At 47.0% G+C, this 140,657-nt stretch overlaps 11 protein-coding genes across 14 annotated transcripts in view; 2 read left to right on the top strand and 9 right to left on the bottom strand.

The window, feature by feature from the left end:
- The window catches only part of parp12b (poly (ADP-ribose) polymerase family, member 12b), a 5,732-nt gene extending 3,684 nt beyond the window's left edge, over positions 1–2,048 (bottom strand). Inside the window, exons 1-2 of one of the 2 annotated variants that reach the window (XM_076159768.1) lie at positions 1,536–2,048; positions 241–376 (exon numbers count right to left, since the gene is read on the bottom strand). In XM_076159768.1, the coding sequence (XP_076015883.1) occupies positions 241–376; positions 1,536–1,852 (453 nt within the window). In that variant the 5' untranslated portion in view covers positions 1,853–2,048. The remainder of the gene's footprint in view (positions 1–240; positions 377–1,535) is intronic. The other variant, XM_076159767.1, reaches the window with a different exon arrangement.
- A 717-nt stretch (positions 2,049–2,765) lies between these two features.
- On the top strand, positions 2,766–6,371 carry kics2 (KICSTOR subunit 2). Its single transcript, XM_076159766.1, has 3 exons — positions 2,766–3,287; positions 3,882–4,170; positions 5,130–6,371. Exons 1-3 carry the CDS (start codon positions 3,056–3,058, stop codon positions 5,947–5,949), a joined length of 1,341 nt encoding a protein of 446 aa, XP_076015881.1. The 5' UTR covers positions 2,766–3,055; the 3' UTR covers positions 5,950–6,371.
- Positions 6,372–9,592: 3,221 nt separating this feature from the next.
- srgap1b (SLIT-ROBO Rho GTPase activating protein 1b) lies at positions 9,593–26,512 on the bottom strand. Its single transcript, XM_076159801.1, has 24 exons — positions 26,446–26,512; positions 19,919–20,114; positions 19,340–19,394; positions 19,143–19,250; positions 17,931–17,993; positions 17,542–17,739; positions 17,332–17,460; positions 16,980–17,201; positions 16,791–16,892; positions 15,571–15,768; positions 15,406–15,490; positions 15,082–15,109; positions 14,921–14,954; positions 14,741–14,801; positions 14,496–14,573; positions 14,280–14,414; positions 14,017–14,122; positions 13,417–13,641; positions 13,062–13,141; positions 12,399–12,579; positions 11,936–12,067; positions 10,766–11,108; positions 9,900–10,036; positions 9,593–9,818 (listed from the first exon to the last, which is right to left on the bottom strand). The coding sequence occupies exons 1-24, from the start codon at positions 26,510–26,512 to the stop codon at positions 9,593–9,595; spliced, it is 3,189 nt and encodes a 1,062-aa protein (XP_076015916.1).
- An 8,582-nt stretch (positions 26,513–35,094) lies between these two features.
- On the bottom strand, positions 35,095–39,088 carry LOC143008123 (bile acid-CoA:amino acid N-acyltransferase-like). Its single transcript, XM_076159733.1, has 10 exons — positions 38,881–39,088; positions 38,708–38,807; positions 38,428–38,618; positions 38,152–38,309; positions 37,938–38,057; positions 37,619–37,701; positions 37,350–37,443; positions 36,859–36,939; positions 36,584–36,719; positions 35,095–35,270 (listed from the first exon to the last, which is right to left on the bottom strand). Exons 1-10 carry the CDS (start codon positions 39,080–39,082, stop codon positions 35,152–35,154), a joined length of 1,284 nt encoding a protein of 427 aa, XP_076015848.1. The 5' UTR covers positions 39,083–39,088; the 3' UTR covers positions 35,095–35,151.
- Positions 39,089–41,692: 2,604 nt separating this feature from the next.
- On the bottom strand, positions 41,693–46,702 carry LOC143008205 (peroxisomal succinyl-coenzyme A thioesterase-like). Of its 2 annotated transcripts, none has more exons than XM_076159852.1 (11): positions 46,626–46,702; positions 45,807–46,049; positions 45,640–45,739; positions 45,360–45,550; positions 45,075–45,238; positions 44,162–44,281; positions 43,846–43,928; positions 43,564–43,657; positions 43,359–43,439; positions 43,006–43,147; positions 41,693–42,856 (listed from the first exon to the last, which is right to left on the bottom strand). In XM_076159852.1, exons 2-11 carry the CDS (start codon positions 45,997–45,999, stop codon positions 42,738–42,740), a joined length of 1,287 nt encoding a protein of 428 aa, XP_076015967.1. In that variant the 5' UTR covers positions 46,000–46,049; positions 46,626–46,702; the 3' UTR covers positions 41,693–42,737. The 2 variants fall into 2 exon arrangements, with proteins under 2 accessions (XP_076015967.1, XP_076015966.1); XM_076159851.1 differs by lacking the exon at positions 46,626–46,702 and adding an exon at positions 46,499–46,610.
- A 2,233-nt stretch (positions 46,703–48,935) lies between these two features.
- On the bottom strand, positions 48,936–52,190 carry LOC143008124 (arg8-vasotocin receptor-like). Its single transcript, XM_076159734.1, has 2 exons — positions 51,248–52,190; positions 48,936–49,476 (listed from the first exon to the last, which is right to left on the bottom strand). Exons 1-2 carry the CDS (start codon positions 52,188–52,190, stop codon positions 49,193–49,195), a joined length of 1,227 nt encoding a protein of 408 aa, XP_076015849.1. The 3' UTR covers positions 48,936–49,192.
- Positions 52,191–54,656: 2,466 nt separating this feature from the next.
- On the top strand, positions 54,657–59,702 carry cunh12orf56 (chromosome unknown C12orf56 homolog). The gene is given in 15 exon segments (XM_076159735.1): positions 54,657–54,878; positions 56,269–56,415; positions 56,478–56,505; positions 56,824–56,855; positions 56,953–57,132; positions 57,354–57,415; positions 57,556–57,703; positions 57,781–57,863; positions 58,113–58,202; positions 58,277–58,352; positions 58,443–58,517; positions 58,706–58,783; positions 58,875–58,908; positions 58,911–59,061; positions 59,575–59,702. Coding segments are annotated over 15 exon segments (1,515 nt in total). The 3' UTR covers positions 59,684–59,702.
- An 11-nt stretch (positions 59,703–59,713) lies between these two features.
- lrp6 (low density lipoprotein receptor-related protein 6) lies at positions 59,714–90,563 on the bottom strand. Its single transcript, XM_076159879.1, has 23 exons — positions 89,951–90,563; positions 87,740–88,136; positions 81,189–81,386; positions 80,874–81,070; positions 79,978–80,112; positions 76,546–76,942; positions 76,223–76,394; positions 73,500–73,716; positions 72,116–72,405; positions 71,122–71,348; positions 70,437–70,621; positions 69,449–69,775; positions 68,235–68,437; positions 67,938–68,149; positions 67,097–67,287; positions 65,486–65,695; positions 65,276–65,401; positions 64,957–65,193; positions 64,754–64,864; positions 64,421–64,651; positions 64,097–64,233; positions 63,497–63,594; positions 59,714–62,356 (listed from the first exon to the last, which is right to left on the bottom strand). The coding sequence occupies exons 1-23, from the start codon at positions 90,009–90,011 to the stop codon at positions 62,056–62,058; spliced, it is 4,860 nt and encodes a 1,619-aa protein (XP_076015994.1). The 5' UTR covers positions 90,012–90,563; the 3' UTR covers positions 59,714–62,055.
- Positions 90,564–91,431: 868 nt separating this feature from the next.
- On the bottom strand, positions 91,432–97,840 carry mansc1 (MANSC domain containing 1). Of its 2 annotated transcripts, none has more exons than XM_076159680.1 (6): positions 97,471–97,840; positions 96,715–96,798; positions 95,515–95,775; positions 95,273–95,413; positions 94,963–95,097; positions 91,432–94,578 (listed from the first exon to the last, which is right to left on the bottom strand). In XM_076159680.1, the coding sequence occupies exons 3-6, from the start codon at positions 95,726–95,728 to the stop codon at positions 93,887–93,889; spliced, it is 1,182 nt and encodes a 393-aa protein (XP_076015795.1). In that variant the 5' UTR covers positions 95,729–95,775; positions 96,715–96,798; positions 97,471–97,840; the 3' UTR covers positions 91,432–93,886. The 2 variants fall into 2 exon arrangements, with proteins under 2 accessions (XP_076015795.1, XP_076015796.1); XM_076159681.1 differs by having other exon boundaries at positions 96,715–96,897.
- A 722-nt stretch (positions 97,841–98,562) lies between these two features.
- c4h11orf98 (chromosome 4 C11orf98 homolog) lies at positions 98,563–99,962 on the bottom strand. Its single transcript, XM_076159793.1, has 4 exons — positions 99,840–99,962; positions 99,406–99,530; positions 99,178–99,275; positions 98,563–99,017 (listed from the first exon to the last, which is right to left on the bottom strand). Exons 1-4 carry the CDS (start codon positions 99,876–99,878, stop codon positions 98,902–98,904), a joined length of 378 nt encoding a protein of 125 aa, XP_076015908.1. The 5' UTR covers positions 99,879–99,962; the 3' UTR covers positions 98,563–98,901.
- A 263-nt stretch (positions 99,963–100,225) lies between these two features.
- Positions 100,226–105,607, bottom strand: pthlha (parathyroid hormone-like hormone a). The gene is made up of 4 exons (XM_076159827.1): positions 105,314–105,607; positions 104,999–105,105; positions 101,027–101,533; positions 100,226–100,791 (listed from the first exon to the last, which is right to left on the bottom strand). The coding sequence occupies exons 2-3, from the start codon at positions 105,103–105,105 to the stop codon at positions 101,050–101,052; spliced, it is 591 nt and encodes a 196-aa protein (XP_076015942.1). The 5' UTR covers positions 105,314–105,607; the 3' UTR covers positions 100,226–100,791; positions 101,027–101,049.
- Between the last annotated feature and the right edge of the window lie 35,050 nt (positions 105,608–140,657).

Genomic DNA, 140,657 nt, shown 5'->3' on the forward strand with positions numbered 1-140,657 from the left:
ATATATAACAATAATTGTATAATATTGTACATTAGGGAGGAGGTGTTACTCAGCTAATTACGGTAATCGAGCAGGCTGGTGAGGAAATCAGTGTGTTGTTCCTGAAGATATGGTAGATGTGTGTGCACAGTGGGCACAGAAACATGTGTGTGTGTGTGTGTGTGTGTGTGTGTTTCTGTCTGGTCGAGTTGGTTTAACGTTAGACAGCGATGCATGTGTGTAAAGGTGTGTGTGTGTTACCTCAGGAAGAAGTGACGGGTCGTTCTGAAGCAGCAGCAGGAACAGCTCGTCCTGCTTCAGCTCGTGCAGCGTGCACTCACTCAGCAGGGGGTAGTTGTGATCTGACCGGATGTCATGGGAGAATTTACACAACTTCCTGCAAGAAACAAAGGGATCCAGACTAGAGCCATCGCTCCTCCTGTTATGGCTTTGCATCTCAATAATGAGACAATGATCGACTCCTTACACCCCCTGACAAACTAACTCACTTTGGAAGCAGACATGACAGAATCTAAAGTTATTGACAAATCGTAACTACTGTCATAGCACCACCATCAGATGGAGCAATGTTTCATTTGTTGCATAAGTAGTGAGGTCACATGTGTAGCAAGTTTAGTTCCAGTTGACCAAGCATGAGAATCAGTCGTGAGATGCAGCACTTTAAACATTCCACATGTAAAATTAATGACAATTTACCTCAAATAGCAGGAGGTATCAGAAACAGTAAACTCATTTGGATGAATTAATTAAAATGAATTTTAAAATGGAGGCAATCTTGGTAGGTCCCCGAGGATATGGGACATATTAAAAGTTACAGGCCAAAATGTAAAAGTTATCAAAGCGCCACCATCTGGTAACAAAAAGTAACGTTCTTCCATGGATGATGTCAAACTGTAACTTGCCCACTGAGTTTCATGAAATTTGGTTCATAGCTTTGTGAGAAATCAAGCTGATAATCACGTGCTGCAGTTTCAGTTTGTTTAAGAGTAAATGATCCATACTAATCTGAAGCTAAATAAAGTCTCACACAGTCACACAGTAACATTGATAACACTGTACTAGTTCCTCCCTTATCCTTGCATTTCCTTAAGTTTCGTTTCGTCGCTTCACTTCCTGCACAGACTTGTACCCGATACAGCGGAGAGAATGAAAGTAACGCCGTCCCGGTTTAATCTGATTGAGTAGAAGTCGCGTTATTGTGATTTGATGATTTAAACTCAGTTTTTATATTTGTGAAGTATTTTTCAAAACACTAAATGTGATTTCACTCTCGTTTATGGAGCATCACATTACACGCGTGACCCCTGCTGAGAGCCTAAACAGCCTGGACCAACCAGGTCACAGGTGTCAGCCCCGGTCCAGTGTCCACTCTGTCCGAGACAGATCCAGTTCAGTTCGGATGGGAGGACACGTATCCCACTGACATTTAAACTCGTCTTCGTGTCCTTGTCCCTGTCATGTCTCCACCTGCTCTCCCGCACAGGTTCCCCACCCAGGTCAGACTCGCGGCCCATTCTGGTCTATGCGGGTCTCACCTGGCTTTGCCGAACCTGCAGTTTCCATACACGAAGTGCTTGCAGAGGTGCAGCTGCTGGCAGGCGGCGCAGTCCTCCGCGCCGTACTTCCTGCACAGCCTCAGGGAGGTCCGGGCCACCACGGTGCAGTCGGACACACCAGTCCCGTTCCCCTGGACCACCAAGAAGCGCGAACACTTGCTGACGACGAACCAGAACTCGTCCTTGCCGATGTGGCAGCGCTGCAGGACACTCCTGTGCAGCTCCTGCAGCCCCATGGCGCCGCTATTGGCGCACAGCAGGCTGGTGGCGCAGTGGATCACTCCGCTGTACGACATGTTCTCCAGATCGCTGTCGCGCCCAGCTGTGTTCCACTTCCGGCTGTGGTGGAAATGATGGTTGCTAGGTTGTAAGACATTTGTTTAGAATCCGAAACAAAAAAAGATGAACCGGTTTATTTCCCACACTGCAGTGGATCTGACCACAACATAATACAGATATGGCTTTTTATGTGAACAAGAGAGGGAGAGGATGAGTCATGAGATGTCAAGGAGAGGCGACAGGGTGGCGCCCCACGACCAAGGTCTGAACGATAAGAGGCGCAATGGAAGGATGAACACATACAGATCGTTATTTTCCCCTCCACTGTCTTTTAGTCATTTATGCTAAACCTGGAAGAAGAATAAATAAATAAAACTTTCATTACATTTAAGAGACAACGTGTCACAAACGAGAACTTGTAAATAAGGGAAGCTGGGTCATCTCTGCTGGAATTACGAAACTTAACAGCCTTTGAGGAAACAGTTTGTTCCCAACAGCTGCAGTAGTTCCTCACCAATGCTTAATGAAAAATGAGGTGTCACTACTGACTAAACCCGAAAAAACCCGTTACAAAAAAATAATATAATATATAATACAATATAACTACTATAAATTACTAAAAGAACTAAAGAACTATAATGTACAAAGTATAAAGTGTAAACAGAAATAAATAGGTTAACTTAAGAATTTTAAAATGAATAAATCAAATGCGTATCGAATTGCTCTGTGCTTCAATAACAGTTAATCATATTAACTAAATAAGTAATTAAAAATATGAGAATGAATCATGATGAAGAACGATCAATCACAATGAATGACGACGATGATGATGATGATGATGATAATGAATGTTATTTTCTACGTTTAATGGTTCGAAATAATCTCGTCAGGCATCGCTCGGTAAACAAATGGACGGTCTGTTGAATGGTCCTCGTGACGTGCCGTAGTGTTGACATCTGTTATTTTCAATATGGTAGGCGATGATGAGCCAACTATCTAGTTACGTGTTTGTTTAAAAGTTATGATCACTTTCTGCGCGTTGTTATGGCTGCAGTCCTCATGCCTGTAAAGATTTGCGTTTCGAATGATGCCAAGCTGTCCTCTCCCGATCGATGCTGTTTATCTGGGCTGGGCGGACTTCGTTTTATATTAGCTAACCTGGTCACGCGCTGCTAGCATTTAGCTGTGTTTATCTGAACGCTTCGCTCCGGCGTTAGGTGATGGCGGAGGCGGAGGAGCTGCGGCCCGTGCCCCGGGAGCAGGCCATACTGGAGAGCTTCTTCACACAGCTCGGCATGTTCTCATTCGACCGGGCGAAGGACTACGTGGAGAAGGAGAAAGACAGCAGCAGGAGCGCCGGGGCCATGTGGGCCGCGCTGCTGGCGGCACTGGCTCACCTGTCCGCCGCGGAGAAGGCGTACCACAACATGACCTTCCTGGGCCAGAAACTGGGTCAGTATGTCACAGATATGGACACATGGACCCCGACCGGACGAACCAAAGCAGATCAGATTATGGGGGTTTCCTCCTTGAGTCCTATTACTACCTGTCAGATAGATTCATCCTTTTACTATGACAATCTGATCGTTTTATATGATTGATGGTGCAACATCAACCAGGTTAGATATTTAAGATGTCAATCATGAACTAAAACTTAACCATAATGATTTATAAAATACTGTTCAGTCTGAATTGATTTGTAGTTGTTTGTTTTGAGTTTATGTGTCATACACATTGCTACCACCAGGAGGCGCTGAAGGTCGTAATGTTGCTGTGTAATGATCGTAATGTTTGACTGATAAATGAAAGTCAACCATTTTCATATCATGGTTACACAGCACAGGAGAGCAGAGAGGACCTGAGCTTTCACAGGCAGCGGGTTGGGTGGAAAGCTTTGGGAGTCAAACCAAGAGTTACAAGTAGGCACAGTTATTTTAGAGGGAAATAAAATAACAAATGACACCAGAGGTTTGAAGTTAATAAGGAATCAAAGTTCCTGCTGTGAAAATGTCAGAGTTTGTATCATGAGTTGTTTTCTCTCTGCAGGCGGGCAGTCGTTCTTCAGCCGTAAGGACTCCATCCGCACAATCTACACCTCCCTGTACAACGAGCTGAGGAAGGTGATGACGACGGGGCGTCACAGCCAGCCGGGCTCCGCCTCCTGCCTGGAGGACCTGCTGTCTCACCTGTCAGAGCAGCTGTGCCACTTCACGCACGCACGCATGGAGATGGCCGACCTGTACGAGAAGATGCACTCGCTGGGGAGCCAGAAGAGCATCAACTCAGACGAGCTGGTCACCTGCCTGGAGGCCGTCCTCCACAAATACAGCTCCAAGTCAGTTTGTCTCCTCTGTCTCATTTTCTTCACTTTTATGACTCACCAAACAGAAGAAATGACCCATTTGATGCCAATACCATAAATCCTTTTCTGCTGCATCTGTACTGCCAATTAATGTTCAGCTTATTGGCATTTTTTCTGTTATAGAGTCCTGAGAGTCTCATTGTCTTTAATGTTCTTCTCAGACTTTGAGTGCCCAGTCACCAGTAAGATTCTCAGTAATGAAACACACCGTCATCTGCAGTGTTAGGAGCATTGTTTCAAATGTTAAAGGGATGATTTCATCAGAGGAACAAAGTGGTGCTCGGCATGGCCTGGATTAGGATGGCACAGGGAGGAGGGGGAGGATGTGAGGAGGAAGGGAGCGACAGATTGGGGCTGGAAGAGGAGAAAGTTTCTGCTGAATCCAGCAAATTCTGAATTTGTACCGTTTTCCCTGAAGCATTACCCCCCACCCCCCCCCCCCCCCCCCCCACACACACACACACACACACACACACACACACACACACACACACACACACACACACACACACCAGTACTTTGTCAAAGTGCTGAAGGTGAAGTTCTGTCAGCAGCAACAGAACATTTCCTCCTCTGCTCCAAATTGAAGTGATGTGCAGCCATTTTACAGACGTTTAGGATTCTGGGGGAAATTGTGTAACAACCCAGAGCCTGTTAAATGATTTTACACGCTACCTTTACTGTGATGTTAAACTAAATCAGATTTTTTGAAGTATCACAACCTAACTAAAATAGTTTCTGGCTCCATCAAAGTTTAATTACAGCATCTTCTATTAATGGACGAAATTAGTGTTATTTATGAGTTTATGAACTTTCATGAAATCAGACTCCATGCTGCTTCATATTAATGACGATCATACGTAGAGCAGCATGTCTGAAGATTCCGGGTCTGTTTGTCTTCCTGTCCTGAGTTGTGATCTTTGCCCCTCCAGGTTCCATCACCCCATCCTGGGCCGGCTGGAGGAGGGCTTCCAGACCGAAGTGGACGTGGTGGCCCAGCTGCTGCGCTGCCAGGCTCAGGTGTCCGAGTGGTGCTTCCTGCCTGCTCTGCTCAACCTGCACGGGGCCAACACCAAGCTCACGGCCTGGGGGCTGCTATTCCAACGGCAGAAGGAGACCAGGAAGAACCTGTTTGGGGGTCAGTCTCAGAAGGCCGTTCAGCCGCCTCACCTGTACCTGTGGCTGCAACGCTTCCAGGCCCTCCTGCTGGCCAAGTTCAGCTTCTACTTCCACGAAGCCCTGAGCCGGCAGACGGCCACTGCAGATATGAGGGCCCTGACCGCTCGCACCACGCCCGACTACCACGGGAAGATCTCCTCCTTCATACGCAAACACGACGCCAGCAACGTGTCTTTGGTGTTTGACAACCGCGGCTCAGAGAGCTTCCAGGGCCACGGGTACCACCACCCGCAGTCCTACCGGGAAGCACCCAAAGGCGTGGAGCAGTTTCCCGCTGTGGTGTCGCTGCCGTCAGGAGAGCGGCCGCTCACTCACTGGCCCAATGTCATCATGATGATGGGAGACCGAGCCACCGAGCTCAACGCCCTGGACAAGGTGGTCCACTTCTACGACGATAAGGTGCAGAGCACTTACTACCTGACGCGGCCCGAGCCGCACTTCACGCTTGTGGTGATCTTTGACGGCAGGAAGTCAGAGAAGGACCTGAACATCACCAGCTTCCTTCAGGAGATCTCAGGATCCCTGCGGAACTCCAAACCTTTTAGCACCCTGAAACCGGGATCCAAAGGCTGACACACAAACTGAACATTCAGATGGACAGAAGCTGATTGTGATTGTGATTCTGCCAGAGAGAAAGTGATACAAAATCTCCTGATCATCATCTCCTTCACGTCTTAACTCTGCCAAGTAGAGATGAGGAAGAACAAATATGCAAATACGTGGAAGTTCCTAATGTGAGATGAGTTGTAACATTGTTTAGTTTTACAGTAATAAGCTTCTTGTTTGAACATTGCTCGTGCTACTGCTGAACCTGAACCCTTGATTGTCCATAGACTCAGGAAGAGACTCAACATCTGATTCAAAGACAGAATCGGTTTCTAAAGCATCTGTCTTTATTAAGATTTTTATTACTTTGCCTAACTGTCTTAACATGTTTAACTTTTATTTTTTATTGTTCATATTTACATTTTTCTTAATGAACAACTGTCATGAAAGCAAGGAATGGACTGAAATGAAGTTTTGACTGTAAAGTGCATAACTACAAACTAAAGAACATGAAGAGATCACATGGTTCATGGTCTGAATAAAAGAACAGAGGTCATCCCATCTCTGAGCCTGATGAGTTGTTAACATAATGAAAGGCTGAATCAGGTCATGGTTGAACGCTAATTTATTTGGGTCGATTTATAATTTAAATACAACACATTGATACAATCCGTTTGGCTATATGAGCTCATTTAGGAAGCTCAGGTTTCAAATACAGCAACACTAACAGACGAAACCGTTTCCTTTATTATCGAACACATTCAGAGAAATCTCCCTTTGAGTTAAAATGCACCAACATGTGATGATGCTACATGCCAAGGACACGATCCGATACATCAAAGTGCAAAGTCACGATGGGTTTTTGCCAGAGTTCAGTCGGCTCATCTAACTAACACGTTTGGGCTTTTTCATTCAGAGTGCTGCTGCTCTTCGTCCAGGACATGCGTGAGTGGATTCACAACTCCCCAAAAAGATTAAAAAAGGCACTTTCACACACACACACACACACACACACACACGCACACATACACACACACACACGTGACTCACGTCAGTCAGCCTGGCTGAGGCCACATTCAGTGTGCTGTTCAAGTGTTTTTGGGCGTTTACACACAGAGCCCCACCCTGTTTGCTTCATGGGAGTTTAAGGTCAAGGAGTGACTTCAGTGGAATAAGCAGGTCAACACAAACACACACACACACAGGCGCACACACACCACTTGTGAGGACATTTTTCATTAATGGACCAAGCTGGATTAAGCGTACCACACTGTTTGTGTCGTCAATCACGTGTTACATTACTACAAGACAAAATTACCTTATGGAGTATTTCTTTCTGCAATACATAAAGGTTAAATAATCAAGAGTAGATTTTCTGAATAAATTGTGCAGGTGTGACTCAGATGAATTCTTCTTATTGATCATCAACTGAAGAGTTTTGATGAGCAATTATTGAAGTACTTGTTGGAATAAACAACAAATCTTCAAATCCTCACATCAGTACTACAGGTCAGCCTTACAAAAGTGTCTGCACAATGTGATGTATGTCCCCACAGTGTGATGTGAAAGGCTGACACACACTCATGCGCACACACATTTCACAGCTGCACTTCCTGTTGTGTTCTGGCACTGGAGGCAGGCATGAATATTCAATCATCTATCACTATTTAAGTGGTTCTGCACATACATGGATGCAGAACAAGGGCAGGCAAGCAGGACACACACACGTACGCACGCACGCACGCACGCACGCACACACACACACACACACACACACACACACACACACACACACACACACACACACACACACACAAACAAGAATTAATTCATACACTGCTAATTCTCCATCTTATGAAGACATCTCAGTCTATTATTTAGTCTTATGCTTATACAGTCTCATGCTGTGAGATTCGTCCATTCGACCAGTTTCCAACATAAATCAACTTGATTTAGGAAGGCTTAATTTTTCTTGTTTCTCGCTCAATAATCTTTTTTGCTCGTCATGAATTTCAGGGAAAATGACGTCTGAACTCTCTGTTTTTGTTTCAGGGGTCAGAGGGTTCAGGGTCAGAGGTCAAAGGTCAACATATTAGTATGTAACTAAACTTATAGCTTCATGTAGAGGAGCTTTTAGAGGCTTTAACACGTGTTTACGGATCCATAAGGGTCCATTCAAAGACCTACAGACCTAAAGAGGAGCACAAACATCTACACAATGACACAATTTACAGAGGAACACAGAGAGTTTAGAGGTCATTTCATTTTAAGTGTGACCTTAAGTCATACTGACCTTTCCTACTTGGTAAACAGTGAGCGAGTCAGGAACAGGCTGATGACTCTGAAGGTGTTTGGGACTGGATGTCTTGTTAAGGTGGAGACGTGTCGGCAGTGTAACCCACCCCATTCCAGAGAACGCTCTAGAAAATGCTCTGTCTCCTCCACGCTCACCTGACACACCCTGTTTGAAGCTCTGGTCTGGGTTGTGGGTCTCCTCCCAACACACAAAGGCTCTTTAGTCGCGTGAGCGTTAATGTGACCACAACAGCTCACCAAACATTCAATAAATGGCTGAACAGTCTTTAAATACTGGAAACATTCATTAAAATAGCTGGAAATCGGTTAAATAAGAGTCACTGATGACCTCATGAGGCACAGTGAGCTTAGCAGCTGAACCAATAGGAAGAAAATCAAGTCTGTAGCCTCACTAGCGTCCCCGTGAGGCTGTAATGCTCATTACACATCGCAAAACAGAATCATTGTGTTGAATGAACAATTAAAAATGTTGCTATCTTTACAGTGGGCCACTAGGAGGGGCTAAAGACCCTGTTGTTGGTGAAATCAGGGCGCTTGAAGACCTCTCACCTGTCAGGCTCAGCTGCACTTAGGTCCAGTTGTGATTTGAGCTGAATGCGAACATTAGCATTAAGCTCAGTACAACTCAGGCTGACAGGAAGTATGTCATCATTACTGAGGTATCTCTTCATGAACTCAAGTATCAGACACATGTGAAACCTGCTGGTGGCGCAAGATGAAAAGTCCTTCCGATGCTTTCCTTGAAGACCATCAATGTCTCAGCACAATCTAATAGTCCAGTAGTGGTGGAGAGATTTGACTTTGGACTGAAGTGTACCACTGCTAGCATGGCTAAACCAACACATAAACAAAATAAGTCACATGGCCTCCCTCCTCTCTGCAAAGTGTGTGAACCTTCAGCAACCATCTCACTCGTCACAGATCCAGCAGCTGAGCGTAGCCGTCTCAGAATACAGCAGCTCTCTATCGTCATGACAGCACAGCCAACGTCCACGTCACTGAAACTACAGGTTACCAGAGCTGAGCTACACTCGCACAGGACGCCATCTTGGCTCCGCAGTCTCTTCTGGTTATCAGCACTTACATGTAGCTAACCTTTGATAAATGCTTCAGTACACGGAGAAAGCAAACTCCTACACACCAAGTACACACCAACCTGACAACACATAAATATCATGGCATATCATATCATAGGTCATATCATATTATATTTTATTACTACAATAAACCCTTCTTGTCCTTCCTACCCTTTCTACCCTCATGTTGATTATAGACACTAGTACCCTGATCTCCTCTTCTGGCCCATTTTTGGCCCGGGTCGGCCCGATTCGACCTAATACTGACCTCGTTTGGCTCACATGGTGCAGGATTTGTCCAGAGGCGGGGGCAGAGGGGGGGTGCTGCTCTTGGGTGGGACCATGGGTTTGGGCCTCAGCGCAGGGGGACGCAGAGGAACACCAATGCGGGCAGCTGCCACAGGCTTGAAGGAGCCCAGGGTGTCAGGGGACGGGTTGGCTGGCCTGGGAGGTCCAGGAGGAGGTCCAGGGAGGGGGCTCATGGGGCTCATTGGACTGAGGGGACTGGGCGTACCAGGGGTCCCGGGGGTACCAGGGGTCCCAGGTGTTCCCGGGGTGCTGGGGGTGCTGTGGGGACTAGGAGACTCAGAGGAGCAGGTGGTGATAGGGCCGTTCTTGACCTGCTCCAGAGTGTCCAGGACCACATCGGGAGCCGGCCTGCAGCCCTGCCGCTCCAGCTGACGCAGCTCCCCCAGGGCCACGGTTACCGTCTCCTCAATGTCCTGCAGGGGACAGGAAGAGCTCCTTTTACAGGCTCAGTTTAGGAGCTCAGGTAAAGTTTGTTTTTATGGTTCAAACTGCTTCAGGGAACAAAACCATAACAACAATGTAGGGGTGGGGTGACACTTATTTGTTTTCTAATTTGTCCTTTTTTCTCATTCATCTTGGTACCTAACTTATTGCACTTCTACTCCAGCACTAGTTGTGCTCTTAGCTGTTGGTTTTGGAAGGAAATGCACTTGCGATTTCTTGTGACCTGAAGTTCTTTTACCTACCTATAATGAAATGCACTTATAGGAAGTCGCTTTGGATAAAAGTGTCTGCTAAATGATCGTAATGTAATGTAATGTGACACGTCATAATGACGTAAGATGGCTGCGACGGGTGGAAGCATGTATGCGACCGCAGAACAGAGAGAAAAGTTAGATATCAATTTTGGGGGAAACAATTGCAATGTTGTGTAATAAATATAATCTATAGATTAATCAACTAATCGGAAAAATAATCTGTAGATTAATCTTCAAAAAAATAATCGTTAGGTGCAGCCCTACAACAATGCAAGACAAACGTCTTTTGATGATACTCCAAGTCAGCGTGTCAGTGATATGTGATGTGTTTAAACCACATATCAAAACTAAGAAGAAGTTGTTCTTATGCTTTCAAGTGAACTGAACAATGGATGGAAAGAAGGGGGAGACAGTGTCCCTACATGTTAGTGTGTGTCAGTGTACCTGTGCCAGTGTGTCAGGGTCCAAAGCTCTGGAGCGGAGGGAGTCGGTGAAGCTGTGCTGACCGCTGCTTGAGCGACGGATGGGCGTGTCCTCTGGCCTCCGCAGGGAATCATGACGGCTCACCGTCATGGTCACAGCGGCGGTGGAGCGTCGCCGCCGCTCTGGGCTGTCGAGGGGCGGGGTCAAGCCCTGCCCCCGTCCCAGTAGCAGCTCTCTGGGACTAAAATGGCCTGTCACCGGGGGAGAGCTTCTCTCCAACATGCCCCCGTTACCATGGCAATGGCTATCATTGGAGCGGCCGAGGGGGCGACGGAACAAGCCGTCAGTTCTCTTCCTCCTGTGACTGTGGTCAGGACATAAACATTAGCTCAAATTAGCACTTAACATTAAGACACAAATGAGTTCAGGGATAATGAGCTGCAGTTATTAAGTGTGTTATCATGATAGAGACTGTTAAGCTCTTGCGTGACTCCAGTACATAGAAATGAAAACAAACCTGCCCTGTCCCTACCCAAGGACTTTACAGGGCTGAATTCAGATTAAGGTCAAGGTTAGGGTCAACTTTAATATCCCCAAAGAGCAATTTGCTTTACAGCCAGCAGATAATTAAAACTGTTAACATACATGACAGACAATAACAAAGTGTGGAGGGGACCAAAGTTATGAGATGCTGTTTAAAAGGCCAACGGTAGCAGGGACAAAGTTTTTGCGTCTCATCGCTTTGTACCTTCGCAAAACGTATCTGCGACCAGATGGCAACAGCCTGAATTCAGTGGACAGGGGGTGGTTTTTGTTGGAAGATATAGCCTGAGCTTTCTTTGTGGCTCTGGCTCAGTACAGGACTTAGAGGTCATTCACCTCTGCTCCTACAACTTTGTCACACCTCCTCACGATCTGTTCTAGTCTATCTTTGAAAAATAAACACAATGACCCAAACCAGTGGACAAAAGATCAGAATCAGATCTAAGACTACATACACAGGAATACCTGGAACAAATCAGATCCGAGTCACATGGAGACAAAAACACAGAGGACTGACCGAGGAGACTGCACCTAGATAAAGGTGTCCAGAGAGATATGAGCCGAGGACGCTGACAGGCACTTTGTCAGGTGAGAAGGTGTGAAAGGACTTTGGCGGTGTGATAATGAAGCGTCTCTTACATGACGGACCTGTTGTAGATCTCTGGAGGCCTGATGTCCGTGGGCGAGCTCAGCTCACTCCTCGACCGCTTGTCATCGGTGCTGCTGCTTCCTCCGTCACTGTCGGCTTTCTGACTGAGTGTGTCTGACATGACGTCGTTCCTGAGACACCAAACACACACCAACCAGCCAATCAGTGTCAGCCTCCAGACACAGGAGAGCTGAACTAACACAACACCAATCATCAATTAACTGATCAATAGCCTGTGGTTACTGAGTCCCTCAGTCAGTAAGAATGTTAATCAACCAGAGGACCAACAAATCCACCTGATCCATCACTGCAGCTCCTTATCGTATGTTAATGAGCTTCTTCAGTGGCCAACACTTTGCTCTATAGGCTCTGAATGAACTAACAGATAACAACTAATGAAAACTGATCTGATCTAAATCGTCAAGTTTGAAACTGTGTGTGTGTGTGTGTGTGTGTACTTGCCTGTCCTTCATCATGATGTACTGATGAGGCACCAGGCCATGGGCGCCATTGTGACGGCCCTCCCACCAGTCATGTGACGCACGCTGGAAAAGCTGCAGGGACGCCCCCTTCTTAAAAGAGAGCTCCCGACCAGAGCGACCCACGTAATCAAACCTCGCCACGGCCTCCACCGACTCAGCCTCTGAGAGAGAGAGTGTGGCGGGGGAGAGAGAGGGGGAGAGGGGAGAGAAAGAGAGACAGAACAAGAGAGGGGGGGAAAGAGGGAGAGAGGGAGAGGGGAGAGAGATAGACACAGGGGGGGGGGGGGGGACAGGATTTACATTACAAAACATATGAAGGGTTGAGACTCATTATACTCACTAAGTGATTGATATAATTAGTCACATCATTTGTGTTTTTGGGGCTTGATCATATATATTTGAATGTATACGTATAACTTAAAGATGTTAAACTGCTCTTCTTCATCGTCTTCCTCCTGCCCTCCACACAGACACAGAGAGGAAATGGAAGGACAGGGAGTGGAGTGAGTGAAGGGATGAGCAGGCTGTTGTCTCCATGGCTGCTGTTGCCATGGCAATCTCCCAGTCTTTCTATTGGAGGCTGAGGGATGCAGTGCGAGGAGCCCGCTGGGCCAACTGTGTGAAGGTTAAAGGTCACGCATACCGTCGTCGCTGGTCTGGGTCTCTGTGCCCCCGTCGGGTTCGGCCTCCTCCAGCGCTCCCGGCTCGCTGAACGGACTCTCGCTGCGGGGGGGAAGAGGAGGAGGAGAGAGGGGTTAGAGCGGCAGAGAAAGACACTCTGTACCTTTAACACAGAGGGAGGAGGGGCACCGAGGCTTCACCTTCACATTCATTTTAAAACGTTTCACTTAATAACCAATCACAAAACAGGCAGACCTCAACATGGCCACCATCTCAGACCCGAGGCTGGTCCAGACACAGATGAGTGCATAATGAAGCTGGTCCAGACACAGATGAGTGCATAATGAAGGGTGAAATGTGGATGAGTGACGTCTCACCAGTACTGGTCTCCCGTCATGCACTTCTCATACACGGGGCCAGGCAGCTCCTTGGTGTCGGGGAAGATGTTGTCATGGTGCAGGATGACCGTTTTGACGACCTCGTTCACGTGCGCCTGACAGGCCACCTGGTCCAGCGTGTCCGGCGTGGGCAGGAGGGTGGGGCCAAACACGATGGCCAGGTTCCCAGCATCCATCATGTTCTCGTCGCTGTACTGGGAAAGGCTGAGCACAACGCAAAGAGAAGCTCAGTTGGTCTGGGTCGAATTCTTTGAGCCATTTTTCACTTTTTATGGAAAAAATCAATCAATAAAGGTTTTCCCATCATTTTCACAAAACTGAGCTACATAAGACTTCCACACACACACACAGAGTAAGTTCATCACACCTAACAGCACCCCCCTCGCTGCTCACACCTCCCACCCCCGCTCTGTGCGTCTATATTCATTTTAGAGGCTGCAGAGATGAAACCAGCTCTGCTTCATCATCTCCTCACCCTCACTTTATCACCTTAAACACACACAGACAGAAATAACACAGTACTTTCCTCAGGTACTTCAGTACCAGTTTGAGGTGCTGCATATTTACTTGGGCACTTACTGGTTGAGGAAGGCGAACAGGTAACGCATCACCACCAGCGTGGCCCTGGGGACGCCCAGCAGGATTTTCCGGATGCACTGAGCTCTCTCATACAGATTCTCCATTCCTGCAGTGACACACACACACACACACACACACAGGCACACACACCTGGCTGTCACCTTCTCAGCACATGACCTGGTGTCTGCACAACACAACACGTCTAAACAATGTTCCATAAAAATCCGACTTTGTCACTGCTGTGTGTCGCTCGGCGTACTCACGGACACAGGAAATGAGGTCATTGAATCGGTCCTTAGGGAAGAGCGGATTCTCCAAACCTCTGAAGTAAAGCTTCAACACTCCGGCCACTGAGTTGATGTCATGGTTGTTCTCCTCGTCAACCAGCGGATCGTTACCTGGACGAGACACAATTCAGACAGTTAGCTAGTTAAGCCATAGGACGCTGCCAAGGATGTGACCTCGTGGTGACCTCTGACCTCTCTCAAAACAGTTCTTGATGTCGTTGACCTCCACCTGTGACCCTGACACCCGGAATATGCCTTGATGCTGCAAACCTGTGCAGAGGAGAGCGACATGAAAGGTGAGAAGACGTGCAGTATCATGTTTTTAATTGTTTCATCCAGAGAATAATGACTTAATAATCCTTTATCAATGATCAGAAGAGCAGGTAGATATGGATCAGTGATGGTGGAGACCTGACACGGGTGTGAGCGTGTCTCACCATGCAGGTTGATACAGCGGATGCAGCTCTCCACCAGCAGCGGTATGGCTTTTGTTGTATCCTGTGGAGAGGAACAGAACATTCTGTCAGCTGCCATCACACACACACACACACACACACACACACACACACACACACACACACACACACACACACTGCACTCTGACAGCACAGACGCACCTGATGCTTGCTGTGCGAGTTCTTCCGCCCACGACTGTAAGGAGCAGAGAGCAGAGGAGGAAACGTTTGAGACACTCAGTTAGAGTTGACATGTAGAAGGTGTGAGCGACATTAAAGAGCAACAAGGCGCTGATACATGAAACATGCGCCGTCTGTCTCACCTGGTAGTCAGCAGCTCAGCCTTGTATCCTGTAACAAACAAACACAGCAGCTTCAGTACAGAGAGCAGAGCTGTCAGGGCCGCATCAGGCACACGGGGGCCATGAACGCAGCACTGTGGGTCCCTACAGAGTGTGTGAACACTACAGGACACCTATCCATATTCTCTTCCAATCATTATCTTTCATCTGACAGAAATCACACAGTCTATCAAGTGAAATATGATTCTTTATGTTTTCAAACATGTCTGGGGGTCCTCGGGGGACTTTGCCCTGAGTGTTTTGCGGCCCTGGGTGCTGCCTGCAGGGCGTGAGTCAGCCTCTCACCCTCTGCTAATGCTTTCTTCAGCGTGTCGTGTTTGGCCTGCAGCTTGGAAATGAGATTACTCCCCTCCAGGTACTCGCGGAACTTCTGAGGATCAGAAAATACAACAAGATGTATGCACCATTCCACACAGTACAGGGATTCTTGTACTTGAACTTGTTTCTCACATTGAAGTAGAAGAGCTCCGTCTCCTGCTGGTTGGCTCTTCTCTTGGCCAGACTGGGTTTGTTTAGGTAGCCGTCCGACACGCTGGACTTGACCGACTCTGAGGACGGACTGTGAGTGAAGCTCTGCGAGACGTCATAGTCGTCCAGCACAGTCATGTCCTGCAGGGTGGTCAGAGTCGCTCCCCAGGTCTTCTTCACCTGCAGGGGGACACGACCACAGAGCAGAAGTGATACACCACAACTAAATCAACCCAAAGCAAAAAGCAATAAACAGCATAACTCTGCAGTTCTCTCTCTCTCTCTCTCTCTCGCTCTCCCTTTGTCTCTCTCTCATCCTCATCCCTTTGTCTCTCTCTCTGTGTCATTGATCATAAGTTATAAATTATTCATTCTAAATGGTTTTAAGGTGGAGACTGGAGGACAGAGTGATTGATGAACTCCTACATTCCAGTGCGACACCTCTGGTTATGTGAACTACATATGCAAAGCGTGTTTGTATTTACAGCATGGATGAAGTATTATTATTTGTATATGATAATCAGTGTGTGTGTGTGTGTGTGTGTGTGTGTGTGTGTGTGTGTGTGTGCGCGCGGGTGTGTGTGTGCAGCAGCTAATTAATCCAGGCTCCTTCCTCATTTTTATGTCCTTCAGGCTGAGTTCACATCCGCCCAACAACTGTGACTCTGAAGGCAACACGGCGTTTTATTTTTAGACTACATCTGCTACATGATCACCCCATTAAATATGAATACATTAGCATTAAGTTTGTACCTGAGACAAACACGTTTTAATCAGTCATGTTCACAGATTTTACAGCAGGTCAGCTCTTCACACTGTAACGCTTCGTCATTTGGTACAAACAGGAAATGGTGTCAGGCATCATCAGTGACTTACAAACTGCCAACATAAAAGTGGACATATTCTGTTTATTCCCCCATGATTACGCTGTGAAATCAATCTGGTCATTATGATGCACGAAGCAAGTGAGGCCATGTTTGAAGCATGTTTGAGGTCTGCTGCAGGGACGCCCGGTTTGATCAAGTCTCCTGGGGCCTTTTAGAGTTTAAGAAAAGAATTAAATAACTTTGACATCATTCTAACAGGCCTCTTCTTAGTTTGAGTTACACAGCAGTGTTTTGGATCAACTGTAGCCTATAAACAGCATTAGAATGGTGCAGCCTACGTGAAATTAAGTGTGTGTGTGTGTGTGTGTGTGAGACCTCTTCGTTCTCTATCTTCAGAGAGGCCAGGCGGGTCTGCAGCTGTGTGAGACGCAGTGTGAGCTCAGCCTGGACCTGAGGCTGCGACGCAATCTGGTTCACCTGGAAACGACAAACAACACCGTCACAACAAACTGAAGTCACAAATGGACATCACAATACTCTCCTCTTTCTCCTTCTGAGACTGACCGTGTCCCCCATGTGGGACTGGAAGCCAAAGCGTTGCGGCGGGCAGAAGGCGGTTGGGTAGAGGCCCAGTAGGCGCTGCCGGTCCCGTGCTGGGTCCAGGCCCTCCACAGCCCCATCCAGGACCTCCAGCCCTGCCCTCCTGGAGGCCTCCAGGCTGAGCTCTGCAGACAGGTAGGTCCTCAGAGCCCGGCTCAGACTGGAGTGGTACCCTAGGTCACAGCACTGCATACACACAGTAGATCAGAATTGGAATCATAACCTCAGCAGGAAGTACAGAGCAGCATCACAGAGAAACCAGCATAGGTTCCACTTTTGGACTTTTAGGACGATTAAGTCATGGAGTTGTACTCACGTCTATGATATCAGGCAGGTCGTGGATGTAGTACTTAAAGACGGAGGCGTTGGTGGCCTCCAGTGTCAGCAGGTACTCATTTCTGGCTTTCAGAGTCTTCAGTTTGTTCTCTGAGTACTTTGCCTTCCGCTGAGGAAGAACACAACGACAACATGAAGACTAAACTGAGCAGAATACCATATTAAGCAGACGTGCTCCCAGAGTCCATACCTTCTCTCTCATCTTCTCCATCTTACGGGCGGTGTTGCGTCTCTGGTGGCGCTCTTCTATCCGCAGACCGAACACAGGCTCCAACCCTCCGGCCGTCCCTGACACGCCCTTGACACGCCCCTCCTGACGCTCCGCCTCCCTCAACTTGGTCTCAGCGTTGATCGTCTCCGCGTGGTACATGTGATATGTCTTTATCACCTTGGCAACAAAAACAAATGATAAAAATACATCCAACTTTTCACCCTTAACTAATTTAGACAATGTAAACGACTAAATAAAGACTTCATCATTGAATATTTTAACCTGCCTCTCATATGAACACGACTCATCACACATCACGCGTGTGATTTTGTTGTATTCATCACGTGTGCAGAGTTACTGCGACTTACTGTGTAAAGCTCGTTGAGAAGCTTCATCAGATCCTCCTGCAGCTGAAAGATGATCTCTTTACTCTGCCAGAGGAAGGTCAGAGTGAGAAGTCATCAGATCAATAAAACAACAGATTAATAAATGATAACACAGCTATTCATAAATCAAACACACACCGAGTTCTCCGTCCTGCATTAAACAGTCTGGAGGCGTTTATGTGCTGCATTAATATTACATTATGCTAAACAGACCAGGGACCCCAGGATGGATGAATCCTGTTGCCACGGCGTCGCAAGAGACCAGCTGCGCCCGTCACCATGGACACAGAGCTGTCAGTCAGTCAGCGTTGTCAAGGCCATAGAGAATAAATTGATATCTGCTTGTTTACGAAATATATCTACAAATCTACTTCACAGATTTTCATTAAGAATATCTGGAATTTGCTGCCACCTTGTGGTCAGGTACTTAAAGCAAAGTTCTGTGAATCGATCACTATAGGCAACGTTCAGTTCTGCCTCAACACAATTTAGGCTATTTCAATGTTTTTTGGGTTTTTTTCTCACAAATGTTCATATTTCAGATGGAGCATCTCCAAGTGTTTGTGGTGCTTTAGAGTATTTAGTGGTTTTATGGTCATAGGACTTCAGCAGCAGCCATGATGGAGGTCTGAGAGTTTGTATCTGCTGGCAGCCGCTGCACTTTAGTGAGCATGAATAAAAGAAGACCCGGAACAGAGATGAATAATGAAACACAGAGCTAAACTTGGAGGCGGCGTGTGTTTAATTTGCTAAACTCTGAGGCAGAGCAGCTCAACAGAACCCGCGGGGATACAGACCGGACTTTTCATTAGAATCACCGGCTTTAATACACCTCCACTCCTGCACCACAGACAGTTCCTCCTGTGACCTGATTCCCTGCTCACGACCCAAAGCTTTGGAAGTACAAAGTCTGGAGCTTCAGATCTATTTTGACAAATTATAAATGTAAAGAGATTTGCAGGATTTATTAGATTTTCCTTTTCTCCCTTCAGCCTACATGCCTGATTCACTATCCATACAGGTTACAGACACAACAATCAGACTTTTATTGGTGATCAAACATCAAATCATTAAATCGTAACTGAGGTTGAGGGTTGGTTGATCTATGTATATGACGTATCTCCCAGGGTTTGATACTATTAACATATCAACACTACTATAGTGTGATTGTGTTGCTTTGTGTCTCTGTCTCACCCTCTTCAGCAACCGGGCGGAGTCCTCGCTGATGTGGGTGAGGCGGCTGATGACATTGTTCAGGTACAGGTCACTGAGAGTAGCGTGGTCCTTACTCTCCCTCCTCACCTGCACGCACAGTCACACACACACTCAGACGTTTGCATAGCAACTATCAAAAGTATTCAGTCAGCCAAGTGTGGGCAGGTGAAGTTTACCTGGTTGAGCAGCAGGTACCAGCAGTTGACAGGAGACAGCAGGTTCTGATCCTTCCTGAATGACAGAGACACAAACACATGAATCCACCCAAAGCTGTGTGATCAGCAGCGTGATCAGACTTTCAACAGGTCTGAGGCCAGCAAACGCCACACACGCCTACACCTGTGTATGTGTGTGTGTGTGTGTGTGTGTGTGTGCCAGGTGAGCTGCTGCTAGGATGAAAAACATGCTACCAGCAGCTTCTTCATGGCTCCAATGTTGTTATAAGGCACAGAGACCAAACCACCTTTAAAGCAGGTGAGTGTGAGGCTGCCAGCAGGTCTCTCACACACACACACACACACGCACACGCACACAAACAGACACAGCATGACTAATTTTAAGTAATTATTTACCCGTTACGGTATAAACAATTACACTCACTCTTCTCTGAGGAAGTTAATGACATAAAGTGGGTATAAATGACATTAAAGCTCTTAATCACATGTGATATTTACCAAACTAATCTTTCAGCTCCATCAAACCAAACCAGGGGAGCAAAGTATCATAGTACTTTGAAGTATCTGAGGAAGTCTTACTTGTACTGCTGATGGTCTTTGGTGCTGCGTGTTTTGGCCATGAACCTCTCAGCCAGCTTCTCCAGGTTTCTGGAATATTCCGTTTCTATCTCAGCCTTCTTCCTGAAGAAGTCCTGCAGGTCCTGGAGCAGTTGGACCCGCATCTCGGTCTGCTGCTCCAGACAGCGCTGCTGCTCCACCAGCTGGGCCCGCACATCTGCACACAACACGCCATTATTGATCATCTTCACTATCCATTTCATTCATTTAGACTGTAAAAGGTCAAGAAGTGAAATAACAACGAAAAGTCCAAAGAGTCTAATTCACTGGTACATTTCTTCAGAAGACGAAGCAGGCTGTGTGAATCGCCTCCTCTTCCCCTTCTTCCTCCTAAGGCGCTGCCTGAACGTCCTGATACAAGCATCAATCACCTGATCAAAGTAACACCAAGGTACCATCGTCTGGAGCGAGAGGAAGAGGATCAGGTCCCCATAAGCCTGATCACATCCAGACCTGGAGGAAGTCCCTGATGGAACTATGCCCACTCTCCTCTGGATGGGTCCAGTTCATTACAGCCTCACTGAGTTCAGAACCCAAAGCTGTGAATGTGTCTAACATGTGAGCGGCTCGGTGTAATTACTGGACAGGAACACACTTAGTAACAGCATAACACACGACACTGTGCTCCTCCATTTTGTTTCATTGATTTGAAAGTGTCACATATGAACACATGGACAAACAGGAAATGGCAGCCACATTAGTAACATGACCAATAAACACACACAGACACACACAGGAGTGTATAGACCACGTATAGAGATAGAGAGTAAATGCCACGACAGTTTTCAATATGGATCTGTATGAATCATATTTGTGTGTGTGTGTGTGTGGATGCGGCAGATCTGAGCTCTCTTCTTCACCTTCCTCATCACATGGTTCACACACAGTGCATGGTTACCAAGACAACAGGTAGTGGAGTGGATAGGGACCCCCAGGGATTGGTTTCAGTGTGTGTGTGTGTGTGTGAGAGAGAGAGAGAGAGCAAGAGAGAAAGAGAGAGCAAGAGAGAGAGAGAGAGAGAGAGAGAGAGAGAGAGGGAGAGAGCAAGAGAGAGAGAGAGAGAGAAGGAAAGACTTTCTGTAAATAAGAAAAAAGGAATGCAGCACTGAACAGAAGGCTCTCTCTCTCTCTCTATCTGCTCCCGCTCTTCTCTCTTTCCCTCCCTCTCCCTCCCTCTTCTTCCTCACTCTCTCGCTCCCTCTCTCTGTGCCCCCCCTTGCAGCAGTAACCAGTGAAGCGTGTAGCCCAGCATTACCATGTTGACTGTGTGTGTGTGTGTGTGTGTGTGTGTGTGTGTGTGTGTGTGTGTGTGTGTGTCTGTGTGTGTGTGTGACTGCGGTTGTCTGTGGCGACTCCTCAGATGAAAGTTATGGTGGCCCTAAAGTGCCGTTTCATCAAACACTGCAGCCTTTTGGAAGATAAAACCATTTTAGAAAACACCAAGTTATGTTTAAGTCTCATATCTTCATCAATGCTGATGTTTCCTCTGAGGTGTTGATGTGTCGTCTGCAGTCTGTATTCAATGTATTTTTGGAATGTTGTGTTTTGCAGCTCAGGGTCTTCCTTGTGAGACTAAGGGAGTAGAAACAGAGTGAAAGAGAAGATGAAGGACTGTGTGTGTGTGTGTGTGTGTGTGTGTGTGTGTGTGTGTGTGTGTGTGTGTGTGTGTGTGTGTGTGTGTGTGTGTGTGTGTGTGTGCTCTGAGCAGTGAGGAGATAACAGCAGATTCTATCAGCGCTCTGCTTGGATCTCTTGGAAGCCGTCATCTGCCATGTTTTGTCTCTGAAAGCGTTGCCGGCGTTCCCGCTGTGTGATGAAGGACGGCATCTCAGCGTGACGACCTGCAGAGCGCCCGGCTCTCCCTGCAGAATGGATTTGTTTCATGAAATCTCGGGCTGATTAAATCAATAGGTTGCCATTTGCTGAGCGCGGGCGAGGGCTCGTTGGGATGCTAAACGCTCAGGTGGCCGTGTCCACGCTGATGAAGGTCAAAGCAGTAACCAGCAGAGGAAGAGACGAAGATAAAGATGCTGCTCCACCATGACTGATGAACCAGGACCAGCGTTCCACCTTTTTACATACCTGCATCACGCAAATATGACATTTATATGTGGAGGAAGTGATTCATAAAACGCATCATCCTACAAACATGGCGGCCCGCTTCAGTCTGTAGGTTTGATCTGGACCCAGCACAGTCGGGTCGGGGCTCAGTTTTGAGGCGTGGACCTGTCATGACCTCTGCCACACAAACAGGAAGCAGCGTTCACCTCCAGATGAATCAGGTGATGCTCTCCTCTGCCTCTGATGGTCCACAACAACCATCTTATCCTCATTTTCCTTCTGCATCAGACCTCCCACACATGCAGAACACCTGTGTGTGTGTGTGTGTGTGTGTGTGTGTGTGTGTGTGTGTGTGTGTGTGTGTGTGTGTGTGTGTGTGTGTGTGTGTGTGTGCGGTTGTATATGATGTCACTGTTCTGACAGGAACAGGAAGCTCACACTGCCTTCCGAGCTGGCTGTTACCATGGCAACCAGGTTCAAGGACACAGAGGGCAGAGTATCATTAAGAAATAAACACACACACACACACACACACACACACGCACACTGATCGACCAGCTCTTTATAATGTTCACACGGTTCATTATGCCCAATCAGCCCCTTTATTTGACCAGCCAATCGAGTACACACACGTATGGCTCACTATGACTCCACACAGGCGAGCGATGGACGAAGAGCGACTGATCCCTCAGATTTGGGACCACAGTGTTGGTGTGAGCCAGCTCAGCAGTGAGAGCGTGGGGTCACACAGACTGACCGTATGAGACGCTGCTGCTGATTGGTCAGTGTCCCGGGTCAGAGCGAGCAGGGAGCTTCACCTCATACAAACATGCTACTGGATTGAGACGAATTTCACACAGCTGACTTCTCATTAATCTAAGTGCAAAGTGAGAGTCTCTCTCTCTCTCTCTCTCTCTCTCTCTCTCTCTCTCTCTCTCTCTCTCTCTCTCTCTCTCTCTCTCTCTCTCTCTCTCTCTCTCTCTCTCTCTCCCCCCCCCCCCCCCCCCCCCAGGTATGCAGATGTGAGATCACTAAACACCACATGCAGACGCAGGCAAAAACACATGGAGCTGCAGCAGCCACTCTGCATGTGGAGCTCCTTCATCATCTCCTCCTCCTCCTCCTCCTCCTCTTCCTCCTCCCTGCAGAGCTCTTTCTTTGCTCTCTTTTGCATTTACCATTATGATCGCAGACTGGCTACATCTCACACAAACATCACTCACACACACACACACACACAAACACATATGTGCCGTGTCCAGTGTTAGGGCCTCGGTCAGTGCAGCCCAGCCTAACCCAGCGTACAAACACACCCTGTCAGCATTATGCATAATCTGCTCTGCTCCTCGTGCACGCCTCACCTCGCTGGCTCCTCCCCACCCCGCCGTGAGAGAGCGGCTGTATACATTACACACCGCCCACCTATCCACCAATCAGGAGCCAGAGAGGGAGGCAGACTATGAGAGCACATAGATACAGAGCAGATCCATACATCCAGAGGCGACGGGACGCAGAGCCAGCCGGCATCTGAGCCCACAAACTGGACATTAGAATGCAGGGCATCCCCGGGTGTGCTGGCACCGTGCCCCACACACACACACACACACACACACACACACACACACACACACACACACACACACACACACACACAGGATCGACAGGGACTCTGAGTGATTAAATTTAATGGAGAGTAGTAGTGTTTCAGCTGGCCGGATGTGTGTGTGTGTGTGTGCAGAGGACCAGGCTGAAATCTGTACTGTAAAAAATATTGATCCTAATAAGGGATACAGACAGAGAATGAAGTGCTCAGACGATGTGACTGGGAGCGATTGGCAAATGGGTTGATTGATAAATTCTGATCTTTACCCATAATGCAGTGGGCAGCTGTGTAATATTTTGGTGAGGTGACTTCCTGAGGTGTTTTCCCAAGGATTTGTGAGCTCGAGAAAATGAAGTTAATGAATGAACTCAGGGTAACCAGGGTAACACAGCCACGCCTCTAATCACCTGTCCAGCCCACTCACCCGCTCATCCCCTCCCTTCCACTCCTCATCCTCTCATTACGGCACCAATCCAATGACCTCTGTCCTCATCCAATCAGTCCTCAATTGAAGTTGTTTGATCAGATTTGTTTCTCAGACCTTCACCTGAGAAAGGTTTTGGTCTGGACACGGCAGATGATGTCACATCAGCTGTGGAGGAAGGAGTGTGCCCAGTTTGACGTAAGCTGTTTTCTCGTGAGCTGTTTTCTCGTAAGGTGTTGGTGTGGAGGGCCTTGTCCCAGTAAAAAGGTTCTAGACTTACAAAGTATTGAATGCGATAAAATGTGAAGCCCAAGTTTAAAGGAGATTAGTATAAGTAAGAATTGGAACAAGTTAAAGCTTTGGCTCACTACTTATCAATCAACCCTCACAACAACACATCTTCTCACCAATTACAACTGCATGTCAGAAAATAAAAATATATAAGTTGACTCGTTTTCTCTTGAGCTGTCAGTGTGGGGATGACTGTAACCATGGCACTGAGAGGAGGAAGAGGAGGAAAAAGGGGGTGGTCCCAAGGACATGGCAACCACTCTTTCAGAGCATCACCATCATCATTCCCACTATTACCATCATCTAAACATCATGTCCCTACTGTCACATCATGGCTCTCTCACACACACGCACACACACACACACACACACACACACACACACACACACACACACACACACACACACACACACACACACACACACACACACACACACACACACACACACACACACACACACACACACACACACACACACACACACACACACACTGCAGTCATTGCCTCAGAGGAATACCAATGGAGAGGCCAGACGCTGGCAGACGATGCTCATTAGAGAAAAGTGGCGGCGAGGAAACACTCCACCGTTGTAAAACACACACACTCGCCGCTCATTTCTGGCAAACACTCGCTCATACACACGGCTGAGAGATCAAGGGCTCCGCAGATACACACCCCACCCCCACATCATCCTCCTCAGGCGCCTTGCAGCACTCAGGATGAACCCAGAAATCCTGACGTCTCACGGTGAGCTGTCTGCTCACACACACACACACACGGCGAGTGACATTTTAAAGTGTGTAATGTGTTCAGTTGTGAGGTTGTGTGTGTAGGTGTGAAAAGGCCGCTGTGACTTTAAGAAACACATCCAGATACCAAAATGTAATTCATAAACATCATGCATAGATGCACCTGCACCTTTATGACGTCATTCTACTTCATTTCATCTATTCAGCCTGCAAGCAAAGCACTCTGAATGTATATGCTGTATGTATACATGTATGCATGTATGTTTGCATGTACAGTATGTATGAATGTAAACGTATGTGCTACATATACTAAGGTCACATAGGAAGTTGAGGTTTAGCCCCACTGGTTACATACTGACACGTGTACTGCATATAGGGTATAAATGCATATCTAACTTAGACATACAGTGTGTATATAAAATGTGATTTCTTAAAATATATACATATACAGTTGAGCAGCCCAAACAGAAACACATTTATACATGAGCACATGTGAAAATAACAGCTGTTGTATAGATATATACATCATATACTGTATATAACTTCTACATATACATACATGAAGCCATATTGGTCTTAGATGTATGTTAATATTACCATAACCTATATATGATGGAAACGTGGGTGTAAGCTAAAATAACATGATGGTCTTTGAATGGACTCCATATATGGAAAAAAATATGCATACATGCATACATATGCATAAGCTCACACATGTGCATTCATTTAAGATACTGTGCATCTGGGTTCATTTTACACAGATACCTATACATCTTAAATATAGTATAGCATTCTGTATTTTCAACATGTATGCATATGTGCATATAGAAAAGTAAATTGGTTGAATTGGTCTTGAATATATGTTGATGTATGTGTAGCCTTTATATATGTGTCCAATTCAGACATGAGCATATTAAGATGACCCTTGAATTGTATAGCTCATGTAGGCCTATATAAGATACATGTTTCATGTATATGCATGTATGAAAAGAGATAGATAGATAGATAGATAGATAGATAGATAGATAGATAGATAGATAGATAGATAGATATGCACCATCTGTTATAAAAATTTGCAGGTGATGTATGTCACATTTGTGCTAAGAACATATTCATGGCTCAGACTGCACACACACACACACGCACACATATATATATACATATATATAAATATACATCACCAGAAAAATTATGAGATGTCTACATTTCTGTATATGTGACAATGTAGTAGTTTGGGGCGTCAGTGGCATGCCTGTATGTCACATATATGATGTCAGACCGTCACACATGACACCCTTGCATCCAGGTGCAGGTTGGTATTTGCAGAGTATTTGCAGCAGTACTCAGAGTATTAGTACCTTTGACTTGGCTCTCGTAGTCAGCCAGGATCTCTTTGTCCTTCTTGCTCTTGTTGGAGTTGTTCATGTCGTCGCTCTGCAGGTGAACACAGCAGGTGGAGAACAAATATTCCTTCTTCTTCTTCTTCCTCTTCTTTTTCTACGTGCAGCCTCCACACACGCGCATGCTGTTCACATCCATCCAGTGCCGCATCAACACAGCCACTCAGTCAGCGGTGGCCCCGCACCGCCACGCACAGTGATGGGGACGCGCCTGCAAATCACGCACAGTCACGCATAGATCAGCCGCTCGTCGCTGCAAAAAGCCGCTAAAGCCTGATGAGCGACATGAAGAGGCTGAAATAACGCGACTTGCCGAGGAGCCGCGTGCCGGACACGCAAACACACCCACGCTCACACACGCATGCACGTGCACACCCGCATGCACACCGGTCTGCAGGGAGGACCGCCGGGACACGCCCACTAACACTACGACCACACACACACACACACACACACACACTGATGGGGGGGGGGGTGTTTAATAGAAGCTTCACCTCGTTCTAACCTCTCTCACGCGCGCATATTAATTCTAATAAGAATAAAATGCCGGTGTGCAGATGGGTGTGTCCTGGAGGGAGGCAAGGGGGGCAAGATTGACAGGTGAAGTGACCAATGAATCACACACACATATACAGTGAGAGAGAGAGAGAGAGAGAGCTGATCGGAGGATTTGATCAATTACACTGAAATAAAATGTAATTTTTTTAGTTAAATATAGCTTTGATAGCTAGAGATAATAATATAATGTATCTGTAAAAGTGGATATAACACGGCTCTTAAAGGTTCAACATAAATGCAACAAATATCGGTTATTATATAAATAATTATTGACCAGGTTCATGCGTTGCTCCTGCAAACGCGAGCTCTTCTGCCATCTAGCGGTGAAGCTGAAACTTGCAGGTCAGTTTAGCAACTGTGTCGGCAAAAGATTAAATCCTCAAATACATAAAATAGATAAATATATGAATAGATAAATTATTGCTAGAATTATTATCAATACCTCAAGTAAAAATTATCCATAAAATAATGTGAAAATCTGGCCAATCACGTCTTGATTTTACATCCTTCCCCCTAGAGGTCAGCAAAGTGCTTCAGATAACTACCCTCTCTGTTTCTGTCTCTCTGTCCCACTCTATGTCTCTCTCTCCCCCCCACCCCCTCTTTCTCTCCCACCCACCCTCTCTCTCTGTCTCTCTCCGTTTCTTTCTTTCTGGCAGTGTCTGTCTGTCTGTCTCTCTCTCTGTCTCGCTTAAAAGTTGAGTCAGATTAGTCTGACACACCACACCAACAAATTCACACCCACATCTGCATCAGATTCACATTTTCAGTATAAGATACACATACTCTAAGAGGAAAACATCATCAGTTATACTAAATGTGTGTATTTCATTGTTTGCTTGTATTCACATTATTATAAAAGTAGTCTAAAAACATATAAATAAGCCTTTTCTGTGAAACGCTTCAATCTGTAGAAGGTAAAAACAGAGCAGAACATGAGATCATGAGTAAATAGTGCCTCTGGTGGATGTGAGGTTCGTTCTCTCTCACAGGTTTTGTTGAACATTCATTCATTTTATTTGCTGAGAGAAAACAGGATTAATTAATAAAACGTGAGACGCTTTGTGACTGTGAGTGTGTGATGATCCCTGTTCTTACTCGTTTAACCTTCTGATTAGTGCCTGATTAAACAGTGCTGTTTCCATGGTAACCAGGCACACTGAGCCATATTTCTCAGTTTTGGCAGTCCAGGCGCCATCAGGCTAAACGTGTCATAGGTTGGCGTCTGATGTGCATAAATGGATGGAAATATAGCAAAGAGGTTCATGTGTCTGTGACGTGGTGGAATAATGTGTCAGGGCTGCAGGGTTTGATTAGAACAAGATACAATTGTGATTGTTGCAACGTAGTTTACGATTTGAACTCTTAAAACGTTGTTGGGGGCTTGTCTCAGTTGAAAGGTTCTATGCCAACACTTTCACCACCGCCGCTATCTGTGAGGAGCAGATCAGCCCAACAACAGCAGCCCCATTATGTGGAGCTCCTCACACTGGGACATGCTCACATAAACCACTGATCCATAAGGTTTGTTGATCACATTAAGATTCATCAATTAAGATTCTGATTTGTGATGATGTGCAGTGGCTCAGGTCTGCCACCAGTCTGCCACGTCTATGGAGGAAGGTGATGGAAACCAAGAGGAGGGCGTGTAGATGGATTTGCCTGGCTGCAGCTCTCCAGCCTAGTGCCTTGGTCAAAGGCAAAGGCAGAGGAATAAACCTGCCACACATGTTTTTGATGATGGGTTGAGTTACTGGAGATTCAAACCCTGGATCTTCTTGCCTGTAACTCAAACCCTGAGATGTTTGTTTTCACATCAAATAAAGGATTTTAACCTCGACCAAAAGAAAATACAAACCACTGCTGATAAGTCAACCAAACTGCCTCACACGGAGCCCATTCATGCTCTCTACCTCCTTTTCACAAAGGGGAACAAGCTTCATTTAGTCAGTGGATCATAACGGTTTATTGGTCAGTCATAGAAGACGACCTTTGCCCCCTGCTTTGTAGGATAACCGCCTCCTCAGCTGATTCCCTTGCATCACGTATGGAGTGAATCACACCTTGATTGTACAAAAACACCTTAGCTCTTCTTCTTGTCCTCTTCTACTGCTTAGTTGCTCCTCTTCTTCACCACTTTCCACAGGAAAACATTCATCCCTCTTTCCTACAGCTTCCTTTTATCCTCCATAATCTATACCAGACACCCGTCCCTACACAAACACAGTGTGTGTGTGTGTGTGTGTGTGTGTGTGTGTGTGTGTGTGTGTGTGTGTGTGTGTGTGTGTGAGAGGAATGTGTTTGTACAGATGTGCAATGCTGGTTTGTGGCTGTTATATTTCAGCTATGATTTGAATCTTTTGAATCTGAATCGGATGCTGAGGTCAGGGGGAGGAATGTAAAGATAATCTTATAGGCTCCTATAGATGGATGTGTGTGTGTGTCTCTATCATATTAAAGTCTTTGTTATATCACTATGGAAACAGTCAGCATTCAATTCAGATGAATTTGCTTCCCGTTAAAAATATAAAAAGCTACAAATTAAAAAAACAGAACGTTAACCAGGAAAGCGTTATCTTGCTACCAGAGGTCAGAGGCTGCAGGTGGAGGTCAGGTGGCCGGAGAGTCAAAATGTGGAGGAAACAATTGACTGTGACGCAACAAGCGCAGGAGAAAGGTCAGACTGCTACAGCTACAAAGAGGAGTTTTGACATCCTCATCAGTAACTTCAATGTAAACATGAACGTAAATGTTCAATGTGTTTTGCGTTTGGTTGCAGCTTCAAACGAAGAAAATCAATGGGCCTCTCTGGCTTGCAGCAAAGCAGGTGTCTGAAATTTGCCTGTAATAAAACAAGGATCAAATATGGATCAAACACGGATCTAACGCGGATCAAACACGGATCAATGACGGATCAATGACGGATCAATGACGGATCAAACACAGATCTTTTCAGATCAGTGAATCTGGGAGCAGGAGCGAGTGACAGGTGATGAGATTTAACGCTGATCCATGGCAGAAACCCAGCAGATCCTCCAGCGAGGACATTAAACACTTCATCACTGTCAGAGACCTGTGTGTGTGTGTGTGTGTGTGTGTGTGTGTGTGTGTGTGTGTGTGTGTGTCAGCTGTAAATCAGGGCGATAAGTACTACAAAGAGCCCACAGAGTTCAGCATAGAGGGAGGAAGAACGTCAGGAATTCACTTAATCCTCTGGAGTCTGAAGTCATCGTTCTCTGGCGGCTCGTTGGTTGATCAGGACACTTTGCCTTCAAATGTGTGTACTGAGATCCTTACTTTACTTATCAGATCTTTTAACAGATTTTCTACAATCTGGAAATAAGACAGAATGTAGTAAATACAGTTCACCAACACACACACGTATGATGTACAGACGTAAAACAATGGAGGACGGTTTTATCCTGTTGTCCTTCAGACATTAGTGCCTATACCATCCCATCTGCTAATAACGTTAGCTTATAACTTTAGCAAGACACAAATATATTGCCCCATGACCTTTGACCCCCAACCCTCTGTGTGTTTTTATGGATCTCTATCCTATAGTAACTCCCTGGTGCATCTCACATCAGCTGGCTGAGTTCAGACTTAATTTCCCCTAAGTGATCATTTAAAGGCTTCACACAGGTTTGAAAATAGAACCAAAACAAACAGAAGATCAAACTGTGGATCACATGTCTGCATCAGAGTGTTTACATGCTGTTTATTATGTCCCCTGCTTCAATAAAGCTCACTTATGACTGCTCTCAGCACAAACAAACAGCACACACACACACACACACACACACACACACACACACTCACACAGTGTGGGTGGTATATAGATTTGTTTGTGCTGCAAGCTTCATATAACACACATACACGCACATACACACACACACATACACTGTGTACTCGTTAACTCATTAACTCCTTAATGTCCTCTGAATAAACTCAAATCAAAGAGCTCCCGTGCTTACACAGATTTACTCACTTCAGTATATTACTACCATTTACTGTACGACTACTGCTATACTATATATATATATATATATATATATATATATATATATATATATATATATATACAATACTATACTAATATACTGCTACTAGTTAATGCTACCATTATTACTCTACTACTTTTACTATTGCTACAATTATCACCAAATCACTGTCGCAACCACGACTATCACATTGTTTCCTGTTCATTTAATTACTGCGTGTGTGTGTGTGCGTGTGTGTGTGTGTGTGTGCGTGTGTGCGTGTGTGCGTGTGTTCGCGCGCGTGTGTGTGTGTGTGTGTGTGTGTGTGTGTGTGTGTGTGTGTGTGTGTGTGAGCACAGGCTTCAATTTGCAGGTGAGTGGGTGTTTGCATGTCACCGGCTGATGAGAACCTGACAGAGTATCGTACAGTGTGTGTGAGTGTGTGGGGGGGATTGATAAATGAAGAACAGAATGAAGAACACAATGTGACTAAACGACCTCTAAACCCTTCACCCAAACCCCCTGACCTCCCGTGTGTTAACATCCAGAGCACAAACTCTGTGGGAGTTGATTCACCAGCATTCTGAGCTGCCAGCCATGGTCTTATCCTCTGCTCTCTGCTTGAGCTGCTCAGTTAGTCTCACTCCAGCCAGTTAAGTCTAGCTAGGTGTGTAGCTTCTAGGTGCTCATTAGGCCTTCAGATGGACTCACCTTTAGTGCTCCAGAACATACGTGTTCTTCTGTACACACATCCCCCTCACCTGCTTTAGCAGCTTATCATCTGCAGAGACGTGATGAGTCATGATTGGTCTCGATCATCAACTTCATCCATGTCCTTCATATTTCACTCTTTTATTAACTCCACCAATTCAAACTGTCACCAAGTTAAAACCATCTCCTGTAGTGAAGCTTTCTGTAAAATAACAGCTTCCTCACTGTCAGCTCCTCACTACCACAACATGTATGCAGGCGTGACCACATCTTGTTATACTACGATGAGTCATTTCTTATTGACCTAATATGTAAATCTCCTGTGTGCAGGGTAAAACAGCTCCATCTTGTTGTTCTATAACAGATAAACGTGATTCATGTTTATGACTTCCAAATATGACCTGATTCTAGGCACTTGTGGGTGATTCAGTTAATTTCACGGTGCTTTGACCTTGCTACCCTATGCTGCTCTGGGAATACTGGAATGTGGGAATACTGGGGTGTGTTTTTATTTTTTACAAAAGCCCCAAAAGTGTGATGGCAAAGCAGGAGCAGCAGCAGGAGGAGGAGGAGGAGGGGGAGAGGAGCAGGAGCAGCAGCAGGAGGAGGGGGAGGAGAAAAACTTGAATACAAGTTACATGAGTGATACCTGCTTTTGTCCTCCGATCAAGATTTATCAATCAACCTTCTTTGAGCTGTAACACTAAGGTCAAATAACCTCAAACACATCAGGATTTACATGTCTGCTCACTGTAGTACAGGCCAGGCTCAAAACTTGTCAGTCAACCCTTTTACCCTGCATTCACACCTGCAATTCTGCTTCTGATTCTACAAATTAAAAGCCACTGACCTTTCCCCACTCATCATCATCATCATCATCATGGTGTGCTTCCTGTGACTTAATGTTATGTGTTAATTAGTGGTGACTCATCAGCAGACACACTGATTTCATTATCACTCTCATTTTTCAGCTGTAAATGAGGCTGCAGCTAATGTCAGAGGGAGGAAACAGACAGGCGGACAAATGTGTCATTGTGTGCAGATGTTTGTGCTTCTCTGTAGGTCTGTAGGTCCCTTATGGAGCCATGGACACGTGTAAAAGCCTCTAAAAGATCCTCTACATGAAGCTATAAGTTTAGTTACTCATATGTTGACCTCTGACCTTTGACCCCGAACCCTCTGTATGTTGTCATGGATCTGAGTGAGTGAGTGGGTGAGTGAGTGAGTGAGTGAGTGAGTGAGTGAGTGAGTGAGTGAGTGAGTGAGTGTGTGTGTGTGTGTGTGTGTGTGTGTGTGTGTGTGTGTGTGTGTGTGTGTGTGTGAATTTACATGGATGTGTTTTGGCAGAAATGTCTCTTATCTAAAAAAGATGAAAGTGCAGGTTCAAACAGGTTCAACAAGAAGTGTTTGGAATGTTGAAGGTCAGAGGAGTTTGTGTGACTGTGTGTGAGAGTCTAAAGATAAAGACAAAGAGTCTGAGATAAAAGCTGATCTCCATCCTGCTGGTATCAGGCAGTGACCTTTCACTCTTTTCGCTCACTGTGTAAATGTGTCTATTCCTAAGGCTGAAACTATATACTACTGTATATAGTTATGGTTATCAAAATATCCGTCAAACGGCTCTTACAGACAGTGATCAATAATCAACAATCAATCAAAGAGATGCAGCCACATCCCGAATCATCTTCACAAACATGAACATACCAATCTTTATTTCTGCGTATAGATTCACAACTGATCCCAACTGACTTGAAAGAGAAGTGTTCCAAATAATGTCTCAAAGTGTAACGTAAACACTCACGGGCGTCATCCACAGCATTAATCCCAGCTCTCGCTGACACGTGTAACGTCTGACCACTGCCATACTTAAAGGATCTTCCTCCAGGAGTCCTCCTCAGCGTCTGAGTGAGGTTTGGTTTCCCCTCCCCACAGCAGAATCCCTGCAACACACACACACACACAAACACACACACCTCTGAAGTGCAGTGAATACGGCGGCAAAAAACTGAATGAAAAGAAGGTTACTTACAGTGAGCCAGAGATGTGTGACAGGGCACGACTCCAGTCAAAATGCAGAGCAGCTTCACCAAAGCTATGGGACCTCCTCTGCATCATTATCAGGTGAACCGATTCTCTGATACAAAACACAACCGACCAAGCACAGGGCTACATCTGGTCAAGCTTCGGCAGTAGAAACCGGCGAAGCCGGTTACACTTCATTCTAGAAAATGTAGGTTATCTTGTTATGAATGTTGACTTTCTCTAGCATGTGGTAAGAGGTAGCAGTAGTGTCTTCGGGCTGCTCATTATTATCTATGAATTCTATAGTAGTTCCTTGTTTCTTCAGAAGGCTTTCCCGATAAATGATACAGGCCGAGATGAGCTGTTTCAAATCTTTATTACTAAGTGTAACAAAGACAGTTTCTTGATCTACAGAAAAGAGCAACAAAATTACACATCTTTATAAAGATGTGTGTGGGTGAGGAACCTTGGCAAACATCTCCTCAACATGTCAGGCCGCAGAAGTTTGCACACACATGTTTTTCCTATTTTGGTATAATGAAATTGATCTCTTGACGTCAAGTCCACTCAGGACAGCTCACACACACGCAAACAAATACTAAATCCTGCAGATTTTAATTTTCAAGTAATTATTTATGTTTTGTAGTTTTCAAAATTCCACCAGGGTAAAGATTGGAAACAATAATTCATCAATACAACATGAGGTTATGATTGCAGCACAAATACACCACATAACAAAACCAACCCGTTACTATGGATACCTTTGGCCAGCAAAGGACACTGTCATCATTAGAAGGTCTTACTTTCTCAGATTAATCCTTCATTTTATAAACTCGATTCTTATAAACGTTGATATATGCTTCTATAAAAATATATTATAAAATATATTTTCAAAAACTGGGGTGAATCAATTAAAATTTAAAAACAAACAATGCAATCACCTAAATCACTATTCCACTGAACACAGTGATGTCATAGTTACAGCAGTGAATTCTCCGTAAATTGACCTCGTCCATGACCTCCATGGATCAGAGTTGCTGACATTCAGGTATAATGTGACCTCACCAGAGGAGACATCAGCAGATGCCTTACACACACGTTTCTTCTCTGGCCATTACTTTGAAATTCTACTGTTACAACTGCATTCTACTGATAATCAATCAGCTACTTGTAATTTGTATATGTTTATACTGAATAATGAATCAGATGTGCTGAGTATAATGAAGACATTTAGTGTAATCTGATTAAAACAAAGACGCTGGTCGCTGTGATGTGGCGTTGGGAGGATCTCAGCCATTCAGGTCTGTTGAAAGACAAAAACAGGAAGTGAAGTTGCCTTGAAGCTGGCCTGCTCAATAAAACTATGTGGTCATGACCTTTGTGTCATACTTCACAGTTTCGCCTGAGCCATCGGGAAAAGATGAAGACGCAGAAAGGCCAGGATCTTCCTCCAGGAGTCCTCCTGAGCGTCAGAGTGAGGTTTGGTTTCCCCTCCCCACAGCAGAACCTCTGCAATGCGCAGGCAGGCAGGCAGGCAGGCAGGCAGGCAGGCAGGCAGGCACACACGCACGCACGCACGCACACACACACACACACATACACACAGCCACGTCAGAGGATGATGTATGGAAAACTTTATGAGCATGATCACATGAACATAAGGGCTGCAATTGCTTGAGAGCTCCTCTGGTCTGTAATATAAAGCAGCAATGTTAATCGCCTGTTATTCATGCTTATAACTCTTTCTAAATACATCTCAGAAACACAGCAAAGCTCACAAATGTTCAAGACGCTTTAACCAAGAAAATAAATATCATTATAAATGAAAATACTGGTAAAAATCCACCCGTTTTGTACTTTTGCAACCGCTTCACACAGGGTTGCAGACACTGCCTTCAAATTTTCTATTGGTCCCTTGGGCTCCTGGCCTCATTTCTCTGTCAAGGATTGGCCAAATGTTGCAGGCAAGGTGTCAATCAAAAGCTTAAAAGCTCTTTTATTTATAACCACTGTTGATCAAATGTCACACAGAGTAATATTCACCCAACGTGATTGGTCAGTTCTCCTTCATGTCAGCTGTATCCGGGCTGAATGATGTTGCTTCAAGTTTAGATTACGTGACAGCGCTCCCGTGTTGGTGGTGATCGTTTCAGGACATCACAAGCTTCAAAATGCCGATGAGTTTGCAAATGTATTCCATATTTTGGCAGAGTTATGGCTAAGAAAATGATATGATAGCATGTGAAAATCTAAATGCCTTGCTGGGCAGACAGCTGGTGTCTGGGCTCTGGCTGGCTGCTCTTTGTGTATTGTGTGATGCTAAATGCTAGTTAGCCCGATCGGCTAGGCTGCTAACTGCGTTTCTGTTGCAAAATATCATGTTCGAACACTTTTATGGCTGATTTATGGAAGTTTGTTTGTTGTCATAGTGTGGGAAAAAAGTGGTGGTTTCTTTATTTGTTCTTTTCAAAAGATAAAAGGCGGGTAGGATATCTATACCTTGTTGTGAGTCTTTATGCCATTATTCTACTCATTTTGAAAGCGGTGTTTCAATATGGCTTCGGGGAATTATGGATTAAATGAAATTAATATTGATTTGGCACATGGATGTCCCAGAAGGGAGGGGGCTGGCACACCGGCTAGCTTGGTTTTTACCTGTATTTCCATTTGTAATGATAATTATTTTCTTTTAACACATGGAATCTCATGTTGAAGGTGTCTAGAACAATTGTGAGCTTTGCTGTGTTTCTCTGATGTGTTTATAAAGAGTTATAAGCATGAATAACAAGTCAAAAAAACGTTTGTAGCGTGACCTCGCTGACCTTTCTTCCCTTGTCTCATGAAGTTGCTGCCTCTGAAGTGCGGTGAATACGGCGGCTCGATGAGATGTCCGGTGCCCGGGTACATCAGCATGCTCAGCAGGTGCTCCTTTCCCGCTGCACACATTATCTGGGCGATCTGGAGGTCAAAGGTCAGAGACTCAAATGGACAACAAAACAATTGCAATTTGGCTAATCAGAATAATGCAGAAACTCAGAAATATATGTGTGTGTGTGTGTGTGTGTGTGTGTGTGTGTGTGTGTGTGTGTGTGTTTACATCCTCAGCAGACTCCACTGTGGCCAAGTTCTGATCGTCGTCACCATTGATCAATAACACAGGACAGTTGATCCTCCCCACCTGCAGGGACACAAATGACCTTCATGTGTTGATGTTTGAGCCAATAGCAGTGAGTTCACACAGAGAAAATACTCTGTCCTGAGTGGCTGGAAGGTGCTGAAAGAAAATTGTACATCTGGAGAACAACAACGAAGCATCCTCGCTCTCTGAAAGAACAAACAGGACTGTAGGATGATTCAGATTTAATGTAACACCAGCAGGTGATTTATCAAGGCAACACAGCACACCTGCTGCACCTTACAGTCATTTCAAATATCTTTATTGCCAACTAAAAGGTTCCACTGAGAAAAATAGTCCCATGGTTGTTCCTCCATGCTAGGATGCTACGGAAACAAAGTAGGCAGAGCAGAGACCAAGCACACACACACACACACACACACACACACACACACAGAGCTCTGTACACTTACATCCAGTTTCTTGCTGAGGTCAGAGGTCAGCGGCAGGATGCAGCCTTTTGTTATCAATCTGTTCTGCTCGTCCCTCGGCACCTCGTCTTCCCTCCTGACAGAACCAGGTGATCAGATCGCTCATTGTCCTCCAGCACAAACAAAATGGTGATGACCATATAAACCAATAAAAAACATTTAGCATTTAAACATTAACAATGACAATATGTCGTCCAATTAACCCAGGTTGATATGGTCTCTATAGGTCTATATATTATTAGGTGGCTTACCCAAGGAGCAGTAGAAGTGTCACCATAAAGGACTCTCCCACTGAGTGCACATGGCTGCCACTGATGCACACACAGCAACGAGGCTGGAACACAACAGGGCGGTTCACTGTCAGAACACCAAAGTCTGAAGTCTGTGTCTGTGTGTGTGTTGTGTGTATGTGCCTCAATAAAGCAGCAGGGAGAGAGTTCAAACATGAGAACTAGGTCAGACTCAGGCCTCAACTTTGGGTCTGATCGGACGTCCGGTCAGTGCAGGAGTATGTGGCACATGGCTGACACCCATTTACAGCCAAAACAACGGTGGTTGTGGGTCACTTACATGAACAGCTGTGCTGTAAGCTGCCAGACTGAGGGCCACTGTGGTGCCGAAGGAAAGACCGCAAACACCGACTCGGTCCGCCATCACCTGAGGATGCTCTGTGAGGATGTTAAATGCTCTCTGTATGAAGACACAATGTGAAATCACACATTTAATCACATTATAACACACAAAACACCAAACTTAAAAGGATGTAAAGATAATGTCAACAAACCTCAAAGTATCTTGACTCCCCGTCAACTGTGCCCAAAATGCCTAAATAATCCAACGCCAGTGTGACAAACCCGTGGGACGCCAGCAGAGCGGCACGATACTCTGTCAGACCTCCTCCCCCCCCCCACATGTCCAACACCCCAGGGAACGGCCCAACACCTGAGGCAAGGGCACACACACACACACACATATTATAAATTGAGAGTATTTCTCCTGTCAAACCCTCCTGTGCCTGAAAGCCTCAGTGAGGAGGTTGTGTGTGGTGATGCAGGTGTACCTGGAGGTATAAACAGGGTCCCTCTGAGCGTATCCTCTCTGATCTCGATTCTTTGGACGCCCGGAGCCATGTGCCATCTCTCTGTGAGCACTGAGGCCAGTGGAGTCTGCTCCACAAAGCCCTCAACAGCATGACCTCTGTACAGGGAGACCAGCAGCTCCATGGGGCTGCACACGTCCTTCTTCCTCAGCCTGACAGGTAAAAGGTGACGTAAGGATGTGGAGGCTTTTGCAGCTGCGGGGTGGCAGCACTGTGAAAGCTTTACCTGAGGAAGCTTTACCTGAGGCCTGAACGGCTGCCCGGGACAGGACGCAGGCTCCACACCAAACCCATGGCTTCTTTTCCTGTGTACGTTCCCCCGAAGCTCAAGTCCTCACAGACTGCAAAGCAAACACCGGTCAACAACAAAAAGGAAACACCGTGGATGAAGGGATGAATGGCTTGGCAACCTACCAGTGACTTTGCCTGTGTGATCACTGACGTAGTGCCCATAAGCCTCCCAGTAGTCCTTGTCCTCAGAGTGATGGAGCGAGTGCAGCGTTACTGGAACTCCTGGAGGAAGATTCTTCACCTCCACACTGAACGTTTCATCCAACATCCCCCGCACGGGGCGGATAGATAGAACTGGAGGTGCTCTGATGGACATGGTGGACATGCGTCTGTGGAAGACGGAAGGCCAAAACAGCAAAGTCAGGAACATTGTTTGTGGAATGCCTAGTTGTGTTTGTCAATTTAAGAAATCACCATTTCAAAATTGTACATTACTCCGAGCTACCCCTCCAAGGGATCGCAACCTTAATGTGATGGAGGGGTTTGCATATCCCTGTGACCCCAGGCGCTGTGTTGTCGGGTGCGTAAGGCCCTGGTAAGGTCTCCCAAAAACAAATTGGTCCCAGGGGAGGAGTCAGATTGAGAGCGATTCATGGACACCATATGAGGAAGATTTATGCAAAAATCGCTACGTTGCCCAGAATAGAAAAAAGGGGACCTCCTCCTGGAGCCAGACTTGGAAGACTTGGAATTATCGGCGAGCACCTGGTTGCCAGGCCTTGACCCAGGGGACTAGCTCGGAGGGTGTGCTCCAATTATTGGGGGCATCATACTCTTAAGCCTCCCTTGCAAAGTTAACTCAAGGGGGCTGGATAGGAGGCTCTGACCGATTGTCAAACCTCAGATTCAGGAGGAGCAATGTGGACTCGATCCTGGGCGTGGAACAGTGGACCAGCTCTTTACCCTTGACGGGTTATTGGAGGGGTCAGGGGAGTTAGTCTGTCCAGTCTACATGTATTTTGTGGACTTGGAAAGGGCTTTTGACCATGGGAGCATCACCAGGGGCATCCTGTCAGAGAGAGAGGGTACTGTGGCCATTGATATGAACCATCAACCCCCTGTACAACAAAGTAAGAGCTGTCTCCATAGTTTCTGGGGATAGGGACCCTAGAATACCCTGCTTAGCCTGCTGCCACCACTACCCGACTCCAGGTAAGCAGGAGAAGATGGTTGGATGAATAAAAGGATAGATATTTAAAGATAAACTAATTTAGAGGTATTCATGTACAGATAAGTTATTCCCAGTTCTTTTTGCCATGAAGTCTTTCATTCGAGTTGCTCCGTTGATATTTGGCCGTGTAAAGGCTGTATTTTGAAGACTAGTTAATGCAAAATAAATGTGTTTTCCTTGCAATGATCCTAAATGAAAAAAACATCTACTTTTGCAGATGTTAAAATTTAAGAAACTTTGAAAATAAAAAATATTGTTAATTTAACCGAGAATTGCGAGAAACACACGTTAACTCAAAGACACAATGAATTACTATCACAGAAAAACCCAACAACACTTTCTAAATAAAACAAATTGTGTTCATTGTTTGGGTGCTCCAAATGAAATGAACCTGTTTAGCCATCAACTAATGCTGTGTTCCACAAGTATGCACTTGTGCCAACATGTTGTGTTTGATGAAAAGTGACAGACGGAAGAACTTAATGCCAGTAGTCATAGTGGTCATTATGGCTAACGCATCCAGATTATTGCTGAAGTTTGAAGGATGTTGGCATTCTTTTCTAATGTATTTGAATTGGAAAATGATTTTCTCTCCTTTCTCTTTCCCTCTCTCTTTCTCCCTCAACCCAGCCAGTCAAGACAGACGGCCGTGTTTGTTGCAAAAGTTTGTTGTTTGCATTTGGAGTTTGCCCGTTTGTGCTTCCTCAAAGGGGGAGGTTGGTTCCTTTAAATACTTAAATGCCTAAGTGCATTTAGATAACTTGTTGTGATTTGGCACTACATAAGTAAAGTCAAATTAAATAAAAATGTGATTGAATTTTCTTTTTTAATTAAATTTAAATTGTAAAAAAAATAGAAATAACATCCATACTAAAAGTCATAACACAATACAACTGAAAAATACTGGTTTATGTTTATGCTTTATGTTTGTAATATGAAGTATATAGAGGTCACACCCAATGTATGGAAGAAATGGAAGAAGAGCAAACGTAAACAGAGAAAACTTAAACTTTATGAAAAGAAGATAACTTACAGTGAGCCACTAATGTGTGACGGAACCCCACTCCAGTAAAAATGCAGTGCAGCTCCACCAAACCTATGGAATGTCCTCAGCATCATTTTCAGGTAAAAATGGATTCACTGATACACAACAACGCAGCAATGACCGACAGAGTGTCTGTTTGTGAACAAAGGGAGTACATGCATTTTGGATTGGAATGTCCCTGTGGGCTCAACTGCTGTGTTCTGCTAGTGTGCACTTGTGCCAACGTGTTGTGTTTGGTGCAAAGTGACAGGAAAACAAAATGTCCAAGAGCCACGATAATAGTCAATCAAAGAGTTCAAGGTTATTGCTGAAGGTTGTTGGAAGTCTTTTCTGATGAATTTGAATTGGAAAATTACTTTTTCTCGTCCCTTTTCCTCTCTCTCATTCTCTCTCACCCCAACCAGTCAAGGAGGATAGCCGCCCATCTTGAGCCGGGTTCTGCTTTCGAGTTTGTTAAAGGGGAGATTGTCCTTCAGTGCTTCCTCATGGGGGAATGTTGGTTTCTTTAAATGCTTTATGTGTAAAGTGATTAAGATAACTTGATGTAGTGATTTGGCACTATAAAAAGTTTAAATTAAATTATAATGTGAGTTTAAAAAAAAGATTAAAAAAAAAAAGACAGAGCACAATTCCAAAAAATACTGTATGTTTTGTGTTTGTAACATAAAGTATGCTGAAGAGTTCACAACCAATGTATGGAAGAAACAGAAGAGGAGCAAATGTAAACAGAGAAAACTTTATGAAAAGAAGATAACTTACAGTGAGCCACTTATGTGTGGCGGAACCCGACTCCAGTAAAAGTGCAGTGCAGCTCGACCAAAGCTACGGAACCTCCTCAGCATCATTTTCAGGTAAAAACATATTCACTGATACACAACGACACAGCAATGACCGACAGAGTGCAGGGCTGAATCAGGTCAAACCAGATAAAGAACCAGACCAGGATGCTGACATCCAACTAGGGAGCAGCACTGGCTTCAGGGTGCTCATATTTATTTCAGAATCGCCACAGTCAACTGATCTACTACATAGTGTACTTTCCCTGAGTTTTGTATTTTCTCCTCTGAACATCTTTATTTTCCACCTTCCTATACCGATGAAAATACTGCAAACACTGGTGCTTTAGAGACCTGCAACGAGACCAGCCAGATACAAAGCTGCATGTTTATGCTCAGATATTACAAGATCATTAAAAGCAGTTCAACACTTTTATTTATGTTTTTGTAATCCACCAAGGTAACAATTGGAAACAATTATTCATCAATATAACATGAGGTTATGATTGCTGAAGCCTTTCCCTTCTCAGATTAATCCTCCATTTCAACACAATTCTTATAAACTTGATTTTGATAAACGCTTTTATAAAAATATATTATAAAATATATTTTAAAAAATTAGGGTGAATCAATTAACAAACAATGCAATCACCTAAATCACTATTCCACTGAACACAGTGATGTCAGAGTTACAGCAGTGAATTCTCCGTAGATTGACCTCGTCCATGACCTCCATGGATCAGAGTTGCTGACATTCAGGTATAATGTGACCTCACCAGAGGAGACATCAGCAGCTGCCTCACACACACGTTTTATCTCAGGCCATTACTTTGAAATTCTACTGTTACATCTGCATGGTAGTGATTATCAATCAGCTACTTGTAATTTGTTTGCATTTATAATGAATCATATGTCCTGAGTACAATGAAGATGCCTTGAAACTGGCCTGCTCAATCAAACTATGTGGTCATGACCTTTGATCTTAACTTCACAATTTGGCCTGAGCCATCGGGTAAAGATGAAGACTCAGAAAGGCCAGGATCTTCCTCCAGGAGTCCTCCTGAGCGTCAGAGTGAGGTTTGGTTTCCCCTCCCCACAGCAGAACCACTGCAACACACACACACACACACACACACACACACACACACACACACAACTCTATGACTCCTGCTCCTTTCAAAGTGTGTATATGTTACAGAAAGTGCTCGAAAATATAAACGTGGTTGCAAGGTCAGATGCAGTGCGACCTCACTGACCTTTTTCCTTTGTGCTTTTTAATATGAAGTTGCTGCCTCTGAAGTGCGGTGAGTACGGCGGCTCGATGAGATGTCCAGCACCAGGGTACGTCAGCGTGCTCAGCAGGTGTTCCTTTCCAGCTGCCCGCATAATCTGGGCAATCTGGAGGTCAAAGGTCACGGGTCAGAGTCACTGAACAAGCTTGTGATTTTAAATTTCATGGAAGCTGAGACAGGACAAGTGACATCATAATTCTTGCTCTTCTGCTGTTGCTTAAGGATTTAAATCTGCTCATCTTTAGGAAACCTTCAGTTTTCTCGTGAAAATTAACAGAAAGGAACAATATTGCGTGTGTGTGTGTGTGTGTGCTCACGTCCTCAGCAGACTCCACTGTGGGCCAGTTCTGATCATCCTCACCGTTGATCAATAACACGGGGCAATTGATCCTCCCCACCTGCAGGGACACAGGCGACCTTCTTGTGTTGATGTTTGAGCCAATAGGAGCTGAGGTCAAAGAGCGCCGGCAGGGAACCAAACATAAACGTTCCATATATTGGTGAGAGCCGCTGTGTACTTACATCCATTTTCTCACTGGGGTCAGGGATCAGAGGCAGAGCCAGGGGTTTCCATGCCATTCTGTTCTGCTCATCAAAACGGATCCTATGAGCAAAACTAACAAAACAAGATGATGACATCACTCACTGCTCCACTCCACAATGACTTCAGCTGCTGTGTGCTCCTGATGGAACACTGGTCCAGATACATATGGATAAAGTACTGGTTCCCTTCATGCTTCCTGGCTGGAGCCTGTGGATTGAGGTCAGCCACAGCAGATTGACCAGTGATAGACACACACTCACTCCGTCATCTTTGGTTGCGTTGAGCTGAAGGACTGTCCCATCCTGTGCAGGTGGCTGCCGCTGACACACACACAGCAACGGGGCTGGAAGGCGACACAAACGTTCACTGTGACTGAGCCTCTGCCGTATAATCACACTGACCTCACTGTGACCTGAAGTTCTTGTATCTACCTTTGTTGAACACACTTATTGTAAGTCGCTTTGGATAAAAGCGTCTGCTAAATGACCGTAATGTAATGTAATGTGTTTGTGATACTGAGAGTGTGAGTGTGTGTGTGAGTGACACAGAGATTGAATGTGCTTTTGGGTTACTTACATTGACAGCTTTGCTGTAAGATGCTATATAGAGGGCCACTGTGGTGCCGAGGGAAAGACCTAAAATACCAACTCTGTCTGCCATCACCTTTGGATGCTCTGCGATGATGTTAAATGCTCTCTGTGAGGAGGAGACACACACACACACACACACACACACACACACACACACACACACACACACACACACACACACACACACACACACACACACACACACACACACACACACACACACACACACACACACACACACACACACACACACACACACACACACACACACACAAACCACGTCACATTGCTGCAGGCCGTACAATGAGCAAGACACACACAAGCTCTATATGCTGCTGGACGTTACGGTGAACTGAGCCGGCTTGAGCCTTCAAAGATAATAAGTAAGAAACTCTGTGAGACTGAAGCCAAATCCACTGATCCAGATGTGGCTGACAACAGGCTGAAAATGACAGGTAGGTGAGGGGAGGCAGTGGCTCAGTGGGTAGTGCTTCTGCTTGGGAACCGGAGGGTAGCCGGTTCGAGCCCCTGCTGAGGTGCCCCTGAGCAAGGCACCGAACCCTCAATTGCTCCCCCCTCTGCGAAGGGTTGTAATGTAATGTAAGTCGCTTTGGATAAAAGCGTCTGCCAAATGATCGTAATGTAATGTAATGTAAGCCGAAGCTGAGCTGCTTGAGTATGTGGGGGATGTAAATGAGCCATTAGGCCATCACCATACACATGTACACGGCTGTGTGTCCTTCATGTCTCTGCTGCATGTTAATGGATAACAAAGGTGTGAAGGGCAGTGTTGAATACATGAACTTCCTGAAACATCCTTGCAGGTGTTCTGGGTGACTGGCACGTGGACGATGGACTCTGGACTTGTGCAATGAGAAGTGATAGCAAAGTGAACAAACCTCAAAGTATTTGAGCTCCAGCTCTTCTGAGTGCATATGAGTGAGCCCTACATAGTCTAGCGCCAGGGAGACAAACCCGTGAGACGCCAGCAGAGCGGCACGATACTCCAGCAGACCTCCTCCCCCCCCCCACATGTCCAGCATCCCAGGGAACGGCCCGACACCTGAGGCAAGGAGGCACACACACATTATAAACTGGGTTTTTTCCTGTCTGACCCCCATTTCCACATATCACTCCTTCTCTTTGCGTGGTCTTTGAGGTTGTGTGTGGTGATGCAGGTGTACCTGGAGGTATAAACAGGGTCCCTCTGAGCGTATCCTCTCTGATCTCGATTCTTTGGACGCCCGGAGCCATGTGCCATCTCTCTGTGAGCACTGAGGCCAGTGGAGTCTGCTCCACAAAGCCCTCAACAGCATGACCTCTGTACAGGGAGACCAGCAGCTCCATGGGGCTGCACACGTCCTTCTTCCTCAGCCTGACAGGTAAAAGGTGACGTAAGGATGTGGAGGCTTTTGCAGCTGCGGGGTGGCAGCACTGTGAAAGCTTTACCTGAGGAAGCTTTACCTGAGGCCTGAACGGCTGCCCGGGACAGGACGCAGGCTCCACACCAAACCCATGGCTTCTTTTCCTGTGAACGTTCCCCCATAGCTCAAGTCCTCAGAGACTGCAAAGCAAACCCCGGTCAACAACAAAAAGGACACACCATGGATGAAGACGGCTTGGGAACCTACCAGTGACTTTGCCTGTGTGATCACTGACGTAGTGCCCATAAGCCTCCCAGTAGTCCTTGTCCTCAGAGTGATGGAGCGAGTGCAGCGTTACTGGAACTCCTGGAGGAAGATTCTTCACCTCCACACTGAACTTCTCATCCAACATCCCTCGCACGGGACTGACGGATAGAACTGGTGGCGCTCTGATGGACATGGTGGACACGCGTCTGTGGAATGTCGTCTTCCCAAAGTGCAGTGTGCCGTCTGCAAAGTGATGGCAGAGAAAGAAAACACAGAGGCTTGAATTTACAAAGATATAAACAACAAATACATTTCATGCATTGAACGAAGAGATTTATTTTACTGTGTTGATTTGGTGAATGTGTCTATAAACTAACAATAAAGTTTTAAATAACTGTACACATTTTAATGTAGCACAGTTGGTAAATTCGCTGAATGTACACTAAAAGAATAAAAACACATACAGCTATAATATACTGGCCAAAGGTATGTGGACGCCTCACCTACATGACCTACACCTGAACGCGCGAGGGAAACAGAGCGCAGGCTAATGTTTACGTCTTTAAAGAGCTTAAACTGTAACCGACTAGTTTAAACTGTGAAACTACTCAGAGTTCATGTAAACAATCAGCTGCCTTCGCTTTGATTTAACTCAATAGACAAAAATGAATTTAAATCACAGCGTCGCTAACCCACTCCGACGAGTTTAAACCGGTTTGGTAAAGTTTGTGGTTTGAATCTGAGGGACGTCGAGGGCATATTTGAACAGTGGAACATGTTTGTGTCCGATGTGACAGTGTAGTGTGTGCGTTCACTCACCGAGCAATTCAGGCGTCTAAGCGTAGGGGGGCGGGGGCAAGGTGGAGAACAGAGGCCAGCGGCGCACTTGTGACGCGCCCGCACAGCTGCATTCAGGGACCGTGGGAAAACACACAAGGGATACTCGACATTCCTTTTCCTGTCATAAATTCTGGAATTATACTGTTTGTGTACATTTAAATGTACACATCGAACGTCACTCCCGAATTCGAAGACATGTATTTTAGTTTCAAACCATACATTATACATAATTTTTAATTCACCTGGCTATCTTTCTATTCTAAAACTATTTAAAAAATATATATAAATGCTCTCCCTTTAAATGGGTTAATTATCAATAGGATTATTGATAGATTCAATACAACTAAAGGCCAACCGCAGCCAATAGAAGGCAGAGTAGTGAGTCACATGAACCGGTAAAGGACTCCGTTTTGTTTATTATTTTTATTGAAGAAAGCATTTGAAATTAAATGAGCATACAGTTGTGGGAAAGGAGTAATTAATCCTCATCAGGAGTAGGATGACAACAAACGCTAGTGAGTGACTGGAAGCTGTGCAAGCGCCAACTCTGACCAACTCTCCTCCTCCTTCATCCCTTCATCTGTCCCCCTGAGAGAGACACAGACAATTCTATTTTACTCTTTCGTCCTTTTATCCTTATGTGTGTCTCTCTCTCTTTCTCTCTCTCTCTCTCTCTCCCTCTGTTTCTCTCGCTCCCTCACTCTCTCTCTGTGGTGGATTTCAATGGTATCATCACTCTCACTCTGTGCTGTGACTTGATATATATAATGCAATATAATCCCACTACTCTGATTGCCCCCCCCCCCCCCCCCCCCCACACACACACACATATGCACACACACGCGCACACACACAGGCAAAGCTCATATACATTCACCGACACGTCACTTCTTATCAGCTCTTCTTGTCACTTTCAGTGTATAGCTATGTACAATTTAAAGCCTGTGGTACACCTAATCTATGTAAGCATTGGTGTTCCCACACATAAACGTTTCCTCCACTTTGCCTCACAACGATGACAGATATGAACCAAAAGCCAGTTTTCATGGGTGAATGTGGTGGTTTGTGTTTGGTGGTGAATGCAGCTCCCTGCTTATTTGTGACACAAGAATATATACAGGCAAATAAAAAGTCCATCCAGCCATATAGACCACGCCCACATGTGCCCTAACTATTTTTTCCCTCAGTTGGACTGTTTTTTGCCTATCCTTCTACAATTTGTGTCAGTTGTCACTAGATGTTTACTAGCCGCTGCTTGAGTGGGCGTGGCTCTTTCTTCAAAACATTTCACGAATGTCCGAACGAAACACAGACAGACTGTAAACAAAGTGAATGTATGAGAAGGAAGCGGGCTAGTTACATGCAGATGTATAGAAGGATAGAGCCACTTAAACGCTCAGCACAGGAAGGAGCTCCACCCGAGGCCCATATCATCAAAGCTATAGTATAAGCTCAGAAACATGCAAATACACTTCCTGTCTTTAACAATGCACTTCCTTTTCCTGCTCCAGCAAAGTGGTAAACAACACCATCCATTCTGAATGTAAACATATGTGATGTATTTCTGCAGTAGCTTTACCTTTACTACAGTAAAATATCCTGCTCGTGTTCGGAATGAAGCGAAACAGAAACTGGAAGTAATTGTTTCTCTTCATCCCCTCCTCCTCCTCCTCCCCCTTTTTCACATCACTTCAGGCTGTTTTCCTGTGAAGAAGTCTATCAAACACCACATGAAGGTCACATCAAACATCACAGGAACATCACATCAAACATCCACATGCAAGGGTTGATTGATAAGTTCTGAGGCCAACATAGACAGAAAAACTGACTGATCCCAGAAAAAAAGAACACATTTTATTCTTACGTACTCAAAAAAAGCACCGTGCATTTATTCAGCGTAATGCCTTCTGTTACATTAGACATTTCTCTGTATGTACAATTTGAGGCAGCAAACACATCACACAACATGCAAGGATGTAAGGATTTACAGTTATCTTTCTGTACAACATCTGCAATACATACAACAGAGCAACATATATGACATAAATGAGCACAGAGGCAGCTGGGAGATCTGAGGCTCCGTCCTGTTCCAGCTCCATGTGATCCTTCACAGTCCATATCTGCAGACAGAATCATCCATCATCATGTTCTGTCCTGATTTAGGGTCTTGCAGCTCACTTTGGATGCTAACAAATCTTCATCCAGTACTTTGTATGTTATCAAGCCCTTTATTTTCTTAAAGCGTTTTGCCAGTGATGTTACTAAATCTATGTGTGAACTCTCTGTGTTTGTTCCTCTCTAGTTGTGTAGATGTTTGTGCTTCTCTTAAGGTCTATGGGTCTTTGAATCGACACTGTGGATCCATGTTGTTGCTTCTTCTACAGGACAAAGATGCAAAATCTGCCCTCCACAATAAAGTGATGAAGACCTAAATCAGCTGGAAATCATCACGAAGCTACAAACATCCTCCAATCATCACTCCACAGCACCCCAGGCAGCCTTTAGGAGTTTGTTACCTGAGCAGATGGGGATTGGCGACGTTGCGGTCAGGGTGATGATGGCACGGGCAGACAGCTCCTGGGGGCGGGGTTAAGGTCTCTGAATGGTTCAGAGAGGCGGTGCCCATGGTGGCGGGAAAACAGCGTGGTGCGACGGATACTGCTGTCGGAATCCTGTGGCGTGAAGGTTTGTGTCAGTCGGCAGCAGAACGGGAAGCTGCGAGCGAAGTCAGACAGCAGGTGACCGCTGAAGATCATGTAGATCCAGGGGTTACAACAGCTGTTCAGACTGGCCAGCAGGGCGGAGAGAGTCACCACTGTGTTCTCTGAGTCTGCAGCCAAACACAGACAGAGACACATGGAGACAGAGAGACAAAGGGAAACAGAGAGAGACAAAAGGAAACAGAGAGAGACAAGAGGAAACGGAGAGAGTCAAGAGGAAACAGAGAGAGACGAGAGGAAACGGAGAGAGTCAAGAGGAAACAGAGAGAGTCAAGAGGAAACAGAGAGAGACGAGAGGAAACGGAGAGAGTCAAGAGGAAACAGAGAGAGACAAGAGGAAACAGAGAGAGAGACAAGAGGAAACGGAGAGAGACAAGAGGAAACAGAGAGAGAGACAAGAGGAAACGGAGAGAGACAAGAGGAAACAGAGAGAGACAAGAGGAAACAGAGAGAGAGACAAGAGGAAACGGAGAGAGACAAGAGGAAACAGAGAGAGAGACAAGAGGAAACGGAGAGAGACAAGAGGAAACAGAGAGAGACAAGAGGAAATGGAGAGAGAGACAAGAGGAAACAAAGAGAGACAAGAGGAAACAGAGAGAGAGACAAGAGGAAACGGAGAGAGACAAGAGGAAACAGAGAGAGAGACAAGAGGAAACGGAGAGAGACAAGAGGAAACAGAGAGAGACAAGAGGAAATGGAGAGAGAGACAAGAGGAAACAGAGAGAGACAAGAGGAAACAGAGAGAGAGACAAGAGGAAACGGAGAGAGACAAGAGGAAACAGAGAGAGAGACAAGAGGAAACGGAGAGAGACAAGAGGAAACAGAGAGAGACAAGAGGAAATGGAGAGAGAGACAAGAGGAAACAAAGAGAGACAAGAGGAAACAGAGAGAGACAAGAGGAAACAGAGAGAGACGAGAGGAAACGGAGAGAGTCAAGAGAAAACAGAGAGAGAGACAAGAGGAAACAGAGAGACAAGAGGAATTGGAGAGAGACAAGAGGAAACAGAGAGAGACAAGAGGAAACGGAGAGAGACAACAGGAAACAGAGAGAGACAAGAGGAAACAGAGAGAGACAAGAGGAAACAGAGAGAGACAAGAGGAAACAGAGAGAGACAAGTGGAAACGGAGAGAGACAATAGGAAACGGGGAGAGAGAGACAAGAGGAAACAGAAAGAGAGACAGGAGGAAACAGGGACAGACAAGAGGAAACAGAGAGAGACAAGAGGAAACAGAGAGAGACAAGAGGAAAGAGGGAGACAAGAAGATACAAAGAGAGACAGAAGAAAACAGAGAGAGGAAACAGGGAGAGACGGGGAAACAGAAAGAGACAAGAGGAAACAGAAAGAGACAAGAGGAAACAGGGAGAGACAAGAGTAAACAGGGAGAGACAAGAGTAAACAGGGAGAGACAATAGGAAACGGAGAGAGACAAGAGGAAACAGAAAGTCACAGGAGGAAAGGGAGAGACAAGAGGAATCAGGGAGTCAAGAGGACACAGAGAGAGACAGGAAGAAACAGAGAGAGACAGGAAGAAACAGGAGACAGAAAGAAGAATGATCATTTTGAAGCCATGCCAGAACAGTCACAGAAAAGTAACAGTAACAGAACAGTCTCTATGGATGCAGATTGTTTTACAGATGAATCACTTAAGTCTAATCAAAGTTTACACTGAAAGTTCCTCCAAGGGATGAACACATATTTATAACTTTGTAGCGGATAATGAAGAACAAATGCAGCTTATTATGGGATCAGGAGACATGAATGTGTCTCATCTATCGCTGCTGAAACACAATTGAAACTTATTGGAAGTGTCATGATTCAGTTATGAAGCTCAAGTGTTAGGGCTTGGATCAGTAAGGGTTCAGCAGAGACTACCACTCACCGTCCCAGGAGAAGGTCTCGTCCCACACGGACCACATCTGCACGGTGAAGAAGGGGGCCCAGCACAGCACGTAGGCCAGCACGATGACAAAGGTCATCTTCACCGTGCGCAGCTTGGCGCGGGAGATGGTGGTGACGCTGCTCACCGAACTCCGGCCCAGCAGCCCGGGCCTCCTCCCGGAGCCCCCCGCCGCGGCCGCGCTCCTCCTCTGGGTCTTGTACTTGAGGTTCCTCCAGATGGCGAGGCAGATGAAGCCGTAGCAGGACACCAGCACGGCCACGGGGACCAGGAAGATCCCGGCTGTCATCCAGGTGATGTAGGCGCGCACGCCCCACGGCTCGATGAAGTGTCCCCAGCAGTCGTAGACAGCGGAGCCGGGGTGCACCTCGCTCAGGGAGAAGATGGAGTACTGCGGGAGGCTGAGCACCAGGCTGCACACCCAGGTGGAGCCGATCATGACCGAGGCGCGCCGGGCGGGCTGCTGCAGCGTCTGCAGCGGGTGGCAGATGGCGATGTACCGGTCCAGGGTCATCATGACCATCATGTAGGTGGACGCGAACATGCCCAGGACCTGCAGGTGCTTCACCACGCGGCACAGCAGGTCCGGCCCGGAGAAGCGGAAGGTGATCTCCCAGCAGAGCTGCGGCAGGACCTGGAAGAAGGCCACCACCAAGTCCGCCAGGCTCAGGTGCTTCATGAACAGGTGCATCCTCGAAGGTTTGCGCCGAGTCCGCTGCATGGTGAGCAGGACGCTCACGTTCCCGACCACGGCGGCCACAAACACGACGCTCAGCACCGCGATCTCGATCTTGGCCACCTCCTCGTTCCGACCGAACGGGTCGCTGGAGTTTCCCGCAGAGTTCCGACTCTCAGCTGCGTCCGCCTGCGTCGCGTTCAGACGCTCCGTGCAGTTTCTGCCGGTGAAGTTACAGGAGAGCAGCATGGTGCTCGGAGGAGACCGCCGTGCGCGTAAAGCCTCACCGGGTTTCAGCCCCGCGCGCACGGAGGGACACACGGAGAGGCGAGCACCGGGGGGGACCGAGGAAGACCGAGGGGACCAAGGAAGACCGGGGGAGACCGGCAGGAAAAAAAAGGGGAGAATGAGCGCGAAGAGCCGTCCGTGACGCGCAGCAACTCTGGTGCCGATGCGCACAACTCCAGCCGCTTATAAAGGCTCCAAGTGCTGAGACCAGCCCTCTAAACACACACACACACACACACACACACACACACACACACACACACACACACACACACACACACACACACACACACACACACACACACACACACCCCTCCCAATGTGAAGAATGAAAGTTAGTGGGAAGGATGCAAGTCAAGAAAGAGGGAATAAGGGAAGGAAACTCAAAGGAAGGAAATAAGTTAGGAAACAAAGAAGAAAGGAAGGAAGGAGGTCGGGAGGGAAGAAAAGGATGAAGTAGGAGGGAGAGGTACAGAGTAAAGGACACAAGGAAGGCAGGAAGGACAGAGAGATAGTAGGGAGGAAAGGAGAGTCAGAAAGAAGAGAAGGAGAGTGATGAAGGTGAAAAGAGGAAGTGAAGTTGGTCTGTTTCACTCTGCTCTTTGTTTGCGGAGATGTTAATGTGCAATATATATGCACAGAGCTATAGAAGGAGAGGAGGGGAGAGAGAGGAAGGGGAGAGAGAGGAGGAGGGGAGGGAGAGGAGGGGAGGAGGAGAGGGGAGCAGAAGGAGGCGAGGGAGAGGAGCAGGAGAGAGGAGGAGAAGAGAGGGGGACAAGAGGGGAGGAGGAGGAGGGGAGGAGAGGAGGTGAGAGGAGAAGAGATGAGAGGAGTAGGGGAGGGGGGAGTCAGGAGTCATGGAGTCCAAGTGTGTTTGTCATGTGGAGTGTGTGAGTGTAATGCTAACTGACGTTACGCAACGTGTTGAGTTTTAAGGACGCAAACACTTACACAGTCTGTCACATGTTTAATCAAGGACGGCACAAACACACACACACACACACACGGGCACCCACCCACACACACACACTCTCACCCACCCACACACGCACACAAGCACCCACACACACCTGAAGCTCCTTCATCGATCACAAACCTCCATTATGCAGCTAAACATAAACATGTATTCCCTTGACAATCTCCTGTCCTCAGCTGGACTCTTTGTCTCGCAGGTGCGTCTTTACCTTAAGGGCTCCATATTGATGTCCTGCAGCATTTGACCAGTCCACAGTGGACCTGAGGACACAGTGAGACTGAGGACAGACTGAGGACAGACTGAGGACAGAGATTTATGTCCCCATGCCTGTGAGGACAGACACGCCTTCAGTCCACACGTCTGTCCTTCACAAATCAAATCCAATGCTCATTTGACAGACGAGGAAACAAACTTCCCTGTTGGGAGAGGAGGGTTGATTGATAAGTAGTGAGCCTGCCACAAGATGGGAATATAGAGCCCAGAGCAGACACAAGGAAATACACGAGACTCCGCCCACAGAGAACCTGGACACGTCGGTGTGTGAACAGACTGCCAGTCTGGCTCCAGTGACATGGCTGGCGTGATGCAGTGGTGAATACCTGATCACACACAATCATGTTAGCTTTCATTCTCAAGCCCATTTATCCACTCACACCAGTCATTGGTCACCATGGAAACCATTCTCACTCTGACTCATGGGTTCAGCCTTGACGCTCTTGTAAGTTTGGTGGAAGTGGAAGAGGCTTTGTTATTGCTCCCTCCCATCCATCAGCTTTAAGTGTCGATTGATAAGTCAAGAGCCTGGCATCACATTCACCTCTGAGAACAAACGGCGTCCAGTCAAAGACCAACCAGGAGAGGAAACCCAGCTCACCGTCTGTAAACCTGCCTGGGCATCCTGGATCAGATAACTTCACAGTCCAGACTCTGCTGTGAGGCCTGTGTGTGTGTGTGTGTGTGTTGTTTAGCACATAAACAACCTGCGTCCATCACATTCTGTTCATGTAACAGTGCTTCAGCCTGAGTTCATGTGTGTGTCTGTGAGTGTGAGTGTGAGTGTGTGCTTGGCCCGGCTGTAACACAAACAGCAGATGAGGCTAGTGACTCAATAACAGCTGGTATGTGTGTAGTTTCACAGGGATATTTACATGGAGTGTCTATAATGTGTAGATTAGAATGTGACAAACACACGCACATATATACGCAGGCACGCACGCACGCACACACACCTCCTCCCACTGACCCTTTAACGTAATATTTCCTTCATGTTGAACCTGTTTGACCTGCACGTTCATCTCTGTCACACACGCACACACACACACAGAGGTCACTCTCTACTCTACATTAATAATAAGGCCTTTTCCCCGCCCCCTCTCCCAGGCGGACCAATCAGAAGGCTCAGTGGCTTGTGCTGGCTCGGTCCACCTGGGCAGCAGGTAGTCGGTGCCGTGATGGCTTGGAGCAGCAGGCTGGACTCCTTCCTGAAGCGGCACACGGAGCGCGAGGTTTACGAGCGGTTCCGGGCGTCGGAACCGTGCGTGGTTGAGTCGGAGTCGGTGCTCAGGTCGTACATGCACGTGGTGCTGAGCGACGAGCGCGTGTACGTGACCGAGTATCCGCCGCGCGCGCTCACTGAGGCCGTTAGCTTCAGCCGCGTGCGCGCTATTGAGCTGGTAAGTGAAGCTGTGCACGCGCCAACTCTGACCAACTCTCCTCCTCCTTCATCCCTTCATCATCATTTTATCCCCATGTCTCTCTCTGTCTCTTTCCCTTTCTCTTTCTCTCTGTCTCTCTCTCTCTCCCTCTCTTTCCCTCTCTGTCTCTCTCTCTTCCTGTGTGTCTCTCTCTCTCACCCCATCATCTCCTCTTTCTTTTTCTCCACTTGTCCTCCGTTTCATCTTCTCTTTCCTCTCCTCCCCCGTGTGTCTCTTGTTTCTACCTCCTCTCAGCTTTCATTCCCTGCTTTTCTGTCTTCTTCAGGTCATTTCTCTTCTCCTCTCATCCTTCTCTCTCCTCTCTTGACTGATCATTAGTGTTAGAGCAGGGGCACTCAACTCCCGAGGCCACAACAGGTACAAAGGGCCACAAATTATTATTAACATATATTCGTTCCACTTTATTCGCTGTATTTACTACTGCTGTTTCATATGCTGTCTTGCTAGTCATTTTTAATTCATTCCAAAGCCTCATGGAATATTCAACAAATATTCTCAATTTGAGTTACAAATGTGGTGTAGCGACTGCATTTCCAATCATGACAAGTGTTGGTCAGGCTGATGTTTTATTAACACTGGAGTGAATAGCTTTGCAGTGATGACATTGATAAAGTGCTTATTCCTAGTGAGAGCTCTGAGTCTGCATTCTTTTCACAAGTACTTTCAGATCTGGTTGTTGCTCAGTTGTAGCTGCTCTGAGATAGTCTGCCAAATGTCTGTCAGTTAGACGGGAACGCTGCTTTGGTTTTATTATTCCCATGGCAGAGAAGGAGCTTTCACACACGTAAGTAGATCCCAAGCAGGTCAGGATTTTCTGAGCACACAGGGTTAATGCAGGGTGTGTGTTCTTCACAACACAGGATATCCAGAACGTTTCAATGCTCTCCTCCTCTTGTCTTTCTTTGAGGATGCTGTTGTGCTGCAGCTCTATGAGTTGTTCCTCAAACGCAGCCCTTTCGACTCCAAATTGCACAGATGTGACTGAGACTGAAGGAGCCTGTACGTCACAAGCAAATGGATTCTCTGTGAATGCCAGCTAGGGTTCCAACGTCCGCGAACCGGGAGGGAAACTCCTCTTTCAAATTAATTAAACTAATTATAATTATTGTGCATTCATAACCAGGTATGTCGGGGGCCACAAAGTAAGCGTCCCAAAGGTCACTCCCTGCCAATGACCTCTGCCCCTGTGGTCACATGCTCCTCATTAATTCCAGGATCTCTTATCTCTCTCATCATGTCTTTATTTAAATGTGTTCCTGTAAAAGGAGATGTTAATCTGATGATTTATATATGAATAAAACATTATCATTATAATAAGGTGCATTTTGACCTTCATGATTGTCCACAGGTCAACGATCTCCCAGAGTTCCTTTGTGGAAGGGACAGGAAACGCTGCCAGCACATACGCATCACCTACCAACCCGCAAAGCCTGCTGGGAAGAGAAGAGAGGAGCAGCTGACAGCCCCACACGGCCCAGAAGGTAAAGACCTGAAGGTGATTAATAATGCAGCAGGAACCTGTTAACCTGATCACCATGTGGCCTTTCCCCCCCTCAGAGAACAGATGGAGGGTTCCTCCTCAGAGGTGAGTGGGCCAGAAGGCTCTCAGGGCTATACGGAGCCTCAGGTCAGCCACATTCTAACCTTCAAACCTTATCAGGATGTCACGTACCAACACAGGAACCGAAGAAGAAGAAACTGTACAATTAATCCATACAAATGAATATGAGTGTGTGTGTGTGTGTGTGTGAGAGAGAGAGAGAGAGAGAAAGAGAGAGAGAGAGATGAACTGTCAGGATGACGGAATGTCTCACACACACACACACACTCACCACCACACAAAAGGATCTACTCACCTTCGTCACTCCGCCTGTCTCACCCACCAGCCCTTCTTCACCCTCAGACTGGAGCCCCAATGCCCCCGAGCCTGGACAGGTGTGTGTGTGTGTGTGTGTGTGTGTTGATGGGTGGGATCAGACATGAAGTGGACGTTGGTGTCACCACATGACGGCGTTGATCTGTAATGTTGTAGGTGTGGCGGAGGAGGAGGAAGGGCTCCATGCTGACTCACCTGCTGAGGAGAAATGGAGAGAAAAGCAGAGAGAGACACAGCGATGAAGAGGAGCGAGAGGCGGAGCTTCATCTTTACGTGGTCTCGCAGGCTTCCATACTTTTCCTTCACCTGCAGAGCTGCTGGAATCGTTTCATCATCGTGAGTCACATGACTGAGCCTCAGATCAGAGTTTGATGAAATGATGTGAGTTTAGTGATGAAGACGAGCAGCAGACATGGAGCATGTGCCACATGTTTGTGCTCTGATAGAGAAATGAGCCTGTGCAGGTTTGCATCATGATGTACTGAGAGCATTCAGACAAACAGGAATCAGCTCAAAAGGCAGACCGTTAACGCGTGTGTGTGTGCGCTTGCGTGCAGAGGTCCACTATGTCATTGGATCCTCTCTCCAGGAGCTCCAGCATTCCTGCGGCTCCTCTCAGGTACCAAACACAACCTCCACTTAGATAACATTTAAATAAAACTCATTCATCATATTGTATCTATATCATCAATTACAATTCTTAGTTACTCATTCACTTTACAACTAACAGTGTGTGTGTGTGTGTGTGTGTGTGCGTAGCTGCGAGCGTGCGGTCCAGCGGTGGTCTCAGCTGTGTGTGCAGCTCCTGCAGGCTGCCCCAGGCCTGGACGGCGTGTTGTTGGTGCTGCTAAAGGAGCTGCAGGCGGCGGCTCACTGCAGCCTGATGCTGAGGAGGCTCTGCTGGAGGGTGAGTGCCCACACACACACACACTGCTCCCTCACTTCCTCCTGCAGTTTCTCACTTCCTGTCTGCGTGCATTTCAGTCGGCTGAGCTCTTCGTCTTCCTGGTTCAGACTCTGGAGGACTTGCAGACACACAACACACTGCAACACACACATCAGCTGATGTAAGAGTGTGTGTGTGTGTGTGTGTGTGTGTGTGTGTGTGTGTGTGTGTGTGTGTATTGTCTTTTTTTTAATGTTAAATGGTTTTACACATTGTGATTAATTTCAATAATCAAGTTTGTTAAGTTTTGTTTTAATAGGTTTATTATTGTGCTGAGGTGACGGTGATGATGAGGATGATAGCACTCACACATATGGTGTCTGTACTTTGTGCTGATTGGTTGACATCTGGTCTTCCTCTCTGCATTCAGACTGAGGACAGCAATCGTCCAGACGCTGGCAGTGATGTTCACAGAGATGGAGCTCCAACCGTCGACACTGAGCGTGCTCACCGCCAACAGGTGTGTATGTCTGAGAGAGTGTGTGTGTGTGTGCGTGTGTAGGGACATGGTCATTGACATGTTTGTGTGTGCAGAGGCTCAGTGGCGTCAAGGATGCTGTTGGCTCTAATCTATGACCCTCATGAACCTGGAACCTGCGGCGACCCTAAGGTCAGAACTACTTTATGGATCACTGAAGGAGCTTTGCGTCTCTGCGTCTCCGTGTCTCTTAGCTGTTCTGTCTGTCCGCCCGTCCCTCAGCTTCAGCTGGTCCTGTCTGAGTACCTGGACTCTGCCTGCTGTCTGCTGTCTGAGTTTCTGCTGCTGGGACTTCAGGTGAAGCATTAAAAGACAATGGAGTCATAACCCATGGTGTCCAGCAGGTGGGAGTGTGGGGCAGATTGTGCTGCAGCAGTGAAACAGAGCCAAAGCACCGGGCTGTGACCTCATCACTGTGCTGCTCAATGATGAAGAAAGCCATCTGCTCATCAAAGAGTTGTAATGCTAAAGGTTGTGTGTTTCAGGCCTGCAGATGTTCGTCTGCAGAAAACATCTTGACTGTTGGCTGGATCCTCAGAACTCTGCATCCTCATCCTCACCTGGTCATCTTCATCACATCACACACACACACACACTTGTGATGCGTATGTAAGTAACGTATGTGAGTAAAAGTGCAGTTGTGTTCCTTTGTAGCTCTCGTTCGTTGGTTACCATGCTGAGCGTCTCGTCTCGTCTCGTCTCTGTCGGATGTGCGTCCGTCCGTCCTGAGTCCGGCTCAGGCTGTGCTGCTGTTTGAGCGCTGTCGCCTCCTGCTGGTGTGTCTGCAGCACAGCAGTCCGCTGGCTCAGCACCTTCGCTCCCACTACACGGAGGAGTTCAGGTCAGATAGCCTCTTACACATACATACACACGTCACCACCATGTCCCACGTGGAACACACACACACCATCTTTGTTACTTTCACTCTTTACATTTTGCACAATGACCTCATGACTACCAGGACGTTATGCGCCCACAGGCCCATTGATAACTTATAGATGATTTCCAAACTTTAGCTACCCAAGAAATAAATCTACTTAAGTAAAGGACCAGCATGTTAAGTCCTTGAATTTTATTAAAAGTATTTTCCCGGTCCTGTGACTTTAAAGGCTCATCATCATCAGTTATGCTGCATGTCAGTGAACCCTTTTCACCACTAGGTGTCGACCTTTCATGCAAACTCAAACGTTATTTGTGGCTCCAGGCTTCATACAGAGTCTGACATAAACCTCAACTGAGTTACTGAGTCCATATTTGAATAATGCAGAAATTAAAGCTTCAGCACATAATCATCAGAATAAATTCCAGTTTTCCAGGCTTTCCATTTGACCTTGTGACCCATTTCTTCCACCAGGTACTACGTGACGCTGCAACACGGGGAGCAGAAGCTGCCGCCGTGTTACCCCGTCAGCCGGGCCGCTCTGCGCTCGCTCCAGAGCGTCCTGGGCCTCGTGCTGCACTGATGATGTCACACAAACACACGACACTGCAGGTCAGTTTCACTCACTTATATTTAACAAAAAGGGAAAAAAACAAAACAGCATTTGTGGTGTTACAGCTTATGGTGGCAACAGGACGAGTCGCACGCGCCCGTCAATTTAACGTAAAGCATCATCGTATAAAAAAGCAGAATTAGTGGAAATAACATGAATACAATGAACCAAATGTTGGTCATTATGAAGAACATCCTTGCAAAGCACCATGACGACCAAACGGGTGAATCTGAGCTCTGATAGTGTGGAGACCAAAGTGCTTTTTCCATTCTGAGGAATCAACAACACTTCCTTTAACCGTAGAGCCATCAGCCCTGTTTCTGATCATGTTTGTGTCTCTGTCCATCGTTCCAAACTGTCAGAGAAACCGTGGAGCTCAGTGAGCATCAGGGGCCGACCACGCTCCAATCAAGCAACATTTGGATGAATTTAGTTCCATCCACGTCTCGTAAACTTAATCGTATTCTGGAAATCCGAAAATCTCCCCCCTGAAGCGTCCTGAACTCTGTCAGATGAATTGAAACGTGTCGTCCAAACGCAGAGGAAAATGGTCTGAACACGAGTCCGGCTGAGCGCCAACGCCACGTACCAGAGATGAGACACATACAGCGTGTGTGTAAAGTGCAGTTAGGCAGTATGAACCTGTTTGTGACATGTGACATGTGCGTGTTTGAAGACGTAAACCAGAGTTTGTACCTCACAGATTCCACACGCAGACGGATCGATCTGAGTAAAATGAAAAAACTTGTAGGTGAATCGTCGCTGCTAAATTCACCGAAACAAACGAGAGAAATGAGCCTCAACAGTTTGTTTGTAATATGACTGAATGAGTTAAACTATTTGGCAGAATTTGAGAATAAAATGAGGTTGGAGCATGTTTTCACTTTCAAAACATGTCGCATCAAATAAAGACATGCAGGTTGTGGTGCATTGTGGGTAAAGCGTTAGATTGTCTCACAGTTGGTGCTGGTGTAGAACATGAAGGCGGAGAGCAGCTCGGCCATGATGGAGCTGGAGTCCAACCTGCATGGGCGAAGTGACACACACACACACACACACGATTACACCACTGACCCACTTGAAAAATACATTTCTGGCCACCAAGACAGAAAAAACGGTTTTACAAAACGATTGTTGGCAGCGTGAAGGACGGCACCTCGCCCCACGCTTTGGCACAACGCTCCATCCCCACTGGGAGTGACGGACGCGTAACAGACAGACAGACGGGAGAAAACCCGGACGTGCTCTTTTATGGGACCGATGGGAGATTGTCGCCGTACGTTTGGAGCGAAATTTCCGTAGAAAAATATAAGGAGGAACTATAAAAAGACGGAATGAAGAGAAAGTACTGCAAGAATTCAACGGATAGATTTACAATGATTTTCTATATAGCTTATAAATACGTTATCTACACAATATGTGGTACAAAAATACTATAGAGCTTTAGTGGGCACTGCATTTCCTGTGTGGAGTAGTGTAAGATAAGAATGCAGATGTGTAACTGCTCAGGCACAGATCGAATTTGTCATGAACGCGCCACCGTCTTCTGCGTTTGCGGTCGGCCGTCGTGAAAACAGAAAAACGGACCTTTTGGTTCTTGACATCAGATGAAGGATTTGTGACGTGAATCGTTCTGATCCTTTCCACATTTCACCGTCTTTGCTCTAGCCCGGCGCCGCGGCCTCGTTGAGGCGAAGACGACCGATGACCTAAAGTGATAAATATGTGCCGCGTAGTGTTTCAGCCCACGACTCGCCTACGATCAGAACCAGAACGCAGACGTGATCGTACCGACTGTGTGTAATGTAAAGTTTAGACTCAGACCCAGTACCACATCCAGCTGCTCAGGGGGAAGTCCACAAAACCCAACCCCTCTCTCCCCCTGCCTCCTCTCATTCACAACCCCCCCTCCCTCCCTCCCTCCTTCCCTCCCCCCGTGAGTCCTGTAGCGTTTTGGTATTTGGCATCAGATAAGTTAGCGTCCTGTCCTCTCCTCCGTGTGCTTAGTGTCCTTCAGGTGAACGTCTCTCCTCCTGCTTTAAGGCAACGTATATATGTGACCATTTTAATAAAACCTTTCCTTAAAAAATGTACAAATTTCTAAATACAAACCTCTATGGCGTCATCAGTAAACACTGTATAGAAAATATATAAATATGTTTTTCTCTTTTTCAATATACAAAAGTTTGAGCCGTTGCAGCTCCGTTTTCCTTTTTTTTCCCTCGTAGTGTTCTGGCCCCTCCCTCCTTCAACTCTGCCTCAGTCTCTCCCATTCTTATGCACAATTGCTATTTACAGTGAGGGGGCGGAGCTGTGGGTGTGGAGGGGGCGGGGCTGCGGGCTCAGGAGGAGTCTGTGCAGGGCGAGGGCGGGGGCGGATAGAGGTGATGAGAGTAGCTGCGCTCGGTGTAAGGCGACGGCGGGCAGCTCTCGCAGTTCTCCTCCGCCGACAGGTACTGGCTGCGCGGCGTCGGTGGCGGCGGGAAAGGCTCCGAGTCGTAGTTGAGGTCGCTGGTGTAGCCCTTGGCGGCGGCGCTGGACTTGAGCGGGAGGCGGCGTCCGGGCGTGTAGTCACTGTCGCACACGTCGGTGCTGCATGGGGTGGTGGGCGGAGCAAAGTGGCGATAGGTATACGGCCGATAGCTGTGGAGAGGAAATCACACGTTAGAGAGGCTCCAGCAGGGGGCGCCGGGATACATCAGGGGAACGAACCTCTGACTGCACCCTTAGTTGTCCCACCCTACATTTGATTGGTGGCCTGCCACCATGTGACCCCGGCAGGTGTTGGGTCAGACAAACCAACCAGGAAACATTTGTCACTTTTTCCATGTTGTCCACAGACTTGTGGCCACCTTAAAGTGCCAACAGGTTCTGATTCTATGATTCTCAGGCTAAACATGACATGTGTGTGGCCAGGTGGAGTTGACCTTTGCTGATGAACACGCTTTGCTGTCTGACTAACAATCACGTAGACATATTTCCATTTGTGCCCATTTCAATCCCAATCTCAGGCCAGTTTAGGTTAGAATTCTTAACAGCAGTGAGGTTTGTGGTTCAACAGCAACACGCCTGTTTAAGCTCCAACACAGGCGAGATGCTGCAGGGTGATGTGCTGTGGTACAGTGTGTGTGCTGGGCCTCATTCCTAATCCTAAAGAGCCGCCTCATGTTCTCCATCTCTCCCTGCTCTACCCTGGGTGCTTTCAGATGTGGGAGACACAAGCGGTCTCCTCAGGTACGGGCGGAGATGGGAGCTGTGCCTGAGTGTGTCCTGAGTGAGCGATGGCCATGTGGGCAGAGGAGGAGCAGTGAGTGGATCTGTAAAGTGCAGAAACACAAACAGCACATTTCTCATGGAAAGCTGCTTTCCACAGGAATCCAGCTCGACTTTTACTTTCCTACACAAATCAGAGTTTAGATCTGAGATGAAAGCGGCTGAAGCTCCAAAGCCACCGCAGGGCGCGTTGCTGCTGCAGCAGCAGCCAGCACGCCGGGAAACAAAGGGAAGAACGTCTAAATGCTCACATGTGCTGCAGACTGGAATCCTGCTGTTTGATTACATTTCCAAACCAGATCAATTACTGTGGAATGCTCCATACATCAACATACACGGAAAATGGAAAAGTTCTACAGATTGATTTCAAACTGACGACTGTGGGCTCCAGTTTGACTCCTGAGTGCTTGAATGTTCTTTAAAGTGCCCAGAGCAGAAGCCTGAGGTTAGATCTCCACACGAAGCAACAAGAGGGTCGCCTGCAGGACAGAGAGAGTGTGTGTGTGGTACCTGTATGATCTGTGTGTGGACGGGCTGTTGGAGGAGTAACCAAACTCCACCGTGTACTGGGAGCGAACTGTGGCTGGAGATGGAGGAGGATTCAGGATCTGAGGAGACAAACAGAGGAGTAAAGGATCCATCACAGAGTCCAGAGACACAGTGACTGATGAACAGCTAATCCTGCAGTGAGACGCTCCATTATTTAGGGGGCATTCAGCTCTATTAGCTCTATATGTAAAGTTTAAAAAAAAAGGATTGATTGGAATAAATCAGAATAATTGATGTGATGGTTGAAACTGGTTTACTAAATGTTCTCTAATAAATGTGTTACAAAGTGTTACCTTACTTCACCTCTTAACACCATCTGTAACATGATGATGTCATCCTGAAGAGCCACATTTGATTTATAACTGATTATTTTGTGAGACAATAAAACTGAATCCTCAACAATCTGAATAATCTACATGTTTATGGCCCCCATCCAGATTGTAAAGATCATTAAGGGTCTATTTTCTCTCTGCAGGTTGAAGTGATGAAGACGTCGTGTTCAAACGCTGTGACCCTGAGATAATGTTTCCATGTTGTGTGTGTTGTGTGTGTTGTGTGTACCGGTGGGAAGTAAGTGCCCTTGGTGCTGGACGAGCTGCTGGACGAGGCTCCGGTGACGTGGGCGCGATCGTACGGGGGGCCGCTGCTGCCACCCATGATGCTGAGGGAGCCGATCACCGACTTTCCTCTGGACATGCCTGAGAGAGAGACACACACACACACAGCAGCGTGTTTCTGTCGGATCTCTGCTGTAACGTCTCATCTAGAACAGAACCTGAGGTGTTTGTCTGAAGTGCTAATAAAGCGACTCAGATCATCGTGGAGTATCGGGGGCCGGTCACACCTTCACATTCAACACCTGCAGGTCACCGGTGTGTTTCTCACCTGGCAGCGAGCTGGACAGCGAGCTCGGGTGTGGCACGTATCCTAACGGCACAGACGACGGCCCGTGAACCACAAAGTCGTTGGTGACCGTCTCCCCGTCGTCCTTCATCTGAGGACACAGCACCCGCTGGCACACAAAGTACACAGCCCCCACCACGAACAAGGCCATGACCACGCCCACGATGTAGCCGATGGTGTTGTTAGGCTGAGGCGACGGCTCCTCTGTGGGATCTGAACACAGACAATCGTTTAAGAACACGACACCTGCAGCTCACTAAGGTGATGAGGCAGAATGATGAGGTGGTTGTTCAGTGGATAATGAATCAGACTCACAGCAGCCGATCTCATCAGAGTTGTCGGTGCAGTCCATGTTGTGGTCACACTTCTTGTGTTTGCCGATGCACTGACCGTTAGAGCAGCTGAACTGATCAGGAGGGCAGCGAACTGAAAGGGACAAATGGACACCATCTCAGTTTACGCCCTCAACACGACTGAGGAGGCTCTGGCCGTCTGCAGATGCTTAGCTCCTCGCTCACCTTCACACTTGTTCTCGTCCGACCGGTCCTGGCAGTTGACCTCTCCGTTGCAGCGGAGGCTCAGGTCGATGCACTGCCGGCTGTCGCACTGGAACTCGGAGTCTGAGCAGACGGGGCAGTCCTCCTCGTCGCTGCTGTCGTCACACTCGGGATAACCGTCGCAGCGCCACGGCTGAGGAATGCAGTCCACCTCTCCGGACGTGCAGGAGAACTGCTCCGGAGAGCAGGTGGGCGGCTCTGAAGGGAGAGAGAGGACGACGATGAGACGACGAGACACAAGTGTTGAGCAACGAGTAAAATAGCGTCCAGCGGCTCTCACCTCCACAGGAGAGCTCGTCCTGCAGCAGCACGAGGTGGACGGGACACGAGCACCGAGTCGTCCCGTCTCCTTTCACGATGCAGATGTGGGAGCAGCCGCCGTTATCCCACGTGCAGGGATGTTTACCTGGAGAAAGGGTTGGTCAGACATGTTGGCCTATGACAGAAACACGCCATGGTTGAGGCCTGTGCGGGGCGGCGTGTGACGTACTGTACTCCCTCATGTCCAGGTCGTGCACTGCGTGGATGTCGCTCAGGTAGGCGATGCGAGCCTGAATCTTGGTGCGTCCCTCCCGCGTCGTCTTATCGATGCGTTCGATCATCTGCTGCTGCTTGTCGATCCAGTAGAGGTGATTGCCGAAGACGGTCAGTCCCACAGGCTGGAGGATGTTGGAGTCGGCAATCACGATTCGATTGGCTCCTGGATTTGGAGGAAGAAGCGCCGGGGGGAAAAACAAACAAAACAAGGTTGGAGGGCAAAAACTTTAGGAACAAAGGCAACAAAATGGGTGAGGAACTGAGGGGAAAGCAGGAGGAGGGCAGGAGTGAGACAGGAGTGAGACGGGGGTGAGACAGGAGTGAGATATTTAACCCCTTCAGCTCTGTGCCGTCATACTGAGCTCATTCTGTTGATGCATTTTAACTCATGATTCTGTCGCCTCGACATGTTATAATACCTTGGATTAAGTTCAGTCAGTTTAGAATCCACCAGGCATTAATACATGTTTAAAATAAATTCAATCTTAACAACAAATGTTTTATAAAATCATCTGAATATCACTTTATCATGACAAATGAATTGAAATGATAAACTGGTGACATCATCAGTTCATGGGCAGGTTGCTTCAGTGTTCGTCTCCCCGGCTAAACCTCGTTGAAACACATCTGTCAGTATTGGACACTGAACGTTTCCAGACGTTGCCTGAACGCCCTGATGGGGGCGCTGTTGCCTGCCGGGTGCTCAGCACCGGTGAGGGAGCTAATTTTAGCGGAGGTGAAGGGTGTCACTCTGCAGAGGATCAAAGAGGAGGGCAGCAGGTCTTAAAATGTCCGCCCTCCTCTGCCGTCCAAACAGAGGAATCCTCCGGAGCGCCGCGTCCCGTTTGCTTTTTTCCTCCCCTCCTCAGCCGAGGCTCCTACAGATGGTTTGAATTCCTCTCGGCCTGCGTGGGGCACCAGAGACTCGCAGGAATGTGCTGAGCTCCGGGCTTCACGCCAGCTTCCCCTTTTCAAGCACACAACTCGCCCGTGTTCTCAAACCGGCTGCCCTCCCTGCACTCGTTCACACATTTACTCCTCGAGTCGTTCCTTCCCGTGTCAAAGCCCCGAGAGACACAACGCAGAGAGAAACACGGAGCCGCTGCCAGAAACACACTTCATCTGTCTGGTTAGTGAGCAACAACTGGAGTCGCCGCTTCTCCCAAATACTTCACCCATGCTGTTCAGAAGAACCCATTTATTTATTGAATACTTTGTTCTACGACTTAGAGAACAAACTCAACATGACACATGTCCATATTTACTACTTCAAATGGTTTTAGTCAGAAGCCAAAAGGATCCAATTTACACTGATGTGAAACAGAGAAAAGCAGGAAATCCACAAATTAGAGAGCCGAGAACCAGATCATGTTTGTGGGTTTAGTCCTTTTATCACCGACATAATTTATAGTCTTTGATTGTGTAGACTGACACACTGCCTGTGTGCACCAGCTTGTGTGTGTGAAGTGAAGGCAGCAGGTATGAAGTCTTAATAAATGTACCACATATCCAAACGTTTCAACTTAATAATTCAAATGCTTTAAGTGTGGAGTTAGAGACGTACCTGACAGGTCGCTGCTCTCGATGCGTTTCAGGTCCGAGTCCACCCAGAACAGCTTTCCCACCTCGTTGTCGATAGCCAATGCGACAGGTTTCCCCAAGCCGCTGAAGAACAGAACCTCACGCTCCGTCCCATCCAGCGCCGCCCGCTCGATCTTTGGGGAACGTTCCAGCAGGTTGGTGAAGTACATGTACCTGTGACAACCAGTAACACACATTAACACCAGCATGACGCAACAAACATCAACAACAACAAGACGTAGCTAAACCTCAGACGCTGGATTTCAGCTGGGTGGGTGCTTTTACTCTGTCATATCTCATTCGTCTCAAACATCTCTCCCGTGTGTTTGATCTGGATGTCATCACGTTGATGATGCTCAGACTGGTTCCCTTTACACTGAGCCATGTTTGGAACCGTTCAGATGCCGTGTGGATGTTTGGAATACAAGCGTTTTGGATTCTGAGCTCTGACGGATCCAGGACATCTGCAGACCTCATCGCTATGAAACCACACTGTGACCCTGGAGTCACCTTCTGAACTCGGCCTGCACTAAACCTGCAATTTGGGTTCCAAACACGGCCGTTTGGCACCGTTGACCCAAACTGGGATTAAGGACTTCATGAGGGTGAGCGGATAGACAACAAGAACAAACGACTGAGATCAGAAATAACACTCTTTTGGTCTGACAGCACCGCAGGTTTGGGTCAGAACCATCAGCAACACCAAACGCACCAAGTTCAAGAGTCCAAGTTCATCTTCAACTATCTTTTACTTTCTTCCTATCTGAAACATTATGTTGTTATGTTATGTTGTGATGATTTGACGACCCAACCCGGTCACTCACCCTCTCTCTGGGTTCACCACGATGGCTCGGGGCTTGTCGTGTTCGCCCCTCAGCACCACGCCCACCCTGCTGCCGTCGGTGCGGGTGACGTTGATGACGTTGGTGACCTCACTGGTCCAGTAGATAAAGCGGCTGTAGATGTCGATGCTCAGGTCGTACAGCTGCAGGCCCTGGCTGGGTCCGCCCATGGAGCTGGAGACCACCGTCATGCTCTGGCACACAGATCACACAGGCTGTCAGCTACACGCAAAGATTGAAACCATGTGGAACCTTCTTTAGTTTGCACTCTGCTGTCACCTGGTTTCCGTCTTCCTGAGCGCGGCGAATGACATTCTGCTTGGAGTCTATCCAGTAGAGCTGCTTGTCCAGCGGGTCGTAGTCGATGGCTCGAACGTTCCTCAGGCTGTGGATGGGCAGGATGATGTCGGGGCTCTGCTGCTCGTCAATCACCATGCGGTTGATGGCTGTTTTCTGGCTGAAGAGCAGGAAGGAGGAAGGAGCTAAAAGAGGGGAGAGAAGAAAAGACCCTTAAAGGAGAGCATAAAGTAGGACCATCACACCTTTGAAGCTTCACTCAGGAACGTTACACAGAATACTGAGCATGTTGGCACACTGGTGTTAAAGATGAAGCATCACGTCTATCATGCTGGGTGTCGGCTTCATCAGTATGTTGCTGTGACCTGAACGTGTTGTTGGAAAAGTCAGAGGATCATCCATGAATCTAGGAGATGTTTGACTGTGGACCAACATCTCGTACGGTGGCTATAAAAGGAGCAGGAGAGTGGAGCAGCACTGTGTGTGAGCAGCACTGTGTGTGAGCAGTACTGTGTGTGAGCAGCACAGTGGACCAGGTCCATAACCTCCACAACCTCAGGGCCTTAGCCACACTGTTTCACTTTGATCCTTCACTTCTCTGAACACATGTTCCATTAAGAAGGTCAAAGTTAAACAATGACACAAACTTCTGCGAGAGAAGTCCGGTAAGACCTCAGTCAGGAAAGCTTAGAGGCCGTTAGAGGCACAAGCAGCTCCTCCATCTTTAACACGCACGCACTGGAAAAGTGTTTTACTACGTCAAACACACACATGGAGGGGAGCTGAACCTAAACTGGGCTTCAGTTAGTTCGTCTGAGCCAAGTTGGCACCAGCAGACTGAACCACCAGAGCTTTAAAGAGAAAACAGCTGGCTGCTCTCAGGCTGGACCCGTCTGTCCCCTTTATCAGCGACCAGGGACCAAACCAGTCATCTACTCATTCACCTCTCAGCTCTCCTGTTTTAAATGTGCAACTCATCAGTCATCGCTGTATTATCACGTGATCAAACTCTGAGCTGACTGAAGTCCAGTTGGATTCATATTTCACTCATACATCCACCAGTTCACTTCATTCATTTCAAGATTTTTGGGAAAACTGTTCACACATACAACAACAACATCTAACATTGCGATATAAGAGGATATAAAATGATGTGAGTGTTCTGCCTCATCCTCTCTGTAAACGTGCTTCCTCACCGCTGCAGGTCTTGTTGTCGTAGTTGAGGGAGAAGTGGGCGGGGCATCCACAGACAAAGCCGCTGACGGGCACGGCGAGGCAGAGGTGTGAGCAGTGTCCGTTGGTGGAGGCGCAGGCGTTCCAGCCGCCCTGTCTGGACGAGTGGAACACCAGGATGTCCATCACGTAGTCCAGGTGGCCCTGGATGATGGTCCGGTTCTGCCCGCTGGTCTTGTTGGCCCGCTCGATGCTGCGCTGGCTCCAGTCCGTCCAGTAGATGTAGTCTTGGTACTGGGTCAGGCCGAAGGGGTGAGGCAGGTCGTCAGCGATCACCTCACGGTCCTGGCCTGAACGAGCAGAGGAGACGAGACATGGACGAAGAAATGAGAAAGAGGAGAAAACACGATACATTTAACAGGTGGGGCAGCTTGGGTCAAACATGTTGCTGCCTCCTCCTCAACATGGATTCATGGGTTTGCAGCAGTGACCTTCAAACTGTGTCAGGAGGTCAAGGAGGTGTGGAGCGTCTGGATCCACTCTAAAAAGCAAATACTCATTCTTTCTCCACCAGGTTTCATGCCGACTATCAGACAGACGGGCCTGAGAACACAACCTGTAGCTGGATGTTACAGTAACTAGCATGGTCAACATCTGCCAGGCGTCGTCTATTTTCTGCCCTCGCCGCGCCAAGGACGAGGCCGCGTCCCTGCGAGCACGTCAATATCGCCGTACAGGCTACTGCATGGAACATTTGGCTCTGGTTTCCACGAGGGAACACTTGGGGACAAACCTACAGCACCATCATGCACAGCAGCTTTTGTTTCAGAAAGACCCCCACATCACTTTGAAGCCCCCCTCCCCCGCCTAAATATAGAAGCCACAACAAGCTAATGAGGAACATACTTCACGTCTTTCATCTGATCCTCGCACACAGCTCATGTATGCACACACACACACACGCGCTTGTACAGGGAGATGAGTGAGCAGGACGAAACACAGGAAACTTACCAAGCATGTTGGACGACTCGATCAGAGTGGTGTCAAGGTCGGTCCAGTAGAGTCGGCGCTCTGCGTAGTCGATGGTGAGCCCGTTGGCTCGGCCCACGTCGGCCACCAGCGTGATGCGGCCCGTCCCGTCCATGGCTGCTCGGTCAATCTTGGGCTTCCCGCCCCACTCGGTCCAGTACATGTAGCTGTGGAGAGGGACAGAGGACGCGTTATTATGTCCAACGTGCCGGGTGCTAAAAGCGACTCGATCCAAATGCCACAAAGCTACTAGGCCACTAACAAGCTGGCAGCCTGAACCGGCTTCCTGGTGCCAACGAATCCCTCTGACACAGACGCAAACCAAAAATATCACCCGACGCTGATGTGAGCGAGTGCTGCCGTTAACATAACTCACATCCAGCTTCAGATGTGTGTGATGTGAGACCACAGTGAGGTCACAGACGCTCTGGAGTCATTAGAGTCTCAGCAAAAGTTCGATCATTGTCCAGATGTTTGGCCTTCAGTCTGCAGGTGTTGGAATGGAGCCTTATTCGTACAATAATATTCTGTCCCCTCTGATCAGATCGCCTCTATTTTAAAGCCCGCTGAGTGTGTGTGTGTGTGTGTGTGTGCAGTAAGTATGCAGTCACAGTAAATCCTTCAGTTTACTACAGTAACGTGTGTAATGGGCAGATGGAGGCCTCACCCCTCAGCAGGGTCCAGAGCCAGGGCTCGGGGGCTGTCCAGGTCTTTCCACACCAGAACCTGTCGGTGCTGTCCGTCCAGTTTGGCCACCTCGATGCGGTTGGTGCCGGTGTCGGCCCAGTACAGGTTCTTCCCCAGCCAGTCCACCGCCATCCCCTCTGGATAATCCAGGCCGAACTCCACCACGTGCTCCAGAGCGCTGCCGTTCATGAAGGCTCGACTGATGGTCTGCAGAGGGGAACAACAAAGAGCTGCACTTTAGATCAGATCAATCGTACTCTTCAATCTGTATTAAACAATAAAAGAAAAAATATCACTGCAAACTGAATGTTACATTGTGAGTAAAGCTGGTCTTTATGCTACTTGGCATTTCACACTACAAAACCTATTTACTTAACATATTTACAACCCATAAGTACAGCTGGTTGCTTTATGGGATTCCCAGATTTGCTGGCTCAGTCTCTATATCAGTCTTTATATCTATTACTATTATATTTCCCAGTTTGGGATCAATAAAGTATATCTATCTATCTATTCCACTCTGATTAAAGCAATCAATCATTTTCTTTCAAACATCATGTAAACGCAACAACAATAACATAAAAATCAGGATGAATTGAATGTAAACTGATTTACTCAAGCATGGAATGGTTACAATCAGGGAGCAGGAATCAATTTAGGGATTCATTGAACTCTCCAACGCAGGCGTTTCTACAGTACAACAACAAAAAGCAATGAATGGTCGGCTCCTTCTTTGCCCCGCCCCCATCTCAAAACTATAAATAGGATTTGATTTAAATAAGCAGAATCTCCCTCAGTGCCCAGCAAAAACACGAAGGATGAAGGGTGAGCGGGGGTGGAGGGCAACATCAATAATTCTCAACCTGTCGTCTCAAGGGAGCCCATTACTGAGCCAAGCTGCACACACACACACACACACACACACACACACACACACACACACACATACAGAGTACCCCCTTCCCATCATGCACCTTAAGCGTGATGTCAGTCCAGTAGATGCGGTTGTCAGTGACATCAAAGTCCAGCGCCGAGGCCTCCTTGACGCCAGTGAGTGGGATGGCCACATTGTTGTTGTTGGTCTCCAGGGAGATGCGTCGGATGTCGGTGTGACGGGAGAAGAGCAGGAAGGCCTCGGGCACGATGCAGGTCCTCATGTCGGCGATGAGCTCCAGGCCGATGGGGCAGCCACACTGCACGCCCACAGGCTTGTATAGGCACAGGTGGCTGCAGCCGCCATTGTTCTCTGCACACGGGTTCGTACCTGTATACACACACACACACACAATTAATAAACAGCTTCACTTCCATTCTCAGCAACATTCATTCATCAGAACAACACAACTCTGCTGCTACTTCAGCTTCTCCTTCATGATTGATTGATTTTGAGCCATCATGTTTCCTGGATGTTCTTCTTGCTGAAGTTTCTGAATAAAAGTCTCCCAGGGAAGGAGGAGATCACAGCAGGAAAGCTTTCAATTTGAAATACATGCCAGTCATCTCCAGGTGATGTGATGGGCGGTGTGAAGTTACTGACCAACCAGGTGGTCGCTCAACTGCCTCCAGCGTTAGCATCAGGAATGAATTCACCTGTCCTTAAACACTTGTAGATTCAGATCCATACTCCACTAAGAGTGTCATGAAGTTTGTGTATCAAAAAAAGTCAAATTAAATTGTGGTAAAAATGGAACATTTCGGATATGAAAACTTATTTTAGTCAATTACTTCACAACTGGAAGATGTGAATCAAACCAGCCGCATGTGTTCTAAATCACAATCGAGACGTTTCTAGGTTCTAATGGAGAATTGTAACGACGTTTTGGTTCAAACCAACGAGAAATGAACAATATGGGGGGAAAAATAGATCCAAGGATTAGTTTTTGTATGAATGTAAAAGGTGAATCATGAAGTGAAGTGCAGTGGATGGCATATTCAAGGGTTTGTTTTGTTCATCCAAAAGGAGGAGGAGGAAAGTGAAGAAGGCTGGGGGGAGATTCCCTCTGTGGCCCATCATTATCTGTGAGTTTGGGCGGGGGGCCTGCAGCCTGCATGCGTGTTGAAATATTAATGTGACATTATTCCCATTTCCCACACAGACCAGGCTGCAGGAAAGGCAACAGACATCAGGATTCAGGAGCCACAGAGAGTACAGGAAGACAACCGGACTAGGACCAGGACCTAACAACGTTCCAGTAGAGCATTTCAATGAGAAACTGCAACATTTCAATCAGAAACTACGACACACCAAACTGCGGGCTCATGTCCGTCAGCTTTGTGTTTCTCACGTCCAGGTTTCAAGGATTTCTTTTGATCACATTCTGAGTTCATGTGTGGTTTCATATGTTCTGGGGTTCTTACCAAAGCACTTGTGTACATTTGTGGCTTTGAGGCCCATCAGGTCCGGCAGCTGGTCAATGATGAACTCGCGCTCCGCGGTGCGTTTGTGGACCCGCTCGATGCTGCGGCGCTGCCAGTCCGTCCAGTAGATATAATCCCCCAGCAGTGTGAAGCCGAAGATGTGAGGGAGTTTGTCCTCCACCAGCACCCGCCGACCCGTCCCGTCCATGTTCATCACCTGAGACAGACAGGAAAAAGTTACACACAGATACATTTATTCAGTACATATGTACTTTGATCTGTTTTTTGTGATGTAAGCTTTTCACCAAATACACAGTCTAAACTCTTAGGACTTTAATTTGACCGTAACTCGACTGAGGTACTGGAGTGCCTCGGCCTCTCCTGCAGTGATGTGGAGTTTCCACATTGTGTTTCTCAGTGTGGATGCTGAGCGCTCTCAATGGAGATTAGGCGCCCTGGCAGCACACGCAGAGCCGCTAATTAGAAGCATGAAGCTGGAGCAAACAAACAACAGAGCATATGGCCGGCACATTTACGTCTCTTCCTCTCAGCATCTCAGGCAGCATCTTTGACATCTCACTTGTGGGACACAGGAGGAGCAGCAGTGCTACAAACCCAGCATGGAGACCCTACCACACCTGCATGACCTAGAACCAACCTAACCACCACTAAATGACCATTTTAGGACAAATAAAGAAAACAAACCAACACAAAAAATAAGTCATACTAGGATGTTAATGAGTGAGATTTAAAAAATAACATTTACGCTTTAAATACCATGTTGTATTTACTTTCATTAAATAATCATGGACATGTTTAAATGACAGCAGAAAATGTAAAATGTTTGATTCATTTAACACAATTCCAAATGTGTTCTTTGCCCTAAGGCTGCATGATTGATCTTAAATTGCAAAAGTTACCCGCTATTACAAACCCTAAGAAGCTGTGATTGATTTAAATAAAAAGCAAAAAACAGGAGATAATAACCGCAGCTCAAACTGTGCAGCAGTGAAGGACAAGTGAGACCTTATGCATCCAGCGTTTGGAGGAGGGCAGACGTGAATTACAATGAAAACAGCCAAGCAATGCGAGGAATCTACATTAAAGACAAAAACACTGAAGCCTGTAATTGGCCCAGAGTCCTTTAGCTGATCAACACAGCACAGAGAACTGTTCACTGTGGCCAGAGCAACACACACACACACACACACACACACACACACACACACACACACACACACACACACACACACACACACACACACACACACACACACACACACACACACACACACACACACACACACACACACACACACACACACACACACACACACACACACAATATAAATATAAAATGAAGTTTCCATCCTCGGTGAAATGGCCTCAGCCAAAAGGTCTCCGCTGGTTTGGGAGTAGTGACCGCAGTGTGGTGAGGGTTTCAGATTCTGGTCTATTCTAAACAGAGCAGACCACAGCTGGAGTGGAGGCCACAATCGGAACCAGATGTGGGATTGCACCGCACAAACCAGTTTCTCCTCTAAACCTGAGCAAGAAAGGACACCCCCCACCCATTTGGCCCAACCCCCCACCCTGGATCTCCATTCCTGAGGGCACAGGAACCTCACGCTCAGAGGGCGGAGACAAGTAACTCAGTACATCTACTCAGGTACCCAGTTATTTAGTATTTAAAACATATTTAGATTTTTATTTAAAACATATTTAGATTTTGTATGTTAAAAATATCCAGGTCAGCCGTGTGAAGGACGTCACCTTCACCACGGCCCCTAACTGTGAGAGTCACCAAGCTGCTTAAAGGGTGCAGATGTGAATGATGCTAATTGTAGTATTGTTCTTCTCCTGGTACTTGGTGGTACTGTGTTGTACATTAAAGTGCCTGTTTAATCACTCACAGGCTGCGGGGGGTCAGGTGGGGTCGGGCCCCTCAGAGAGGGAAACCAGCTGAGAGCTGGAAAAGACATTTGTTTTCAGGGGTTCAACATTCTGGAAGTTTGAGCCGTGAGGTTTATAGTTCTCGTCTCAAGTTAGCTACCGGTCAGCCGGGGCCAGAACAACTGACGTGTGGACGGCCATTAAAGTGCAGACGTTTAACAATCGAGCCTGTGAGCGAGTGGCTTTGATGTGGGACTGAACAGATGATGTGAGCGGCTGAATGACCTGCGGGCAGCAGAGGTCACGCCAAGACACTCTGAGTGGCAAGAGAAGCGAGACAGATCGCTGTCACGCCAAGCAGCTAACAATAACCAACACACCCTCAGACTCTGGAGTTAAACACCATTTATGCCTCCTTCTATCTTTATACTAGGGTCTTATTGTAATGACTTTTACATTTTTAATAATATAATAATATATTTTTAACGGTGACCTCACACTCTGTCAAGGAAAGCTGGCAGAAATGTGAAAGATATTCAAAAGTCAGAATTCTTCTACTCACAGTGAACAGTGATGCTTTGTGATTGATTAAAAAATAAAATCTATAAAAACTAACGTTTGAAGTGTCATTTTAACCTGAACAGTGAGGCGTGACTGTTGGCCTTAAACACAGTGAGCCGGCTGCTGCTGGGAGGCCATGTTGGACACTGCAACGTCCCAGCAGGCGTCAGCCATGAACCCAGCAGGGGCAGCGCTTTAAAGACGTTTGGCACAACAGGTCGCATCATTCAGCTTTCACCTGAACTGCTTCCAAAGAATCAAACACCAACCTCGATCTTGTCGGTCTTGGCGTCTCCCCAGTAGATCTTGCGTTCTTCGTAGTCCAGTGCGAGGCCGTTGGGCCAACCCAGCGAGGTGTTCACCATAACCACGCGCTCCATCCCATCCAGATCGGCCCGCTCGATCTTTGGCACCTCGCCCCAGTCCGTCCAGTACATGTAGCTGTGAACAAGGACACAGTCAGTGCTGCATGAAAACCTAGATCCTACTCTGGCCACATATGATGAACACGATGAGACACACGTGTCCCTCTGACCCTTTGGGAGTAAAATCAAAGTGTTACTGTAACAAGAGTGTGTGCCAGCATGCTCACCCAGCCACCGGGTCTAGTACAATGGCTCGGGGCTCGTCCAGGTCTTCAGAGATCAGGATCTTGCGCATGGTCCCGTTGAGCCGGGTGACCTCGATGCGGTCGGTGCCAGTGTCGGTCCAGTAGAGGTTCCGGGCGATCCAGTCCACGGCGATGCCGTCGGGGTGATTCACCTGAGACGTGACGACGAACTGGGCGTCGCTGCCGTCCAGGAGCGAGCGGCGGATAGCCTTCACATCGTCGTCCGTCCAGTAGGTGTATCCTTCCACCGGGTCGTAGTCGATGGCGATGGCATGACGAATGTCGTCCACCTGCAGGATGATGTCGGTGAAGTCCGGCGTGTCCAGAGAGATCCGCCGCAGGTCCGTTCGCCGAGCCAACAGGAGCATCTGACTGGCACCTGAGAGGTCAGAAAAATATAAAGGTCATGTATTCTTTCGGGCTTATACCACCAATCAAAACATCTGCTTTGGCTCTTAAGAAGCAGACGCATGTTCTGTCTAAATATCCATCAGAACCAAAGCTGAGCCGCAGATGCTTCAAACGTTCAGCCGCTTTAACAGCCTGAAGTGAAGTAACGCATTCACTAAACAAAGCTGACTACAAATTATCACCTCCAGAGAAAAGCTTTCATATCTCAAATTAGCACTGGGGGGTGTGGTGGAGGGTTCAGGTCACATTAGAGTCCCAGGGGAGGAGAGACGTGGCTGCAGTCTAACAATAGATCCTCCCCCTCGTGTCAATCCTGCAGGTCAGAATGTGGACGCAACTCGCTCCAATTTAACAAGCAGGACTGGCAAAGAAAACGGCAGCAAAGCGAGTGAAATAGTTAAAGCGGGCGGTGAAAGGGGGCATTGTCTGCGGGGGGAGCATGTGATCCTGCGCTTACAAAAGCTGGCCCGCCCCCTTTCCTCCCTGGCTCTGAGGACGAGGGCTACTGAAGCGAGAAATATAAATAAAAGAGCCGGAGAGAGGGAGCACAGGGGGAAAGTGGAAGAGGGGAGGGGGCGTGCAAACCGCTCGCCCACTGATGTAGTGGAGTTACTATGGCAACACCAGGTCAGCCCCGCACCACCTTCAGCTGCTCTGACCATCCAGAAACGAAACAAGAAGGAGAGACGGGGCTCTAAAACCCACAACAACAAATTCAACAACAAACTCAAAGACCTTTTAATATTAAAGCAAAAGAAGAGTCGACCAGAGAGCTCACAGCCCCCCCCCCCCCCAACAAACAAGCCCATCAGAGCGCAGAACCTCACCAGGGCACAACAAGCCTCCAATTATGGCTCCGTCTCCACCAGGAGACAAACCACCCAGTTTGGTTACGGTCCACTAGGTCATTCACCAGATACAGCACTTTCTGAAGAATGAGCCACGCCCATTCAACTCTGGTAGCCAATCAAATCAAAGCGGTGGGCAAAAACAAAAAACAACAGATGAGGCTCTGGTCCAAACATTCTACATGGAAGTTGTTGACAATTTTAGTTCCAGGCTGGAAATAATCTAACTAATCAAACGAGCAGCTGTAGCGCCACAGAGAGGTGCTGGTGTGTCGTCTAGCAAGGTGGGCGCCAGTTTGGCACCACAAAGCTTCAGCTGCAGTACCAGGGGCCCAGTGGAGGTCAGGGGTGCCGTGCTGGTTCTGTGGTTGTGTTTGTGTGTGAGCCACATTTTGTATTCGGCAGAAGAGAACAACTTTAAATTGTGATTATGTTAAAATAACAAAATGAACCAAATCAGCAAAACCGTGCCTCAGCGGTCTGTGGGAGAGACAAAAGGTTCACATGTGCAAATACCTTTTAAGTTCAAGTATGGTGGTTAGGACTGAATCAAGACAGGAGGAGGAACCAAGAGTGTCAGCAAGGCAGGAACAATAATATTGTTCACGGTTGAGGAGACATCAACTAAAATGCTAAATGACCACTCGGTGGCGCTACCTGATTCACATCTACAACAAAGGCTGATCCCGTTTCTTTCCGTGTGAATCGTGTGAAAGTTGTGAGCGAGCGATGGTGTCTGCAGCCACACAAACAGAGCAGACAAACCGAGGAAACACGAGTGCCTGGGGGAGGTGGGGAAAAAAAAGGCTGCATTTCTGGGGTGGATGAAGCCTTTCTGAGGAGGTTTTTAGGGTTTTAAGTATTCTCTCCCTGCATGAATACAAAGCACAGACTCAACAGCATCGCACACTAATGAATTCAATCTGGGCATTGGGCAGAATTCTTGTAAACGGTTACACAAGAGGCTTTTTCCCCCGTGAAAATAATAGAAAATCTCCAACTTCTACGTCTTTCACTGACGCACTTGGAGAAATATTTGGATCCTTCTCCTTTTCCACTCATGTGTCTTTATGCCAAAGTCAAGATAATGAGGAAGGGTTTGCTGTGGAAACGTTTCTCACACAGGTTTGCGCCGGCGAGTTTACGCTGTGCCGCTGTGAACACGCAGCAGATGCTCAACGGGCAGTGAGTCACTTCAAACTGCTGTTGTAGTACGACTCTGCTGCTGTGGGCTGATTGGCGTGTGCAGAGTGGTGTGTGTGTGTTTTACTCACAGGTTTTATGGAGGTTTGTGTGCGGATACCTGAGGCCGTGTTTGTCACAAGCCTTTGTTTTTCACAGAGTGCTGCGGCTGTGTTGTGCAGAGTAACAGAGAGCTGTGGGGGGAAACTGCGGCTGTGTGAACCAAACAGGACTCTGGTTTTCTCCTCAGTTGGTTGTGACGGTTGTGAGCTTCACTGTCAGGGCAGGAAATTATCTGTTTCCCCACAATGAGCCAATCATCACTCAAGGCCTGTTTTTTTTTTTTTATTGGTGCCAACTTCGATCTCCATCAGTGGTATTTCCAGTTTGCGGTTGTCGAGTAACTCACGCGTCCTGAGCTGATGATGTCACTTAATAACATTACAGAGCCAAACCCTTGCTGCAGCATTATTTCTGATTTCTTGTGCACAGCCAATGTTTCAATCGACTGCAGGACGAGCCTGGCAGCCCCAACGTGCGAGCATAGTTGGCATTAGACCTAATCCAAACCCTAAGCTGACCGAGACTCTGCTGTCAGGAAGGCTCGACCCACATGAGTGATGTGAGTGATGAGCGATGAAAGCAGTCAGCTGCTGTGAGAGGAGCCACTCACAAATACAAACTGATTCTCTCTCTCCTCCTGCTGTGAACTTTGGGCTTTTCTACACACAAACAAAGAGGAAATGTTTGCTGTTGTGAGACTGAGGCAAAAAGCAGTATTATGTGTTCTTGTGATCTGGCCCAGATCAGATTTAATGCCTGCCGTTCTCCAGATGTTCGCCGAAGTTCAATGAAAACAAATCAGTTAAAGATGAAGCATGGCCATATATGGTTCTCAAACCCTGAGCTGTGGCACAGCGTGTGCAGACGAAAAGCTCCCCCGTGTTACACAGCGAGTCTCTGCCGGGCTCACCGTCTCTGCAGGTCTTCCCGTCCTCCAGCAGCTGGACGCCAGTGGGACAGGCGCACTGGAAGTACGGCTTGGTGGGGGAGAGCAGGCAGAGGTGGGAGCAGCCGCCGTTCTTCAAGGAGCACGGAGTCGGCACAGCTGCAAAACGGACACAGAGGAGTTACAGCTGCATCAGACCGGAAGCAACAGCACAGCACCAACACACTGACACATATGTGAGACAAACCCAGGCAACGTCCCTCAGAATGTGAGCCACAGAGACTTTGTGAAGGTGAATCAGTTTGTATAAGACATAATATGTAACCTGTCAATGATGAGATGGAGGAAAGCTACTCTATCTTTACATTACATTACGATCATTTTGGCAGACGCTTTTATCCAAAGCGACTTACATTACATTACATTTCCACCCTTCGCAGAGGGGGGAGCAAATGAGGGTTCGGTGCCTTGCTCAGGGGCACCTGGGCAGGGGCTCGAACCAGCGACCTTCCGGTTCCCAAGCGGAAGCTCTACCCACTGAGCTACTGCCTGAGCTACTGCCTCCCTTTACTTCTCACCTTCAAATCACTACAATTAACACAATGATTTACATAATTTACATTTAATGGAAACATTGACATTTAACAGCTGGACTTTATTGACTTATTTGTCAATGTTTTGCTCAGCTTTGGGAGTGTAAATACTGTGTGTGCTGGGTAGTAAAAAAGCCTCCAGATGTTTTCAGGGGATAGTTATTCACAGTGAAAGTCTCTGTGTGCCACCTGGAGCGTGTGCTAATGGGTACTTCCAGGACTCAGACAGAGCTACTTTAATAGAAGGATCATCAAAGGGGTCTGTATGTGTGTGTGTATGGGGAGGAGCAGTCACAGCAACACAGGCAGGAGGACAGGGGAACTCACACAGGGACTGTCTTTTGGGACTGAAGACGTGGATGTCCATGGGCGAGAAGATCTCCGAGTGAACGTTGCGTCGCTCGGTTCCCGTCTGCTTCTTGCAGGAGTGGATAGAGTGTGTGTTCCAGTCGGTCCAGAACAGGGTTTCCTCGTACAGGGTCAGGGCGAACGGATGGGGCAGGTCCCCTTCCACCACCACCTCCCTGGAAACCAGACAGCAGAGGAACACACAGCAGGTTGGTGAGCTGAAATGAACTCCACCCAATGGTTTGAGTTATCTCCCCTAGATTCAAGCGCACACCCTCCTTCAGTGACTCATACCTGTTGGTGCCATCCAGGTTGGAGCGGTGGATGAAATTGTACTTGGCGTCGGCCCAGTAGAGCTTCTGCAGGCTGTAGTCCAGCGTCAGGCCGTTGGGCCAGTAGATCTCCTTCTCAATGATTATTGAGCGGTTGGTCCCGTCCATCCCCGCTCGCTCGATCTTGGGGACCTCGCCCCAGTCTGTCCAGTACATGAACCTGAGGCAACACAAGGAGAGAGGACACATGAACCCTCTGAGCTAGACTGGGCGGTGTGGACAGAGACAGACAGAGACGCGTCCCACAGCATCAAGACGGGAATGAAAATGTGAGGACGAGGCCACAGGTACAGTTTATGAACCCAGAAGCTCTGAATATACACAAGTAAACATATGAATCATTAATCATAATCATTCATCAGCATCATCCGTATTAACACGCATGCGCGCACACACACACAATCTTAATAAAAGCTTTGTGTTTGACAGACAGGAGGTCAGAATGGACAGAGTGAAGCAACGCTGCAGTGAGAGGACTATTGTTATTATTCCTCTAACAAAGCAGCGGTGTGACACGTCTGCAGAGGGAGGGACTTAGTCCAGTCTTGAGTGGTGGCGGTGCGTTTGCAGCCATTTCTGTTTCCAGGCAACCAGCAAGAGTGCAAATGCAGGCCAAGGAGCTCGTCTCCGCTCACGCCGGCAACGTGTGCCCGAGTAACAATCGCAACATTACCTCCAACACGCTTCACCTGAGAACTACATCCAACTAATGACATAAACATCACGTCTAAAGTCCTAATGTCCTCACATGATGTCACACTTTAGTCTGAGGATCTATTCGTGTCATTCTTTCTACACAGCTAACTCATCAATCAAACCGATCAGGAGCACTTTCATATCATATAGAACTTCCCCAGAAGCCGCCTCACTCAGTGTAGCATCTTCATCGTGAGCTCATCATTCATTTAGCTCTGCTCTGACCCCTAACACTGATCTGCCCTTTGCATATGGAGCCATGTTAGTGAGACTGAAGCAGGCAGAGAGATGGAGAGGGAGACTCACTGAACTAAATAATCAAACCTACCACTCATCATCAGCTACTCTATAGAATGAACTGAAGTTACAGTTTCTGAGGGTCAGTATGAAGTAGTAGGTCCAAGTCAACATGAGTGAGCCTGTGTGTTTCATCCCTGTAACCTGAATCCAAAGTGCTGGTGTTGCTCCTCAGGCTGCAGTGGAGCGTTAGTGGGCGGGCGGGGGTCACTGCTGTGCAGCTAATTCCTCACTTTGTTTGCCTTAATTACCATCACAGCTGGACTGTCGCCCCCTTGCCTCATCAACACCCCCCCCCCCCCTTAATCTCCCCCTCCACCCCTCCCCCAGCACCCAGCCTCACCTCCCCACAGGAGGCAAACACCCTCCGCTCATCCACTCACACATCCAAGAGCCCACTGAGGCGGCCGCATGCTGGGACGCAGCAAACAGCACGGGATGGGCTACACACACACACACACACACACACATTCCTCAACAGCAAAATGATAAGTGCACCACACACACATGTGTTGCTCTTCAGGTTAGGTATCAGGTATACAAAGACACATTTAAAAGAATCACATTTAATGTTTAATCATCACTACAGTTTAGTGTTTTTTTCCTCTAGATTAGTCTCTGCAGTGCTGAGGCTGCTCTATGTGCTGCTCTGTGTGCTCCATGCTTCTATAATGTGATGTAATGTAATGGTAAGACCCCTTCCCCACCAGCTGCTCACCATTCATCTATTAATCATTAAGGAGGTCCAACTATTGATGAAAGAAAAAGATGAACATTTGCTTTGCATAATGTGCAGAAAGATTGTTGCAAAGGTGTTCAAACATTCTGGGTTTTAAACCGACTACATAGAGGAAGTTTGAGAGCAGGGATGAGGTCTGCAGGAGGCCGAGTCAGTCCTGGATTCAGACCTGAGACTAAACTGGTGTCCACAAACCCCAGCAGAGGACAAAACGTATCCCTGAATACAATCAGTGGCTGCCTGTGGCTCTCATTCTGTGAGCTGAGTCAACAAAGCTGTGAAAATAAAGCCCAGAGGCCAGAGCGAGGCAGAGGTCGCCGAGCAGGGCGGGACGCGGGGTTACCGAGCACCGGACCTGTTGCACATGTAAACAAAGCAGGGGGAAAATAAGAGGTCTGGAGAACAAGGCTGGGCCCGGCGCTGCAGCATTACATGTCATCTGATACACACACACAGACGGCTGTGAAACATTTACAGGAATACGCTTATATTTAAAGCTTTACGTCCATTTTGGGTCACAATGTAAGCTGGTGTAAGCAGGCAGCTACATGATAGTTATCTCCGACCAACAAAGCTCAAACATGAGCTAAGGTTAGCACCCGCATATGCTTATTTAGAACAGGCCACATGGAGAAATGTGTGAGCACACACACAGAACCAATGCCCAGCACTGCACACTGAGGGTGGTGCCTAGAAACCAGCAGAGTTACAGGCCACAGAGCAGAGGGACACAGGTGCTGAGCAGGCTGGAGTCTCCTTACTTTAGACCGATGCTGACTGATAAGCAGCCTGATCAGGTGGAGGCCCGGTGACACTGCTTTACCACGTCTGACCGGTCTGAGGACAGGCAGGAGATAAGAGAGGAGTGCTGATATCCTCATGTCTCTGTGCGTGTTTCCAGATGAGAATCTGCGCCACAGACAGAGCCGACGGGCCTAGAGGAGCCACAGACAGAGGAGCCACAGACAGAGCCGACGGGCCTAGAGGAGCCACAGACAGAGCCGACGGGCCTAGAGGAGCCACAGGCAGAGCTGACGGGCCTAGAGGAGCCCCAGACAGAGCTGACGGCCTCACCACCCCGTAATCCCATTGAGCTCAGGACAATCGACACCCTGACAGGCTGCCCAGGAGCCAGAAGGCAGCGGCTCTAAGCTCCACACAAAGCAAACTAAACAAGCACATCACTGCAGACGACTGCAGACGATGAAGGTTTATGAGTCAAATCAAGCACCAGAGCAGAATTCCAATGCCTACTTCCTAAACTCCCACAAATACAGATCAGATGTGGGAAAGTCAAATGTACTGCATTCAGGCCCAGTGTGGCGGTCATGGAGTATTTCCATTCTTCTCTACTACGTCTCAGAGTGGACTGCTGTGTTTTACACATGTTGTACACATACTTGTCTGTGGAGTTGAGTAGTTTTTCTACCACTGGTATGAAGCGTTACTGTGTGACTTTATAACAGGAATAGATAAACTGCTGCAGGTTTGACCGGTGGGAACTTGGTGAAGAAGTTCATCCGTGCCTTGAAACATGCAGGTGGATGTTTGCAGCCTGACTCAGTGTGGCCGCAGCCTGAGAGACAGAGACAGAGACAGAGAGAGAGCTGCAGTGAGCGGACGAGCTGCCGTGCTGCCGTGCTGCCACAAGAGCTGCATTGTGTTTGCTACCTGATGCATTAATCATCCCAGTTGAACCGCGTCCAGCTCTGCGTTCCTCAGTGGATTCACAGATCCAGTTCACAGACACTGTAGACTGACTGAGGCCTCCTGACACACGCACGCACGCACGCACGCACGCACGCACGCACGCACGCACGCACGCACGCACGCACGCACGCACGCACGCACGCACGCACGCACGCACGCACGCACGCACGCACGCACGCAGCAGAATTGTCATTTTGGTCCTTTAAGAGAACAGCTGTGCAGATAAACACATATGTATCATATCTGAACTATGGTAGCTTGGCTTTGGATCCTTGATAGCCAAAGTAAAAGCCTTCACCAGCTCCCAGTGCTAAGAGCTGGACAGAGAAGAAAGAGCTGCTCAGTCTACGCCTGTAAGATGACCAGCACGCCACGTTCCTGCTTCACTTCATCACGCCGGATAACTGGGAACCTGGACGATCACGAGAAGTTTGGACACAAATAAAGAGCGGAGGGTGAAACGGCAAGGTGCCGCGTGCGTTTACCATCTTAGACTGATCACGTCTCTGTCTGCGCTGTTAAAGCAGTCAACACAAACACAAACACTCAGGCTGAATGTTATGACACGTGAGTCATTTATAAAGCTGCTGTGAGGATCTGTGGCTTCATGAGGACAGAGTGGGAGAACAAGTGATACTTTAGATAACCTTTCCATGACTGAATAAGCAGACAAAGGTCCAGCAGTGGACCTTATGAGGTACATTTGCACAACTCGAGTCAAACAAACAGCTAAATCAGGAATTGCGCTACAGTTGGGCAATGACAAGACGTCTCCTGGCAACCATGGCTGTCTGCTTTCCTGAAATGAAGGTTTCTTGGAAAACAACTCCATTGTTTTCACTTCTCAGGTTCAAGTTTAATTGGTTGTGGTTATTATCATTATCAACAACTTCTGCCACTTCTGGGATATTTCTGCATTTTGCAAAACATTTCCAGGACTTTTCCAGGACTGTGGGGACCAAAGACATCCTGGTTAGTGAGTCAAAGCCTCTCGGTGTTCTTTCTTTCATTACACTGGCAAGCTAACAGGGTAGCAGTAGAAAAATATTTTAAATTGCTGTTCCGGTACCTTTCTGATGCTGAAATACTGCTGGAGAATAAAACACAACAGCTGCCGTGGCAACAATGAGTCTTTGTGAAAAACACACGACCACTATGACCAAACACACAAACGCATGGAGCCCAGATTGAGGCGACTTCATGTGGAGAAGATGACACACACACACACACACACACACACACACACACACACACACACACACACACACACACACACACACACACACACACACACACACACACACACACACACACACACACACACACACACACACACACACACACACACACACACACACACACACACGGTGTCAGTCCACTTTAAGTGCTCATATTAATTTTAAGAATTTAACATTCAAACTTTCCAAAAACAAGCAGAAGCCTGATACACACTGTGTACCTGTCCTGTGTCTCCTCACACACACACACACATCAGTCTGACTTTTATCTGATGCGTTCATGGATCAGAAAGAGAGAGACAGAGAGACAGAGGGGGGAGAGAGAGAGAGAAAGAGAGAGGGAGAGAGCGACGCTTGTCCATTTAAATAAAACTAATGAATACATGATACGATTCTTTTATCTGCGTCCTCATGGATTTACATTCTAGTCTCCTCCTCTCTTTGGTGGAAAACAAGGAGACCAAGGACAGGAGAGCTGCCAGTGTGTCCACCTGACACTGTCTCCCTGGCTCACCATCAGGCCTGCCAGCCCTGAGGGGCCCCGGGCCCCAGGCCTGCCAGCAGCACATGAAGCCCCACAGGTGGGAATCACACTCCTATAACAGAGTGAACAGGACTGGGCAGCTTCAGCTCAGGTGGGAGAGAAGAAGCTTAACAAGACAGTTTCATTCACTCTGAGCAAATGTACATGTTCACCTCACAGCCGGGAGTGCAGGTTACACACACACACACACACACACACACACACACACACACACACACACACACACACACACACACACACACACACACACACACACACACACACACACACACACACACACACACACACACACAGTGTGTGTAACAAAGGGCTGGTAGATAATGAGCCTGCAGCAGCGTGCTGAGCTTTGTGTGATTGTAAAGAGTGACATAGTTTCTCAGTGTGTGTGTGTGTGTGTGTGTGTGTGTGTGTGTGTGTGTGTGTGTGTGTGTGTGTGTGTGAGTCACCAGGGAGTGTGTTTGGGAGTTGAACCTGTGACAACTTCACCCAGCAGAGTCGTGTTTCCCTCCGTGTAGCCTCGGGCCAGACGCAGATTCAGTTTCCTGCCTTATTATTTCCTGATCAATTCTCATTTCTTGTCACTTTCACACTCTCACACACGGGAAATGAGCAGGTGGGCACAGACATGTTGAGGCCATAACACTCATAACAGCAGCAGCTATAACCTGTATGTATGCTTCATGATCAGCTCTTTCACAGCCGATCCATCAACAGGCCAATGAGGGACTTTTTTTAACCATTGCATGATGGAATGAAATCAGTCATTAAGTCATTTTGTCATGATGGCAAATATCTGCTGGTTCCTTCTCCTTACATCTGCTCTTTCTCACTGTTTAGACTATTTATTATTATTCTACATATTGATACATGAATCAATGATCACACTAACGCTGAGTTTCAGCTCCTTAGTGGAGAGGAAACAGGACGTTGTGCTGCTTAAGCTTCAGATGAGCCACAGCTCTTCGTCACTGAGTCTTGCTCCTTCTCTCATTCCGTTATAAGGGAGCTTCTTCAAACTGCTGGGCCACTGTGCAACCTAATCCAAGCTGGGCCAGAGCGGCAAACAAAGCTGACGCTCACACACCCAGCATCTCCTCTTGTTCTAAAGGTGCATTCAATGAAACTCAGCCTCACTGCGTCTGAGAGTTATAAGTGTTTCATACACACAACACACACCGAGGCAACGTGTGGGAGGCCAAACCAGGAGATCAGGAGTTTGGTACCTACACTGTACCAAACCGGGAAGTAGACAGTCGCAGCTGTATGAATGGACACACAGACAGACTCACCCTCTTGCTGGGTCCAGGGCTATCGCTCTGGGCTGGTCCAGCTGCTGCCAAAACAGAACTTTCCTCAGAGTCCCGTCGAGTTCGGCCACCTCGATCCGATTGGTTTCCGAGTCTGTCCAGTACAGTTTGCTCCCCAGCCAATCGCAGGCCAGTCCGTCCGGGGAGGCCAGGCCGGGCACCACAATCTGCACCGCGCTGGCCCCCGACTGGTTGAAGACGGTGCGTTTGATGGCCTCCTCGCTCACGTCGCTCCAGTAGATGAGCCCCTTGGCGTACACGTAGTCCACAGCGGCGGCGTCCTCCAGCCCGCCCACCACCACGGTGGCGTTGGCCTTCTCGTGCGCCGCGTCCACCAGCCGTAGGTCTCGCCGATTTGCATACAACAGCAGCGGAACGCCTGAGAGAAAAGCAAAGTCAGTTAAGGGTGACGCAGATTTGCATATGAGGAAATACTGAGAGCTTAGACACACTTGCAGGGAAATGAGACGGGAAACCAAAACAAAGTAACTGATGAGCCGTCACATGTTTTTCCTAAAGGGAGCTATGCTAATACAGAGCAAACACGGCCCTTAACCTCTCACGGTCATATACTGTATATGTGCTGCCCACTGCACACTGCCATCTAACCCCCAAACACACTCGCTGGGTCGTCTGGTTTTAATTCGGATTCATCCTGTGACTATTCAGAGTGGTTTACTTGTGACGGGTTGATGAAGGCCACAGAGGTGACGAGCAGCCTGGGAGTCCTGCTCCGTCTCTGCTGGACCTCTGGCTCACTGCCCACCCCCCCCCCCCCCCCTCCACATCTGACACCCCCCCTCCTCCAAACACACACACACTCACTGTGTGTTTTCACTCACTGCACTCAGGGGGAATTTCCTTCTCCAAATATTTAGAAAATCACACAACATCAAACTCCTGGACTCAGACGCTTCCAGGCTGCTTCCTCCACAGACCTGCTGCTTCACGGGACTCGGACACACAGCTTACCATCAGAACACACTCTCTCCCGCACACACACCTCCATTCCCACAGTTTCCATGTCATTTCTCAGACTTTTGTTTACCTCCTGCACACACACATACAGTCTTGCTCACGTATCGGTGCGGCTCATCACTTCCTTCTCACAGCTTCACCTTTGTTTAGTCTACACACCCCCACGCCTGCACCACACAGACACACACACACATCTGAAGTAACACACACAACAGCAGAAGGACTGATCCCCCACTTTACACACAGAACTCGTTAAGGAGAAAGGCGGCACTATTTATATATTTAGTTAGTGAGTTACCACAGTTTTTGAATCCAGTTGTAAACCGTTTCATGAGGTCAACCTGAACTAACGCTTTAAACTGGACTACAGATTTCACTGATTAACAGAAAAGGAAACAATTTGTCCACCTGTCCTCTAACCTTGAGCTGTGTGTCTCTGTGGACACTCCGAGTATAATAAAGCTCATCTTAACGACTTGTTGTTTTGAACTCTTCTGCTTCTTCACACACTCTTCAGACAGACACGGAGGGACTTGGAGCTTCATGTCTCAGAGTCCTGGCGCGTCTGATCAGCTTTGATTGGCTGCTTTGAGTTTTGTTCTTTTGATCTCAGCGTAATTAAGGACAATGAACGACATGTGTCCTCTCCTCCTCCTCCTCCGGAACATCACGGTCCACCCCAAACAGCTGGGCTCTCCACTCGTGGACTGCACCCGGAGCACAGCAGCGTGTCTATGTCGCTTCGTGACCCTCTCAGGTCTTCTCGGACTTGCGGCTCCGTGTTGTTGCTCCTGCTCCTTGTTGTTGCTCCTCGCTGCGTCGCCACACGAACTCTGCTCCAGCTCGCTTCTCCTCGTGTTTGCTGGCACTCAAGTTCACAAGAACTCCGTCCGAACTCTGTCACGTCGCGTTCGCTCGTTTCCGAACCAGAACATGCGAATATACGTGGTGGAACAGTGTAAAGCGCGCGTGTGTTTGTGTGTGCGGCGTTACTCTACTATCCCGGGTGGCTAATAGCTAACAGCCCGCTAACGTTAGCTCGCTGCTAGCTCGCTGCTCAGAACAAATCAAACCCGACGGGGCCTCGCGCTCCCTCAGCCCGCCGGAGAGCTCACCATAACCCCGCTTAAGACGCGTCCTTCAGCCCGGAACAACGCGTCCGTGCGAACACGAGTCGAAAGACGAAGCGCAAAGAGAGAAATGTAGGAAACTCACCTCGTATGAGAAAACAAAAACTACACAACAGGAGCGTCCGCAGCAGCAGCTCGGCTCCCATGTTTGTGGCTCTTCGTGGCCCCGCGCCGCTCTCCGCTCAGCGCGCCGCATCCATCGCTGCCTGTCGCGGCCTGGTCCTCTGCACAAACGCGGGTTTTCCCGCAGGATCTGCGACTAAAAGTGGCGCTTTGTGGCGTCTCAGATGGTCCCCGCCGCCTCCATCTTGCTGCTTCGCTGCTCGCTAGTCTCGTAGCTGCTGCTGCTGCTGCCGCGGCGCAGCTCGCTCACATTGTCCTACTGCAGCGCGTCTCCTTCCGCCAGGAGGAAGCTGCTCCTTCCTCCTCCTGCTGCTCCTCTTCCTCCTGCTTCACCTCCTCCTGCTCCGATGTTTGCTAATGTTGGCGTGATTTCGTGCTCCCGAGTTAAACATAAAGTTACTGTGCTGCCTGTGCGTTTAAACAAGAAACAAACTCTACCCGAACGGGCCGAAGCACTGCGGCCAAAGCGCCAGTTCTGCGCTCACATCCACATTCCAGCGGGACTACTTTCTCTCTCTCACGCCACACACATACACACACATACATACACACACCGTGTGGAGGAAACACATCGACGACTGCAGGAAAACACACAAAAACCTGCAAACGACTCACTTTAACATGTGATCTTTTATCAGTGTGCTTGAAGTGAAGTGCTTGGGTACATGAGTTTACTTCTTTATCTTCCTCCCCTGCAGTAACGAGCTTTACTCAGGTACGCACAGATACAAATACTTCATAGGCTCATATCGGTGTAGTAACATTTAACTACACATTCACGTAGTGCAGGAAAACGCCCGTACTTTAGACTGTTGTGAAACAATAGTAAACTATTAACGGATGTAAGTCCTTGTACTTTAATCTGTTTGTTTGTGTAGTGGTTGAATAAATGTTATGCTGAAGTTCTTTGGAAATGTACTGTTGCAAAATAATCACACCCTTTACTCCAGAAAAAGCAGAAACAAAACTTGTGTAAGTAAGTTGTGTAAATCTGGTAACAAATAACATCTTTCAATATTAGTTTGGTTAAAAAGTGCAGTATTTACCTCCTGATTACTTTGTATACCAGTCTGAGCCTGTAGTCCACTTTACTCTATATTCTGATCTTCTTATCTACTACATTTCACAGGTAAATATACTTTTTACTAAACTACATCTATCTGAGAGCTTGTTATGTGTCGACTGGTCTTGTACTTGTTTCAGCTACTTTACATGGATAATGGAAGTCACATTACAAAGATGTAGAACTCAGTGATAATCTCCTGAAATGTAACATTTGGCTCCAAACTCTTCTGTTGTCCTCGTTGTTCTCACCTTCCTCAGGCTGGTTAAACAGGAAACATCCAAGCCTCAGGGGTCACTGAAGGTCAGCATCCATCATATCAGTGTGCTGTCATGGAAACATCCCTCACTCACACAACCACCCTCTGTGTTTGACAACCACAACACTTTATTGAAAAATCACATTTTAATCCATACAAGACCCAAACATCAAATTCCACAAAAACAAGACCAAACTTTCACCATCGACTAAATCACACTAAGTGAAAACTAAAAAGTGAAAAACAACTCTGAGAGCTTTTCTGTGCAACTAACAGGCCTGTTCATCCCTACTGTCTCTCTTCCTCTCTTCATGTATCTGAAGGCTGAGAAATTAGGCAGATTCTGCCCCCTGGTGGTAGAAAGATGCTCCGGCAGGCAGACAGGCCGCAGCTCTCACTCAGGATACTGAGATCAGGTCCTCCTGTCTTTTTCCTGACATGTAGTGTAACTCGGTGCAGGTTTCTGTTTTGCAGAGCTGAACTCGTGAACGACTCACTCAATATCAATAACTAACTATTTGCAGATCAAAATAATATCTGTAAAAGTTGTTTTAGTGATCTGCAGTGCAAGATGAGGAGCAGATGGTTTGCAGATCTACACCAGCCCAGGATGCAGCATGACGTCTTAGACTCCACATGTTTGTGTTCTCTTTGTCTCGCGTGAAGAATAATGAATGAGCCAACTTGAGGATAAAGTTAGTATCAAGTTGTATTCCTGCTCTCATGTCACTCCACAGTGGCCTCAGGGTCTCTAAAACCTGCCTGACCACTCGTGAACGTCACGTGTACCTACTAACGTTTCCAGTGCAAACAACTTTAATGAATTGCAGACATGTTGTTCTTCTTATGCAGATTACATCAAATATCTTCGTGTGCACAGTTGCTGCAACGACTTTTAGATTCCACCTGTGTGTGTGTGTGTGTGTGTGTGGACACATTACTCCCACATCTGGACCTGCCCTCAGTACTCCTGAAATGGAGCTGTGGTTCACTGCACACTTACATTCAGTACAAATCTACTCATAAGAAAATAGTGCGCGGCCAGTGAACGCTTAGTTGCAAAAAACAATCGCAATATTTAAAAAGCAGTGAGTCGTTTTATCAAAAACACAGGATACAATAGTGCATCGAGTTCAAGGAATTGCATCCATCATTAAAACCTCATTAACATGTGAAACAAGAAATATGTGGAGAAAATACAAAAACTACACAGTGAAATAGTGATTAAGAAGCAATCACGAGCTCATATGGCACCAAGCGTGAGGAGTAAGAAAACATGCAGGTGTACACAGAGGTGAACCCCAGGTACATGAGCTGTGTGTGACGGAGTACTCAGAGCGCCGACTCAGCGGGACTGCTCTTTAACTGCTTTATTGATCTCATCATGAGGCCTCTCCTCAGCATGAGTCTGCTGGTCTGAACACTCCGTCCTACGTTACGGTCATTAGAATCCTTCACGTCTCTACATCAGCTGGACTTCAGAGGCTTCCTGAGTTTGGGGAAAATGAAATATTGCTGTTTACTCTTTGTATTCCTTCGCCATCTGAAGTGATTATCTACAGTTTATCAGGACATAAGTAAAATAAAGTGAACGTGATGAATCTGCAGGGATGGCTTCATGAGGACGTTTGTGTAGTGATCCGTTTGTTACTCAATAAGCGATAAGCACATGGACACAACTGAGCGGAGTATGTGTTTGGTTCAATAATCAGCTTGAGCTTGAGCCGTGGTAAACCCATTAGAACATCAAGGTGCCCCAGTAAATCCATTTACAATTACATCATCTAGGTCTGTTAGATTTGTGCCGATCTCATTCTCATTATGGTATTTATAGTCAACGTTTCACCTTAAATTGGAGTATAATCCAAACTTTAATGTGCATGTAAAAGTACTGACAAAGCCGCTGAGCGGATCAACGCAACACAGGCACTCTGATCCTATTAAGACGTGAACTGTGATCCAGTTAATCACGTTCCTTTACTCCTTCAACCAGCAGGAGGCACCAAAGATGTGTGAGCCTGCCAGCTGATCAGGAGCTGAGCTGGTATCAGAGAATAAGATCAAAATATGAAACTCTGAAACTGCATTTCACTTACATAGATTCAGCAGCTAATCAGATAAATGCAGACGCTGTGTTATGTCTCCAGGAAGTGGACGTTCAGCAGGTCACAGGTGAGATGATCATCACCAACAAGTCAGAGGTCAAATTGGAGCATTTGATCCCAAAGTGGCATTTTTATGAAATAAAAAAGAAAAAATTATTCCAACTTCTTTTTAAAAAGATCAGTCCAATTTCTGAGATATTTTTTGGGATTCACAATTGCGTATTACATTGTTTAAAAAACAATGAAGTCATTTTGTGTAATATTAAAAGTGAGGAGGCCTACTAATGATGCTCACCCTCCAGCCAATCAGAACGCAGCCCTGGAGCCACGCCCCTTTCACACTGCAGCGCCAATAAAAAGGGAATCAGGTAGACTAAAGTTAAACACACTCTTTAGGCTTTGCTCATCATTCTTACTGCAAGTCTGTGGAAGTGTTTCCTGCGTGTGTTGCATTGCATTGTGGGTCCCCGCTCACACCTCGTAGTGTAGGTCATTGAGCTCCAGTCTGGTGTAGTGGCGTCTGTCGAACGACTCCATGGCTTTGCGTCCGCCCACGGCCAGTGCCAGCGTGAGGATGGCGATGCCGAGCACCATGAACGCCACCGCGCCGCTCTTCATCACCATGTGGGAGCGGCTCTCCTGGGCGGGGCTCTCGTTGGCCTGCCCGTCGGACTGGACCGCCCCTTTGGGTACAATGACCAACGCTGTTCCTGCTGCCGGACTTGTCCTTAGTGTGTCTGGCTCAAGGGCAGCTGGGGTTGTGGTAGTGGAAGCAGCAGCAGAAGTACTCGTAGTAGTGGTAGTAGTTGTGGTAGTAGTTGTGGTAGTAGTTGTGGTAGTAGTTGTAGGAGCAGTAGTAGTAGGAAGAGTAGGAGCAGTAGTCATAGCAGGAGTGGTAGTAGTAGGTGCAGGTGTGATTATAGGAGTAGTAGTTCTAATAGTAGCAGTAGTAGAAGGAGGAGGAGGAGGAGGAGTAGTAGTAGTAATAGAGGTGGGAGGAGGAGGAGGAGTAGTAGTAGTAGTAGTAGTTGTTGTTACCGGGGTGGCAGGTTCAGTGGGAGGTGCGGGGGTGGTTGGAGGTTGGGTGGTAGTTCTGCGTGCAGCCTCTCTGCTGGTTGTGATAACAGGAAGTTGTGTTGTGGCGCTCTGCGGCGGCGTGGAGGCTGTGGTAGTCATGGCAACAGAGTGAGGCTTTGCTTTCTTGGAGGTTTTATTTTGCTTTTTGCTGGTTTTGTTCTTTTTAGTGGTGTTGTGGTGTGTGGCTGTGTTGATGGTGGGGCTGCTGGGAGGCTGTGAGGTGGAGCTGGGGGGCTGTAGGGTTGTGCTGGGGGGCTGTGGGGTGGTGCTGGGGGGCTGTGAGGTGGTGCTGGGGGGCTGTGAGGTGGTGCTGGGGGGCTGTGGGGTGGTGCTGGGGGGCTGTAGGGTTGTTCTGGGGGGCTGCAGGGTTGTTCTGGGGGGCTGTAGGGTGGTGCTAGGGGGCTGTGAGGTGGTGCTGGTGCTGCTGGTGCTGTTGGCGGTGTTGGGCTGTGTGCTTGTGGTTGTTGTACCTTGTGTAGTGGTGGTGGTGGTGGTTGCCTGTGTGGTTGCTGCCGTACTGGGTGCGATAGTCGTTGCTGTCGTTGCTGTCGCTGCTGTCTGTTGTGCCGTTGCCATGGGTTTGGGTGTGGCTGGATGAATCAAACCTGTGAGGGAAACAGGAAAGGTTTGGGGTTAAAGGAAACCCCCATGTGTTTGTCCTCCTCTGGATGCTCTGACACCCCCCAGTTTGAGAGGCAAAGAACTTATCAATCGACCCCTGTAGCACTTGAGTGGGGTGGGAGGCCTGGTGTGTGTGTGTGTGTGTGTGTGTGTGTTCACCTTTGAAGATGTCGTAGGTGTTGATGCCGTCCTGCGCCCTCATCAGTGGACAGTCCTGCTCCGTCACACAGTGAAACAGGAAGCAGTTATCCTCACCAGCCACTTTGTTAGAGTTGAACACCACCATGTTGCACTTGTAACCTAAACACACACACACACGCACACAAGGTCAGACATTCCAGTCTCTTCCTGCATTCCTGTGTGTTTTGGTTTGACTGTTATTCATGATTCATGTGTCCCACCTGTCTTTACGTCCTCTGAGCAGCAGGCCAGCACACAGTCCCGCTCTAGCCGGATCACACGCGTGTCCATGACCGTCCCGGTGAAGTTCAAGGCCAGTCTGACATTGACAATGGCATTGTGATGCTGCCTGGAGAAACACGTCTCAGGCTCCGAAGCCGCCGTCAGCGTCAGCGCAGCGACAAGGAGCAGCGTGAGTGACGCCGGGCGACTCATGGCTGCAGCAGGTCGAGTTTACAAACGCAGAGATCCACAGAAACTAACTGCAGAGGAAGAGACAGAAGGTTTGATTCAGCATCGTGAACAATTGAGTACAAATACCATAAAATACCCTGAACGGACTCAAACTATGTATGTGTAAGTATGGATCATCTATCTCCACATCTGCACATATCTTTACACCTTTACAACACATTTGCGTGCAAGTTTCCCCTGCCAGCCTCTTCGTGCAGAGAGCATCGTCTTCTTCACGTGTGCAAGTCTCAATGTCTGAGACTATGTTACTATGGTGACAACATCCACACCAGGAATTGGCTGTTTGAATCTCATCCAAACACAGACTATGTGTTATAGATGCTTTTTATCAGCACTATATTCCATCAGAATAAGAACAATGAATACATTATCCACGACCGTATGAACCCTGTGCACACTGAGCTGAAACGTGAAGGCACCTTGAGAAACGAGGTCAAACCAACAGCACCATCGTGTGGCCAGTTAGAAGCATTACAAGCATTACAGTTTCCTCCACACCGAGATGCCAAATTACACAATCAAGGAAACTGTTCAGGTGTAAACAATACACGACACGAAGATGAAGATGAAAACACACCCTGCAGATCATGGTGTGTAGACTTTGACCTAAAGCCGAGCACTTTGTCTTCTTTGACTATCAGCAACAGTTAGTTTGTAGGTGATTATAAATTTGTGTTCCCGACGTCAAATGAACCTCAAGTCTGTTTTCACTGAGGAAGAAGATGAAGAAGGTCCGTTAATTACTCCACAATCAAGACAAATTCACTCACACGCCGTCCGACATGCAAACCCTCATCACGTGTTCAGTCTAGATCAATACCAACATGGTGACGCGTCAGAACATGAAGCATCGCTCACACTCGCACCTTCACACTCACACACACCTTCACTCATCTGCTGCCCTGAGCTAAACAGGTTATTTCTGAACGTTCTGTGGAGAGACTCACCCGTCTGGTGCTTTGTGTAGACCTCCATCAGATGTTTGGTGGCTGTGTGGGTCCACAGTCCACAGGTGTCTGGACTTCGCCCTCCTGTGTGGGACACGGCGTCTCCGTCAGCTTTATCTCCTTAACAGCCTCACTATCTACACACTGGAGGCCTCACACGTCTCCAGCTTCACTCTGTTTTTACTGGGCAAATATGCTTCATTTGCCTTCAGCATCATCTGGATTTACAGCTTTTCATTCCTAAATTGTATTCTCTGTATTGTGGTGATATTTGGCGTCTTAATTATTGTTACTTTATTCTAAAACCCATTTACTAAATCACTATACTACTATAATACTGATTCATTTAGGAATATCTGGCCACAATCACATTGTTTAAGTCGATTGTTTTAATTTTCTAGCGCACCACCAGGCAGCGCTTAAATCCCAGCCAGTGGCACGCGTTCCACAGTTTGAGAACCACTGATTTAAAACTGTAAAAAGTTTGTGTATACCCTGAGTTGACGGTATATTGTTATATTTAGATGAAGACAATAGTAGGCAATATAAATCATCATATTAAAAGAAAACAATAACGCTTATAAATAATACATGTCAAATAAATAAATAACAATAGTAGGTTTGTTAGTTAGCCTGCTAGCTTACTGCAATATCAGATAAACCGCAGCAGAATCTGTTTAATCAGATTAAATCTTCCCTCAGATGTTTACAGATTAAACAGTTTGCTGAGATGAAGCAGATGAATGCATCTTGTACCTTTATGTCGCTTCTTCTGGGATGTTCCATGGACCACCTGCCGTACAAAGACAAAATGTCGGCCGGGATGAATCCGCTCGGCTCATTCTTTCACCTTCATTCCCCCCAAACTGACGCACCGGAGCCGCTGAACGCACCGAGCAGCGCGACGAGCCGCGCGACGAGCCGCAACACAGAGTCCGTGCGCCGGCGAGCTGCGGCAGGGAGAGTCGCTGCTACAGACCGGGAACCAGCGGCGGCGGCGGAGCTTCAAGCCGACCGGCCGAGTCCCAGCGGAGACATGAGAGACTGAGAGGGAAACAAAGAGAGACGAAGCTCACGGAGACGAGACGCGGCGGAGAGACGCGCTGAGCGGAGGCGCCATGTTGGGACGGTACAGCAGCAGAGGAGGAGGAAGAGGAGGAAGAGGAGGAGGATGGAGCCGCTCTGGTCTGACTGACCCACTTTGGATTGGGAGGGGGGGGGCTCCATCATCTCTCTATCAGCTCTTACTGTCTCATTCATTCATTCATTTATCGAATTCGATGAAAATGACTTGGAAGTTCTCCTGAATAAAATCGTAAATTTTGATATCAAACTCAGTTGGAGTCATTTTCATCATTAGAGACCTGATGTGGAAGAATTATTATTCTATATTCACAACTACATTTTAACTTGACATGGTAAAGGGTAAAGACACAAACGTGCCATTCTCAGTCTTCTCAGTATTTCTACCTAGGCTTTGTTTATAAATTATTAAATCGAACTGATGATTTCAGCGCAAACAGGAAGTTCAGGTGAGATGTTACAACAGCTTTAGTTACATATTGTTCTCTAGCTTTTGTTGTCTCATTAGAATGACCACAAATGACCTCATTTATATTTCTATAAAGTAAAAAAGGTCCAAATTAAAACATGACAGTAAAATGTCATGTTTACATTCCTTCCTGTGTGAGGTCTGAAGTTCATGTGTGTATCATGAACATGAAGCCTCATCATTAAGGGACCAACTCGTGACAGAGGCTGAATGACTTAAAGACACTTCTGTTTCCTGTAACATCACATTTTAATCAAATGATAAACCTCTGAACACAAACTGAACATATCAAAAAAAAGAGTGTAGCTGTTTAATTAATGTATGTCATGTGTGTGTTGATGTGCTGATTAACACCTTCAGACATAATGACACTGATACACACAGCAGTGTCATGTTGCATGTTTGGATGATCGGTTTGTTCAGCAGGTCTCCACCTGCTGAGCTCTGCTTCTGTCCATGTTTACGTCTTTACTCTCCATCGCCTCCATCTCAGTCCAGACTAAAGTCATAGTGGCGTTCATGTCAACGTGCTGAAACACCACGTCACATTAAGTCCTGCAGAGATGCATTCAGGGACCCCACGTCCCTGCCAGCCGTCCGTCCGTCCTGTCACATGCAGGATGGACACAAACCATCTACTCTGCCATCTCCACGTCCCCTTCAGAGGCTGCTGCCTTCTTCTTCTTCTTCTTGTTCTTGTTCTTCTTGCTCGGTGCAGACGGCGTCGGCTGTATCTGCACAGCTTCTTCAACTACACATAAACAAACAGACCAGAGCTGTAATGAGCCAAAGCAGCAGTGTGTGTGTGTGTGTGTGTGTGTGTGTGTGTGTGTGTGTGTGTGTGTGTGTGTGTGTGTGTGTGTGTGTGTGTGTGTGTGTGTGAGGGTGACAAGGGTCAGACATGCTCGTACCGTTCATCCGCTGTTTCTCCGCCTGCATGTGGTGCAGCTGTTTAAGGAGCTTATTCCTCTTCTTTCCTGACAGAGTGATGTTTGCTCTCGGGCTGGAGCTGAAACACACACACACACACACACACACACACACACACACACACACACGTTAAAACAAGCAGGTCTGACCAGCAGCCACCAGGCCACACAGTAAAGATATTGACTGATCGGTCTGTACTGATCACTGACTTCCTCTTCCTCAGGTGATGGATGGTGGTGATGTCTTCATCCGCCACAAAGCCCACGATCTGCCTCTTCTTTCTCTTCTCTCTGCTCAGCACGCGGCGGCGCTTAAACAGGTTCCTCCCCAACTCCTGAAACAGAGCAGAAACTCGATCAAACTTCACAGCAGCAGATGAACCAAACAGAACAGAACACTGTCACACACATTACTTCATCTCGACATGTCGCTGTGGTTTCATTTTTTAACACGCGTGAATAAATCGTAAACAAACCAACAGTGTAACTTTTCTGACTGGCTGAGACCCATGTTTACGTTAGATAGCAGCTAGCTGTGCGTTAGCTTCAGCTGAACAGACACATGGCGGAACATTCGGTCCAACCGCGTCTTAACTCCTGCACTTTGTTCTCGCTAACGTTGAGCTGAACACAAAGTTACTTACAGTTTTCGGGCGGTTGATCTTCCCTCCAGGAGGAGACATGTTAACGATGTTAAGGGTACTGACACGTTACGTACTCTTGTCACACGTGTGCTGGACTCTTCTTCTGTGTCCTATTTCCGCAGAGACTTCAGCGCGGCGGGCTCACTGTCGCCACCATCAGGCCGTCCGCCGTAAAAGCACAAATGAAAGTACTTGATTGCAGCTCCATTTATGACTCAGTGATGAAGCTGAACAGGTTATTGACTCGACCATGACCCCCTTACAACAAGATAGATATAAATAAGAGATATATTATGTTTTATGATACAATTTAAGCTGTAGTGCAGTAAAAGTACCAGGATGAAGGACAGAGACACAGAGGAGTTTACTGTCAAATGTTTATTCTGTTCAGTACAGGCTGGTAATCAGTGCAAGTGGCAAAAAAACAACAACGAGACGGAGCCGTTAAGTTTCTGTTTTTATGTACAAAAATGAATTTTGTCTTTAAGAAGCAGAACAGGAAGGAAACATCCGGAAAAAAACCCCAAACAGCAGCCAGGAAACAAAAAACTCGGAACCACGGGAGCTTCTTCATTTCAATGAAACCACAAAAACAACAATTCATGACAAAATTAATGGTATAGATATTTATATTTATATATCTAAAGTGCATTATGGTACAAAAATATAGAAGGTCAGCAGCACCTCGATACATTTACAAAATAAATACACCATTCAGACAAAATAAATTACCGCAAAAAAATCTGACATTTATAATCGGAATAAAAACCAAAGAAAAAAAAAAGCAAAAAGATTCACAAAGATTAAAATCTGTTTTTAATTTCATATTCTGCCTCTATTCTGCTTTTATTTACACACAATAAATATCTTCCCTTTCTGTCCAAACAATCGCTGCTGCAGGAGGCTGCAACAGGAGCATTTAGGCGTCCAGCAGGCAGACGTCCACAGCATCCTGCAACACACACATGCACACACACAAGGTTACTTTGCACGTTCATCACTAAAAAGATGATTTCCACTATAGTCTAAACATGAAAACCTCTCACATGTTTTCTTTACTTGATTTTTCTAACTTGTAGGATGAATATGAAATAGTAAACATCTTCTCTGCCAAGTGAATGAAGTGAATCTGAAGGTTGTTGAGATCAAAGCTGTGCAGTGCATTGTGGGTAAACAGGTGTTCTCACCTTTGTCAGAGTGTGACAGCGTTTTATTGGAGGAACCCCGGCAGGTCAAACACAGGCCTCCATTGTAGCTGCAGGCCGCTACCGGTCTCGTCGTCCAGCCTCCAGCTGAGGGAACGCGCCCGCCGCTTCCTCTTCTCGCCCTCCCGCCTCTTCCCAGAGCGTCCTTTCTTCTTCTTTTTCCCAGAAACCTTCAGGACTCCGTCCTTATAGGTTTGGGACTTGTTGGTCTCCTGTGGCAGGTTGGTTCCTTCCTCCTCCTCCAGCCTGAAGCTGACTGGCAGGTGTTTGGTTCCTCCAGGCGGTTTGGAGTGCAGGGTGCTACCGGTGGTGCTCAGGTTGATGTTAACGGTGCCCCCCGGTGGGCCACCTGTGGCTCTGACGGGAAGGTCCCGGATCTCTGCCGTGTGGACTTCGTCCAGCAGCTCTTGCAGCCACATGCGGCGCTTGAAGTCCTGCAGCGTGCGGCCTTTGTCGTGCATCAGCTGAGCGTGAGTCACAGAGCGCTTCCTGGAACACAGGAAACAGGAAGCTTAGAGGTGAGAAACATATCAACATTAATGCATGTAATACATAAAATCACACGATGACATCACAGTTCACAGATCTAATGTACCACAGAATAGTCAGTACTGAGATGAAGTGACGCTGTCTCACCGCTAGAGGTCAGTATGATCACAGAAATGGAGGCAGAGTGACTGAACACGCAGGGAAGTGTTTATGATTTATACACATTTAACTCTTTAAATAGTTTCTATGTGTCGGTCGCTTCTTCTAATCAACGCTGTTTTGTCTTTAATTCTTATTTACAGATTGTTTTCAGACGTGAGCCATTGATGTCATAACTTTCTTAACAAGTCATTTTTGTGTATTGTTGAGCTGTAATTATCTTCTAAAGAGAGAATCAAACTTTCATGACTTCATGTTGGTGTGGGATGAACGTCTGAAGCATCACAGACTCTTTCTGTTTCTACAACAGACTGAAACCGTCATGGAGACAAACCAGCAGCAGTTGTGGGCATAATGGAGCAGATGGTTCTGATAAGATTATTTTCCCCCAGAGCAGAAAGGATCAGATGGAATCATGTTAAACTGAGATATCTGGAGACGCTGCTGAATTTGTGCTTCTGCATCGATTACAGCCACATGATTCACGGGGCCGCGGGAGTCCTCGGCCCGGTCCAGGCTCGTTAAACTGATACACGGGACGGCGCTTCTGCCAAACACAGAGGCTGAGATGAGTTTTCCCCTCGCAGGAAGACGCCAGCTTTTATTTTGATAGTTCAGCGTGAAACCTCGGGACCTTCACTTCTCATTAACGTCCTGGATCCCACGGAGGAAAACACCACAAGCCAATTACAATGCAGGAGCTGCATAAGGGGGCTCAGTACCACTCAGAGGGGTCAGAGGTCAACAACACAAACACCACGCTGACGTGTCTCCTTTGGTCTGTGTTTTTGCCCCACGTGAGAGCAGAATCTCAACATCTGCATCTGTGTTTATCAGGGGCAACAATGACAAAGGCTTGAATTACTGCAGAGAACTTTGAAACTAAATACAACAGAAATAAATGCTTTCCCTCTTTCACATCAGTGGAGGGAAGAAAGAAAAAAGAAAGAAAGACAGAAAGATTGAAGGAAACCTCTGTCTGTATCCTTTTTCAGGAGAATTAACGCCAGAGACCTAATTGGATGCCTGTGGGCCTTGGTGGAAGTATGAACTGTATTCAGCTTGTATCAGACTATGATGAATCACAAACACAACGTCAATATGTTGCTGCTCTCCTGTATTGACTCCAGTATCGATCAGGCTAAAGTACTAATCTAAAGGCGTGAAACGTAGCTTTTTACTCAGCGTTTGACAGTTCTGACGAGGCATCAGAGCCCCCTGGTGGCGAGCGGGAGCGCTACAGCCAGCGGCCTGCGTGGGAACAGCCGGCGTTCTATTGAAGCGGAGCTGTTTGTGTGCTCAGACACCTGAGGCTGACGGGCTGTTTGAGCCGGGCAGTCGCTCGCTGTCTTTCCCAGGGTTCGGACAGCTTTGCCCTCTCGCTCCGTGTTTTCCCAAGAATTAAAGTCCTGAGTAATGCGACACCGCAGCAAAGCAAAGCTCCGACCCGCCGCTCCGCTCCTGCAGGATCCCAAAGGACAACAGGTCCATCTGGTCGAAATCAGGACGTAAAGTCTGACACAGCGGGAACAAAACCTGGAGCTTCTTTGCTTTAATACTACAGGATCCAACTCAAGTACTGCATGGAAGTACGACTCAGTACTCAAGCCTTTCCCTCTGTACTTCCCTCTGCCCTAATTCCCTGCCTCCTTTACGACTGATGACTGGAGATATGTGGTTGCCATCCTTGAGTGATGTGAAAAAGCAAAGAAACAAGCTTTTTATCTGACAGCAAACTCGTCTTTGCACTATGTTTACTTTGGGTACTTGTTTATTTTTCTACCTTTACTACTTTTTTCAGCTTGCAGTTCTTTTGCTTGAGTAAAGGATCTGAGTTCTTCTTCCAGCTGTGTGTCTGTGTGAACACAATGGCCTCAGGAGACCCCACAGGTCAAAGGTCAGACTCAAAGCTTTCTGTCGTTTGTATTTGTGTTAAATCGCGTCGTTTTCATCGGCTCCATGTTTTTCTTTCCGCTCAGGTGCCTGAAACTCGCTGCTCAAATCTTATTAAGAGCAAATCACACACGGACGAGTGTTTCCCTTGACATAAGCATAGCACACAGGACGTGTGTGTGTGTGTACGTGGTTTTTCAATCAGACGACCAACAGCAAAGCCTCCAAAATCTGTTTCATACGAGCCCAACCAGAGCTCCAGGAAGAAGCAGCAGAGTACCACAGGAAGTAACTGAAGGTAGAAATACTCGAGTATCCACAGGACATGCTCGCGAAAATGGAGAGAGAAAAAAGAGATGAGAGGCAGAAAGTGCAGAGAGGAAAGACTGAGGAGAGGATGAAAATCACCTTTACCCATAATGCAGTGCTTCAAGACAAACTGCATCTTCGAGAGTTTCTTCACGGTTTTAAATTTATTCCTCAGAGCTCAAATATTTGTAAATAGCAGTGTTTTTCACTTTCACTCGCCTGAAAAATACTCAAATAATTCTTCATCACCGGCAGAGCGACTACAGGCGAGTGCAACACTACAACTACTTCTAATACGTTTTATTTCTAGGCGACTTTCAGGACTCTCAAGCTCACGTTACATCTCAGTAACTTTTACATTTACACAAGTATGGAACAAGTTACGGCACAAAGACGCGTGAAGTAAACAAACGACGTCATTGCCAACATCCTGCACAACACATTTCACTTTCAGGTCAATCTTTCAACTGCTGCTGCTTGTAATCTCCATAGATTTGGGTTTTCCCCGATTTTCTTGCAGTACTTTTAAAAGTACCAAAGTGGACGTCTCCAACTCGGGCACAATGGACCAAACCTTCTACCTCCAGCTTCAATGATCAGCTGAAGAGGGAGAGGAAGAAATGACAAGGAAAGAAGGAGTTAAGTGAGGAAGGAGGGAGAGAAGGACAAATGAGTGTAGGGTGTAAACCTCCTATCTCAAGTTTGGAGGACTTGGACTGGGTTGCAGAAGGAAAGGAAGGAAGAAAAAGAGTGAAATCTTCTCAAACATCTCAAAGTGAACATCTCAACTGAAACGTTTTGGAGATACGAGATTATTGGCCGACAAACAGCCTAAAGTATTAATCAATTATTGCAGTAAAGTCAGTATTTCTCTCTCTCTCTCTCTCTCTCTTCTCTCTGTCAGGTGTGTGAGGTCCGAGTCACGTTTCACACTGCCGATCCCACTGAGCGGCAACGACGTGTAAATAAATAAACGAAAAATCAAAACCAAATGCTGGAAAACGGTGAGAGTTGTCGACGGACTTTCATCTTTCCTGAGTAGATTTCAGGTGAAACGGAGGAAACAAACTTGTGAAAGTGCGTGAAGTGAAAAGTGAGACTTACATTCTGCTGCTCAGGGCGTCGATGGGCCGTCCATAGTGCGGCACAGGAGAGCAGAGCAGGAAGAGAGCCAAGCACCACTGCTGTAGGACTCTGCCACAGCACAACATCTGTGGAAAAACAACAAGAACGTCAGGAGAACTGAAACGTCTGAGCTCCAGTCGGTGAGTCAAGTCCCTGCTGGAACCCTGAGAGTCTCCCAGCATGCCGGAGAGCACAAACACAGATCCAGAGCCATCATCTACCACAACAGAGCTCAAATCACACATCAGCAGAATTCCACTGGATGGGTGGGCGGGGGTGGGGGGGAAGACTTACTTTCCCACAGCAGCGTCCGTCCTCAAACACAAACAGGAAGAAAAACAGTGTGAGCTCGAGTCCTCACACTCACAAAGACGCAGAAAACTCTTTCTTTTCCACTCAAACTTCCCAGGAATAAAACGTCTAGCAGGTCAATCCAGGTGATGACACCTTTGTCAAAACGACGGCAAGGACAGAGAACACTCCCCAACAGTGAGAGGCTGAGCAGGAGGTCCTGGCGGCGCTGGAGAGCAAAGGTGTGGGCGCTGCAGGTGTGGCCGAGGCGAGGACAGGCAGCGTTGTGAGCGGCTCGGCTGCTGCTCGCACTGATGGCAAACTTTGTTGCATGCTGCCTGTCTGCCTGTGCAGGTCACAGCCGGAGGAAAGGGGAGGATTTATCCAGCAGAAGGGGCGGGGTCACATCAACGGCCCCGCCCCCCATCCCCTCAGTGCAGAGGAGTCTCAGAAGGAGCAAGGCAGCGAAAAGAGGGTGAGGACTGATGAAGAGTGGCAGGAAGGTGGCGCCCAAGAACACAAAGTCCCTCTGAGATCACTGCAGGAGGAGATATGAGGGCTGATCGGTGCCAGGAACACATCAGCACCACACTCAGGTCCACACTGTAAAAAATGACTTCAACATGCAGCTGAATCACTTTGACCGGCAGCAGGATTACTTTAGTTTAGAAGATGTGTAATCATCTTTACATCTTCATACAAACTTCAGAACTCCTTGTTTGCTTCTCCTCTTCATCACTCTACTTATTCCCAGACACCCTTTCATGCACACTGACCACTCATTGCTCAGCTTTGTCCACTTTTTTGAGACTTAAGTCTGAACTACAGATGGAGACCCGGCCTGTGTTTCCGGGCCACTGAAGTCGCCCGCCGCTGACCCCACGCTGACCCCGCGCTGACCCCGCGCTGACGCCATGCTGACCCCACGGAGACAGATTCCTGCGTTTCACGTCAGGCCTCTGGCGGCAATGCAAACTCTCCGAGCGACGGAGGTCAGCAGGATTGGGACGTGCACGGACAGGCTGGTAGAAACGGCCAGATGGAACCAGATGGACCTCTAAACCACTGAGATAGAGAAAAGCATCAACGTGTACAATTCTCAGCGGCAAAGACGGGAACCCCACACTGGATCTGTAGATGTTGTAGACTGTGTGTCCTGATAGATAAGATCTGGTTCTGATTAGAAGAGGCGACAGCTGGAACACATCGCTCGTGTTTGGTCACGCGTCAGTCAGAGATGCGGACCAAAAGAGGTCGACTGAGGGGAGGAGAGCAGATAAGACCAACCACAGACCTCACCTGACCTTTGACCTTCATATGAAGGTTTCCGATTCAGGGTTACACTCATTCATACACTTTTACTGTTACACTGTAAACACAACGTGGGAATCAAACCTATAAGATCCACACACACCTCTCAGGTTCCCATTCGACTGGTCCAGATTCTGTCCATTATTACAAATTTCCATGATTTTCCTAAGCGTTTCGGGACGTCGCATCGATTTCCAAATCGTTTCCGTGACTTTCCCGAGCGATTTTCTGGTGAGCGTTTGAAATCAGAGAGAATCACATTATGAAAGTTCCTTTTGCTTTACGAGCTCATCTGTTTTGGAGGAGTTTCAGGAACGTCGTCTTTTTTTAATCCGGAAAAACAAAAGGAGGGGTGAGAGGTGATGAGGAGGAGGAGGAGGAGGAAGGTGGGCGGCGCGCTGACATGTAGCTGGAAACAAAGAGCTCATATGTGGGAGCTCCGTACCTGCACATAAACAGGTAAAGGCTCTTTTCCTGGCAGCTCTGTGCCGCCTGGGGGTCCCGGCCAGGAAAGCTGCTTTACATTCACACCAAATTGCTGCGTTTTGGCAGCGAGCGCAGAATACAAAACAAACGTCCGCTTTTAATCTTTCAGAACCCCCCCCCCTCCCGCCCCTTTGAAAACAATTCCCCTCACACACACACTCACACTGTTCACGTCTCCGCCTGAACACCCCCCAGCCCCACCCCCCACTCACACACTGCAGGGGGTCTAATGACTGTAATGTATGTAACCATCAGAGCCAAGCTACTCATTAGTTAGCTACACTACAGAAAAAGTAGCTTGCTACAAATGAGCTACTTCAAGGGGCAAAGTGAGATATTTATGTTGTTTTACTCTCATACACAATAAACAGAAAGACATCAATGTTTGCAGGTGTAAGGGGGTTACTGGCAGAGGTCAAAGGTCAGAGGGGTAACTCAGGTTAGTCTAAGCACATTTGTTTCTTTCTGTTACAGCGATTCATCATCGTTTATGTTTGAGATCAAAATCCTGTCATGGCTTTGAGACTTAAGCCCGGTTAGGATTCATGGGATCAATCAGCCGGAGTTAAACTACTGATGGACAGGTTGAGGCGTCCTGATGGGGATCCAGCCGGCAAGCCAATCAGAAAGGAGCTTTTGCGTGGGACGAGAGAGAATGATTGATGGGTGAATTCCAGCAGACTCAATGATCCACAGGTGTGTGAGCACGCAGGAGGAAGAGTGGAGGGAGGGAGTGATGATGGATGATGATGAGTGAGGGATGATAGACTTTCTCTCATCTTTGACCTCTGGCTGACCTCGCTGTGGCCCCAGCAACATATTTTAACATTGGAAGTGAAGAATGTACAGTCCCCCTCCTCTTCCTCTATAAGTGCCAAATACAAGCTCCTCCCCCTCCATGTTGTTCCACTCTCCTTCACGTCATCCACACACACATACTCACGTTTACCTGCTGGTCATTACCCCATGACCTCTAATCGCCACCGAAGAATCACAACCATGTGGACGCATTACCCAGAATTCAGTCTGCCTGTTCACACACGCCGCCACGACACCTCTTCTTCATTATAAGAGCAGGAGAGCAAAGTTGCATCACTCTTGCATTTCTGAGGCATTTGCGACTCAAGTTGTGTTTCTGCTTCCATTTCTCAAAAGAAAGACAAAGTCAATGAAAAGCAGAATTGTGTGAAGATAATACAACAAAAGTGTGTTGTAGAACTTTCATGAGCTCATATTAACTAGAAATGACTCAGAAGTGCATGTTGATCCTGAACGTGCATCAGAGCAAATCTGTAGGTTTTCATTGATTTCTGACTGAATCCTATTCAGAGACACAGCGAGTTATAAATAAAACATCAGGCGTCAGCATAAGTAACAGAAATGGAGTCAGATTCATGGACTCTGGAGCCATTTGGCAGCGTCTCACCTCCTCTGCATGCAGGGCGTGTTCGCACTGGGCAGAGAGAGGAAAGAGACAGGCGCCTGCTTTCTGCCTGCCTGTCTGTCTCTCTGTCTCCCTGTCCGTCCACCCCTCTGTCTCCGGGGCGACTTTAACAGATGTCACCAGATGTTCATCATCTGCTGGTGGATCCTGAGCTCCATTAGCTCTGATTATGGTTACAAACACTAAACTCTGGAGCCTTCAGGGTTTACTTCATTTCAGCACTATTTAATAAAGATATGTGATATATTTTACTTTACTTTGACACCAAAAGCTGCTTGGCATAAAATATTATAGTGAAGAATCTGAGTCCTCCACATTCCTGAGCCTGAACGCGCTGGGAAATGCGTGGAACATCCCGGAATGCTTCACTATATTACAGATCAATATCTAGATCTGGATCAATTCATGGATGAAGATCAATAGGTCGATCTGCACCAGTATCTGGATCAACATTTGGATCTGGAGCAGTATTATAGCATTAGTCGTGTATTTGAAGATCCATATACAGACGTGGCTCAATATGTAGATCTTAGCTCAACTGCTCCTGATCTCCCTCAAACCCCAGTCCTCCTCTATCCAACGCCCCCCATCAAATACACCTGCACCATCTGAGAATAAATAAAGCACCTCCTCCCCCAGCCCAGATGCTCCTCTCCACCTGCTGAGCTTCCAGCAGGTCTCAGGGCTCCACGCTGCAGCTTCTACTCACCTTCGTCACAGCTCTGTCCTCCTCTGATGTTTAGCAATCCTTCGCTCCTCTGTCAGATGTTCGGAAGCTCGTGCTCCTCTGCACTTGCTTTGCTTTGAGGAGAAGGTTCAAAAAGCTTTATAAATAAGGTTGAGCCCTGCTGCTGACATCACTGGCTGTTCATCATCATCATCATCACCATCATCATCACCGCCTCATGGTTGAAGAAGAAGCTATGGAGCTGCATGTGTAATTAGATGGATGGACTTACTCACATCGGTGCTCCCTCCCTCCCACGGAGCTGCTTTGGTCCTCCCTGTTCATAACACAAGGGAGGGTACACACACCAGAGTGTGTGTGTGTGTGACGTGAGACGTGGCCCTGAGACGTGGCGTCTTGGCTGCGTGTACTGATGGTTAAAGCCGAGCTAAAGATCACAGTGATTACTGAGGTTAAACACCTACAGCAGCTTCCTGAGGTTCATGTCACCAGGATGAAAACACTGTCCTCTGTGTCTTTGTCTCTCTGAATGTCTCTGTTTCTGTCTCTATCTAATTTGGCTGCATTAAGTAATGACCCCCTGCTGGCAGACGTGCCGGTTTTGTGGTCCCGTCCTCCTCCTGACCTCCCACACCCAAGCAGAGCTCTTTAGTTTCCACTCTGAGTTTGTGTGTGTTTAGCCAGGGGTCATGGGTTGGAGGTCCTACCTAACGCCAAGCTTCTTTCCGTACTGCTGGGGGGATGAAAGCCTTAAGAATAAGTCAAAACAAACATTTCTCTGAGTGCATTGTTACAGAAGCTGAATGAGGATGTGAAATCTAAATTGATCAAACTTATCACGCTGCGTCATCATGTCCTCAGGGAACATGCTCAGTCTCTGACCAGGAGGCCAGGGCATCGCTCTGTTAGCTCAGGGATCCAAAGCAGGGACCATTTGAGTGAGAAGTCTGCTTCTCATCTCCAACACATTCCATCATCCTACTGGAGTCACTTCATCATCCAAACAACCTTTACATCCTGAACTTTACCCATGATTCCCTTCCAGGAGAGCCAACTCACCACATGTGATCTCAGAGGACCTTTCCCCCGCCGTGTTTCCATGGTGAGCAGGTTGTGAGATCGCATCATCTTCATCTCCCTGCGTGTTTAATCGCCATCTTCCCGTGTTCTCTGTATGTGGATACAAACTTGTAGTTGCAGTATCACCTTAACGTACACATATATACAGTATATATATACATATATAAACAAGCGTACATTACAGTGGGACTAAAATAGGTTGTCTCCAGGTTGTCTTTGCCATGATCCTGATTCTTTCTTAGAAGTAACAGATGAGACCACATGAGTCATAATCAAATGTCCGGCTGATGTCTGACGGCGTTATTATCAAACGCTGAGCTATAGATAGAAACAAAGACACTAATCATCATCAGAGCTCAGCATGGGTCCATTAGTGTGGAGACACTGTGACACCAGCCTGTAAAGCGTCTCCGCGGACGTGGCTTCTTTCTTGTGGAGACGTAAAGTTGAGGAAGTCGCACACAGACGGTTTGTTTATCTTCCTCCAGTAAAGCTTGTTTTGAAGTTACATCGTTAACTAACTAATGAGGTTTCAAACATGTGTGATGAATATAAACTTCATATAAAGTCTGTTTGAGTTTAATCTCCCCATAGGAGATTAAACTCCTAGGGTGGCTTTATTGTAGAAGATAAGAGCTCTTCAGGGGTTTCAGGAGTCTACCAGTAGGTTCTAGGTTTGCATGAGCAGGTTCTAAGGGTCCTTGAGGAGGTTTCCACCACCCTCGAGTAAGCACTACAGGTCACTGAGGCAGCTGTGAGCTTGCTCTCTTCAAATGACCGAACATAAACATGGAAGTATGAACACAGATGAGCCTCCTACAGATACGCCTCATGTGATCACTGACGGGTGGATCCTTCTTCTGAACGGAGAGAAACATGAAGACCATCTCTTATTTTCATCTCCTTGACAATAAAAACATGTTTACCCATAGAAGTGGTTGGAGTGAGTGTGGGGCATTAGAGTGGGATCAGAACCAGTCCGCCTCACAGAGCAGCAGCCTTGTGTTCTTCTCTCTTCTGACGGCTGCTGATGAATTCCAAGAATCCCTTTTTCCCCCTGAGTCACTGAGCATATATTAGCGCCCTGATCCCCTCTGTCAGCTCTCATATGTTTCCAAACATGGTTTCACTTTGAAAGCATAATTTGATTCAGTTACATTTCATGCAGAATATAGAGGGACGGCATCGGAATGAAAACACAGGGCAGCAGAGGAGATCTTTAAAAAGTCAAAGTTGACATAAATGCTGATGTTCATATCACGCTACATTTGACATCCTTTGATCATCCAGCAGGACTGAAGGAGGGACGTTTGTTTCATGATAGAGTTACAGTAATGAAGCTCTGCGTGGTGTGGGGTCCTCCTTTACGTCTGAATATTCAGATCACTGCTCATCTTTCAATATACAAACCCGAGACTGGAACAAAGTCACAGCCAAACGCCACCGTCGCTCCTGAAGTAAACCTTCTCCACCAGCCAGAGCATCCAGAGCATCAGGCAGCCCTTGTGTCTGGGGTCATACAGGATCTCATGCAGAGGAACATTATTAATAAAGACTTTGATCACAAGTTCAGAGGATCCATAAGAGTCCACTCTGTTAAATATCTGAAAAACTTACCAAAGGAACTTAGTTGCTTCTAATGTTTCCATAATAGAATAATAGATAAAGCAGGAGTGCAGAGGCGACAAACCTTAGATGCTCTTAAGCTTATAAAGAGCTGCAGATATTTAGTTTCCTGATTATATAACGTCTGAATGCCTCAAGGAGGATCAATGGAGGACAAAGCAACTTTCTGTACAATTTCTCCTTTGTGATGATGGTTCCACACACACTTAAACACACCACAGGCTTTAAGTGTGTGTGAATGTCACAGATGAAGCTCTGATGCAGCACGCTATATGAAACACACACACACACACACACACACACACACACACACACTTATATCTACATATGTGTGCTCGCTCCGTGTTATTAGTTATTCACAGAGCTATTTTTAGTAGCTGTCTGATTTGCTTCGTGTGGCGGAAAGTCAACTTTTAAATGGAAGCTAAGTGAAGTGCAGCCAGGCGCTGGGCTCAGTGCAGTGCAGTCTACATTTGGCTGCTCTGCTGTCCCTCACTCACAGTCATGATTCATCTGCGATGTTGACATCAACAGGGCTCCTGTGATCACCTCCTGGCTCCCACGTAGCTTTGCTCGGCCTCATGAATACATATTTGTGTTTTGGTGTTCACAATCGCCTACATGTGTGCATCCAGTGGCCTTCATCAGCCTCATTTTTTAACTGGAAAAATGGGATCCTGGCTGGCGCCGTCCTCCCGGCTTGGCTGTCGGCGTGTTGCAGTGGAAGGAAAGCGGCTGGAATTACAGATTCTTATGCAAGACTAATCTCTGAGGACACCTTTGCACATGGAAACTACTGTAAACCAACCACAAGAAAAACAGCTCATCACACACACAGTAAATATTTCATAGAGAAATGCTGAATGTGAAAACCCCCCCCGTCCCATCTCAACACACCAGAGGGGCCCGGGGATTGGGTAAAGGGCACCTGGGCCAACAATCAGAGCAGGCAGAGGGCCCACAGAGCTCACTTGAGGGGCATTTGGGCCCAAGTTGGAGGCATTTGAACCGTATGGAGGAGCACCTGGGCCTTCCAGAGGAGAATACAGGAGCAATGAGCTGCAGAAGAACTAGATGATCCAACTGGAGGGACACTTGGGCTGACTAGAGGGGTATCTGGGTGTCTTTGGCCTGAGTGACGATGGCCTGGATGATGGAGAGAAGCGCTGCTATGTTCGCACCGCCGACCATTTTGGGCTATTTTCACTCTTTTTCTATTCATAGCACAGCAGATCTGCAGGGTTTGAAAACAAGTCTTAGGTTTCACAAATTGGTACCACAAATCAATACTTTCACCACAAGCATTTGCTCTCCATAAAGACTCTGCTACCTTGTCATTAGTGACACATCTCTCCAGTGGAAAGTTGAGTGTCCGCCTCATTAATAGGCTGCACTTTGACGTTCCGCCCTGTTAGCTCGTCTCACACGCTGACCTCCTGTGATGTGGGGGAGCTGAACAAGCTGTTAAACTAGGGGAATCCCTGCGGGCCAGACGCGGCTGATTGGATAATGTTATAATAACACAGCGGCGTGAGGAGACACCACAGCGCCGCAGTCACACTCATCTGTGGACTAGCTCCATCTGCACTGTGGCTTTGTCTGTTCACACAGCAGAACACTTGGACCCTAATGAGTCAGTCGCTCCTGTAAAGCCCAACAAAGCTGACACATTATTATGATTATCATCAAGACAGCATCAGGATCTGAAAACATCACAGATCCCTGCCTGGCTACCAGGAAGGTGACACCTAACTCCAGAACGTCCACTACCATCCATTTATGAGTCCTTCACACCAACACAGAATGGAACCAGGGCTGCACCATTAACCAGCCTCATTATAGCCTATAACTGCTCTGTTTGAAAATCCACACAATTTATTGTGGCGTGTATTACTTCTATCTTTGCATTGTAGAAGAAGAAATGACACACAACAGATCCTGTTAAGCCTGGTGAGTGATCGTTACTTATTTCTAACTTGACTGCGTTGATGATGTAGTAAATGTAGTAATAAGACTTTTTGCTTCCTTCCTTCCTTCCGTCCTTCCTTCCTCGCTTATTCTTTCCTAAGGTGCTTCCTTTCCTCCTTGTGTTGATCTGCAAACCTTCCAAAATCTTCCAAACCGAAAATATTATCAGTGAAAATAAACTCTCCTCTGCTCCCAGACGACAATAACAATGATGATGATGATGATGATGATGATGATGATGATGATGATGATGATGATGATGATGATACTGCCTACTTTGGATACTCACATTGACTGCAGGACTTATTTACTGCAGGACCTTTGCTGGTAATGGAGTGTTTCAGTCCTTGTTCCGTCTCTGGTTGATGTTTTCCCGCCGGTGCCCCCCCACACTGACGCACGGTCCTGCCTCTGACCCGAGCCTCCGCCTGAAAGGAACCCCAAATGTCAAACACATCCAAAGTTAGAACACACTTGCTATTATTGGATCTTGTCAGTGTGTCAGAGCTGTGAGGGTTGAAACTTTTCCGTAATGTTTACATGAATGTCGAGTTTCCACGTCTCTGGAATTCTGAACTTTTGGGTTATTTTCAGTGACAGAATCCAGAGCAAAACATCTCAACAAGTACCGGCCACATGTCAGTGAGACTGGGTGACCTTCAGTGACCCCTGACCTTTCCAGGAGTGGCACCGTGGGGTTGACCAAAGCTTCTTCTGTGAGAAAAACACTGGTCAGATTTCCACAGACTTTGGACAAACATTGATCCATCGTGTCTGTAAAACAGGATGTAGCGGTATTTCGTCCATCTCACACGACTTATCAGACACGTCACATCACGGGGAATAGTAACTGTAACCTTAGTAGTCATGTTGATAGTTTACATGATGGCAAATATGATTGCAAAAAGTTGTGTCCATGTTTTTCCACGCAGAAGCCCCTGGAACACTTTTTGATCAGAATTCGGAAGAACTGACTTGGAACTTTCCGATTTCAGAGCACAATGGATCACAGGTTTATGCCAAAACAGGAAGTAAGGTGACATTTATGTAGTGCAGAGAGACGTCAGGGAGATCTGGGATTTGTATCCAAGACTCCAAAACAATAAAATATTTATCCATGACCGGGATACAAAGCATAATGAAGTTGTTTCTGTTGACTTAATTTAACCCTTTACAGCTGTGTTTTGATGATGTAACAGTCCAGTGGAATCAAACAACCATCAATGAGAAGTAATCAACAAGCCCTGTGAAGGCGTTTCCACGGCAGCGGTGAGCACTGTGGTCCGCTGAACATTCGCTCCTCTCCTGTGAAAGGTTGACATGCAGGTGTGTTACATAATGACCAGGAGCCTCTGGAGATACAGACTGGATGGAAACAAGCTTCTCCTCTTTCAGCTGACAGTGTTCCTGGAGTACATGAAGCAGTACTCCTGGGTAAAAATGGTTTTGGGAGCAGTAAAGGTTTGTGGGTGGCACCTTTAGGGCAGTGGGCGGGGCCAGGTATCAGGTGCTGCCCTGGTCCTCCTGAGTTCTTCTGTGCTCTCCTGGGGTGCTGGGGGCCCGAGCCAGCTGGAGAGAAGTGAAGGCCCCACACAGACAAGACAACCCACACGTCTCTCTACTACACTGTAAAACAAATCAAGTCACAAAAGTGAAGTGATTCTTCTCCCCTAAGTCCTGAGTCTATTAAACAGATAAACAGGACCACAAACGCACAGACAGAGAATAAACAACAACAAAGCGTCCCTGCCTGGTTGACAGACTGAGTCACTTGATGAGAGGGAGACTTTTTGCAGTGCAGCGTAGCTCGCTAAACCTCAACCACGGCCACAAATGGCCGACATCCCTGCCAACAAACACACAGTACAAACTCTGGGTCTGAGCTCACATTCTCGCCCTGTAAACACACTGCAGCTCAGTTGTAAAGCCGGCGGGGGCGGCACCACGTTTGGACCAAGGCGGGATTCCACACGTTACTAAATCCAGCCCGCTTTTTCTGTTTTTGAGGCAGCTGTGATGTCATCAGGCTGTCTGCGGAGCGGAGTGTCAGACCACGGGCTCGGACGCGGCGATAGGCCCATTAACGGCGTCCAGGTCCTGCGTAGGCCGTGATGTCATGACTCTGGGTTGAGGCCCGGGCCTGCATGGGAACGCTGCATGAAGGACAAAGTTGCATCCGTCCAACTCATCACCATTATGTATCACTAGAATTAGGCTGCAAAAATCCACCTGAACAACTGATTGTGTCTGCTGTCCAGTCCTAAAACAGGGATTAAAGAGGGATGAATAAAGTTACAAAAAGTATTGGAATTTCAAGAATAACGTTGGTAGCATTATTCACAAAATCTCTGCTTTCTAAAAGGGTTTTCCAGCAGCGGTCCTAATAAAAGTTGTATCTGATTATTATTCTTTTAATTTATCTATTTCAAACAGGTCAAACTCATTACTGACTCCTACTGGTCAGTTGGCGTGACTGCAGACCAGTTCCCGCTTGCCTCAGCCCCTGTTCACCTGACGCTCGCAGGAAAATGGGCCAGCAGGGGGGTGGGGTCACGTGCCTCTCTAAGTCCCTTAAGCATGCAGTGATGAAGAGGAGCGGGTAAGGGCGAATCCTGGCTGACAGGCTGAAATTTTCCCTGCACTGATTAGTTCAGTAGTCAACAGGAAATAAGACCCGTCTTCATTAATAACAGACACCGGAGGAGACACTCTGCCGTGTCTCGCTCTCTCTGTGTGTGTTTGTGTGCCAGCTTGGATGTTGTTGATCGTCTCCAAAGCACAGAGCGTCTCCCTCTCATTTAGCTGAATTATTCTCAGTCTTGATCACATTAATTTCGCTTGTCTTGCTGAATGTCCCCGATCGTCCCTAAAGTCGTGGTGAGTGGGGGGTGCGGGGTAAGTTTACACATGTGACAGACAGAGCTATTAAAAGTAGCAGTGGGCGGCGCTGTGTTGTGGATAAAGTCTGTGGTGTGGCTCTAAAAGCAGAGAGCTTCACTTGTTATGATAAGAAGACGTCAGAGCGAGTCAGGGCTTACCAGCCACCGCCACACACTCTCACCATAACGCTCAGCAACGCATCATCCACTCATCATCTGCACCACAGCTGGAGCGGCCAAGTGGTATTTCACAGGCCTGTAAAGAATCAGTCACTATGTTTACATGAGCATCTGCAAGACATACATTGTAATGTAGACAACAGGAAGGTGGGTAGTTACTGTCCTTACCCGGAGCATCAAGCTCCTCTTACCCAGAAATGGATTGCTCATTCTGCTATTAGCGCCCCGATGCTGTGTGTTGGTGTGAAGTTAGTGGTAGCATCTGGACCCCCCAGGACGCAGCAGGGAGCGTCTGCTGGCAGCCCTGCAGCTGGACTTCATTCAGGCCTTCAGGAGGCGTCCCAGTGTCCAGCGCTCTGACAGACTGGAGACACTTCTGTCCCGCCTGTCCTGTCCACTCAGTCCTGCCGCGTCCCCTCAGGCTGCTGTAATATCTGCGGGTGCATCGCTGCCTGGAGACCCGGCGGGCGTGACTTTGTTTTTCTAACAGTCAACAAACTGTGTGTGTGTGTGTGTGCAGCTCAGGTTACGAATGCTTCATTCTGCATTTGGTTCAATGAATTTAATTAGAAATGCTGAAGGGCTTTTTGGTAACATGAGCACCAGATCCCAGTGTTTAACAAACAAATTACAGCACATCTGAAGCTACTGAGGTTTCTACTGAACTGTGAGTTTTGCAATTTGAAGTTGTAAGTTGAAAAATGGATAAATGTGGAAACACTCAAGCTGTTCCATGTTTGCTCCTCATCTTAATCTCAAAATGTATTCACAAACATCATTTGATCAAACACTGATAACTCCCATTGGATCATGGGATATAGGATGATGAGCTCCACCCTCAGACGCCTCAGTGGGAGTGGCAGCTGGGCGATCATGCAGTCACAGCTGACAGCGTTTGATCAACATCTGGCCCTAGACAACTTTAATTTCACTTTCACTTCGAAAACTTTCACTCTTTCATCACACTCCTGTGCTGACATCAAAACACCAGGTTAGTTACAGCCTGGCCACGACCCCATGCGGCAACAAACAGCTCTAACTTTGAGGAAATGCTGGATTAACACTCACATGTACTCAGAAGTCCAGAACACCAGACAGGGAGAGAGAGAGCGAGAGAGAGAGAGAGAGATTAACTATATACTTCACTTTTTGCATTCCTCCAATAAGTGACTCTGTTTTTTTGGTTTTCCTTCAGTAAATCGTTCCGCTGGATGTTGTTTCAGACATACAGTTCTTGCTTGACTCCAGTAACAGCAAGTGGGCGCAAAGTGTTTCCTCTGGAGTCTGGCATTAACGTGCTGCTCTGTATCTTGGTATCTGTGACTAATTAACCTAATTGCCTCCATTTTCTCCTCTGGTCAGCTGAGGTACAAGCGCCGCCTCCTCGCCGCTCTGTGGCAACTGCAGCATTTGGAAAATGAACTGTGGCCTTTACAAACCGCACAATAAAATCTGTAACATGCAGAAAAAGCTCATAAAATATAATCTGCTGTTTATTTCCTTGACAGTTGTACTTTTAGGTACTTTTGCTTTTCTGCCCGTCGCACTTGTGAGCTTCTGTTACTCAGCATATACAAGCTGGAGCATTTTGCTTTGGAGACAATCCAACAAACTCAAAACTGTATTTTACAGAAATTGGGCAATTATTTGAAGGGACTGTTTCACATAAGTACACTGTGATTTACAATGTTTACCAAAATAGAGTTAAACTCTTGTGATCTCACAGACTCAACCTACATGAGTGTTGTTACCCTAAACTCATCCTGTCGCTCTGCATCAAGCACAACATGGTGCTGAGGTCAGGACCAGGTGGAACCTCAATCCTCAGCAATCATGTTCAGGTCAATGTGGTTAGAGTGAAGGGAGCAAACTCAGTACAGCAGGAGACATGCAGACAGTGACACACACACACACACACACACACACGCGATGACCAATGCATGCAGGCGCAGCAACCTCATGACTCTGGCCCCACCTCCAACTCTCAGTACAGGCTTGACCCCTCAAAATAAAGCATTTACTTAGAGATCACACTGTGGCTTCTCACATGTGTGTGTGGGTGTGTGCCCTGGCCTAAAACATTTTGGGTTTGGCGCTCAGACTCTGCTCAAGTCCAAAAGGAACAAAAAGGACCCACACAGCACCGCCGTGCAACGTCGCCGTGCAGCATGGCTGACCATTACACAGATTGTTTGCAGGTTGTAGTTTTACGGCAGCTCATGTGGAGCCAGAACACTTTGAGCAGAAAGAACAGAGTCACACCTTCACTGAGGGAAGGTCTGCCACTTTCCTGCAGTATTTACATCATCACACACTCTCTACTCTCACTCCATTCATCAGATTCATACTAAGAATGAGAGTCCCTTTCTCTCCTTCCTTCATTTCCTTCTTCCCTCCTTACCTTCCATCCTTCCCTTCTCCCCTCCTTATCTTCTATCCTTTCCTTCACTTTCTCCTTATATTTGTTTACTATTTCTTATATCCTTGTTTTGTTCCTTTTTTCCTTCCTTCCTTCCTTCCTTCCTTCCTTCCTCCTTGTTCTCTTCTCCTTGTACTGCAGTATTTGAGTAGTGGGGCTCTTTCATTCATTCATTCTTTTCCACTGTACATAAAAACCTTTACATGCCTGAAAATATGTTTCACGTCATGAAACAAAAGTAAACATTGCTGACTTACTCTGACCTCGTTCTCTCTCTAACAGAGGGGATGAAGGAGATATTTCCTCATCATTTTTCACGTTTTTTCTGGTTAAGTAAAAACTTGGTTAAACGTCACGTTTTATTAAAACCGCCTTGATCCCGTCCACGACAATAATGCATTCCAGAGTTCTGGAAAGATCTCAAGGTCGGGCTCTGAGCGGCGAGTGAGTGCTAACGACAGTGCGTGCAAGTGTTTTGGTGTTTTGGCTGCGCAGACATTCCTGAAAACGAGGATAATACAGACTGCAGCCATTCTGTCTAATGTTTAAATTGCTTATCTTAAAAGAGAGCCACAAAACCGCACGTTTTCCTCCTTTCAACACTGCGTCCTCGCTGAATGATGTTACAATTGATCTGCAGCCAGTCGCCTGTTTTCTGTCTGTCTCTCTCTCCTGCTCTCTGCCTCTGTCTCTCGCCCACAGAGCCCATTTTCAACGAGTGATTGAAAGCCTCTCCAGGTCGGCGTGTGTTGAGCGGTTAGACTGCGTTCACTCCCTGATTATTATTTTATGTTATTCTGCTTCCAGCGCTCAGTTATTCTTATTATACCACATTTCTCTGCCTACACAGCCTTGAAACATCCCTTAAATGCCATAAATGTCTCTTAATCTCTGCACAAACCCATTAATATGAACTCACAGACCTACAGTCTCCAAAATCTCCTTCAACATTACAAACCAAGGAGACAAGCCCCTTAAACAAACCCTAAATCATAACATCTCAACATCTGTAATTCACATAAGAGCAGAGTGAGAATGTAAATAAAAGTCTTTAACAAAATGTGATGATTTGGGGGGAAATGACGTGTGAACTCTGTTTGTTCCTCTGTAAGTTATGTCATAGTGTAGATGTTTGTGCTTTTCTTTTTAGGTCTGAAGTTCTTTGAATAGACCTTTATGAATCAATGTTGTTGTTTCTTCCACAGCACAAAGATAGAGGTTAAGCCCTCCACAATAAAAGCTGAACATATCTCCTGGATTCACTAATAGAACTGTGTTATGCTGTAATGGTGCCAACTCCTTGTCACATCCTTGTCCTGTATCCATCAAATAAAATCAGCGTATTTCCCTCAGGAATGCGGTGGAGTAAATATGAATATTAACCACAACTTGTAACAGTGACATACTTTCCTTCTTTCCCAGCTGGGACACACACGTGTGTAGGTTAGCTGCGGTTCTTCTGTTTGCCGTCCAGTTGTTAACTCTGCTATGAAGCGGAGCAGATAAGATTAGGACGTGTTTTTTGGGCGAAGTCTTGCACTCTCCCCGTATCTGCTGCTGCCCACTGGAATGATGCGGAGAATCATTATCCAAACCTCACAAAGGAGCCAAGGGGAAAACTTTCAGCGCCCTGACCGAAACCTGCAGGAGCTGGAGGTTGTTCACGGGTCAAAGACTCTTTCCCAACATCAGTTTCATACATATTTATTCATAATCCTATTTTAAACTAATCTAATCCTCCCTCAAATCATCAGCCAGCATCCTAAAATCAAACCACAACATCATCTGTAACGTTCTATTATCTTTCCACTGAAGAGGAGATGGAGCCTCTTCCTGCCTGAGGTGCTGCACACACGTCATCCCTCTGCACAGAAAGGTCACAGTGTCAATTCACACAGGGACACAATGCAGCTTTGCCTCAGAGCCAAAACGTGTTTCTGCAAATCGTTCTCTGCTTTTCTTCTAGATAATCACTGCAGGATCATTAACTGTAACTGTAGAAAGGGTTTCAACATGCAGCTTAGGTTATTGCGTATCACGTAGAGCTCAACAATTAATCCAATTCAAAAGCAAATGACCAGGTGGCTTCACATGATTACAGCCCGTAGCATGTAAACGTGCTAAACTGCTCCTTTGAATTGAAGGCAGAGTGCGTTTCCTCAAACTCTTGTCTGTTTGTTGAAGGAGCATGAACGTGCAGCAGAGGTGGATCCAGTCAGGGCCACATTAAAGCTCTGCTGCAGCTCATTCTCATGGAAAAACCACAGAGCTTCTCTCTGCGCTGCATGTTCCCCTCCTGGTCCAAACGCAGACGAGTCGCTGCTCGTTTCGTGCTGCCAGTTACACCTGAACTTGGGCTAACTACATAATTGGATTGGCTGCGGTGTGTGATTGGATCCTGTTAGCCTATTTCCTGTGCCGGGACGAGGCTCCGCCCAGGAAAGTAGCTGCTGAGACGCATAAAGTGATACTCACATTCAAGGCTGAAAGTCCACACGGTGCGATTTACTGCAGATTACCATTACTGCGTCCTGAGTGGGTCAAACTAACTCTTAATAGGATCATCTTACACTCTGCACTGAAGGAAACATGCCAGTCAAGACTGTATTACATTCAGCTACTCACATCCTGTACTAGTAACAGTACCACAGTGGGAAAATAAGCAGTAAGTAAACGTACTTACACATTTGCATACTTACTGAAAAGGACACACCAGCCATTTTACAAAATGTAAAGATCTTCATCATCTTGTGTCTGAACTCTGAATGTTCCTCTGAATGTTGTGATGTTTTGTATTGTGTTGGTGCTTCTCTTCCAGGTGTGTAGGTCTTTGAGTGGATTATCATGGATTCATGTTGTTCTTTCTTCCACAGCACAAAGGTCAAAGTGCTGCTATTCATAATAAAAGCTAAACTTCTCAGGGTTTCAGAGTCAAAGGTCATGAGTAAATCATGGTGTCCACTCAAACACCTACAGACCATGAACATCTACACGATGAAACAACTTACAGAGGAACAACATGAGAGAGAGAGTTTGAATGTAAATTAGACTAAAATCACAGAATGTATCACTCAGTAGAGTAAATGTATTTAGTTACTTTCCTCCTCAGCCCACCTGACTGTCTGCCTGTGTACTGTGTGTACTTGTTGATGTTTACACACAGGGCATGCTGGGTATTTGTATTGGTGGTGGCAGGTGCTGGCCGATTCCCGTCAGAGGAGGAGGTTGTGGGTTTGAAGCTGCTGTGGCTTGGGGTCTGGTCTGAGGGACCACCGTCAGTCAGTAGAGCGGCGGCCCCGGGGCCAGCGGGGTCAGAGTGTGTGAAGGCGCCCTCAGTGTGTGACCACACACTCATCACAGCTGACAGCTTAATGAGCCGGCGGCACGGCGCGTGATGAAGAGGCCGAGAGCGCCACGAGCCACGGCAGCAAACCTGGCAACGCGCCATGCAGTAACAAGTACTCATACTTAAGTACTTCAGAGAGGTCACCACATCTCACACTACATTAGTATATTTAAATATTAACTATAATTTAATGTGTTTCAGCATCAAGTTTCATGGTTTCATATTTGGTGCTTTTTATGTACTTGTCAGTACTGGAGGGTAAAAGGTGAAGTGAACGTACTGGAGAGATACTAAGACTTTCCCTTCATTTAACTCCTTAACTTACTCAACAGTGCACACTAGTACATTTACTCAAAGAATACTTAGTACATACTTATGTAATTCAGTTAGGATGCCTAGTTACTATACAATCAAAAGAAATTAAAATGCCAAATTGGAGATACAAGGCTTTTCCCTTAAATTTGAAAATGTGTGTTTTTGTGGTTCTCTGTGTGTGTTTTGTGGTACTCTATGTGTGTTGTGTGTATTGCTGTGGTAGTCCATGTGTGTTGTGTGTGGTACTCTGTGTGTGTTGTGTGTGGTACTCTGTGTGTGTTCTGTGTGTGTTGTGTGTGTTTGTGTAGGTCTTGGTCCGTGCGGTGTGTGTGTGTGTTTGCCTGGTGAGTGTGTGAGGTCTGAAGTGGTGAAGGTCCTGAGCCGTTTATATTTAACTGCTTCAGACAGCGATGGCTGAATGGGCAGTCTGTGACGGCGGGCTCTGCCTCGGCGTTGTCACGGCGACCTGAATGCGCTCACTCACTCACGCTCAGCTGGCGGCACGCTGATCTCAGGCCTGTCACGATGACTGATGGTCACTTTACAAATGGGGCATTTCCCCCACACGGCCCCGGCGAGACAAACAGCACACCAGCGCACCTGCAGTGAAATCATAACGCTCTGCACTCATAGCCAGGCTGCTCACACCGGGGTCGACTGAGAAGTAGTGAGCTCAGCTGAAGAACTCCAACAACGCCGGAGATATTTGATGAGAATCCTCCATGGCTGGGATGACATCATCATGTGAGGCAGAGCTTCCTGCTAAAACCTTGTTCATGTTTTGAGAAGAGGCAAAGAGTCTGAAGGGTCAAACAAGGTCAAACAGCCAGCAGGTCCACATTCACTAAGTCTCTGAGACTCCTGCTTAACATGTTATGGCTCAGGCTCAGCACTTATCAATCGACCATTCATAAACAATCACTAGGACACAGAACAGCAATGAAATTACATGGAACACCAGAGGTTACAGGTGAGTTCCAACGGTGTTTTTAGAGATATTTGTTCCTCTTCATTCCTCATGTCCATCCATGAGGACCGAGCTGGACCTGTCCCCCGGTCAGACCTGCATCGGGACCCCCCTCAGGCTTGACTTGGCAGGTCTTCTGCAGCTCAGTGTGAGAGCTAAAGGTGTAAACACTCAGCTGCTTGTGAGCTGAGAGAAAGTGTAACTTGTGTGTGATCAGATGTAATTAGCAGCTGGGCACGATGCAGGAGAGACGTGAGCCTCCAGGGACCAGTGGCCTTGGTGGGCCTGGGAGTGAGGAGCCTCCCTGGTGGTCACTCAAAGACCCCGTGCTTTGAACAGGAAACTGCACAGTACCAGACACCAAAATGGACTGAGGCAGTGAAGTTCTGGAGGGGAAGAGCATTCAAAGGTTATGATTTGGTCGCAAACCCCAACGGAACCAGTTCTTGGTTGGTAGGAACTGGGCAACACATCAGCAGCGGACAATGGATGTCAGCAGATCCAAAGTTAAAAAAGGCAAAGGAACTCAGAATGCATCATGCAGACATATTAGTGACCCCATGTACCAGGCTGTGGTTCTTCACTTTCATATCCTGTCGGCTCTTGTAATTACTCCATGTCATCTAATTTGTGGCCCACATATGAAGCTGGATCCATACGAGCAGCCTCAGCGTGAGTCACTGAGCTGCTGTGGTGTTGTGGTTACAGGCTCAGGGCGAAGCTGTCGCCTCCATGGGCGTGTTTGGCCTGTTTCAAGAAACCAGGCAGGCTTCGACTCATTTAAACAGTGTGTAAAACACTAAACGAGCTGAGGCTAACAAACCGCCGACTGCTACTGTGAGGAACAGGGAGAAAGGACGGGATGAAGGAAGGCAGGAGTCAGGACGTTCATACAGCTGGACTCCTGTGGTGAACCTCCTCAACCCTTCATTGCTCATTATTTTACATTCAATACCAACATCATAAAGCTTTTCTTTACGTGTATGTAGCTGAAATGCAACAAGCTACAAGCAACAGGCAATCAGAAGTCCTTATGGGTCAGCTGGGTTCCTTTGAACGGAGACTCCGCTACGGACACTGCTAAGGTGAGGCTGCCAGCATGAGGAAGAGCAGGAGAAGGGACGAGCAGAACGCAAAGCTGCTGGAGGACAGAGCTGCTGTCCTTACTCTGTCTGGCTCTGGTCCTCATCCTCACTTCTCTTTCAGGACAGATCCGACCGTCCTCCAGTTGCTTCTCTCAGGTCTATCATGAGTTGGGTCACAGTAAACTCGGGGGTCCTTCAGGTGGAGTGTACCACATTACAGTACGTTCTGCCTGCATGCGTTGTTTTCCTGTAGTTATTTTTAGCCTTTAGCAGGGACGTTTCTACAGCTCTGGGTGTGGTTTGTGTGGTACAAAACAGGATTTTGTTGGAGTCGTGGTGTTTTATGAAATAATGAAGCTGTAGAATAACATAATCAGGATTGTGGGCGTTAGGGAAATGCAATGTTCAACAAATGGAGTTCTTATTAAGTTGTCATAAAACCCCCACAGACACCATCAGACGTGGTTCAGCCTGTACGTACGTGTGAGTGACATGGTTTTATTTCACTTTATACGCTGACCTGCAGCTTCAGCTCTCCAACCAGCAATCAACGCGGCCGGCGGCTCGCCAGCTCGCCAGCCACACTTACACATTTACGAGCAATTAAAAAGCGATTTATCATCCTGGGCTTTAAGGTGTCGACCACAGTCACACAGTCTGCGGTGGATTTCTAAATATGTCCAACACCAAAGCGCTTTTTAATGAAGAGGACCAATCCGACTTGCTGCTGATGCTGTGCCCCCTACAGGACAGAAGCATCAACACATCACAGGTGAGACCATTTACTCAAATACTCCAAGTAACTGCAGGACAAACCAAACCTCCTCCAATACATTTCAGAGGGAAATACTTCACTACAGCCATCCAACAGCTGCAGTTACTTCTACTAAGTATCCATACTCCAACATAAGCTTCTGGCCTGCCGGCGGCACTCTGTGGTATGTAAACAGAGCGTTAGTCAGCACCCTCAGTGATCCAACATTTCCAGAGCTGAATGAACGAGCAGCACAGGCCTAAAAGAGGTTTCAGCTCAGGTACATCTTTACTGTTTATACCACACACCTGGGCCACTGCAAGAAGTACTCAAGGCCTTACATGTACTAGTATCACAGGGGGCACGACACAAACTGACGTTAAAAAACGGCATGGAGGAAGTACAAGTACACAAACTCCCATGCAGTATTTGAGTAAATGTAAATGTTTTTTTGTGTTTATTTGTCCTTCATCTGCTGGTTTCAGTGATAGCTTGGAAACAGTGACGGGCGGTGCCAGCAGGGCAGAGCTCGCCATGACACTCGTCCCTGATTGGCTGTCTGAGGTGATTCAGCTCACCACTGATTAGCTGACGTCTACATTTGACCTGATTACTGCAGGACGGGCGTGGGCAGCGTGTTTTCACTGTTTACGGCCGTGTTGAGCTGACATCAGTGATCAGCTGGGGCGTGATTGTAGGAGTGAAGCGAGGCGAGGGCGAGCAGACGAGCCGACCGCAGCTGTCAGCTTTAAATGAACCACACGCCAGGAATGCGTCGTAAAGTCGCTCATTGTTAACGAGTCATTTCAATAAACAGTCCACAAACTCTCATTTGTTCAATTTGGTGAGAATTACTGAGGCAAACGTGTTTACATTTAACAAGAGTGGAAATGAAAACTATTGTGGCGGCCCCTACAGGCTTCAATCTTCCTTACATTCAGTGACACTCTCGTGTTTCAACCTGTATGTATATGTTGTTCTCTGCATTCAGAGGCTACCAGGAATTTACATTTTGCTTAATTAAATGATGTGCTAATGTTTCAGGGATTCACACACTGGTAAGCTTGGATCTCAGAACTTGCCTGCTGCCCCCCTGAGTCTGGCCCTGTTTGGTTATCATCCCCCAGAATGTCATTCAGATATAGATGTGAGACGCTGTGTAATCTCGTAAACACTGAAAAGCTTTTATGAAGCTCTGTGTTTGATTGTTGCTGCATTTTATTTACGCCTGTAAAGTTTATAACGCGTCGATGAAAAGTGGGAAATGAGAAATCTGTGTGGGCTAAGAACTGTCGTCTCTCTCAGACTATGATGTTCCTTCTTTGAACATCCCAACACGAGCGCTTTCACATGTATGACATCATTCCAGAGCGGTAAAGCAAGAGGATGGAAATGAGGCAAAGGATGAGAGGAAATCCAGGTTTGGTTTGGGATTAATGTTCTGGGGGGGATGTGGGTGATGAAATATTCACCGTGATTTTCACTAACGACTCTGCGCCCTGAGAGGAATCCAGAGAAGAGCCAAATTACAGGAGGTGGTTTTATAATAGACAACACATTCTCCTGCTGGACACATTCTCCTGAAGAACATCTTGCTCCTCTCCGCAAGCTTCCAAATCCATCTGTCTGCGTTCATCCCCCGTCTGGGGGTTCATGACAGAAACTTTTCAGATTCTTACACTGAGCAAAATGATCTACAGTGAAGTGTTGGGATGCCTCCTCCCTCATCCCGCCCTATGAGACGGCAGGTTTGCGGTTGAAGGTGACCTCTTCACCTTCACGTCCACACGCGACCTCAGAAAGATGGAGGTTGTGAGTAAGTGAATATAAAGTGAGCTCACAACCTGCAGGCTCCAATACTGGCCGACAGGAGAGCACGCAGGCCCCGAGCCATGTTTGAAATATGGAAAAGAAAAATTGAAGTCCTCTGAAGGGACAAGGCTAAAGGAATGATTTGGGTTTTTTTCCATAATCATGAATTTGGAATGTGTAAAGGTCTCAAGCACTGCACTTCTTTGAGAGTTTTGGCCCGTTTGTCACCTTATTAGCCAAAATGTGATGAGAGGATTGGCGGTGAAATCCCCTCTGGTGAACAGAGTGCAGAGCTGCTGCTTTCACCACGAATTCTTCTCACATCTGAAACTTTCATTTTTATCATCACCTCCATTTTGCTCCCCACACACTAGGAAGCGTTAAAAAAAATCAAACTGTGCTTTTTGAAGAAAATATCGCAAAACTATATTGCAAAAACATGCTGCCTTTTGGAGAATTGGATTCCTGTAATTACACCAATATACCACCGCCACCAGGATGCTGAACTCCTCACACTGTGAGACATCTACAGTAAAGCTCAGCTTCTTTTTGTTAGGGGCAAGCACGCATGCACGCACGCACGCACGCACGCACGCACAGACTGCACTCTGCTGGGGACAGAGACATGTGAGTCCAATGAATGCAGCTTATTTGCTGATCAACTGATTATGGCTTTACAGAAGTTATGAAGACAATAATCTACACGTGTGAAACAACCTAAGAGAGCAAATCCAGAAGAATTGTTGTGACTACACACACTCACACTAACCCACATATGCGCGAGAAAAAAGTGCAGACAAATTAGCTCAAGTAAACCATGATGAGTGCTGAAGGCAAAGAGCTTTGATACTCGGCTTAATTACTGCCTGTTTTCTCTAAATCCTCCAAATGTGGGGCTGCGTACTTTGAAGCACGGCAGGAAAACCTGCAAAGGTCACAGCAATTATGTCACAAGTGAATCAGAGCGGCGTAGGTATGGAACAGAGTGCAGACACGGGCCTGCAGTCTGCTGCAGGGAGGCCAGGACACTTGGCATGGGTGGCGGTGACGTGATACGTCTAATACATGTCCACATAGACACACACAAACACACACACACACACACACACGCGCACACACACACACACACACACACACACAGACCCTGGATGGACCCTGCTGAGCTGTGCTGAGCTCTGGCCTGTTTGCAAAGATGTCACAGGCTGTGTGAGTGTGTGAGCACTCGGCCTGATCACAGCGAAATCAATACAATCTAATGCAAAAAACTACTTTTACTTTACAATTCTCCACAAATTGGGTTTGAGGTGCAGGACCTGTAAGTCCCCTTTTATCTTTCTGTTTATTCCCATAAAAATGGCTCAAAATCCTGTCTGCTTCAGCTCCAGAGGTTCAGACAGAAACAGAAGTGAAAGGAGCGTTAGGAGACATAAAATGAACGGGACGAGAGACCAGAGCGGTCAACACGTTAACACTGCAGAGGTAAGAACTCTCTTTGTCTTCTCTTCTTCTGATGCAGGCCAAAGAAAGAAAGAAAGAAAGAGGTAGTGACAGCTGATGAGTTGTTCCTGTTATCTCATATTATGTTACTTTTATCATCATTTTCGTCTGTTGGCACAAATGGCGAGTTTGACTGCGGTTCAGCATTGGAGTGTTTTTGTAGTTTGAGACTAAGAAGTCGACACGTCTGCCACCAGACCGCCGTCTGCCAGGGGATTTTCAGAGACGATTACTCCTTTTCTCTTTTTACTGTGCGGTGGAGTAACTCGATCCGAGCCCACGCAGGAACAAGACAAGGCCTAATAAGTGTTGGAGGGGGGAGGGGCTTACAGTAGCACCTACTGTACGGTTACAAGCCTGCTGCTGCTGGACCACATCCAGATGTTGGCTGAGTCTGGATGAATTTAGACGGTGAAGTCGCTCTAAAAAGTTTCACTACCATAATTTGAACTTTCTCATGAAATAACAGCCTCACATTCGACGTTAAATAAAAGAGGCAGAGACACAAGCGTGCCGTCTGCGTCCTGAAACACTATTTAGCTTTTATCAACCATTAAAACTGTGAATTCTATTTAGACGTGGACGACCACAGTGCAGCGATGCGGTGGAATGTTTCCAGTGTGGATGTCTCGCATACCTGCTCCATCCATCCTTTAAATGAATTAGTCTCAAGGTCCAAAGCCGACAAGTGGGACGTCCATTTAGAAATCCACCTTCTGAGGATTCTGGAAGATTCTCTGGCTCTCCACCCCTCCGGCTGCAGATCTGAGACAATTGATGCGATTAGACTGATGGCTTTAGCACATGTGACTGAGCGACAAAGCGTTCCAGTTGTTGATGTTTTTGATTGGACGCTCTAACAGGCCTTTTCCTCTGCAGAGAGAGAAAACACACTCTGCATTCTTCTTTAACTCTATATGACATGTTTAAAGTATCAACTCCTTTAACCTAACTCCCTTGTTCATACCAATTGACTGGAGAGGAGAAGAAAATGCAATTTGGCCTCGGCCGTTTGCATCTCTTTTTTCCCTTATTTGGGAGTCTCTATGGAAACAGGGTTTTGTTGATGGGGCGTGTTGACAGGCGGCGTCCTGTGCCAAACAGAGAGAAATCCCCGCAAGTCCTCATGAGGGCAATGCATGCAGGAAAATCCTGTAAAAAATCACTTTCAAGGGACAGAATGAACCTCTGTTACTGCACAAACTCACTCCGAATGTAAATCAACGTAAGCACACAGCGTACGTGTCTTTGTGAATCAGAGGAGCCATAGTTTTCGTGCCCGATTACTAAGTTAGCATAGTTCAATTTGCTCTGGAAAGGGTTTATGAAGTCAAATTCAGCTTTTGCAGCCTTTCCAACCCCTCACTTTGTCATTTCCCACAACAAGCTACACCTCTTTGGCTGTTGACTGTATGCAAATCAGAAAGGCAGTGACTATAGGCTAGAGATCCATGACAACATACAGAGGGATCAGGGCCAAAGGTCAGAGGTCAACATATTTGTATGTAACTAAACTTCTAGCTTTATGTAGAGGAGCTTTTAGAAGCTTTAAAACGTGTTCATGGATCCATAAGGGTCCATTCAAAGACCTACAGACCTGAAGAGAAGAAGGAACATCTACACAATGACACAACTTACAGAGGAACAACATCAGAGAGCGAGTTTGGACATAAATGACATAAAGATAAAATCATGAACCTTTGGATCCCTTTAAAGATGACCAAGTGGTGGACCGTCTCTGCCAGAGTGTGTGAATATTTGCAGATGTTATTCATATGGAGGTTGTTGGAGGTTGTGTTGTGGTGTAGCCTCCAGCTCCTTCTCCTCGTGGAGTTGAGGAGGAGCATCACTAAATCCTCTCTGAGCTCCTTTTCTTTCACACTGACACAGAACTTCCATTACCATCCTGGCACATTCACATGCCAATAAAGAAGGAAATGAGACTAATTATTTCCTGAGTGGAAGTCAAAGTTTCTCTGTGCAGCCTGCAGGCTCACACACTGAACACACACACTCACCTGACACCAGCAAAACAGCGCCACCCACGCTCCACTGCAAGTACTGTCAGAGCGTAACCAGTGACTGCACCCACGTGTATAAGATAGATAGATCTGCAATGTAATGGCAGAGCCACAGGCCGTCCCTCAACGTAAGTAGGAGTACTTGAGTAAATATACTGCAGTAGCTTCCTGTGTGGAGGTGCAGGTCCGTCCTGATGGCGTTCCCATGCAGAGCGCCGTGTGTAACAGATCCCTGGGAGCAGCTACACACTTCTGTCCCTGTTGTGACTCTGTGGTTGTAAATTGTTTTAAAATGAGGAAGACGGCAGTCCAACGTCTGAAAGGTGAAGCTTTTTCAGCTTTTCTCCATATGTCCAAACATGGAGAGGGGATGTTTCTACAGGGTTGATTGATAAGTCCTGAGCCCACCGAAGAACACTTTGAAGCTTTGGCTCTTTACTTTCATATGTGATCTCCTCCACCTGGCCCTGGTCCCGGTCGTCTGGTCTGGTCTAGGGAGTGGTTCTGGCACTGGTCCTGGTTCTGGTCTTTGATGTTTGGTCCTTCTCCTGATCCTAGTCTGGGTTGGTCCTGGCTCCAGTCCAAGACTGGTCCTGGTCCAGGTCTGGTCCTGGTGCTGCTGCTGGTCCTAGTCCCGGTCCTACTCTGGTCTGGTCCCATTCCTAGCCTGGTGCTTGTCCTTGTTTGGTCTGGTCCCAGTCCTACCCTGGTCTGGTCTCGTCGTGGTCCTGGTCTGGTCTGGTCCCGGTCCCAGTCTGGTCTGGTCCTGGTGGCTCCCATGGAGAGCAGCTTGGGGCGAGCACAGATGTGCAGCAGCAGTATTGATTACAGCCTCCATCTGTTGTGTGTTTTCCCTTCTTTCCTCTATTGTGAATCCGTCCCTTTGTTGTCTCATTTTCCCATCAGTACTCCGGCTTATTTCCATGAGTCACTCAAAGTGCTGCTGCCATGCCGGTCTAAAGCGTTCTTACAGACCGAGGCTTGTTGATGGTTTTCTCATCAATAAATGGACGATTGTCTCCGTCACACTCGACCTGCAGCTCAGCAGGAAAACTTTCTCTGGGTCTTATTTTCCTTCCACAAAAAGCTTTTATCAGTCAACTTCACAAGTGACTCAGACACAGTACTTAAGTACAAGTATTAGGTACTTCAGTATTTCCACTTTGGGGACATTCTTGTTTTCCTACACCCCATTATCTGATGCCTGGAGGTCTTTCTCCTGCTTTCTTCTTCTTGACTTTCTCTTACTGTAGTTATCAGGATTGGACTTCACTGTCTCAAGACCTCTCCCTCTCTCTCTCTGTCTCTCTCTTTTTCTCTTTATTAAGTTTTATTGCTTTATTACAGGTTTAATTCTACTTCGTTTATAATCTAACCCTTGTAATTGTAATACCTATAAGCAGGTTTTATGGCTTTCTCTTATTTAGTTTGAGTGTGACGGTTGTTATGATTGTGTAATCTTTGTTCATTTTAGTGCTGCGAAACATAAAACACAGCAGAACGCATTGACAAGTTAAATGTGAGAGAAACAAAGTAAACAGATTCATCCAGAGCCTCTCTACTGTTTATGCTCTGCTGTCACAAGTTAAACAGACAAATACGTCAATCTGTCACCTCACACACACACGCACACACATACACTGCCCACCTGTTAGTGCTTAGGGCGACTGTCACCCATTGGCTCAGCAGGGTGGGTGTTAGATGAGGGTCCTGGGTGGGTTTCTGGGCTGTGGGTGGATCTGTTTGGGATCAGCTGGTTCTGCTTTAAGATCTAGCGAAGCATTTTCTCATAATTACGTTGTCTCGTCAGGCGGGGGCTGGAGGGGGGCGGGGGGGCTGGGGGGGTGATGGGGTAATTGGGGGAGGTGGGTGGGCAGCAGAACCTCCACTGTAAAAAAAATTAAAGTCATACAAAGCTGATTTTGTATGACTGTATGAATTGACCTCTGGACATCAAATGTATTCAATTGATTGCAGCCCGGTGTTACAAAGCAGCTGATCAGATGCAGCCCGGTGTTACAAAGCAGCTGATCAGATGCAGCCGGTGTTACAGAGCGGCTGATCAGATGCAGCCCGGTGTTACAAAGCAGCTGATCAGATGCAGCCCGGTGTTACAGAGCGGCTGATCAGATGCAGCCCGGTGTTACAGAGCGGCTGATCAGATGCAGCCCGGTGTTACAAAGCAGCTGATCAGATGCAGCCCGGTGTTACAAAGCGGCTGATCAGATGCAGCCTGGTGTAACAGAATGAGGAGGGCAGCTAATGGTCCTGTTAAGTGGGCTTTTGGCTCCTTGTAGTCCTTATTGGACCTCTGGCAGCATCTCTAAGGAGATTTTACTGATGGAATTTTCTGAATGGGATCCAGAGCCACTTTTCCTTTGCCTTCTTGAGCAGAGACATGCTAAAAATAAAGAGGGGATTTTTTTCCTTTTACAGAGTGTGGCTTTTAATGGCAGCGTGTAAAAATCTGCTGTGTGTTAACAGCCTCACTGAGGCCAACCTAAGACATGCCATAGCGGCCTCAAAACAAATTGGGATGGCAAATAAAGGAGCATAAGCCTTTGGACGGAGGCTTTATGAAGCACTTCTCTTTGTGTTTGATCGGGAGGGTGAAAGCAGCGCCGACGCCCCACAGATTCATACGACTGCCACAGAGAAAAATTACGCCACGGCAAAGACTGCCGCTCCCAAACACTGAAAGGACTCTTGGCTTTGAAACGTCTCCATAAAGGATCCACCTTCACAGAGCTCCAGCACACACACATCAAAGACAAGCAGCAGCTATCATACTGAGACAATACTTCATTCTTCACTCTGACCACAAACCATCAAAACGCTGAGATGTAAAGAAGTCATCTGATGTGGCTAAACAGCATACTCTATTCAACTCAGGGTCCATATTGGCACTTTTTAATTATATATTTATACTTCATTATTAACAGATCAAATATTTTACAGTGAAATCTTCCACATGAAACCTGTGTGTGTTTATGAATAATTGGTGAAGGATGGCGGCGTGGAGCGTTGGAAGAAGATGGAGGACGGCTGGCAGGAAAACCTGGTGACCGGACTCTAGGAGGATCAGGGAAGGTGAGGCACATAAAGGCGGATCAAAGCCATCTGGCAGGTTTACAGGCAGGCGGACATGTTTGTGTAATGGCTCCCTCACTTTGCCCACTGGGCTGATAGTTAGACTGAAGCTTAACGGCTCAGCCTGATGGAATCAATCAGCACTCACACCTCTGTTCTCTCAAACGCTACAGCTCAAAGGCTAAAGAGCGTCCACAGTATCTGTAGAGTACGGACAACCACGCTGGAAATACAATTCAAAGCCCATATTCAAAATATTTCAATAGAAGAAAACTACTTTATCCTTCTGTGTGTGTGTATCGTGACGCATAACACTGTAGTATTTTGGTGTTTGTGTGTATCCGCAGGCAGAAGTGTGTCAGCAGTGTCATCTATCTTTAATGTGCTGCGTTCTAAATATACAGCAGCTTTGACTCTGTGAGTCCTCGTGGCTGAAACAAAGCGTAAGAAACGTGAAAATGTCAAACGTTGTTTGCTCTGCGGCCTGTGGATTCCCTGCATGGCGTGCGTCCTGTTATTTCCGGCGCTGGAATGTGGAGCGAGTGGATATTCTGGATGTGTCACGCGGCCTCGACGGGCATGCGGCGTCTCGTTTCATGTTTGTGGCGGTGATGCAACCGTGGCGGGAGGAGGGTGTGTTGGAGGGAGGCTGACGCATTTGGCGGGGGGAAACTCCTTCCAGATTCCCAGGCAGGGTTTGGACAGCAGCCACCGTCGTGTGGGTCTTTACTCTCTGTGGTCATCAGGATTACCGACCAACCGACCGCCAACCTCGGCTCAGTCCACTTTGTTTTCATTCTGTCTCACTGTAAAAACTGCAAGTCTGAAGAAATCTGCCTCATGTCAACACATCTTTAAGACAAATCTGCTTGTTTTAAGAATGTTCTAGATCTTCAGGTGCCCTTCATGAGCACTTCAGCAGCAACATCTGCACATCTCTGGGAAAAGTTTTGTTGAGAGCTGGGAAGTGAACCAAAAATGCTCCAACTTAGAAAACAACGACGGAATAATTTCCCTGGAAGTCGTCATAAAAGGACAGAGAGGAACGTTCTAAAGTATTTCCGTGCTAAACATTTGCAGTGGAATAATGATCAGAAATTCCTCCTAATGCTGCTGCCGTCTTTGGTCAATTTGTGAAGTCGGACATCAAGCAGATGTAGAGTCTTTGGAAAGGCTGAAATGTTCCCATGATATTTACGCTTGGAAGCCATGGGTCCATCGAGTCTGGAATATTTTAAGACAGAATGAAGCCTAAAACCCTCTGGCTCGCTGCCACGGCCGGAGTAAGGAATACGGGGAGGGAACACAGAGAGGAGGGGAATGATGAACCATGACCTGCAGATCAATCAATGGCTCTGACAGAAATGCAAGGATTTGTTTGTGCTCCCGGCTCCAGGCTGAGGGAGATCCTTTCACTCGCCATGATTCTTTCTCCACAGGAGTGACGGCATAGAACGTGTTATTTACTTGAAGTGTCACAATAAAGACATCGGTGTTATTCTCTTCACAGGTGTGGAGTCATGGGATTTAGAATTTAAACTGAGGAAATCAAAAAAAGTCTCACCTGTGCCACCACACCTACAGAATAACACTTAATATTAAATTTTTTCTTGCCATATCTGTTTATTTCCATAATGAAAATGGAATGAATCACTCTGAGGAATGTGTCCATGGTGACTCAGGTCTTCATGCGTCAAGCCTGCAGCCATCAGAGTTCAGGGGCCATCAGCTGAGTCCTCATTCAACCTGTCAGAGCCACATTACAGCGTCTGATGCTCTGGCAGGAAACAGAGCAACCATCAGCTGTTTCATCCTTTCATCTGAAACCAGCAGATGGACGTCTTAACATCTAATGTCATCAGCTGTCTCCTGCTCTTCCTGCGCCGCAATCTTATCAAAGTGACATCCTGCTGTTGCCATGACGTTATTTTGCTAACTAAATGACATCAGAATAATTGGGAATTTTTTATTCAGCCTCTCTATTCTCTTTACAGAAAATGACTCAGCACAACTGCAGCAGCATTTGACTCTAAGACTGTAGGTTATGTTGAGTCATTTTCATCTTCATCATTTAGGAGTTAATCTCATGTTCAAATGAAGGTACTAGCTCAGTGGGTAGAGCTTCTGCTTGGGAATTGGAGGATCGCTGGTTCGAGTCCCTGCCGAGGTGCCCCCGAGCAAGGCACCGAGCCCTCAGTTGCTCCCCCCTCTGCGAAGGGTGGTAATGTAATGAAAGTCTCTTTGGATAAAAGCGTCTGCCAAAAGATCGTAATGTAATGTAATGTAAGGTCGGCTTTACTAAATGTTCCTCATTGTGTAGATGTTTGTGCTTCTCTTCCAAGTCTGTAGGTCCAAATATCTCTATAAATGCTCCAAACTTACTCTGATTTCCTTTCAAGGTGGTAAAATCGCAGGTGGAACCCTCTCTGCTCCCCGGATCCATCAACAGATTAATAGATGGCCTCGCAGTGACACAAACAAACACCTACTTCATTCCTTCCCCTCTCTGACTGCGGCTGGGGGAAATCCTGACTCGTGATGAAATGTAAACTCTTCCCCTGAGACTTTATCAGTGTTTCCTTTGGCCATGTTTTCTGCTTTTTGGTGATTTTCTATTTCTATTTGTCTATTTGTGTCAAAACATGAATCTGTTTTTAGACTTTCAGACTCTCTCTGCGGCACACTGGGAGTTTCCACACAATCACTCAGACGAAACCCATGATGCAGTGAAATCCTGACAGCGGGATTCTGTCGCTGGGCCAAGGATTTGTCGAAACTCACCATACGAGTCTGACTGGCACAATGTTCTTTTTCAAACAATCTCGGTCTTATTAAGGCAGTTTGGCCCTAAAAGTCGGTGCAGTGAGACGGTTTCAGCCTATATCCAATATCAACCAACATGAGTGTGAGGAAGACGACAGAAGAAGCCACCAATCACTGCACTAATAAAGTCAAAATACTTCATTCACCATGTTCGTTGGTGAAGTACGTATGTGAACGGATTAATGAGTCTTAAACATCAATGAGATCATCTCACACAGACCTACTGGGATTTGTCATCAAGATAACAAATGGACTCAGACCACACCGAGAGCAAACACACAACCCACATTCATGAGCCATGATTCAAGCACACCTCAGGTTGTGTGTGTGTGTGTGTGTGAGAGAGAGAGAGAGAGAGAGAGAGAGAGAGAGAGAGAGAGAGAGAGAGAGAGAGAGAGAGAGAGATAGAGACTGTGTGTGCTGCAGCTTTGGGATCAGTGTTAATGAGCACAGTGTTGCTCACAGAGGTTTCTTCACAATCAGGCTCAGATTATGAATGAGTGAGTTTGGCAAAAGCCGAGAGGACGTCGTACTTTATGGATCTATTAAATGTGTCTGTTCTCTGGCTCTGCTGCTCCGCCTGTGGGGACCAAACACACACACACACAGCTCTGAGCTCCATTTACAGGACATGTGGGACATACAGTTCATACCTCTGCCAAGGCCCAAAGGCTGTTAATCATGACTCTGTCTCTCAATGATTCAATCTAACAGTTTATTGATCGGCCAATCAGGTGGATTCATGACTCATCAGTTTTCATCAGTAGTGAGGTCACATCTTGTTTCTCTTTGTGTGCTGCTAAACTGAGAAAGTACAAAAGATACTTTCCTTAAATTTGACGTTTTACTGCTTAAATCGATGTAATTTTGTATTCTTCTTCTGTGGTGTTACAATTTTGAAGCTGATTCTTGCACTAAACCTGAGTAAGAAGTTCATCTTTTGTTCTGACAGCAGTAAATATGAGGAGACCTCTGGACCTGGAAAAACACATAAAGTGCTCAGGCAGTAATTTAGTGAGTAAAGCCGTTACACAGTACAGGCAGTACAGGCAGCAGCAGCCTCTTGTGTCCTGACATGGAGGCGTTTTATGGCGTCTGTCATGTCGGTCTGCGGCGGTGTGCCTGTGGTCACTCGCTGTCTTCCTCCACTTACTCTCCATTCTTCATCATCCACAGCACTGACACAGCTCCCACAAACACGTTCCAACATGCTTTTTATGGCAGGAAACTCCAAACTAAACACGCGTGAGGACCCGAACAGCTGCCCGGAGCTCAGCCTGCACTTTAACCTGACAAATGTGACGAGCCTGACTCCACAATTTCTGATCTGCTGATTCATTCCTGCTTATCTATATTTACGTCTTTACCTCCTTATGTTTCCGTGTACCTGAAGGCAACACAGCGTCCAAGTGTGCTTCATGACAAACACGTGCCAGAGCTCATTTCAAGATGCAGAACTGCCCGTGACGCTCACCTGAAGATGAACTGAACAGCTGTGACGGAAGCATCAACAGGAAAGTAATGATGGGCCAACAGAACAATGCACGGAGACTAAAACTCAATCAATTCCTTGGAAACAGAATCTAAATATTGAGCTCTGGAGCACCGGGAGAGTGGGAGGTCACCTGTGCTCCGATCTCAAACTAGAAGCACAGAAAGTTTCCTCAGCTGACAGGAGGAGCGGAACACATGAAGACCAGGAGAAGCATGAAGGAAACATCCCACAATAATCTAAGAAAATACTCCACACAGAGCTGCTTCACCACAGATCACACTGAGCACCGCTCTCCCCACAGTACTTTGGCACTGTGCTGTTAGTACTTTTACTGATATCTGATTGGTTCTACACTGCGGTGACACTGAGACACCATAAACACATATTACTGTGTGTCAGCGTGTGTGTGGTGTATTATTCAGACCACACAGGAGCGTCGCTGCAGTTTCCTCTTGTAAATATTTTCTACTTCATGTCTGCAGCCTGTGTGTGTGTGTGTGTGTGTGCGCCTGAGGGTGACTTTTAATTACCCTGCTGCTGGTAAAGGCCACAGCTTTCATGTGGTGCATACCTGTCTGCAGGGCTGCTGTTGTTTCTTTGATAACAACTGTGTGTGTGTGTGTGCGTGTGTGTGTGTGTGAAAAACTACATGTCTTATTAAGTCAATCTGTCACTTTACCGTCCTCGTCTCTTCCCTTCCTTCCCTCCTTCCTCACTCCCTCCCTCCCTCCCTCCCTCCCTTCACTTGACTCTTCTTTACTACAGTTCAGTACATCAACATTTCTACTTTTAATATTCAGCTAATACCAAACACTAAAACAAAGAAAACGCAGATAAAGAAGATGAAGAGACATTTTAACACAAGAACAGAAGCGTGATGTCGACCTTAAACCTGATGGATCTAAATGAGGCTCATTACACAAACCATTTTGGCGACGGACTGCAGATCCAAACAGATATTTGTTGTCGTGGTCTGATTGATGTTCGTGCTGAATGCGTCTCTGTTTGAAGAAGACAATGAGACTGTATGATGATCAGGATGACATCATTGGAACCACAAGCAGCTCTGTGTGTTGAATAAACAACACATCAGACAGACACACACAGATCCATCAGTGTGTGAAAACACTTTGAAACCAACGCCAACCTGTAACCCAACAGTCTGACACTCATGTTCATAATAATAACATAACTTCAGTTAATAATAACCTCAACAGCCTCACACAGTTTCTGACAAAGACGTGGATGCTGGTGACCGTTTAGAACTGAATAAGTAAAGAAGATACAATGATAAAAGGAAACTCCGCCTCCTGGTGGCGTGGGGATACCCAGCACGCGCACACACCATGTCACACGAGGGGACACAAGGAGCTTATTTGGCTCAGCTGAACCCAAACATGGAGTCTGACCCCTGCCTGAGTTCCAGACTGAGAAATGAAACGTGAACAGCAGACATCGACATCCTTTCGTGGGAGTGTTTCATGTGGGGTTCTGGAGGACAGAAGGTCTCTGTGCACCTCCGCCGCCTGCATGATGAACAGCTTCTGCCACAGCAGAGAGGAAGAGGAGGAGGAGGCATGAAGGTGTTCTGCTTCCTCCGCCGTGTCACAGCTCGTGTTACACCTTCAGCTCTGGTTCCACACCCCTGATGGGCGGGGGCCGACATTTGGCCCACACCTCCAGCTGACCATGATCTCCATCCCCTCCTTTAGCTCCACGCAAGCTTTGCTCTCTGTTCTGAACACGACAACAAACAACAACAGATAAACAAACAGCCCCAAAGACATCAGGCTGATTCTTACCATGTTACATGTGTATACGTTCAGAGTTCCTGCACAGCTTGCTTTCTTTTCATTGTGTTTTCATTGACTGAAAGATTCTTATCATCATTGTGTTTTTGTTCTTTTCTTCCTTTGTCATCGTGGTAGAGCTGAGCTGACTGAAGTTTGAATGATGCTGATCTGCTTTGTTTCCTTCTTGTTCTGTGGCAGACATGCAGCATGGTCTTCCTCAGCGGTTTGGGGTCTTTGGACGGTGAAGATGATGGTCCTCATAGGTGGG

The sequence above is a fragment of the Genypterus blacodes genome, unplaced genomic scaffold (assembly GCF_046128005.1).
Source record: "Genypterus blacodes isolate CSIRO-AG114 ecotype Tasmania unplaced genomic scaffold, CSIRO-AGI_Gbla_v1 ptg000099l_1, whole genome shotgun sequence".
NCBI classification, from domain to species: Eukaryota; Metazoa; Chordata; class Actinopteri; order Ophidiiformes; family Ophidiidae; genus Genypterus; species Genypterus blacodes.

What these genes read in the sequence shown, in the direction of transcription:
- LOC143008205 (XM_076159851.1), bottom strand. Translation starts at nt 46,583, where the DNA reads ATGTTCCACTGTTCAAATATGCCCTCGACGTCCCTCAGATTCAAACCA. An exon ending in GACCCTGTTTATACCTCCAG is followed by an intron (nt 45,239 to 45,359) that starts GTACACCTGCAT and finishes TCCTTGCCTCAG; the next exon opens with GTGTCGGGCCGTTCCCTGGG. An exon ending in TGGAGCTCAAATACTTTGAG is followed by an intron (nt 44,282 to 45,074) that starts GTTTGTTCACTT and finishes TCCTCCTCACAG; the next exon opens with AGAGCATTTAACATCATCGC.
- lrp6 (XM_076159879.1), bottom strand. Translation starts at nt 90,011, where the DNA reads ATGGGAGCCGAGCTGCTGCTGCGGACGCTCCTGTTGTGTAGTTTTTGT. An exon ending in CGAGTCGTCCAACATGCTTG is followed by an intron (nt 69,776 to 70,436) that starts GTAAGTTTCCTG and finishes CTGCTCGTTCAG; the next exon opens with GCCAGGACCGTGAGGTGATC. An exon ending in GGACGAGAACAAGTGTGAAG is followed by an intron (nt 64,865 to 64,956) that starts GTGAGCGAGGAG and finishes TGTCCCTTTCAG; the next exon opens with TTCGCTGCCCTCCTGATCAG.
- LOC143008124 (XM_076159734.1), bottom strand. Translation starts at nt 52,190, where the DNA reads ATGCTGCTCTCCTGTAACTTCACCGGCAGAAACTGCACGGAGCGTCTG. An exon ending in CGAGACCTTCTCCTGGGACG is followed by an intron (nt 49,477 to 51,247) that starts GTGAGTGGTAGT and finishes GTTTGGCTGCAG; the next exon opens with ACTCAGAGAACACAGTGGTG.
- srgap1b (XM_076159801.1), bottom strand. Translation starts at nt 26,512, where the DNA reads ATGAACAACTCCAACAAGAGCAAGAAGGACAAAGAGATCCTGGCTGAC. An exon ending in TGAAGATAGAGAACGAAGAG is followed by an intron (nt 15,769 to 16,790) that starts GTCTCACACACA and finishes GTCCCCCTGCAG; the next exon opens with GTGAAGAAGACCTGGGGAGC. An exon ending in ACTCGCACAGCAAGCATCAG is followed by an intron (nt 14,802 to 14,920) that starts GTGCGTCTGTGC and finishes TCCTCTCCACAG; the next exon opens with GATACAACAAAAGCCATACC.
- LOC143008123 (XM_076159733.1), bottom strand. Translation starts at nt 39,082, where the DNA reads ATGTCCACCATGTCCATCAGAGCACCTCCAGTTCTATCTATCCGCCCC. An exon ending in TCACACAGGCAAAGTCACTG is followed by an intron (nt 38,808 to 38,880) that starts GTAGGTTGCCAA and finishes TTTGCTTTGCAG; the next exon opens with TCTGTGAGGACTTGAGCTTC. An exon ending in CAGTGGAGTCTGCTGAGGAT is followed by an intron (nt 36,720 to 36,858) that starts GTAAACACACAC and finishes TTTGACCTCCAG; the next exon opens with ATCGCCCAGATAATGTGTGC.
- mansc1 (XM_076159680.1), bottom strand. Translation starts at nt 95,728, where the DNA reads ATGAGTCGCCCGGCGTCACTCACGCTGCTCCTTGTCGCTGCGCTGACG. An exon ending in CACCTACGACATCTTCAAAG is followed by an intron (nt 95,098 to 95,272) that starts GTGAACACACAC and finishes TTTCCCTCACAG; the next exon opens with GTTTGATTCATCCAGCCACA. An exon ending in CACCACCACCACTACACAAG is followed by an intron (nt 94,579 to 94,962) that starts GTACAACAACCA and finishes TGACTACCACAG; the next exon opens with CCTCCACGCCGCCGCAGAGC.
- pthlha (XM_076159827.1), bottom strand. Translation starts at nt 105,105, where the DNA reads ATGTTGTGCTGTGGCAGAGTCCTACAGCAGTGGTGCTTGGCTCTCTTC. An exon ending in GACGCCCTGAGCAGCAGAAT is followed by an intron (nt 101,534 to 104,998) that starts GTAAGTCTCACT and finishes CCTGTGTTCCAG; the next exon opens with GAAGCGCTCTGTGACTCACG.
- kics2 (XM_076159766.1), top strand. Translation starts at nt 3,056, where the DNA reads ATGGCGGAGGCGGAGGAGCTGCGGCCCGTGCCCCGGGAGCAGGCCATA. An exon ending in CTTCCTGGGCCAGAAACTGG is followed by an intron (nt 3,288 to 3,881) that starts GTCAGTATGTCA and finishes TTCTCTCTGCAG; the next exon opens with GCGGGCAGTCGTTCTTCAGC. An exon ending in CTCCACAAATACAGCTCCAA is followed by an intron (nt 4,171 to 5,129) that starts GTCAGTTTGTCT and finishes TTGCCCCTCCAG; the next exon opens with GTTCCATCACCCCATCCTGG.
- c4h11orf98 (XM_076159793.1), bottom strand. Translation starts at nt 99,878, where the DNA reads ATGTCTCCTCCTGGAGGGAAGATCAACCGCCCGAAAACT. An exon ending in CATCACCTGAGGAAGAGGAA is followed by an intron (nt 99,276 to 99,405) that starts GTCAGTGATCAG and finishes TGTGTGTTTCAG; the next exon opens with CTCCAGCCCGAGAGCAAACA. An exon ending in GGAGAAACAGCGGATGAACG is followed by an intron (nt 99,018 to 99,177) that starts GTACGAGCATGT and finishes GTTTATGTGTAG; the next exon opens with TTGAAGAAGCTGTGCAGATA.